Source organism: Strix aluco, chromosome 15 (genome assembly GCF_031877795.1).
Source record: "Strix aluco isolate bStrAlu1 chromosome 15, bStrAlu1.hap1, whole genome shotgun sequence".
In the NCBI taxonomy this organism is placed as follows: domain Eukaryota; kingdom Metazoa; phylum Chordata; class Aves; order Strigiformes; family Strigidae; genus Strix; species Strix aluco.
In genome coordinates, this window is record NC_133945.1 from 20,689,157 (window position 1) to 20,792,209 (window position 103,053).

At 52.3% G+C, this 103,053-nt stretch overlaps 4 protein-coding genes across 12 annotated transcripts; 2 read left to right on the top strand and 2 right to left on the bottom strand.

The window, feature by feature from the left end:
• The first annotated feature begins 11,658 nt into the window (after window positions 1-11,658).
• Window positions 11,659-88,404, top strand: AXIN1 (axin 1). Of its 5 annotated transcripts, none has more exons than XR_012625338.1 (11): window positions 11,659-11,812; window positions 13,970-14,941; window positions 54,627-54,767; window positions 62,025-62,121; window positions 69,923-70,060; window positions 76,219-76,772; window positions 79,142-79,318; window positions 80,505-80,750; window positions 85,584-85,754; window positions 86,567-87,298; window positions 87,795-88,404. XR_012625338.1 is itself a non-coding variant. In XM_074841568.1 (10 exons), exons 2-10 carry the CDS (start codon window positions 14,064-14,066, stop codon window positions 86,691-86,693), a joined length of 2,529 nt encoding a protein of 842 aa, XP_074697669.1. In that variant the 5' UTR covers window positions 11,659-11,812; window positions 13,970-14,063; the 3' UTR covers window positions 86,694-88,404. The 5 variants fall into 5 exon arrangements, 3 of the variants coding, with proteins under 3 accessions (XP_074697669.1, XP_074697671.1, XP_074697670.1); XR_012625339.1 differs by having other exon boundaries at window positions 88,270-88,404; XM_074841568.1 differs by having other exon boundaries at window positions 86,567-88,404.
• Window positions 88,405-88,995: 591 nt separating this feature from the next.
• On the bottom strand, window positions 88,996-92,447 carry PDIA2 (protein disulfide isomerase family A member 2). Of its 3 annotated transcripts, none has more exons than XM_074840917.1 (11): window positions 92,228-92,447; window positions 91,596-91,802; window positions 91,161-91,294; window positions 90,949-91,086; window positions 90,758-90,874; window positions 90,552-90,677; window positions 90,278-90,472; window positions 89,806-89,926; window positions 89,452-89,633; window positions 89,277-89,360; window positions 88,996-89,118 (listed from the first exon to the last, which is right to left on the bottom strand). In XM_074840917.1, the coding sequence occupies exons 1-11, from the start codon at window positions 92,445-92,447 to the stop codon at window positions 89,038-89,040; spliced, it is 1,605 nt and encodes a 534-aa protein (XP_074697018.1). In that variant the 3' UTR covers window positions 88,996-89,037. The 3 variants fall into 3 exon arrangements, with proteins under 3 accessions (XP_074697018.1, XP_074697016.1, XP_074697017.1); XM_074840915.1 differs by having other exon boundaries at window positions 89,274-89,360; XM_074840916.1 differs by having other exon boundaries at window positions 88,996-89,109; window positions 89,265-89,360.
• Window positions 92,448-92,691: 244 nt separating this feature from the next.
• ARHGDIG (Rho GDP dissociation inhibitor gamma) lies at window positions 92,692-96,722 on the bottom strand. The gene is made up of 6 exons (XM_074840683.1): window positions 96,517-96,722; window positions 95,204-95,386; window positions 94,144-94,227; window positions 93,985-94,061; window positions 93,316-93,379; window positions 92,692-93,232 (listed from the first exon to the last, which is right to left on the bottom strand). The coding sequence occupies exons 1-6, from the start codon at window positions 96,587-96,589 to the stop codon at window positions 93,033-93,035; spliced, it is 681 nt and encodes a 226-aa protein (XP_074696784.1). The 5' UTR covers window positions 96,590-96,722; the 3' UTR covers window positions 92,692-93,032.
• An 806-nt stretch (window positions 96,723-97,528) lies between these two features.
• On the top strand, window positions 97,529-102,792 carry RGS11 (regulator of G protein signaling 11). 3 transcript variants are annotated; one of them, XM_074840582.1, is made up of 17 exons: window positions 97,529-97,641; window positions 98,280-98,376; window positions 98,714-98,764; window positions 98,852-98,958; window positions 99,067-99,118; window positions 99,201-99,259; window positions 99,448-99,524; window positions 99,642-99,723; window positions 99,858-99,926; window positions 100,608-100,637; window positions 100,720-100,781; window positions 101,009-101,122; window positions 101,246-101,361; window positions 101,798-101,885; window positions 102,008-102,146; window positions 102,215-102,297; window positions 102,368-102,792. In XM_074840582.1, the coding sequence occupies exons 1-17, from the start codon at window positions 97,582-97,584 to the stop codon at window positions 102,492-102,494; spliced, it is 1,413 nt and encodes a 470-aa protein (XP_074696683.1). In that variant the 5' UTR covers window positions 97,529-97,581; the 3' UTR covers window positions 102,495-102,792. The 3 variants fall into 3 exon arrangements, with proteins under 3 accessions (XP_074696683.1, XP_074696685.1, XP_074696684.1); XM_074840583.1 differs by lacking the exon at window positions 97,529-97,641 and adding an exon at window positions 97,668-97,900; XM_074840584.1 differs by lacking the exon at window positions 102,215-102,297.
• Window positions 102,793-103,053: the final 261 nt, after the last annotated feature.

The following is a 103,053-nucleotide window of genomic DNA, read 5'->3' on the forward strand; positions in this document are numbered from 1 at the left end:
CGGGTGCAGCCCGTCCTGAGCAACGGGATCCCCCGGGGCAGGGCTGGGTGGGGACCCATGCCTGGTTCACAGCGGTGCAGGAGGGGACAGGTGGCCAGGCTGGGTCCATGGGCTGAGCTGGTGATTGAAAATGTGTGTGAAACACCTGGCTGGGCAGGCCCTGGTGGCCATGGGATGAGGATGGGACTGAGCCAGCAGAGAACTCCACAGAGCAAGGAACCAGGGTCTCTGGGGTGAGCTTGTGGTCCTCCCAGGATGCCACAGAGTCAAAAATGCCTTATACCCACCCTGGGTAGCTCAGTGCTGTCCAAGGCCAGTGGCTCAGATATGGCCATGAGGATCTTCAGTAAGACTATGGAAAGGAGACACAGCTATGAAGGGACCAAAAGGATTTGTTTCAAAGAGCCCAGAGAGCTTGCCCGGGGTTTGGTCCTCGTGACAAGGGACAGCAGAGAAGAGGAGCCCTCTCCTGAAGTGGGCACGGGGCGTCCAGCCATTGGGGTAGTGCTAACAGAGCACTGATGGGAGTAAGTGACCCAGGGAGGAAATGATCTCCAAGGGATTTGGTTGTTACTGCAAGTCCAGGGTCAAGCTTTTCCGCTTTCACCACACTCACAGGTACTCGGAGTCCTCCAGAACTAGTGTCTTCCTCGAATGTGGTTAAACTGCTCAGTGCTCAGAAGTTTTTGCAGGGAACAGATGCACATACAGAGCAGTTAAGCACAAAGCTGTGAGTCACCGGCCCTGGACGGCCCCTCCTGAAACCCACCAAGGGAGCCAAGAGATGGGGGTCAGGGATGTGGATGCCACCTGTGAAAGCAGCTGCTCTTCCAAAGGCTGAAGTGCAATGGGGGCTCCCTGGGCCTCGCTGCCCAACCCAGCCCATTGCTCTGATCATCACCAAGGCATCCTCAAAACTACTGGCTGCTCTGCATGGTCCATCCAGGGGCCCACCCAGCACAGGAGCTGCCAGGCCAGATGGACATATAAGGAGCACAAACCACCTGGGAGACAGAAGATGAGAATTCAGGCTAAATCATCTATTTTCATCAGGCAGAAGTTTAATGGCAGGAGCTGCAGAGGTGCCAGGCTCTGGGCAGCTGTTGAATGTGAGACTGAGCTAAATAAGCTGAGTTAAAGATGTTCAAGCATTGGAGATCTGAAAATACCTCTTCACTGTGAAAAGGGAGCCATGGACCTCCTGGGCAGGCACCTGGCTTGTGGGCTGGGGTGTCGTGGTACGGCTGCCCACAAGATGGTCATCTCCAGACCATGGGCACTCACCCCACCTCATGGCCTTGGGAGAACTTCCCAGAGAACTTCCCAGAGAAGTGTGGGAAGACTGACCAAAGTTCATGTCAACATTCTCTGTGAGACATGCTCTCCATGACATGTCCTTGGCATGCTGGGGAAGCTGCTGCCACAGGAAGATGCTAAGTCCAAGGTCTGTCAAGATTTGGTGTTGTACATCCACTGCCACACGATTTCTCATGCTTTGGTCAGTTGTAACTATAAAGGATCAGGACAAAACACAGTATGAGGCTGGATTTGCTCATGTTTGCCAGCTGTGGGTTCTCCTGAGGCTGGTCACCATGCCAACCAACATTTGTCCATTGAAGGACTTCTGACAGAGGAGATGCATTAATAAGAGAAGGCCCAGCAGGGCTGTCAAAGCGGAGAATATATCCTCTGGGAGAAGACCAGGAAAGCCCAGCACCCTGAGGTCAGAAAGGCCAAGGCTGCAGGGATCGGGCTGCTGTCTGCTCCCACCACAGGGGAGAAGAGCTGTGTAGGCTGAAGAACACATCTGGCACCAGCATGAGTGGTGTGACATGGCTGCAGATGGGGAGACTGGACACGAGAAGGTGGCTCCAGCCCTGCAGAGCAGGGTGGGGTGGCAGCAGCCTCCGTGTCCTGATGGGGACAGGGGCTAAAGGGCTGGGAAGCAGCACAGCTTTATGAAAGACAGCCCAAGGCTTGGTGTCTGGAAGAGATGGGACACAGGAAAGCTTGAGACACCTGCCCAGCCTGATGCTTACATCTCTGATGTCTCCTCCCCAGGGAAGGAGAGGACCATGGGGTGCTCATGATCGTTAGCCCATGTCTCCTCTTCTCCCAGCCATCCTGTCCCAGAGAGGACTTGGATCTGCTGTGTTTCACCTTCCCACCCTGGCACAGGAAGGGGAGGGGATTTTAGGAGAGAAGAGGCCTGGGGTTTCACACCAGGGAAGAGAGCTACTGGGTGGTGAGCACGAGCAGAAAGGGGCCACTGACAGTCCCAGAAGAGCCAGCAAAAGGGGATGGAGAATCTCATGGCTGACATCCAGTGTCAGGGCAGGTTTGCCTAGGCTGTGGAGCAAGTCTTGGACCCCTCCAAAGACAGAGACCATCCACTTCTCTGAGTTTCCTCCCACACTGAATGATTTTGTGGGTGATTTCTCCAGTTCTGTGTCAGGATGAGACTAATACTCTCCACATCTTCACCTGATGCCAGAAAGCTTTGAGAAAAGTCAACATCAAGATGATGTCCTGGACTGGGCTTCTGCTGGGGCAGCTAAAGCAGCAGAAGAGTTTGGAGACTCTTCCGTAAGTGCATGAATAAATAGCACTCACCGAGCACCCCCAGCTCGTCAGCTGTGGCTAAGCGCAGCATCAGTTTGCTAAGGAGGAGCAGCAGAGCCTACCTCTGCCTGCCCACCCATGCAGCCTCCTCCCACAGCCCCACCAACCCCAGCACACGTGGGTGTCCTCAGCCAGTCTGCAGGTCTCCAGCCACATCAGAGATGGTGCAGCAGGAGGGTTTTGTCCTCATCACATCTCTGTGCGCTTCTGCTCTTCTCTGCAGAAGGAAGCAGGTAAACTCCAGGGTCAGTGCTGGGCTGATCAGGACCTCAGCTGGCATCCATCAGTGCAGACCCTTTCCTGGTGTTGTTCCCAAGACCTCACTCCCACCATGGAAGAGGAACCCTGCAGAGAAACCTCCTTTCCCAGAGGTGGTGCAGTCCTTGGGCAGGTCACCAGGGGTGGAGGGGCTCTAGGACTTGCCTGTGCCGAGCCCCAGCTGCCCTGGCTGGGTGCTGGTGACACAGCAGCACAGGGGTCCTGTCCACCAGCTCAGCTGGGAGGGTTGGCCATCACTGGGGAGATGGGTGCAGGATGGTTGCTCTGCTGAAGGGTCACCTCACAGGGGACATGGCAAAGGAGGGCAACCCTCACCTGGGGCTGAAGATTTTGGATGTGCTGCTGGGAAGCAGAAGGTTGGGAAAGGGGTGGTGGAGGCTGGAGTCCCAGCAAGGGTAGGGAGAGATCCTGGAGGGTCTGTGGCTGTGTTACCAGAGAGCTGAAAGAGCAGGGGGCTCCCAGAAGTACCCTGCCAGGACTAGGGTTCCCCCAGCCATGGCTGGTTTGTCCCGCTGTCCCGGAGCAGACCTGGTCCCTTGGGGCAGCATGTCATGCCGCAGAAGAGCCCAGCGAGGGCTCTGGCTGGCAGGCTGTGACTTCTCACCAGCGTGGCCATCCTGCCTGACCGTGGGCAGACACCAGGAGCCCGTTACCGGCAATTAGCTTCACAGCCTGGCTCTCCAGAGCACAGCATCTCTCTGAGGAGCATCTGGGACATCTAATGCATGAGGCAGTGAGGAAAACCACTGCAGGAGAAATAAAGGGTGAAAATGTGATGGGGCTTAGCAGCTCCCAATGTGATCACAAGGACCCTTTGCCCTAGCCCAGGTCTGGCTGGGTTTTGGACCTGAGTAAACCAGCCACAACCTCAGCTGCTGTTCTCACTTCATGGGCTGGGAGCTCTCCTGGAGAAGAACAACAGCGAGTTGAGACTTGAACTGTACCTGTCAGGTATGTGTGCAGGTGAAATTATTTCCAGAGCTTGTCCTGGGTGCACGAGTGTTTCTGGGATGTCCTCACAAGCCTCACCGTACCCAGCAAAGCTGACCAGAAACCCACGGGCCACTGGGTGGACTCACAATAAACCAAAATTGCTTGATAGAGAGCTCGTTGACCATCTTCCACATTTCTGGGGAGAACCTCATCAAAGCAGATGCACTGTCAGCGAGCCTTGTCCCAGGCAAGAACTGAAAAGCCGGCAGCATGCATCCAACTGGCCACCACCTGGTCACCAGATGTTGGCCAAAACATGGTCAACAGACCTTACTTACCACAAAACTTTTTGCTAGCTCCCTGGCAGAGCTGACCCTCCAGGATGGGTGAGCTAGGAGGGTGGGGACAAGCACTTGCTCTCCAAGCTGGACTGCTGATAGGGATCATATCAAAACAGTCAGGCTGGAAGTCTGCAAGGCTGTAGGACAGACATCACGGCATCGCTGAGCGCTGAGCTTGCTTTTGCCAGCCAGGCTAGAGACCACATCTAAGCCAGAAGGTCTTGCCCAGTGTTGCAAAACAGCTCTGCAAAAGCGGAGCAACCGATATTTCCAGCAGTGCTCTTGACATCGGCCTTCCCTTACCTCCCAGCAGCCCAGCTGGTCGGGATCACTGATGGCTGGGTAAAGGAGATCTGCCTCTCCCACCAGGATCAAACGGGTTGAATTAGCACAAGCTGTGCTGGGACAACTCTGCCAGCAGGGACCAGCTGTCTCAGTGCAGCTGTCGACGATGTGAGCCACCAGCCAGACCCCATGCTCCTCCCCGGGGACAATGCCCACCACTCACCCACCTCGTCCCATCCCTCCATGGGGACACGGGAGCAGCAGGCGCAGAGGGCGAGCAAGGGATGCCCTGGGGCAGGTGGGTGAGCCCTGGGTCTGCAGTGGGGCTTGGGTATGAGGGACAGGGATGTTCTCCCGATGCTGCTGTTCCCTCCTGCCCGGGCGCTGTGAGGTGGGACCATTTCTGTAGCGATAACTGCTCCGGAGCCCCCATGCTCAGGGACGGGACAGTCCCAGCATGACTTGGGGCAGAGCAGAGCCCGTTCCAGAATCTCCATCTCATGGAGAGCAAAGATATGAAGTGTCCTTCAGGAGCATGGGAGCAGGATCCTCTCCTGCAAGTGGGGACTGGAGGGTGTCCCTGTCTGGCCCAGCTGCCCTGCAAGCATCTCCTGGGCAGGGTGGTCCCAGCAGGGACGAGCTGACATCTTTTCTCTCTGCAGAGCGGCACTGCTGGGACGCATGTGGATGGCGTCCCACCCCCGGCCCCCCAAGAGGAGCGGCAAGCCTGGTGGTCCGGAGCATGGAGAGGCAGGCGTGTGGGGCGCAGGCCCGGGGTGGACCCCAAAGGTGGGTGCAGGAAGGCGCGTGGGGCGGGATGTCACCGAGGGGTGCTCACGTTCACCAGACGGTGATGGAGAGCACTGGGCATTGGCGATGCTGGCTGAGTGTGTGTGTGCAGCGGCTTTTGGCAGAGATCAAGACCGGGGGAGTCACGGGGTCTCAGATACAGCAGGGGTCTGGCAGGCTCTCTTTGCTCTGCCAGATATGGGGAACCCTTCCCCAAAAGCACCACAGAGGCCAGGTGGGGAGGGACGGGGGGACCCTGAGGTCCTGGCACCCATGTGGGTACATGTGCTCCTCTGCTGCACCATGGCCCGGAGCAGCAGCACTGGCCCCTTGCCCGGGCAGGGCTGTGGTGTGTGCTGCATCCTCACCGCTCAGCAGGGATGGGCTCAGCAGCCGCCCACTGCCCACTCCTACCCTGAGCGAGGTCCCAGAAGAAGCTAGGTCCCTGCTCAGGAGATTTCAAGGTTTAAGGACATGAATTTCAACCTTAAATCTCACTTGTAGCCTCAGTCCCATAGCTTTTGCCACAGGTTTTATGCGGCCCCTAGAGCATCATTGGACTGTTCATCAATTACAGATGATTTTCTGTAAGGAGATTGTAGCTTCCCCAAGGTTTCATCACTGTGTAAAAGAAATAGCTGACCAGTTATCGACAGCAGCTATCAACCTCTTGTCAGTGGACAGGTAACCCATAACGTGCTGCTGTACAGGGACTGCATTTCCAGACCTGAGCAAAAATTGGGAGAGCAAAATTTCTAGACAGAAAGCTGGGGCAGAAGCCCAGGGGTTATCTGGTGCAGCTGGTACAGAAGAGGTGAGAGGAGAAGCCCCAGTGAACAAACTGTGCTCTGATGCAGCCAGGGATGGAGGAAGAATAGCTGTTACTGTTATTAACTATTACTGGCATCATGGAAGGTGCAGAGGAGAGCAGCCACAAGCTGCTGTGACTCTCCCTGGCCAGTCAGAAGGGAGAAGAAGGATGGGGAAAACTTCGACCAAAACTCCAGTCCTGAGCCCAAAACACGTCTTGCATTGTTAGAGGTGGCTTGTAGCCAGAAGAGCTGGGGTGGTCTGAGGGCTGGTGGCAGGAGAGCCACAGGGTGATCAGCTCATCCAGAGCAGCCTCCCAAGGCACAGCATGAGCTCATCAGTAATCTTTTTTTGGGAGAAACGCCAGGTTTGGGAGCTCTGTAATCCAGCAGGGAAAGATGAAGCAGAGCTAGGGGAAAGAGGCTGATGCCAGGGCAGACACAAGGGCAAACACCAAGCAGGGATGCTCCCGGAGCTGAAGGCAGAACGAGACCCTGGGGAGAACAGGCCAGGGTGCTGGGACACTGCAGGGGCTCAGGGTAACATGCAGCGGCTTCCCCTGCCATACAGGCACCTGCACCACTATGGTCAAGCACTGGCAGCTGCAAAAACCATTTCAGACTGCTGCCTGAGCTGATCCAGGCCCTCCTGCCCTTACATTCCTGGAAGGAGGCCACCCCAGCTGGAGGGCTGGAGTTTTTCTTATTTTTGATGTGAGCAGTAAGATCTTTGCCCATCTACCCACTCCAGCCCCGTACCTGGGAGGGGATGGCCTGAGGACCACCAGCATACCCTGGGGATTTGCAAGCGAGCTCCCGCTTGGTGGGAACAGGAGTGAACTGGGAAACTGGGATGATTTTGCTGGAGGGGAAGGACCCGAGCACTCAGAGCAGCTGAGCCCTGCAGCCTGCTGACCTGCCTGGAACAGCAGGCTCAGGCGTGGGCTTTATAAAAGAGCAGAATCTGAGCAAAAAGGCATAAGCTTGGTGTCCAAAAAGTGTTCCATCCTTTTTGCCCAGCACTGGAAGCAAATCCAAGGCAAGCTGACAAATTAGGGTGCATTTGCCTCTTTTTGAGGTGCGGCATCTAAAGAAGGAGGTATGCTCAGGCTGCCTGTGGGACCTGCACCACGGGGACCAGAACGCTGCTCCTGCTGGTCCATGGATGCTTTGGGGGGCTGACATCGCCAGGGTGGGGAGATACCTTTAGACCAGCCCCGTCTGTGAGAAGGGATGCTGTGAGGGTTGTAACACTGCTTCAGCTCTCGCCCCCAGCCTCTGGCCCCGCTGCCCATGGGCATCCTCGCTGCCCGTGCAGGGAGGTTCTTCGTCCCTCTGGCCCGGTGGGGTTGGAGCTGACTTCCAGGTCCCAGCCTGGCTGTATCTGTGGCCACTTCTCTGCTTTGTTCTCCTGCCAGCCATGTCCTGTGGCTCCGCTTGCTCATCACCTCCACGGCAGTACTGCTGGACTGCGGTTGCCTTGGTTCAGCTGGGCTCTTCAGGGTGCTCTAGGTTCCTGGTGCCGCAATGCCAATACTTTTATCTTGACTGCTAATACATTTTCTTCCTACTGCAAGTGTCTGGCTCTGCAAGTGTCATCTTGGCAGTGGTCCAGGAGAGAGCTATCAGCCTTCTCTTCCACCCCAGGATGTTTTTTTCTCGGCAGCCCCTTCTACAATTCCTGCTCATGTAGCCAAACCCCAACTGCTGCCTCAGAAATGAGGGCGCTCCAGGCGCAAGGGGGGAGGCAGTACGCGTCTGTCCCTTTGCCTCCACCAGCAATCGGTGCGGGACCTCATACTTCAGGGTATTTCTATTTGTCCTCCAGTTTCAAAACCGAAATTCGGCACCACTGATGACCTTGCAGGGTCCTTTTAAATCGCAGCCAAAGGTTGAACAGCACCATCTAGTGCACTTCATCCCGAAACTGCCCACGCCGGAGGGACGCCGGCTCTCACCCACACGCACCTCTGCCCTTAGAAGGGTCCGCTGGAGGCTAACAGCCCACCGGCCGTCAAACACCAGCGCCAGGGCTGGTCCGCCTTGCTTTGGGGAAGCCGGTGAGTCACTACAAAGAGGAGAATTAATTTGAGATTAATATTGTCAGCACTGAAGCTGAACCAAGCGCTCTCAGCCTCTGCAGAAGTGATGCTTGAAAGGCTTGTGGTCCCCAAGCCAACCTGGCAGGGAACTAACGGTGCAACCAGAAAACATCCTTTTGCAGCTCTGAGAGACGGGAGTGAAGGGCTTACAGGGAGGGTCTGCGAATCGCACCGCACAAGCGATGCGTGCACAGCATCAGGCTGCTTGGACACAGCCCCAGATCCTTTAGACCAAAGGCTGAGAGCAGTTCCTATATCACTAGCATTTGCTGGCTCTTACAGACAGACGGGAATGTGTGCGCTGGGAGCTGGGAAAGGTACAGCACCCCAGGCTTGCACGGGGACCAGCCTCGGCTGCAGGCTGTCACCAGCTGTGCACCAAAGCACCGCTGGCATCTCATCTGCGGCAGCTTTAGGGAGGTATAAGGCAGAGACACACTATCAACTGATGAAGAAGGGAGAAATGACCCGGTTTGGTTCACTGGCCTCTACCCTTTGTTTAAAGACCTTGCAGGCTGAGTCCTCCCCTGCATAGCCAGGGACGCTCAGTTTGGTTTTTCACCTATTTGACATCCCCAGGCAAATCTGGAAGTAGCTGTTGTTGGCTCCTGGCGAAGTGCAGGGATGAACCAAGGTATAAAAGGTAGAGAGGGGGCTCCAGAGGGAGCCCATGGCTCTCCCAGCTCTGCTAGAGGACCAGAAAATGGTGAGGCACCAGGACAGCTCGGCATCAGCCTGGGGGCAATTCGCCTCTTCCAGCCTACAAAGGGGCAGCTGCCTGGCTGCCTTTGCTGGAGCAGGGCAGCACTGGCTCCACTTTCTCAGGGCACAAGGTCAGAGCGTGCATGCAGTGATCCTGTGCTGCTGGAAGGGACCTGCTGGCTGGGCTGGAGCCCTCCATGCCTCCCTGGAGCCACGAGTGGGATGGGTGCTGGCTCCTCATCCCGGGCTGTGTCCCATGAGCCAGGGGAATGTGACCAGGAGCTGGTGGGTGCAAGAGAAGCTGCCAGCACTTCTCTCCCTGCTCCAGGTCCAGCCCAGCCCCGGGGAGCAGGAAGCAGCCCCAGGGCACGCCAAGCCCTGGCACTTCAGCTACTGGTTCACCCAAACTCCTCACCCCTGCCCCCTCGATCCCCTCCTTGCCATGGCGAAATCTATCTACGGTTTCTCACACAAACTCAGTGTGGGCCATGATATCTTGCTGGGCCTTTCTCTGGGAGATGAAAAGCTCTCTCACACCTGATCGTCTCTCACCCATGAAGTTGCGTAAGAGCTATAATCAAGGCACCTCTGGGGCTCCTTTGAAGTAGCTAAAGGAGGCTGCAGTTCTCAGGCATCCCCCTGCGAAGCCGGGGTCAGTTTTAACTCTTCTCCACCTTCTCTCTAATTTCTCAGCATCCTTCTGAAATGTGGATGCTGGAACCCCTTCTGCTGCAGCACCCAGCCCCATCCCCACCAGGATATCCCCCGTGGGGAGCCTGCTGCTCCCACGCTGTCCCTCCTGCCTCCTAAACTCCTCCCTGAGTCCATCCTAGCCAGAGCGCGGGTTTCCAGCAGAAGGGCCCTGTGCTCAGAGGAGGGATCCTTTCACAGCTGCTTACATTCAACCACGTTTTATTTGCCTGCACTCAGTTTATGAAGTTTTCTACAGCTGTCTTGACCTCATCCATGTCTCCTGGCCCTCTCATTTCCCTGGTCCCGCCGTTTTTCTCAGCAGGGCTTTTTAATCTATTTCTAGACCATTGATGGAAATGCTGAATAGCACTGGGCTTCCCATCCAAGCCCTGGACACCCACTGAGAGCACTCCCATTCTGCAGGGATTCCCCATTGATGTCTGCTGGTTTGCCAGCTCCCAGTCCCTTTAAGGTGTCTCTCTTGATGCTGTATTGTGCTAATTTTTAATCAGAATACTATATGGATTAAGTCACATGCCTGAACAGAGTCCAGGTCTATTATTTCTATGCCATAACCTTTATCAGCCAAACTTGTAATCTCTTCAAAGGATGACATCAGAGTTTGACAAGAGCTATTTTCCAGAAACTAGGCTGATTGCATTAATTATATTCCCATCCTTTAATTCTTTACCAGCTGAATCCCACATCAGCTTTTCTATTATTATGCCCAAGATCAGTGTTGCACTGCTACATGTAAATCAGCTCCAAGCATCATTCCCAAGGACCCGCACTGTCCTGCCAGGCTCTGCGCCGGGGCGGGAAGGGGAGCGCCGCTGCCCGGCGTGGAATTCTGTGCGTTTCAGAAAGCTGGAAAAAAATGTTGTATGTTTTTGAAAGCGTTCCCTAAATGCATGGAAACAGGGACGTGCAGTAGAATGATTGCATCAAAACCCAGGAAGCATCCCTATCAGGAATCTTTCAGAGTCATTTCTGATTTTCGCGAGGGCTGTCGGGGCTGTTTGCATGTTCAGCTTTTGGGACGGTCCCAGGGCTGGGAGCACATCGCCGCTGTCCAGGGCAGAAGCAAGCTTCGCCTTTCCCCGCCGCGCTGCTCCCGTTCGATCTCTGCACCTGGTCACCCCCTTGGTCGTGCGGTGTCCCCGCCGCTCCGGGACGGCGCTGCAGGCTCAGTGCTGGGGCGCCCCGAGGCTCCCGGTAACCAGCCGGCTCGGGTAAGACTCGCCCCCCCCCCGCCCCCCGCCCCCCGCCGCCGCCTTTCCCGGGAGTCTCCATGTTGTTTGACCCATTTCAGCCCGCGCAGTGCCACCTCTTGGCGAGTCCCCTCATTCCTGGTGGCCGCAGAGCTGCCCTGCGCCGACCCGCGGGACACACGCCGCGGTTTCTGAAGCAGCTCTGCCCGGTCGCGGGGGCAAGAGCCGCCTCGGAGCGGCCCCCGCGCTCCGCCAGCCCCCGGCCCGCCGCTGTGCGCCGCCTCCCGGCACAGCCCGGCTGAGGCCGCCGCCGTTCCGCCCCGGACGGAGCCGCAGAGGCCCCCGGTGGCTTTGCGGGTGGCTGCCTCTGCCCCTCCGCCGGGCCCCGGAGGTCTCCGGGCGCGACCCGCTCCCGGGCGCCGGGGGCAGCTCTGCGGGCTCCTCCTGGCCGCGGCGAGACGGAGCCCTGGCGCTGCCCGGCCCTCGAGCGAGACGCCGGCCCGGCCGAGGCTCCTCTACGGCTCCCCCCGCGCCCTGACCGGGCCCTCGGCCGCGGGGCCTGCGGCTCCCCGGGGCCGGCGGCCTCCCCGGGCGGGGGCTTCCGCGCGCCCCCCCGCCAGCCCAGCACCAGCGCGGGGTGCCGGCGCCGCAGCCCGCCCGCCGCCGCCGCCGCCGCCGAGTCCCCGGGCCCCGAGCGCCCCAGCGCCGCCTCCCCCCGGGCCGGGCCGGGCCGGGCCCGCTCCGCCCCCGCGGCCGGCTGCCGGCGCGGGCTGCCGGGCCCGCAGTACCGGCCGGGGGCGCCGGGGGCGCGGCTGAGCCGCTCTCCCCGGCGCTGGGAGGCAGCGGCGCAGGCGGAGCGGAGCGGTGCGGGGCTCGCTGCTGCTCTCTCCCTGTCGCCGCCACAAGCCAGCGGCCGCGGCCATGGGCGTCCCGGGCCGCCCGCTTTGTGCCGCCGCCGCCCCGCCGCCGCCCGCCGCCCCGGGCCGCCGCTGCTGAGCCGCATGGGCCGGGCCCCGCGCCGCCGCCGCCGCCGCTGCTCCGTGCGGGTGAGTGAGCGAGCGGGGAGGCGGCCCCGAGCCCAGGCCCTGCGCCGAGGCCGCGCCGGAGGCCGCCGGCGGGCGGGAGGGAGGGAGGCGCGGGGCCGCGCCGGGCGCCGCCGAGCCGGCGCTAGGCCGCCCTGGGCGCGGAGGGGCGGGGGGGGCGGGCGGCCGCGGGCCGGGCCGCGCCGCGGAGGGCGAGCGGGGCCGGGGGCGGCGGCGGCGGGGGGCCCGCCTGGGTCGCCTTCCCCCGAAGTTGCCCGGGGGCGGCGGGGGGCCCCGCGCGGCGTCCTGTCAGCGCCGGGGCTGCCCGCGGAGCTCTGCCCCGGCTCGGCGCCTCCCGCGGGGCAGCTCGGGGCGGCGGGGCCCGGCCGGGCCGGGGGCCGGGAGGCAGCGGAGAGGGGGGGGGGGTGGGGGCGACCCCCTCCGGGGGAGAGGGGCGGCCGGGCGCCGGCGCCCCCTCGGCCGGGCTGCTCGCCGGCGCCCGGCCGCTCTCGGCGGGCACCCCGCGGGGCTCCCCCCGGCCGGGGCGAGCAGCGAGCGCCGCCTCGCCGCAACAATGACCGACCCGGCCGCGGGGCCGCTGCCCCGGAGGGTCCCCAGCGCCCAGGCGGCGGTGAGCGGGGACCCTCACCGGGGAGCTGGGGCCGAGTCCAGCGCTCGCATCCGTAACCGGGGTGGAAACGACCTAAAAACGCAGCACGGTGCGAAAAGCCAGCCGCATTCCGCGGGGCAGGGGCCGCCCGCCGCGGGGGGCTGGGGCTGGGTACGAGGGCGGCGCTGGCCCCGGCGGTGCCCGGCGCGGGCCGAGCACACGGGGCCTGGCCCTGCCCGCCGGGCGCTGCTGGCCGCGCCGGGGCGGTTTGGCGATGTGCGGGGGGCTGCAGGGCCGGGCACGGCCGAGGCGGCGGCTCTTGGCTCAGCCGGGGAGAGGGAACGGGGGAAAAACGGCAAAGCATCCCAGAGACGTGCTCGTTGGGGTGGGGTGAGCTTTGAGAGGGAGGCCGAGCTAAGATATCTTGCCTGGTGTGTTTTTCACATGCAATTGAGTTAATCCAGCGCAAGGAGTAATTCGTCAGGCAGCTGGTGCTCTGCAGCACTCGGGGCTTCGAGGCTGATGCTGTTCTGTGAAACAAGACTTCTGCTCCTGTCTTTAAATGATGAAGTTATCTTGTCGAGCGGCAGAAGTAGCAACCCAGGGACTGCCGTTCTCTGCCTTCCCCTCCTTCCCCACACCTCCCATCCTCCATATTGACTCGTTGCTCTTCTTACAAACGTCCTACTTGATCAGATTTCCTTCTCGAGGTGGTTTTCTCACCTTCCTTTGATGACCTGAAATTTTCCCAGGCTCGTAGCGTGCAGTGTTGTTAGCGTAAATGAACCTTTTCTCAGTGGCCTGTCTACAAAAAACAGTGCCAGAACTGAGCTCCTGTGCTAACATGCTCATCTGAAGCAAGAATGCGGTCCAGATGCCCAAAATATTGGGGTCAACAATGCATCTGGATTCCCCTAGAGCTAGATGAGGCGACGCAGCGTATTTCTGAAACGCGGAGGTTTGCGAGGAATGTGGCGCTGGTATGTCACTTGAGTGTACGAAAGCCACCTGTGTTTGATTAAGGTGCAGTCTCGCTTTCAGGACTAACTGGATATTCTTTCAAAATATTTTTCACAAGCCTTAAATTCCTGTTTGGGGATGAGAATTTCCTAGATCAGTAGCACGATAACAGCACGCTGACCTTAGTGCGGCGTGTGCTGTCCAGGTGGGCCATGCAGAGGAGTCGGCGGCAGTGCAGAAGGTGGCACGTGTCCCGTGGCACCGCGTGGTACCTGAGCGTAGAACTCTTGGATGTGGGGACTGCCAGATCCAAAGGTCCTGTAAAACCACTGGTGTTGGGGAAATTTGCCGCTGTTTTAGCATAGCACCAGCCATATCAGTGATGCCGAATGCTGGATGTAAAGTTTTGGGATATTCTGTAACTCTCATTTTTAGAGCGTGCCTGATTTGAGCCCGGTTCTGCGCTCTCTGAAGTTGCCGAGAGCTTTGCCATTGATTCTGGTGAAAAAGAAACGTTAATACAGTAACGGTGCAGAGCAAAATTAGTGCTTTTTATTCTTAGAGTGTTTATTTATGGTGATACTCGCTTATTTTTTTCCCATCTGTTTCAGCCGAACAAACTTGTTTACCTTGGAGCTACAAATATTGGTGATTTGAGATCTGAGCTCATCCCCCACTGTTCCTGTGCAAGCAGAGACCAGAAAAATGAATATCCAGGGGAAAGGCTTCCCCTTGGACCTTGGAGGAAGCTTCACCGAAGATGCTCCGAGGCCACCGGTTCCTGGTGAGGAGGGAGAACTCGTGTCCACGGATCCAAGGCCAGTTAGCCATGGTTTCTACTCCGGTAAAAGTGATGTGGTTAGAAATGAGACGTCCACAGCAACACCGAGGCGCTCCGATTTGGATTTGGGGTACGAGCCCGAGGGGAGTGCTTCGCCAACTCCACCCTACCTGAAGTGGGCTGAGTCGCTGCACTCCTTGCTGGATGATCAAGACGGTATCAACCTCTTCAGGACTTTCCTGAAACAGGAGGACTGTGCGGATCTGCTGGACTTCTGGTTCGCCTGCAGCGGCTTCAGGAAGCTGGAGCCATGCGCGTCTAATGAGGAGAAAAGACTCAAGCTGGCAAAAGCTATTTACAAAAAATACATCCTTGACAACAACGGCATTGTGTCCCGGCAGATCAAACCGGCCACAAAAAGCTTCATCAAAGACTGCGTCACGAAACTGCAGATTGACCCCGACATGTTTGACCAGGCCCAAACGGAGATTCAGTGCATGATAGAAGACAATACCTACCCTTTGTTCCTTAAATCGGATATTTATTTGGAATACACGAGGACAGGTGGGGAAAGTCCAAAAATTTATAGCGATCCGAGCTCAGGGTCTGGGACAGGTAAAGGGCTACCCGGTTATCTGCCGACTCTGAACGAGGACGAGGAGTGGAAGTGTGACCAAGAGGCCGAGCCCGAGGCCAGCAGGGACTCAGCGCCTGCCAGCAGGCTCACGCAGAAGCTGCTTCTGGAGACGGCCACCCAGCGTGCCGCCTCGGCTCGGCGCTACAGCGAGGGGAGGGAGTTCAGGTAGGTGAGCGCCGGGGCAGCGTGCCTTTTGCGGGGGGTGGACTGGGGAGCCGCCGTGGGCATGGGGGTGATGGGAAGCCTTGGAGGACCTTGGGGGTGGGGAGCATCCACGTCGGTACGGGATGGCGTCGTGGGTGCTTTGGTGGCATGCAAAGCTTTATTTGAAAGTAGTCACAGGTTACTTTAAGGGTGTCTTTGGCCGTTCCTGTCTGCTCCGAATCATCCCCGCAGCATGTTCCTCACCTGGGGAAACTGCCACTGGGCGTGGGCTGGAGGCAGGTAGGGCTCGGTGGGCAGCACAGGGCCACGGGCAGCCCTCGTGGGCGCACAGGCCGCTGAGCAAGCTGCAGTTTCAGGTTGGCCGTAGCCCACACCAGCAGAAGGTCCACATTCAGTTACTGTAATGCAGGCGAGTACAGCTTGTCGTAAGACTTCTCTCTGTAAATGCACCAGGAAATTGTTGTGATGAGCCACAACTAGAAGCTGCAGGAAACTTGCAGAAGATACTCTCACCTCGACAATGTTTATATGAGTGAAATGGGGTTCACGGTGCTCCCTGATGATGGTGCTGCTTTGCACACGAGATTCCCGGTGCTGAGTTCTAGTGGTGTCAGAGTCAGAATCACTGAATCCAGTTAAAACCGTTCCCTGCTGCAGCTCTTCCCTTCATCAAAGTAATTGCTGTTTTTCTTAACTGGAGGAGTTGCACAGTTTTGCAGCCTGTTTTTTTTCTGGGTCCCCCACCCACTTCCAGCCAACATGGATTTTGAAACTTGCTGAGAGCTCAGTTAAAATTCCAGACAATTAACTTAGCAGGGAGCTCTCTGGGATCAATAAGCGTGTGTGTGTCTAACCCTTGCTGAATCAACAGAACCCGGCCAGAACACATTCCTACTTTTTTTTTTTTTTTTAAATAAAATCTCCTTGTTTTAAGACCTGCTTAGACTAAAATCTGACGCTTTGTGAAGATTACGAAATGAAGTAGCTGAACTGTCCTCTTCAAAGCCGCCTGCCTCATGAAAAGCATTTCTGTGTTTAATCTCCCTGGGCTGTCCCTTTAGGCTGGCAGCTGGAAACGCATCCCGCCCCGCGCAAGGTCTCGGCGCCTTTCAGCTGGCAAAATGTTTTCGGTTTGATTCTTGTTTTCTTACAGATTTTGAGGAGGGGGTGTTTGTTGCATGTGAAACTCTTTGGGGAAAAATAATAAGGGGGGGAATTCGTGTGGACTCCCACTGTTTTAATCGGGAGTCAAAAAAAAAAAAATCCCAGGGTCTTGGGACTTTCCCATGGAGTTAATAAAAACCTTGAATGTCTCTTGAAATGCATTTTCACTGGGCAGTCGGGCACTCACCATAAACGAAGGATTAGAAAAGTCTACAATTTAAGTATCTTTTTATTTAAGCGATAATGACTTTAAGATTGAAAATAACTTATTTGAGTTCAGATGTGCTTAGTTTCCTTACTAGAGCAGTTAGCAAAAACCTGAATGCAAGACTACACTTCTCATCTCCAGCTTCAGAAAAAAATGCACTTTACCCATGATCTGAATATATCTGTGCCAGATTTTAAGATGGTTTAAGAAATGTGCTGTGAAATAGAAGCATTTTGGAGTAGAGTTCCTCTGTCTTGGACATTTTCATACCAGATTGGATCAACATGAAATAACTCTTTACCTGGGGGATGGAGGTCAGAAGAAATGCATTGCTATTAATTTGTAGCGTCCAACAGCCTGTCATTGTGGCTGCTGACGCTCAGTTGACCTGTGGGTTGGGGAGGCACAGAAACATTTACCGTTGTCACCAGAGCAGGAGTCATTTCTCAGCCTGGAGTAACTGAAGATAAGTGATTTATTTTTTGAATGTTGGTAGGTCAGCTCTAGTAGTGTCCAGAGCATCGCTATGGAAGATGATGCTGAGCTGCGTAATCTCTGCATTTTTTTATTCTAAAAAATCTGCTGAGATGCTAATTTATGAGGTGATTGTTCCTCTTTGTGCAAGACCTTGTGGTTGAATTAACTTACTTCATGGATGTTGTACAGCAATAGCTGTCTTGAATAAGCTGTTTCTTGAGCTGTAGCATCTTTATACTGCAGACCTTTTTGTTCATTTACTTCCTCACCTGAGTAACTGTGCTGGAAGCTGGTGGAGCTGCTTGCAGCAAGAAGCAGTAGCTGCGTGCAGCATTTGAAAGGCTGGATCCCAATTTACTTTGAAAATTTCCACAAACCTTTTTTTTTTGCTCATGTGTGGAAGAATTTCTTATTTCTGTTCTTGAGGGAATGTTGAAATAAGCTGTTTTGCATTATATCTGAGGGCCTGTTTAATCTTCCCAAGATTGAACTTCCATTCCTTGACTTCCATGGAAACCCTAAATAAAGAGGAATCTGAGCAAATGCAATAGAAGTATTTCTCTGTTAGCAAATGAGCATCTTGAATCAGCTCCAAATTTTTTTCAGCAGAAAGTTCATAAATCTTGATGCAGTAGCTCTGCTCTCGGGAGAGCAAACATAAAAAATTCCTCAAATGGCAGAAGACAACCCGTTATTAGTGTTGGGTGTTTTGAAGGTGTGCGAACGTGCATGCGTGTTTGAGAATATCCTGAAGCCAAAAGCATCGCTGTTACCCACTGTGTTTTTGTATGCATAGGAAAAGGCCAATAGTCATTATAGTTAGGCTCCTGCAAATTAATTGGACATTGGTCATGGATCAGTGAACTTCAAAGAGGGCAACCCCCGAAGATCTCCGGCATTAACTCGCAGCTTCCGAAAGTGACACTAACGTGGTTGTGAGGGCGGCTAAATCGTTCATTAACCTTCTGATGCGCTGGGACGGCGTTCCTCGGATCCCATGAGCAGAAATTAAACCCGTGCCTGAGAACCACCCTGCAGCTTGGGTTTCGAGCGCTCCAGGAAAACGCCCACATCTTAAAAAATTGGAAATTTGGTGTTTGGTGGTGAAAGGCTGCAGTCATGTCTTTTGTCGGGGTTTCCTCTGCTGCCTCCTTAGCTCGGCGTCGGAAGGGGCTCCCCTCCCACTCCCAAAGCACAGGCGAGCAGCGCTCACAGCCGTTGCCTTTGCTTTCTTCCCGTGGTGGGAAGTGAGAAGAACATATGGTGTTACCTGCGAGCAGCTCGGCCTTCGTCTCTTCGAAAGCCGAGCAAACTGGGAGGTTTGGGTTGGTTCTGCCAATTGTTTTGGGTTTTGACCCACGTCATGAAGTGCACAACGTGAGGAAAAGGAAACCTGGACGATGGTGATGAGAGGACACACGGTGGTGGGTGAAGTGTCCAGATGTTGAGGAGTGTTGTGGTGGAGCTGCTGTGCACAGGTGGAGAAATTTTGCAAAGAGGGCTTTAATATACACGTGGGTTTGTTTTTTTTAAAGGAAGCTGACTGCATGATCCGAGCTTTAATTTCCACAGTGCCGAGCTGACTGAGCTGATGGCGTTTCACAAGTGTTGGTGGTTCAGATGAAAAGGATTCATGATGTGTTCTCCACCAGGGCTGGTAGAAACCACCAGGAGAGCCCTTATGCTTGTGCCCACGTACTGGCAGCCTCTCTGGACACGTGTGAGGGCAGCTCTCCCCAAAACATACAGCCAGCACTTCTTCCTGTCGGGGTATGCAGAGAAAGCAAGTGGAGAAAAGCTGAAGGTGCATTAAATGGGATGTGACAACCTGTGGTCTGAGACAACGCAATGACAAATAGTAACACGGAGAGGAATGGTGTCGGCAGGTTCAGGGAAGTTGCAGGATCTCTCCATTGTTTAAGCAGCATAAACGGTCCAGCGGTCAGAAGCTGGGCCTGCATCAGAAAGAAGCTGACATTTAGCTGGCAGACCTAATTTTGAGGTTTGCTGCTTCGTTCATAATTAAATATTAAATTGCACGCTTCTGACTCAAGAAGTGGTGAAGGAATCGGTGTTAATTGTACCGAACGGGTGAAAAACTGGGGATGCAAAATCACAAGCGCTGATGCAGGAGCAGTCTGTGTTTAGAAAGTTTAAGTCATGTTACTGTCTTACTTATGCTTCTTTTAACTGGGGAGGCAGCATGTGCATCTTGGAGTTAGGTTATTGAAGCTTCATGAGACCTTGTTTGATGGAAAAAAAGGAGCTACTGGATGTTACACCCATACGTAGATGCGGAAAGAAAAGTTTTGGGTGCTTAGCTTGAATTAAAATAGCTGGGCCCATAACATCACTTGTAATCAATACAACCCTAATTGGAGTCTGTGTAGAGCAGTGGCTATTTCCAATTTTAAAGAAAATAAGTTATAGAAGAATAGTTTTCGTTCTGCATTGTTCTTGAGAGAAGTTAGTCTAACGGGGAGGTGGGGTCTGATGCTAGTAGCGGTAAGTGGTAATTTAGTGACTGGAGCACTGTAAAATATCCAAGGCAAAGACTGATGGTGTTTTTGCACAGAAGTTACGCCAGCTTTTTTAAATACATTGTTAAGCTGATGAAACTTCTGCGTAGAAATGCTTACATTAACGGTGTAAAGTATTTATACTGGCGGTTGCCAAGTTTTAAAATGGGTTTTATTTGAAGAAGAATACCTTTTGTGCCCATAGCTTTGCCTCTACTCAAATCAAGATGAAGAAGTGGTGTATTTGTTGTTTGGTTATGGATCAGTGCTTTGGCTTCTTTTAAAAGACAGGTAGTTAAGCTTTTAGCACTCTCTTTTGATAAATGAATGGCGTTTTCTCCCCTCCTCCAGCAAACAACTACCTTATTTTGTTGTGATCAGGTTTTATTTGGGTTACAGAATCTTTTCTCTTAAAAGGACAAAAGGAGAGTTATATCCCCCTCTTTTTGGTGCTGGGGAGGTTCAGGTTGGACATGGCAGAAAAAAAATCTTCATGAGGAGTACAGTGCAACCCAGGAACAAGTCACCAGAGGGGAGGGGATCTCCATCCTTGGAGGGCTTCACGGCTGGGTTAGACAGAGCCGTGGTCTGTCTGGTCCAGTGTTGGTAATGGTCCTGTTGTGATGTGCGCTTACGATGATGGCACAAATCATGAAATACTATGTTTTGAGAACCAGATTGGAACGTGGGCTGGTTTGGGTTCTGCCTGGTTTCAGAAAGAATTGGGTGCTAAAAGGCTGAATGGGAGCAGAAGGAGCCCAGGACACTGAGAAGTGCCCCCAGGAGGTGGGCCATGATGTGGTACACCTTGGTTTTGATCTGCTGTTCAACTTGGCTTTATGTTTTAAGAGTTTCTTTGTTGTTGCTATAATAGACTAATCCCTTGAATAATTAGTTACCATTGGATGTTTCAAAAATGACTGTCTCTTGGATGTTTTCCTTTAATAGTCTGTTAGATCCTGGATTTATTAACTATTGAGACAGACTGTGAAATCCTGTTACGCCAGGCTTTCTTGGTGGAAAAGGGACCGAGAAGGGTGTGGGGCTGCTGGGTGAACACACAATGGCCTCACGTTAGGGTAGAGCTGTTGACTTTCCCACCTTCCCAAGCTGTGCAAGAAGTCCTCCCTGCCCGCTGGGCTGGGTCGCTGGCTGCCAGAGCGCACCATGGTTGGGGGTCATCCCTAGGTTTGGGGCTTCAGAAGGTGCTCCAGGACGTTACAGCACTGTGGCTGCATGGTGCAAGGCCGGGCGTTTGAAACAAATCATGGACCTGGTTTTATTAAATGGGTGAAAAGATCTGGTTTCACTATGTGTAGTGCAGAAAACTGCTGTTTTTTTAAAAAAAATCTCAGAACGGAGGTGCTGATACCCTGAATCAGTTCCTGGAAATATCATTGGATTATTAGGCTCATCCTTAAATCCATTAAGCAAATTACAGTTAATCAGTCAAATAAAAGGAGAGAGATCTTTTGCAAGGCCCTGTCTTTTGAGCCACATGCAGAAGCTGTAGTAATATTTTAATTTTCCATCTGTCAGTGAATGTATTCAATCACTTTGCTTCCTTATGTGGAGGATTTGAAATTAGAAACTGAGGTTAATTATCTGCATTAAACGAAATATGTGAAGACCACAAAAGCAAAAACCTTCACAATTTGATATGGTCTGTTAAGCTAGGCAGACTGTTTCAGGCAGAGAGGGGTTATTTTTCCCAGTTTTGTTCCAATTGAAGGGTTTTAGTCACAGTAATTGAAATGATTAAAAAGTCAAATTGCTGGTGAATATAATTCTGAGCATCTTTCTGGAAAGATTTGACACTTGGTTGAGAGCAGGGGTTGGCTCTGCTGGGCAGCGTGGGGCAGCCAGTGTTGTGCCGTCCCAGCGTGGGTGAGGCCACTTGTCCTTGGTGCCTCTTTATCAACCTCTTCCATGGCAATGGGATGTCATAGCTCTGCTCTAGGTTAGCGGAGGTGATTTGGAAGGGGAACCGTACCAGAGGAGAGCTATGCCTTTGACTGTATGTTATATAAAACGAGTCTGACACCATCCATCCTAACGCCAGTAATTAGCTAATTACTGCCTGCTTTGCTTGGAAGTGCAGCTTCGGAGTCTACAAAGAAGACAACACTCTTGGAAATACACCATCCCACAGCAGTCACTGGTTTGGGGATGATTTGTTTGTTAAAAGGCTCTGTGTTTTCCTACCATGCAGTACACACATGGCTCAGGTGTGAACTGCACCCGTCTCTGCTCATCAGGGGCAAAGCTGCCCCTTTGCTGGTGCAGCCCTGAATACCCAGCTCTGGGCACTTCAGGAAAGGTCTGACTCTTCTGGAGACACGCATCTTCTTGTGCCCCTCCACCGTGTGCCAGAGCAAGATGCTTTGCCTGAAGTCACGCTCAGAAATTAAATTGTAGCAGGTCACGCTTGCGTGTCAAAGCAAAACCATCCTTACTCGCAGCCCTGGTCTGGGTTCTTCACTGTTGTAAGGCAAGTCCAATGAATTTAAGTAGAACCGTTGCAGTTTTAAGTCAGATTACCCAAATTCTATAAAACCCATGTGGAAATTGGATTTTACCTTTGAAGACTCCAGAGTGCACCTTTGTGGTAAGACCTGGAATTTTTTTGGTCCTGTGGACCCCAAGATACAACCTATCCTTAAAGTACCAGCTTTTAGAAGGTCTTTAGCTGATCTAAATAGCTAATAGATGAATAGCTTTCATCTATCCTGATGAAAAACAGTGGAGGGAGGGAAAACTATAGCTAGAGGGAAAAACCTCTTTGAAATACCCCAGTTAGACCTTATGATAGTCCCTGGACCTACCTCCAGAGCTAATGACCAGAAGCTGTGGGGTTTTATTCTTCCTTTGGCTCTCTGACCCCCGCATATTCCCTGTCCTGTTGTGGACTGGAGAGTCTTGGTCCTCTCCTTCTCTCCATTTTCATGTTCCTCTTTTCTGGAGGTTTAGGGTTTTGTTATTTATCTCCAGTGTTCAGAGAAATGCTGGTGCTGGAAGGAGTGGTAGGAGTTGGGAGGTGGGATTGCCTTCTTTCCAGCAGTCCATGTTTAGGGTGGGTTAGCTCTGCTGGAAAGCCATGCCTTCGGTGTTCAACAGATTTACCCTATTCAATCATGAATTTTGGTCTTTTTCTTGGCTGGCAATCAGGATTTCAGACTAGGTGGGATTTATCTGTAAGAGGAGCTTCTTTGTTCTGCCACTGCTGCCAGGCTGGTCCAGGCGGTTGCTTTGGGACCTCCCGCAAGGACATGTATTCACGTGAGATCGATCATTTTGTAGCTGAGGACCTCTCCAAGCTTTCACAACCAAAGTACAAATCAGAGCCAAGTCGCAGGAGAGCTCCTGGGAATTACAGGTAGGATCCAGAGCTTGTCTGGTGTGGGGACTCTGTATCCAGCTGTAGCTACTGGGTTTGATTAACTTTGTCCTGGCTTTGCCCCACGGAAGTAAGAGCTGTAAAACCATTTGGCACCAGACATGCAAATGAGAGCTGAGATGAAGTGACTGTTACCCTCGAGGATCCCAAAAGAGGAATCAACAAATAGAAATTATTCTATTAGCAGGGGCAAAGTTCACAGGTTAACCATCGTGTCAAATCAATGAAATACAGCCTTGATCTCCTGCACAAGGGCTTTATTGTGTATAAATAAGAGTGCCTGAGCAAAGACAGCAAGTTCTTGCACTGTACCATTTGCAGCATGCTGAAGAAAGGGAAGCTCTGTACAGATTGCAGCACGAAATGCCTCCTTTGGACATTGGCTTTATTCTGGCTTCAAAAGATTGTAAAACATGACCTTGGAACCTTCTTGCTCTCCTTATGGCCCTATCCAGATTGGATTTCCACAGGGCATGTATTTTTTATTTTTTTAATAAAAAGTTGGGGTCTTTGGCTAAGAAGCCTTGTCTTTGTACTTCTAATTCAGTCCATGTGACTGTCATAACATTTATTTCTTAGGAAATGAAAAATGTTCCTTCCTGAGCAGAGGCACAGAAGAAAACTGTTGGGTACGCTGGCAACCTCAGGTGTGTGCAGCGTGTGTCTTCTGCTGATCTGCTAGCGCTTGATGAAGACCGTCACCCCAAGTCCTTTGTCCTTGGTCCATGGCTCTGCCATGAAAAGAAACAGCAGAAGCTGCCTTCTTTGTTGTGGAAGTATTTATATTTAATGTGTCTTTGAACATCTGCACATTCAGGGAAACTTTGTTTTCCTCTCTTGGGAAAAGCTACTTGGAAAAGGCTCACTTGACCCTCTTTCTTCAAGATGGACCAGTGCTGGCAAAAATAGACGAGTTTAAAATGAGATGGAAATAGGCAGTGAAGGATGTGTGGATGTGTCACTGCAGCTAGGATTTGTCACATTGTAAAACAGCGCTGTGGTTTTCCCCTCCAGATATATGCAGTGAAGTTTGTGACCCGGGGGTGATTTGAGTGTTGCCGGCTGGGGAAATGAGCCCAACTGGAAGCATTTGGGAAGGCAGGACATCCTGCTGCCCCTGAGCAGTGGGTTTGGGTCTTTCCCAGAAGAGGCTGGAGGAGCCTGCTAAAATTGATCCATAAACCTTCCTCCTTCTGAAGAGAGGAAGCTTTCCAAATGGGCATGGGAAAAACTTTCCTTTGGTAATCCTGGAGATAACAGGTCACGCAGCTTCACCCAGTGATTCTTGCACAATAACTTGTGGTCAGGCTGAAGTGTCTATTTTAGAAAGGCATCCAAGTGATGGGAGGTCACGCAGCATTTTTGTTATCTCTTCTCGTGGTTGGTTAGTTACTCTCACTGTTCCCAGTGTGCTCCTTATTGCTCACTTCAGTTTGTTCTAGCTTCAGTTTCTAGCTGCTGGGTTTTGGTGTGTCTTTGCAGGCTTTAGAAGCTCCAAATACTTTTGCATGTTTGAAAAAAAAAACCCTACTGAATGGGTGTGAATGTTCTCCTTAAGTGGCAGCAGCCTTGTTATGGAAGGCCCTTTGGTTTTATTAGACTTTTCAACGCTCCGGTCGACTGTTAAACAAGCCGTAGCTTGTCATGGTTGACAAACCTTCGTTCTGGTCTCAGACCTAACCTACCAGTTTAAAAGGCAGTATTCTTTTGTGTGCAGGTTTCTGGGTGGGGACCATCGGGCTTCTAAGGGAAATTACCTTGTGGCCTCTCTTTCCCCCTCCCACCTCAAATAAATTAAGTTTTGTGTTAACTGTTCTGTCACTTTGAAAGGCCAAAATAAATGTCAGGCTATGTTTTAGGTTTTCTGCTACCTGAGGTGGTCTGCTACACACTAAGAGTGCAAGTAGGTGGGAATATGTAATTATATTAAAAACAAAACAGCTGCACGATCAGTGTCAGCAGCTGAAGATAAAATGTAGAAAGTTTTCTTGAATGATTCATCCATAATTATTTAAAAACATGTTGAATTTATTCTTAAGCTTTGGAGGAGAATTCTTGCAAGGCTGGCGTTTGCTGTCCGTGATGTTTATACACCTGAGTAAATGCCTGTCTCAGCAGTTTGTTGGTGTTGAGTGCTCCAGATCTAAATCCCTTCAAAGGTAAACCCAGCACACCTTTGTCTCTGCTGGCCTTTCTGTCTCCAGAGTTTTCACTGGTGAGGTAGAACCAGTCGTAGCAGTGGCTGGCAGTAGCATAGGCAGGGTGCTGAGGCTCGCACCATTTTAATAACTGTTTCATGGAGATTTGCTCTCTGTAGGTTTAGATGGCAAAGGCTGTAGCAGCTAGATGACACAAATACACTGATGGGACTGGTGTAGAGGTGGTTGGGGAGCAGCTTTGTGTGCCCCCAGCCACGACAGCCAAGCTGTGGGCTGCATCTGCGCTCCTCTCTCTACGTCCTTCCAGCAGAATCTGTTGTATGGATTGGAGTGGTCTGGGGAAGAAGGGAGGGAGGTTCCTTTGGCTGGTCCCTCTTGGATGGCTGGCCACATCTGATTTTAGGGGTGTTGGAAGGTACAGCGCTTTTCCTTGGGGCGTGTCATTGCATGTGCTGGTGCTTTTTGCCCAACTGGGCAAAACGCAGTGTTTTTATTTTCAACTCTGGTATTCAGGAGAAGGTAGCCTGCGCTGAGAGAGGGGCATTTTTCACATGCTTCTCTCTCGGTGATTGCCAAGAAGTTGGAAATGTGCTACACAACTGACTGAAAATTGTTCGGGGTTGTTGTTGTTTTTATGCTAACATAGCACTGGCCCAACTCACCGGCCTAGATAAGCATCCGTGCAGGGCAGGGCTCTTGCCCACGTGGCCGGGAGGGCAGCTGGCACCGCAGTGGGTGTCACTGCGAGCAACCAACGCCTTGCAGTTTCGTCAGGTTCTGGGAGCGTTTTTCCTCCAGCGAGAGGCACGGCACGGCATGGATGCCTGCTGCAGCCTGCGCTGCCTTTCGCCTTGCTCCGCTGCGGCATTGCAGGGAGAGGAGGGAAAGGATTTCCGAGACTTGACATCTCGAGCTGATCCAGACGTTAGCAGGGTGCCCTCAGTCCCTTGGGACAGCTCACCAGTCAGGCTCCACTGCTCCATCGTGCTGCTTGGCTGGAAGAGATGAGCAAATTTAAGGAAGGCAGAAACCCCGGTGCTTGTTCTAGCCCCTCTCCTGCTGAGCCCTGCTGCCTGCAGCTGCGGCTTTAGTCAGGAGCTCAAGGAGGCTTTTCTGATCTTGCAACAGCCGTGGCAGGAAAGTCAGCTGGCCCCATGTTGATCTGTTTTCCTTTCTTGATGCAGCGCTGGAGCTCCTCGCCTTGAGAGCCAGCTATGCCTTGCATGTATCATTGACTTGGGCACTCTCAGCCTGGGAAAGGTGGCTTGTAGAGCTGTCGCAAGTAAGCTGATATCCCACTGATTTTTATAGTGAAGATGCTGGCCTTGCAGTCCTCCAGTGCCTGCCCACAGCTCTTCCGTATGCTCAGAAGGGTAGATGTATCCTACAGCTCATTAGATTTGCCTCACCAATGGTAGGATATACTTGAGAGGCAGCAGTTGCTTGGACTCCGCAAGGTCATCTGGGTTTTGGTCCCTTACGGTGACGCCCTGAGTCAGCTCTGCATGGATTGCTCTCTTTCTCACCTCACAGAGGTTATTCTGTCTGGAGCCATCAACCACATTGCCAGCAGTCAAGCTACGAGCAACCCTTTTTCTTTGTTAATTGCTGCCTGTGGCTTGGCACCAGCAGTGTCAGAAACCCTCCCAGGTAGCCCATCTTGGGCTGTGGACTTGGGTGTAGTGTGTTGCCTCAGGTGGTATGGAGTAGCCTAATGCTCTCACTTCCCAGCTTTGGAAATCATCCTGGAAGCCTGAGCTGAAGAAAGAGGGTGGGACTGGAGCCAAACCTCTCCTTCCAGATGGGACAGTAGTGGCAGGAACACCTATTGTCCACAAAGGTGTTGCCAAGCCACAGAAGGCAATTAGCAGGGAAGAAAAATGTGTTTCCTTTAAAATTTGATTTTTAAAAATAGTTTTTCTTGTTAAATTGAATGTATACACATTGATATGCCAAGTAGGCAAAATTGGGATTGTAAGAGCAAGCATCTGAAATTCTCTCTCATGTAGTTAGCAACTTCATAAAGCAGGCAGGTTTGTCAAAGAGGATTGTATTTAGTCCTGAGTGATAGCTGAGTATGAACAGGATCTATAACATTGGGTTTGCTCTGCCTTTTTTCACAGAGGACAAGTAAACCAGTCCTGCAGTATGGCAGAGAGGTCTCTTTCTAACCATATCGTTACCAATGCAGTTACGGTGGAGATAGTTTGAAAATACATTTTTCCTCCTTTTCAGGGTCACCTGTTAGCGTTGCAGATCTAAACTCTGTATTAAACAGTCAACCTCTTCGGGCCTTAAAAAGGTTTTCACAACCTCTCCGTTCCATACAGAGACCCTTCTGTACCAAGTCCCCCTCCCCAGCTGAGCTGCAGCCATGGTTTGTGTTTGTGCTAGGCTGCTGGATTTCACCTTTACTATCTTAGGGCTCGATGCATCAGTTTCCTCTGTGTTACCATATTTCGAGCGTGAATTTGGAAACAGAGAGCAGGATTTCAGGGGTGGGAAATTCTTCTCCGGTGCTGGGGTGAGCATGGAGAAGGGGGAACACAGAGTGGCAGTGCTGTAGCAGGGGAGGAGGCGAGGGCGATGGGGAAGCATCGCCTGCCCTCTGCGACCTGCAGTGATCCAGCCATGAGGAGGTGGAATAGAGAAGAGTGTAGATGGTGTGGCCCTGCATTGGCTGGGGACCTGCTGACCGTGCGAGCTGTCAGCAGCTGTTTGAGGTCAGAGTGCCCTCCAAGTCCTGGAGGAGTGCCTCATTAGTGCTTTGCTATTCTTCCTGTCTCCCGCTCCCCATATAGACAAAACAGGCGTGCGTCGCTTCTTGGAGAGAAGTGTGTTAAACCTTGTCCCAGGCTCTTTCGAGCATGTTGTTGGCTTTCCTTGGGTTAATCCTTCCTCCTTGCTCTTTCCATGGTTCCTGTGATGCAAGATCAGAAAAAACTGTTTCAGTATCTCACCATAGCTGATCATGGTTTTACCTCTCACCGGATTTCTTAAGATACTCATGCTGTCAGTAGGTACATCAGCCATGACCACCCTACCTGGTGCTGACAGTAGTCCCGCTTCAAGCTGGAAGTTGGACTACTCTGCTCATCCAGAGGACCTTCCAACCAATACCTCTGTGACATTAGTCTTTAATTAACTACCAAGCAGGTCATCCTCTGTCACGTGCATGTCTGAAGGACTTCATCAGCTTTTATGCAACGATGAGCCCTGCAGAAATTTATATGCTCATATAGTTGAAGTAATGGCACTAACAGCTGGATTGGTGACCAGGAGACAGGGAGCCATTTCTGCAAAGAACAGTGAAATAGAATATGAGAGCCCTGCTCTGAGCTGAAAGTGCAGTTCCAGCAACCCAAGCCACAAGAGCAAGGAAGAGCATTTTTTTCCCCTCAAAAAATATGCATCGAAAGTGATGGATGAAACTGCTATACTGTAACAGCCATCTACTGTCTAAAAGGTTAGGCTTTAAAAGGGAGAAAGGTATGTTTCCCTTCCTCTCAATCATTTAATGATTTTTAGTTTGCTGTTTGATCTTAGTTCTCATGCATTGACTGCACGGGAGCTACAGCACTGGGTTACAAATAAAGCAGGTGGCTGTTCCTTTAAAAACTATAAGGCTGAAATAAAATTATGCTGTATTAAAATCGAGCATATTTTTCAAATAACAGAAATAGAAGGAATGGATTTTTTTGTTGTTGTTTAGACTTGGTGTGCACATTATGATCCTTCCATTTTTTTAATATCTGATCTAAAATCTGTTCTCCTGATGGTGAATTTCTCTTTGCAACGTGGTGACCAGAGGTCCTGCATCTCACCTCCGAGGCCAGCTAAGGTAGAAATGGGCAATGCACTATTTTTAGAAATCAGCAGTGATACATTCCAGGAACTCCTGCAGTATTTTTCAGAACTGAGTTTGAAAGTTTTAAGCACAGATAGGGAAATATGTCATCTGTGTAAATTGCTCTAAATTACCTGCAATTTGTTGGGAGTTGCCATTTCTAAGTGCTTATTGCAACTGTAGATATTTGAGGAAGCTTTTGATTATCCTGAGCTTGTAAAATGTAATTGGCTATTTCTTAATTGTTGTCCTCTGTGAAGTATAATTACCTGTAATGTAGAGCTTTTTATTTGTCAATGCTGCAAACAGGAACTCAAGAGTGTCTGATTGAGATAAGTTTGGGGACTCCACCATGACTTGTAATTGCACCAGGTAAGTTGTTTGTACTGGGACTGGTCTCTCCTGTAAAGTCCTGGAGGTCTTCAAAGAACCTAGAAGCCTTAAATACCGTCTTTATGTATTGTTGTGCAGAAGTCTGGCTGTACTTTCCTAAAACACTCTTCAGACAGCTACTGTCTTCTTAGCAAGGTAGTGGCATCTCTTTATTCTGACATATTGTGTGAAGTTTCAGGAGGAATAGGCTGAATTGGAATTAATTGCTTAAATGCAGTTAATCAGAAGATGTGGTAGAGCTTGCTGACGTTCCTGAGAAATCAGTTAATTAAAGGTTAGCAGCCTGAAGGAAGCCGATAGATACAGAGAATCCCAGTTTGCATTGGTGTATGATGGTACCTGGACGTAGAGCAGATAGAGAATAGGGCCATACTGAACATGGATCTGCTGTGGACTAACAGCATGTCTTATCCCAGTCCGACATGTCTGCCCAGGGAGTTGGTCCTCATGTCCCATTTGTTGCTGCTGCTCAGCTGCCTTTGACCCAACCGTGCTGGCATTCCTCTAGGACCAGGGCATGTGCGGGAATGTGGGTCTGGGATGCTCAGACGACTTGGTTGGGGGGTATTTTGCATGGCCAAGGTCTGTCTATAAACTTCTGTCTGCCTGGGTTCGTGTCGTGCTTGCTTTTGCTGAAGCTTTCGTTGTCATCGTCCTCCCAAGCTGCATCTGTCCTAGGTGGGACATTAAATGTTACTGCGTAATTGAACTGAGACGTTACTGGGAAATTCTTTGTTGTAGTTCTGGGTGGTTTTCATGTTTTACAGCAGCAATAGAATCATCAGGTTAGGTACGTTCACCCCTCCTTCATCTCCACCCAGGCTTGGCTGTGCTGAGCCCAAGCACAGCTCTGGGGAGCAGTGGAGCAACATGTAACATAGATGGATGCAGCCAGTCTTGGGTTTTACATTTGGTGTATGGAGAGACATAAAGAGAAAATTAAGAGCCCTTTCATTGCTCTCTGCACCCCTGAGAGGTTCTGTGCCAAGGCAGGCTGGTTTGTGAACGGCTCTGGTCCCGTACCTGTGGATTTCCAGAACTTCTGTGTATGTGTATTTTCCTTGCATGCACTCTGTAGGTTTAAATATCCTCCCCACTGTGCCTTTAGAGCATGATTTAGAAGCAAGAGCCACTTGAGAGTGTCCTCCAGGAGCTCCTGGCCAATTCTGCCACCCAAAAGCAGCAGCATAAGCTTCCTTTGGAGGAACCTCCTAAAAACAAAACCTTAAAATAAAAACCCTCTTGCTAAACTAACTCTCCACAAACATAGAATTATTTAGTTTTATTTTTGCTCTTTTGATGGAGAACCGGTGCCGAACAGTTCTCAGGGAAAGCAGTGAGTCAGCTCGCCCAACAGTGACTCTATTGATAGATGGAAGGAGTGGCACTGAAGTCTGTCTAGTCATTGTTGGTGCTTGGCTGGAGCGCCGGGGGCTCCAAGGGCAGGCTCAAACACCTCTCGCCAGCCTTGGGAGATCAAACGCTATGAGTCAGGCGCAGAAAATCATGATAGGGCCCAAATTAATTAAATTTTTTTTTTAAACGCTGTTTTGAGAGCGGGAAGGAAAGGACACGCACGCACCAGGGTGTGTGGGACCCACCAGCTCATGTGTCATTGCAAGTTGACTTTTCTTGTGCCTCCCAAGCTTCTCCAGTGGAAACTCTGCCTAGTCCCTGCTCTGCTCCAAAGCGATGGGCCTGCCAACTTTCTCCTCTCTTGATATCATCTCATTTCTCACCTTTCTGTGTAAGGACACAAGGCAGAGGTGGAAAATAAACACTTAGCACCAGCACACCACTCTTATGTATCCCGTCTTCTGGTTATTTTTCAATTAAAAATGCATACAAGCCAGAAAACATGTCAAGAGGGGCTTTAATTCATTCTATTTTTTTTGTATAATTTTGGTCAAGGTGGGAGAGGTAGGGGATGGCCAGATGGTGGGGAGTGCGGCTGTGCTGCAGACCTACCAGTGGCTTTCCCCTGGGTTTTCCCATCTCCTTTTCCCAAGGCACGGCTTGCTGTCAAAGGTGGGGAACCACATCCATGAAGCCCACGGCTTCCAACAGAGCCTTGCCTATAAACCAAACCTTAAAGGTCATGGGCATGAAGGACCATATCCTATTAATGCACGAGCTCTTCATGCCAGCACCAATATCCCATGCCATGCCTTGGGTTGGTACCGTCTGCTGGGCAAGAGAGGGTTACAGCGGGCACTGAAGGCCTTAAACTTCACTTTGGTCTATTAAATGCAAGTGCCACACACTTTGATACCTCAGGCCATGCTGCCCCAAGCTTTCTTCAGGTGCTCTGAACACGTGGTGTTCACCTTCCATCTCACCAGGCACCAGGAGCCAGCCAATTTTCAGCATAACGCACAATCTCAACTATTTTATTGCTTAATTTAGGCCATAAAGTCCCTTTGATGTGTTGTGTAATGCAACGTTCATTCTGAAAAAGTGGGTGGAGTAGATTTATGGTATTATAAAAATAAATAAAATGCCTGGCAGGATTTTGAAACCACATGGTCATTCCTCCTCTCTCTGCAGATAAGTTGATTGTTGAGAGAGAAATCTTGCTTAATATCTAACTTTGGGTGATTTATTTCTCCAGAGTCCTTTCATCTCCAGCATGTATTGGGTTATCTGTGACTTCTAATCTGATTGTTTTAAGCATGATCAAAGAAACCAAGAGAATGCACTTTATTTTCCCACTGTATGAACAGAATGCTGTTTGTACAGTGCATTACATCACCTGTTCCTGCTGCTCCCAAGTCCTGCACCAAATGGCTGCGGTATAAATAGAAAACAGAATGGACTTGTAGGGGGTGATGAAATTTGTTCCACTTGCCGAGTAAAACAGAGTTAACTCAACGAATGCTTTCTTCACGCCCAACTCTACCTCGGCACACAACAACACGGGCTGAAAATGTTTGAAATAACTTGCCCCTGTGGGGTCCAGCCAGCATTCGGCAGCGTGGAGGAGCCGTTCTGAAAATCTGCGGGAGATGGCAGGCAGGGAGATTGCTGTCGTTGAAATTGCTGGAATTCTTTCCAGGCTATGCAAAGAAAGTTTGGCTTTGCATGGCATCCTGGTGTTGTTCTAGCTGCGATGGTCCACAGACAGGGTCTGTGGGGAGAGGTGGTGGCCATCCTTGCCCAGGCATGGTGCTGCAGGATCCCTGCACATGTGGAGGGCTTTGCCATCCCAAAGTAACCCCTCCATCAAAAGCAGCTTGCTTTTGGAAGGTCTGGAGGAGGTAGACCACAGGGACCCACCTGACTGTTGCTCCAGGATGCAAACTGTGCATTGCTGGGGGATAAGCACTGAGGAGCTGCGTTTCTCTGCTTGATCCTAAAGACCCCAAATTCAAGAAAGGATGTTTATTTTCTGACATGTCTTAATGCTTCACCACCACATAACCTCAGCGCTTCCTGGAGGACGGTTGTCCTCTGCAGCTTTGCCATGTCTCACCCTGCTAACCTCTCCCAGCCTTTTCGGGGACACTGAGCAGCATTTTCACTCCAATTATCTAACTGATTAACGTATTTAACTTGGAACATTTGTTCTCAGCCTGTGTTTGACTTTCAGTTTCTTGCTTCTCTTGCAGACCAGGAGGGTAATCTGAGGGCCTGAAAGCTTACTTGCTTTTCCAACCTGTAGCTGCTGCTGACCTTAAAAAAAAATTTAAAAAAAAAATCTTCTCTCCTTACTGACCTTGCCTTGACACACCTACAGGCCCTCATGAAAATCCCACCCTGGGTAAATAGCTCACGTTTTTATTCAGAGGAGAACTGCATGTGCCAAAGGGTCAGGGAAAATCATTTGGGAGATAAGTGGTGTTTTTATCTTAAGCAATTAGTCCTTATTGTTGGGTTTTTTTTTTTAATTTTCTAATTGGCTTGGAAGTTGTTCTTTTGCAGCATGTGGTCGCTGTAGGAATATTAAACTTGCAAAAATGGCTAAAACTTGTTTCCTCCATCCCATCCTGCCACCCAGCCTGCTGAGAAGCAGAAAGCCACTGGCATTTTTGACGTGCCATTCCAGCAGGATGAGATTAGGGCCACTATCTCCCCCATCAGCCTCCAGGTAGTGATCATCTGATACTTGTAAAGGTTTTGCCCATCCGTAATTAAGCTGCTGGTGGTTTTCTCTGTCTGTAGTCCCCAGGTTGAAGGAGCAGGAAGGAAGCGGGGAGAGAACCAAAGCATGGAGATTTCCCTTTGGATGTTGTTGTGATTTGGGTTAGGGTCGGGATGTGCATGGCTTCAGCAGTGCCAACTGTCCAGGCAGGGCCAGGTCTCCTTGCTGCACCCACCACCCAGTGCGATGGAGAATTGTCTTTCTCTGAGCAAACTGAGCCGCTCTGCAATTTTTCCAGTGAATTATAGGAACATGAGCTTGTCCTTCTTCCTTGAAAGCTGTGCAGCACCAACATGGGATTCAGTGAACCCTTCACAGTTTTCCTGCGGGGTGCTGAGCAGTGGGCATGACTGCACAGTTACCTGGCCTTGTCCTGCCCCAGGTCTGCGGCTGCTGGCTGAAGCAGCGATGCTGAGCTCGCTCTCCGGAGACTCACTGGCAGCGGCACGTTGCTCACCTCAAGGTCATATTGCAAAGGTTGCCGTAGCTGAAACACTTCTTGTTTATTGTTTGCACAGTCGTGGTGTTTGGGGGCCACCACTTGCTCGGTTGTAGGGGGGAAACATTATGGGAAGCATTAGGACAGGGGATATTCCAGCCCTCGAGGAGCAGCATCTTCCTTCGTGACATTTCATCTTCCTTTTGGCGTGGCTGGATGGTGGACAAGGGTGTCTGTCTGCAGCAGCTGGGAAGCTCCTCTGTCTCTGAGCCCTTGTGGGGGAAAGGGACTGACTTCTGGGGTGCAGACTGATGAAATGATGAGCTGAGCTTGCTTTATGGCCGTTTTATCGCTGCTCTTGCAGATCTGAGAGGCATCCGGTTGGACTCTGCGAGTTGATAGACACAGACCAGCACTGAAACAAACTGCATCTGCTTGAATTCACCAGTTGGGGTATTTAGGGTTTAATCTGTGTAGCCTTCCTTCCACAGCAGAAATCTGTATTTCAATGTGATACACTACTAGGTTTTTTTTCCTTCAATTGTTTTATGCAAAGGCACTTAACGAGTTGCTTCAAAAGCATCCAGAAGTGTGAATTACAGCTGATGTAATTAATTTGTGTTTGTGGGCCTGGCCCCCTGCAGTCTAGGTGGTGTGTTGGGCTGGCAGTTAAGAAGAACAAAAGTCTAATCTTGGAGAAGATGAGGAATTCTTTGACAAAGGTTAAGCCAAGGCCCTGCTGCCTTAGCATTTGTACTGGTGTCCCGTGGCAAATCTGTAATTTAAGCCGTCAACAGTAGGCAGGCTGTTCCTCAGCTAGCTTTAAAGCAGCAGCATCTCTGCTCGCCTACCTGGTTGTTTTGCAAAGCAAAGTCTTAAAAATGGTTAGGCATAAAACAAGACCAAGGCAACTCTAGATCCTAAGGTCACTGCAGGGGTGCCCATTGCAAAGACATTCAGAGCTGGAGCCTGCTGTGTGATGTCTCTCCTTCCCAAGCCCATCTCCGTGCTGTCCCCTGTCTCTTCTGCTCATCTATTCTCATCCATCCCACCCTGGGGTGAGCGAGCAGCATGAATAATACCAGGTGCTGCAAGGAGAGCTGGAGATGAAACGGGGAGGGAGGCAGACAGACCAGCAGGCAGCTCTGAGAGGGGAAACCAGCCTTGCCTTTCCTGCGGACTGCCTTGGCATGCTGAGCCCCAGCCCAGCTGCAGCAGGATTTAGTCCTAGCACACTTCCAGCCAGCATGCCATGGCAAGCTTCCCCAAGCAGCAGTTTCCACTTTTCCTCTTTGGTGTCTATTGTTTTGTTATTTGGGGAACTGGAATCCATGATCAAATTTGAAACGTGGTTAGCATTAGTCTCTGACGCAACGGGTTGGGATTTTTTTCCTTTCAGATTGGTCTGGGCCTGAGCACATCTTCCCCTGGACAACTTGAGGGGTCCACAGCTCTCCTGTGACCCGCACGCTCGGGCAGCGAGGCAGCACTGAGTTCAGTGCTGAAAGACCATCCTGTTTAGTTTCAGCAGAGCTGCAGAGTGCTGGCTTGGGCTAAATCGGGCAAATAGTCGCTTGATTGCAAGTGAGTTTCCAAAAGGGGGAGGCTGGCTGAGTGCTGATGGTTTAGATTTAGTCATTTAAGAAACAGCATCAGGAATACGTTACATTCTCAATTATTTTGATTTTAATCTAATGTGTTAATAACATCAGGCTCTTCAGATGAAAATGCATTTCCAAGTTGCTTTAAGTATTTGCTAGCAGAGTAAGTTGAAGACATATGTGAAAGAAAGGGCCATCTGATGAACTGCTATTGTTCTCTTAATTCAGCCCACCCCATTTGGGCCACTCTGCATGAATGGCTTTGTGTTTGCTAATAAAATCATGTTATGTTCCCTGCAACACATGGTCTGCATGTCCCAGCTAGTCAGCAGCAGTAAAACCTGGTTTTATAGCTTTGTAATGTTACCTTCTCAACTGTGGCTTCTTTTAGAGACAGCAGTACTTCTAGGCTTGGCCTTGGTATGCTTGAGCACACAGGGGTGGCTTTGAGAGCTGCCAAACCCCATGTCTTTGGTAAATCTTCCTCCTTTCCCTTGGTACCTTGGGCTCTTGCTCCTTGCATGGCTCGTCAGTGAGCCTGTGTACCTCCTCACCTAAAGGGTGCTGTGGTAGCACGTTGACCATTGGAAAAGAAATAGAAATGTGCTCCTTGGACTGCATCCTCTGCCTTCTCCCCAAAATGTCTGGACGAGCCCGAGTTGCTTCTTGGCCTGGCTTGGGGAGGGTCCGAGAGTGGCTGCAGGCTTCACAACCTGTTTATCTGCTGGGCTTCGGAGACCCAAAGGCGTTGTGGGAAGAGCCCTGCTCTTGCATGAGCCCAGGAGAGCTGCAACCAGTCTGATGGTTTCTTTGGGCAGTCCCTAAGACAGAGGGATGAAAATCAACCTCTGCCTTAGCACAGCATCTCAGAGGGGGCTGCTCTTAGCAGTTGGCTGGCAGTGGTCCTCCAGGAGCCACGTCCAAGCTGGGGGGGCAATCAGTATGCATAGCAGTTGCTCCCTTTCCTTGGCACATTGTTTTTTAAGGGCTGTAGGGTGGAGGGGATTAGACCAAGTTCTTAGGGGAGGAGAATAGCCAGCAGGGGATGGCTGGTCATTTTTGTTCCTTTTTGTGGCACAAACAATCTCTCCCTTACTACTGGTAGGGGCTCATGAGCCTTTGTGATGTTTATTAGACTGAAAGATTTGGAGACCTCTAGTCTAGATAGCTCTCCAACTGAGAAGGGAAATTTAGACACTTGTGATAGTGTGGCCAAAGAAATTACAATAAATATTTGGGAGATTTTAGTGTTTGGCATTTGTCAAGAATGGTTTAGCAGAATGAAATCTTTAGCGGAAAGGATGGAAGTCCAGCTGAAATGACAAAGATGTGCCTGGGTTGACGTTGGCACATCTTCCACACTTCAGGGATTAGAAGGAATTGTGTAATAGCAGCATAATGATCTACAGAATTGGCTCATTTAAACTTCAGCTGCTTTTGTTTAGGAGATGGACTTAAAATCTGAAACTGGGTCAAAATCTTTTCTTGCTCTAGAACTAAAAGTTCCACATGTTTCAGACTTCTGTTTGAAGAGAGCTCTTTCTTATCGCTGTTCAACCAGCCCTCCTAGGCTGAATTTCAGCCAGGCAGTTGACCTTGGCCTGCTCGATCTCATCACTTGGGAGAGTGGCATTGACCAGGATCAGAAAAGATTTTCTAGAGTCGGTTGATCACCAACACATCCTCTCCTGCTGATCAAATTATGGTGCTTGGTCCTCTTCAGGGCTGATGGAAACATCTCCTCTCTAAGACTAGCAGTTGAGCAGACACTGTTCTGGGGGTGTATTCACTGTTCTGGATTCTTACCACATTTCCAGTGAAGGTCGCTGTCAGAGTTCTGTCACTTCGTGACCTTGCCCTAAACTACTAGGGAGACAAAAGTCTTACTCAGCAATGGCATTTTTCCCAACAAATAAGCCCAGGTCTTTGTGAGCAGTGTCCTGAGAGCTGTTGTGGCCCCATATCCCCTCTGATTGCAGCAACGAATAAAATCCCCAACCGTTTTTTTGGGTGCAACTGCATTTCTAACAGTAAATGAAGATTCTTCTTCCTGATCCCAGGGGCAGTCACTCACAGACATGCATGGCCTCTTGATCTCCTGGGGTTGGCCCCAGTCAAGGAAATGTGCAGATATTTCTTTGTCCCAACCTGTACCCAGAGGACAGGTCACCCTGGGGGGAGATTTGCAAGGTTGATGTCAGGAAATAGCTGCTTGAGAAAGCCCTATTGCTTGCTACTGGATAAAGCAGCCTGATTAATTGTTCTGATTGCTTGTCTGGACTGAGGTAGACTTCCAGTGGTGAGACTGAGAGCAGCTGTGAAGTTGAAGATTTGGAGGTCAGAAATTACAGCCCTTCAGCAGGCAATCCCACCAGGAGTCAACCTGCTGCCCGCGGGCAAGTATCAAAGTGATCCTGCACGTAAGTCGCCAACAGTGGAATTCATAAACTAATTTATTATTTGCTTAAAGCTGCACAACAAATGCATGTCTGCAGCATACATAGACATCTGTTATCGTCTTGAGCAGAGAAGATGATGCCATTGAGCAGTTGCTGTGTTAGCAACATGCACATGCAAAACAGAAGAGCTTCTCTTTGCTCACTTAACAGTGCGAATTTTGCATTGTACTGTGGATATACGCAGAGTCCAGAAAGATCAGTCCTAGAATAAGAACCGCTGGCAAATATTCTCTATTCCCTGGATGCGACAAGGCACTGGCAGCAAAAGTTGGCAGCCAAGTCTCTCTGCTGTCGCGTCGCGTCACGCAAGAGTCTCACAGCTGCAGATGCAAATGTGCAGGCTCAGACATCGGTGTCACACGCTCCTGCATGTTTTGATTGATTCATCTAAGGTTTTCACACACAGGTTTGGGGACGGGTGCTTTCATCAACTTTGCGCTCAAAAAGTATGCCAAGGATATTATGATTCATATTACAGACTCGCTTGTAGTTTGGGGCGGGGGGGGTGGGGGGTGGTTAATAGCAATGTTAAAATATCACTCATTTACTATATAGGCAGAGCTGGCGGCAATGGCTGTAGTCATGGTTGCCTAACATTTCCCATTATATAAAACTTTGTTGTAGTTGCTCATATCTTTATCAGACTGTGTTGTTTGGTATTCTTCCATGCGGAGATTCTGCCTAAGGCTGAATTATTCTGGCAAATTTTAGCAAAAACACAGGGGGAGGAAATTACATTGTTTTGCTCATGTCAGAGTCTTACAATTTACTTTTCATTGATAACCTTCCAGCTTTCCTACTTTGAAGCACGGGTGTATCGTTTGGCAAGTGGGTTGCTGGAGATGGGAGCGGTGCTGGCAGCTTGAGCATACCTTTTGCTGTCTGTGTGACAATCCGTTCAATTTGATTAAATTATAAGCTTGTGACAACTGTAGATGGTTTAAAATTTTGGCAGCCAGAATATCTGAAAAGTGTATTTACTCTGACAATGCTCATGGCTAAGACTTCAGAGACTGGAAACCGCAGTTCCTGTTGCAGCTGCTGCTGATTCTGGAATCTCCGACACTCATCGTTTGGTGAGCCGGCTGTCCTCTCACATCCTCCAGAAAAGGCACTCCACAAAACAAAGTTGGGCAGTGACAGGAAGGAGGTGAGGAGGGTGAGATCTTCCAGTGGTGAGCAGGTAATACTGGGAGCATCACAAGACAAGGCTGTACAGGGTATTGAAACTGGAGGGGGGTTTTCCAATGGTTCCCGGTGTTTCCAGGCGCTGTAGTGAAGCTGCCTGTTCAGCCTTAGTTCAAGTCCCTATGCAGGAGGAAGATACTGCTGACCCACTCAGCAGCCAGTTTCGGTAATGGGGTAGAATTCGCTTTTGCACAAATGAATGGCAGGTTAGAGGAGAGAAACCCTGTTCGCCTCCAAGGGGGAGGGCTGTGACCTCTATAATTGAACCCACGTAGCTAAACAGCAGAAAGGGACTGAGGATGTTTGCCCTGTGTAGACGTAGGATGGTGTAAGTCTGATGCACGGTACTATCGCATGGTGTTTCATAACTTTCTCTACTCTTGTAGCTACTTGTTGATGTGTGATCAGAGTCTTTTTCTTTAGGCCTCTTGCTTGTTCAGTGCATGGGATGGCTAGTGCCGGCAGAACTGACAGTGCAGGCGGGAGGGAAAGTGCACGGGGCACCTGCATTACCTCTTGCATCGTTAAAAGTCCTTGCAGTTGAAGAGGCAGAAGATGCAAGCAGAAAAACACAGGTGCTTCTGTGCTGGTTTCTGCCAGAGATATCCTGAAAGACAGCTCTTCTTCCTGGGAGAGAGTCATCGTGCCTGCTTAGCTTTCTGTCTGCAACTTAAGACCCAGATCAGACTTACTGATGTGCTGAGCATGCATCAAGGCAGAAGTCTTACAAAAATGCTGAGTATTAGTCCCAGAGCATTTCAAATTGAGCATCAACATTTTGAGAAAATTTTGACAATTTCAGCATTGCAGTTGGCTTTTTGTACATAAGAGGATGACAGCTTTTCCTTCCTCCAGAATAGCAGCGCAAATAAATACAAGATTTGCTTGTGAAAATTGCCACAGAAGAATCTCCAACAAAGTGAATAATGCTGCATTCAGCATGAGATTCAGGTGATGTAAAAGTACAAAGAGGGGGGAAATAAGGCTAGTGATCTATTTATCCTGTGCCCTGAGCAGGTGAAGTTCTGCAGAGAGTGGTGCAGGATCAGTAAGAGTGTGATACATGAGCACAAGGGAGGTGAGTAGAAGATCATTTTTTTCAAAACTGTAGATTGCTTTTCCCTGCTGTCTTAAGGAGAAAACATTTAAAGCAATGAGGCATTTTTGTGTTACCTACTTAGTCAATGAAATCCTGTATGTACGGTATGGCACATAGGCATTCTGTAACAGATACGGTATGTTTGTGTCACACAGATGGGCTCCAGTGTTTCACAGCTCTTGTGCTTCAGGCCCTACACAGAAAACAGCCTTTTCCTTCATCCAGAGGATTTCATTTTTAATTATGGCAGCTGGGATGATTGCAGCACGTGGCAGTGGGTCAGACTAGCTGTGGTGCTCTGCTCTGGGCTCCACTTGCTATAGAAGAAAACAGCAGCAACACATCGTGTCAACTGGAGGTGATTTGGGGCCCATCCACTGCCATCTAAAATGCAGAATTAAACCAGGTTTCAGCCCTGGGGCTCCCAAATTGTGGCTTTTCAAATGGGCCTGTGCTGACTTCGGTGTCTGGGAAGGCGTCAGCTGAAGCTGGAGCATTCGAGGCAGTTATAAGATCTCTTCTCCATGTAGGTTTTCTGCTGAGATCTGGCTGCAGCCTCATCGTTATTCAGAGTACTGAAGAGTCTCTCTGTGCCTCCCCGTTTTCACTAATTATAGCAGTGTCTTTGGGGCCTCCCTCCCCTGTTGAATCTGGTTGGGTGTCAGCAAATACCTTGTACTCAGAATTTCTGGAGGGAGTAAAAAGAGATCAGCAGAAGCACACAGAGTTTGATATCCTAGCCTTCTGTCTTTAAGAAACCAAGGTAAAAAAAAATACAGCTGTCTTTTATCTGAACAGTGGCTAATTTATTTAGCACAAAAAGCACATTGTTTGCATTGTCACTTATTTTTCCTAAATGGAGCCGTCAAATGGTTTTAATTGTATAAAGATGCGTAGGAATGGAACAAGAATTCAAGCAGCTCTTCTACAGCACTTGAAATGGACCTGGTACTTCATATATATCCCCACAATAATGCGTACCAGATGAAACAATACTGTGGAATTTGCGTAATAAAGGTAGAAGCCCATATATCTGCCTGTTCTAAACCAAAACAGAAAAATTCTGTAAGGCAAAAATAACAACAAACCCCAACACAGTTCTTGAAGTCAAGTTTCACGTGCTGTAAAGTGCACTGAGAAAAAACAAGCCCAGGAGTTCCCTGAGCAGTGGCCAAACAGGGTAAGAGGATAGACTGCATACATAAGCCTCCCAATGGCTGCCCTAACACTCTTGTGCTACAGTTAAAGGTATTTCATCTCCCCTCTGGTCTGGAGTTTAGCTGGACCTTCTGGTATAGCAGTGACCCAGGAGCTACCTTGTGAGCTCCTGTGCGATTTGTCTGGGAGCAAGTCTTTTTTTTTCTTTTTTTTTTTTTCCTTCCCTGCCTCCTTTAGCCGTTTTTCACTACATTTTAATATCCATTTAAATGAGGTGAACTGGTTCTTCAACCTTGAACTATTTAGTGAATAGCTCTGGAGATGTTGTCACCTTCAGGAGCGGAGCATGCTCAGTGGGGTCCTTCACTAAAAGGTCAAGGTATATGCAGTAAATAAGCATTGCTAACCAACCTGTGCTGGCTGGCTTCAGATGCTGATCTCCATCTTTCTCACTGCTGAAATCTTTGCTTTTGGTTTGCTAGTCAGCCAATTTAGATCCATTCGTAAAAGTACAGCCACAAGAAACGAGAAACTGAATCCACTGATTTCATTCATCATTTTTAAACATGACTTTTTGTGACCTCGTTGCAGCGATTGATGGTTTGGCTTCCAGGTCTGGCTGGAGATGCAAGGTTTGGTGACTGTCCTAAAACTAGCACTGTGAAAGACTTCATTCTGCACCATCTAAGGGAAAGTTACTTTAGTCCTTATTTAAAAGGAAGGCTGGCTGTAGCATCTTCACAGGACTAACTTCCCTCTCCATGCCTATTTTCTGTGGACAGCAGCAAGTTATTTGCTGTTAGTCTGCTAAACTCTTAAAAGAGGAAAAAAATAAGTATCTCTAGAAAAGGAAAGATCCTTTTTAACACCATCTGTCTCCTTCAGACACAGTTTCTGCGTGGTTCATTCCTTCTGGTTGTTGTTATTACAGTTCTTCTGGGGATTTGTCATTGCTGTCAACCTCTAACAGACCTTGTCAGAGGGATAGCATGACTCAGTCCACCCTCATCTTGCCCCAACCATTGCATTATATTGGCCAGGTCTGTTTGAGATGAGAAGGGAACGTCAGATTACAAGCTCTCAAGAGACCAGGAGACCGAGTTAGGATTTATACATTTGCTGTGATGCTGACATCTCTTCAGAGCTGAGCAGTAAATGATAGAGCAAGTATAAAAGCGTTTTGTAGCTTGCCAGTACTTTGTTGTTGATACAGCTTGCTGTTTGTTAGCATGATCCAACAAGTATCCTTTAACGACCCCATTTGGGGAGCTTGTGAGACTCCGGAGGACTGCTAGAGAAGCTCTGTTTCATGGTGCTGTACTTCTGAGACCTGTTTATCTGTCATGGTTGTTGCCAAGTGATGCTTATGAACTCCTGCTCATTATAAAATCCTGATCGGAGGCAGAAGTCTTTTGGGGAGATCTTCTTTTCTGTCCCAATCTAATGGTCTCTTGACTTTAAACTTACATGTGTTCCCTAGATAGAAGTGAAGTTAAATAAGGCTTTGCAGGAATTCTTAATGCGAAGGTATGAAACATCTTTATGAAGGTCTTTTGCTCAACCGAGTTGTTTTTTCATGTGCTGCCAATATCTTAGCCCACTTCTTGACCTTTAATATACACTGAAAGAGAAGATTAGGATGTTTCTAATCAGCTGAATCTCCCCTCTGGGAGCACTATTAAATCCTGACTCTCAGCTTTATCTCTGCCAGGTCTTGCCAGCCCTCCGTGTTTTTGGTTTTGTTACCAGCTGAGGTCAGAGTTCGGTCACCTCAAAGGTTCTTGTTCAATTGGGGCAGTTTCTTGGATCCTTTCTGTAGGAGTTAAGACACTAGTGAGTGACTCTGCTTGGAGGCAGACCTCTTCGTTTCATGTGTGTGGTGAGCCAGACCTTATTCAGTGAAATAAAATCTTTTTTCTGTGCAGGATTATTGCTAATCCTACCCACCTCATCATTGGTAGGGCTTCCTCAAAGGTCTTCAGGAACAAACCTGTGTGGTTTTGAGGCGCAAAGTCAGGTGCCTCTTAGATGTTCAAACTGTTACATCAACTGGTTTCTTCTGCCATCAAAATTTGTAATTTCATTAAAATACCAAGTTTGTTTGCAATAAATCGGTTATGAGTATTGAGTTTCATGCCATTGTTTTGATGAGGATTTAAGTGAGGCTAGCAAGTCTGTGGTTGTGCGGCTCAGCTTACATTACATGGCCCAGTGATACAAGCAAGCAGTTTAATGTCAAAGCTGCAACTAGTCTTTGTAAAATGTAACCCCCTTGAGTTGCATATCTTTGCCTTTCATTTCAGCCATCAGCAATACCACTGTTGTGATTTAAGTATTGGGAAATTTATCCCTGAAAGCAATACAGACAACAGATTGCAGTGCTGGGGTTTATGCCCTCCTGATAAAGTTCAGTAATCTAAGGAAGGACTGAGCCCAGGTGGTTTTATCTGCCCTTTGATTCCAACGGCTCCCATTCCCCAGTGTGGTCCACCTACCTGTAGACGTCCCTGCCCCGTCCCATGTTCTTGAACACTTCAGAGGCTCTCTAGGTATGTAGGAGGGAGGGGAATGATCTGGAGTCATTGGCCAAAGCTGGATGCTTTGTTGCCGTCCAAAAACTTACTCATCCTACAGGCTCTGGTCTGAAGTTACTGAGCTTGCAGAGAAATCTGCTCATAATTTCTTTCTTGTAAGCCCTTTGTTGTTGAGCAGAAAATTTGGCAAAGAAGGGTCGAGGCACTGGAGAATCCCTGGTTCTGCCTGGTTATACCAAGCCTCCTCAGATCTTTCCTTGGAACAAGCAGGCAAGAGGAAATACTTTCCATTTCAGAGAAGCATGGGCAAACAACGTTGCTTCAGACAGAGAAGAAAAGCAGCAGACGGAGTTACAGTGCTGAATCCTGCTAGCCAAAAGCATGCTCTTGCCTTTATTCAATCATTCCTGGAACACAGTGTTCTTATTGTATTCCTCCTCACCCTGCTCAGCGCCTCTCCTCGGGCTCAGGACTCGGAGATACCCCGACCACAATGCTGGCAGGTTTGGGGAAGTTAAAAAAAGCATCAAACGTATCTCGGAAATGGACCCTCTCCCTTGCCTGACGTTAGGTAAACGTGATTTCTGAAAACCTGGATCCCGTTAGAAAGGTTCCCGCTGTCTGGAAAACAAAGTACGCACTCGCCTGGTTTAGTCATTAAGTAAATTTGTGGTTTGGTTGAGACGAAAAATAATGAAGAAAAGCTGTTGAAATCCTGGGATTAATTTGATAGTTTGCAGGCAGTGGTGTTTTTAAGTGGAGCTGCTGCCTTCTTTAGGTTATAAGCAGACCCAGGTATAAACCTGGGCTTCCCTTCCTCCCCACACCTCAGAGGCAGGCATTTGGAAGTAATTTGTTTCCCGAAGGCCCTCACCACACAGGCGAGGGGGATGCTCTGGGCTGGAAGCTGTGTTGCATGGGTGTCTGCACAGCCAGCTGGAAAGCTGGGCGATGCTTTTGACTGCTTATTTCATCCGCAGAGGGAGCAGCATCCTGGGCGGAATGGGAGGGATGGTCACTTGCCTGGCGTGATGTGGAAAGCTCTGAATGGTTGGGGGTGCCTTGGTTTTTTACATCGTAATTGCTCCTTCTGGAAGGAAGGGAAACTATGGGGCAAAAGCAAAGGAGCCCACACAGAGACCCCCATAGCTCTCTGCAGAGCATTTCCCCCCTCCACCAGCTCAAATTTACTTGGGAGAATCACCCAGGAAAGCAGAGAGCTGGGAGCTGGCAATCACTTGCCGTATTAAACATAGATGTCGTTTCAGTCTGAGAAGCCAGTTAGCAGAGTGGAAAGGTCTCACCTATCAGCCTGTTGCCGAATTTTCCCCAGCTCTCAGTTTATGTAGAGGGAAGGAGACTGCATTATCAGCCCTCTGTGCCTGCGTCCACACTACGAGCCTGGTGACCCAGGGAGAGCACGTTTGGAGGGTCAAAGAGTGGGGGATGAGGACTCGAGTCTCCCACTTGTTTCAGGAGTGTTTGCTGTGGGCTGTTCTCACCCAAACCCTTGGGCAGCTGGAACACACTGGGAGCATGCTGGGAGCATGACATCCTCTGCCCAGGGATGGGGACCCAAGCTCCTGGGCACGCTGCAAGGATCATGTAGACAGGCCCTGTAATTTGTAAAGATTTGTATTTATTTTAATGCACAAGGTGAACTTAAAGCACATTGGTGCTTTTGTTCTGAAATTCCTCCTTATGCATGTGACCTGGGCAGGACCCTTCTGTTCTGGGGGTGTCAGGAGGATTTGGTCCTCAGGGTCAAGGTCTTCTCACTGCGTTTAGGATGCATTTTGATGTCAGTCACAAACTTAGTTATTAAGGCAACTTTTTCTGGCAACATGTGGATGTTCAGCACATCCCTGTGCAAGCTTGATTCTGTCCCTTCCAATAAAATACTAAAAATAATTCTCCTATGGCGTATTGTCTGACAGAGGCCGTGACATTGAAGCCAGTGTGGCTTATGGGTGGGAGCAATGTACCCTGGATATCCAAAACACACACAGTAGATGCTGGATTTGCCCTGGTTTTATAGTTTTTTCAGTCACTACAGAGGCTACTGAATGACTGATGGAGCCAGGCTTCTCCAAAGCAGTAAGACTCTTGTTCAGTCAGTTAATGCAGCCAAATATCCTGTATATTTTATAGCAAATGTCCCTACTTAATGTCAGCCTTTCATAATGGATAAGAATTTGTATTAATTGTGTCATAATTTTTAAAAAAAACCCACCAAACTATATTATGGTATAAGTTTAGTCTAATATGTTGAAATTAATCTAAGCAGATACCTGTTATTGTTAGATATGGAACAAAATGTTCTGCAACACTCACCTTATTTCAGGAAGATGATCCAAGAATCCTGTTAATTGATGTGCAGACATTGTGTTGCTCGTATTTTCTCTTATTTTAATTTGTTTCTTGTTCGTTGAGCTATTAAATAAATTAGGGTTTTGGTCTTATTCTGAGGAAGATGTACATTGCTTTTAGGAAGCACGTGACTTTATTGTGTGTCAAAATTGGATTTTTACAGTTTTGGTATTAAATTTTAACTAATGGACAAAATATACTATTACATTGGGGTGTTGAATGAGGACAGCCTTGCCTCTGTTGAGAAGAAGGAGCTGGGAGGGCTTGTAGATGCACGGTCAGATGAAATCTTGAGGGACTTGTTCTGCAGTTTCCTTGGAACACAGTGGTTGCATCCTGTTGTGTGAAAGCCTTTTTTAAGAAGGTTAGGGTGGCAAGAGGGCAGTACAGCCACAATATTTAGCCTATCTAGTCTTCATTTGCCTCCTAAGGCAAACAATTCATTTCCTGTATTTCAGCTTCCTTCCTAGATTCTGACGAATTCTAAACCACTTTTCTGACCCACCTTGCTCTATCCTATGACCTAAATTTTACTGGTTTTAATTAATGCATCTTCTGTACCTTAGTCCTGCCTGAGAAGCAGTATGTCCTTGATAAATGCAAAGGAGTGAGAAATTGCAAACTCAGACTGGTAGATCTTGGATTTAGCTTTTGTAACTGTACTTTAATACTTCACAATAATTACTGAAGCTCCCCATAAAATAATCTCTGTGTAGTCCTAAAATGGAATTGAATGCCTTAGAATAAAAGAGAAGACCAGCCCTTATCTGTACTTTTAGTTATGTTTTTATTTATTTCCCTTCTTCCTCCAGCGTGGGAGGATGAATAAGCACAGAAGAAGATACAGATTTGCAAAGGCAAGGAGCACTAAAGAGCGTCGTTTTTTTCATCAGCTTTTAAAAGCCAGACTGTAATCATAAATTCCCCGATAGCTGGAGCATGCAGAAGTCGTCTTTAAGCCTACAAGTGACAGGCTGCTGTTGCTTTTCAAACTTCAGATTTCATTTTTTTGTAAGACGCAACTTTGATCTGGTTCCTTTGTAATGCTCTGCAGAGCGCTGGGGCTGCTGTGCTCGCCGGCTGCAGGGCTGGAAGTGAACTTTCTTGGCAACAGCCATCTGGAGACCTCAAAGAACAGATTAACTTGTCCAGAATTGATGTGATCTTTGAAGAAGCTGCCCTTGCCTAGAACACATGTGATTAGCTTGACATTGGCAGTGATAAAGTTGAGATGCACAGCAGTGTCTGAGTACCCAGAGTAATTGGGAAGAGTTTTAAGTGGAGCAACCCTGAGGATCTGCAATCAAATTATCAGCTAAATCCCCAATTTTAACCTCTTGAGCAGACTTTGTGTCTTTAGTGCAGGTTAAATCCAGTCAGGAGTAAAGGTTTTGAGCTTTGCATCTTCACAGACATTTTGTTCTTTGCTCCAAAACATACCTGTGATGATGTACTGGGGAGTGCTATGAATGCTTTGGGACGTTTCTAATACCTTTATACCCAGTATGGCGAAACTTCTGTGATGATCGTTGGTACCGAAATGGAGACTTTTCTGTTCAGGTGGTAGATCAATGTAATCTTGTAAATGAGACTTCTTGGTGCATGCTGTTCTAATCTCTTGGTTAAAGGTGACCCTGCCACTCGGACACCCTTGTCAGCACATGCTATTTAAATATGCTGAAGGGATTTGCTTCGGCTCGTACATCATAAGCTAACATGTAACATGTGCACCTTTTAATTTGATTGACTGGTTGTGATAATGCAATGTGGTATTGTGTGAAGGATGTGACAGTCACCCGCTTGTTGGTAGATGTAAGTATGGGAAGTAAGAGAGCTCTGATATGTCTGGCCAGTCAGAGATTCAGTGAGCTGTCATTTTGGAAGTTTTTTTTTTCCCCTTGGATGGAAGTACATAACTTTTTACATGAAAAAATTAATTTTTCACACTGAATAAGTGAAGATGTCAATGAGCTAAAAAGATATCACAGCATTAGACTGTGTCCTCCCAGTCACAAAGGCAGAATGACCAGAAACACCAAATAAGAGTAGTGCTTAGTGCTGATTTCCTCCTGAAAATGTAGGTCTAGAAAGAGTCATCTTCAAAAACACAGGACTGCAAAAGTTTGAAACTAATTTGTCACAAGTTGGTGTGAAGAAGCAGGGTGGGAGCACAGCGACTCAGTAACTGGGTCTCGTTGAGTCGCAGCCCCCATCTGTGGTCTCTGGGCACCATCCCTGAGCTCAAACACCACCCACCAAAAGAAGGAAGGAGGAATCGTGTCCTGCCGCGAGGTTCCTCGCTGCTGTGCAGGAGGAAGGGTATGGCAGCTGCTCGACCTGCCATTGACTGGAGCGAAAGGTCTTGAGTTCCTGCAGAGCCTGTTTTGGGGTGTCTTTTCCTGGGACTTGCCAACATCCCCACACCTCCCGCAGCTCGTAGTTTTCCAAGGCAACTCATGAAATTTGGGTGATTATCAACTGCCTCATGGTTCAAGCTGTCTAGAAATTGGGATTTTTCCCATATTAGAATTATTTCCTCACCCAAACCGTGGTGACCAAAAGGTTCGGAGTATGTCATGGGAGATCTAGAAATGCTGTTTAGGGGGAACATAAGCAGAATGCATTGGGGTTTTGTGGTTGTCGGCTTTATGAATCTTTATCTCTTGGGTTTACCAATCTAGTGTCTCAAATCTGCTTCCTTGATAGTGCAGGGATTTGGAGGTGCCACCAGGGAGTTTGGAGATGCACTTCTCTCAGGGTCAGGCAGGTGGGAGACCCTTACAAGAGGAGGACTGCCAGCCTGCCTGGATTCTGTCACAACTTCAGTTCTTTTGAGTAAAAATTTTCTTCCAGAAAATGTCAGTATCATAAAAATTCAGTGCTAGAGCTGGAGAAGATGGCGGCAATGAAAACTGATGGATCTGATCAGCTTCCTTGTTAGACTGGGAGCTGCTCCAGCCACACTGGAACTGCTAGCAGACTTGGGAAAACCATGTCTCTCAGACCTGCCAATAGACCATTGTGCAACTTACTCCGTCTAGTGAAAATTTTAATTCTACAAAAATTAGTTCCCTAGAGGCCTTTCATCTCCAAGGAAGTTTCCTTCTTGCCTTAGGTTTGGTTTTTTTTCCCACACTTGTTGAAGAACATCAATAAAGGAGGTACATAACTGTTGAGAACTGAAGGGAGTGCCGTGTGGATTTGGCTTTGCAGGCAGGATCTGCAAGATCTTCAGAGAATCACAGAATCATCTAGGTTGGAAAAGACCTTGAAGATCATCCAGCCCAACCATGAACCTCACACTGACCGTTCTCAACTCCACCAGATCCCTCAGCACTGGGTCAACCCGACTCTTCAACCCCTCCAGGGATGGGGACTCCCCCCCTGCCCTGGGCAGCCCATTCCAACGCCCAACAACCCCTTCTGCAAAGAAATCCTTCCTAAGAGCCAGTCTGACCCTGCCCTGGCGCAGCTTGAGGCCATTCCCTCTTGGCCTGGCGCTGGTTCCTTGGCTCAAGAGACTCATCCCCCCTCTCTGCACCCTCCTTTCAGGGAGTTGTAGAGGGCCATGAGGTCTCCCCTCAGCCTCCTCTTCTCCAGACTAAACCCCCCCAGTTCCCTCAGCCGCTCCCCATCAGACCTGTGCTCCAGACCCTGCACCAGCTCCGTTGCCCTTCTCTGGACACGCTCGAGTCATTCAATGGCCTTTTTGGAGTGAGGGGCCCAAAACTGAACCCAGTCATCGAGGGGCGGCCTCAGCAGTGCCGAGTACAGGGGTCAGATCCCTTCCCTGTCCCTGCTGGCCACGCTGTTGCTGATACAAGCCAGGATGCCATTGGCCTTCTTGGCCACCTGGGCACACTGCTGGCTCATGTTCAGCCGGCTGTCAGTCAACACCCCCAGGCCCCTCTCTGACTGGCGCTTCCTCCCACTGTGGATGCTGAAGGTGATGCAGTTCTTCCCCAGAGTATTCCAGCCCTATGTTTTTTGCATAGAGCAAAGAGTAACATATTTGGCAAAAGTTGGGGACTTTGCATCTTTGATTTAAAATTGAAATAGCCATCAGGTGAACTTGTGTGAAGGAGCCTGGGGATCCCAGGCTGGAAGGAAAAGGATACCCTTAGGGACTCGTGATGCAGTGGGAATTCTAGCTAGGGCAAGAGGACCGAAGAGGACCTCCCTCTCTTCTCACTACATTGAAGCTCTAAGATCTGACGGCGCTAATGTTCAAAGTGCTGAGTGCTGGTCTTGGTTGGAGGAGTGGGAGATTTGAGGATAGGATACAGCCAAGACAACATGCAAGATAAACTCTGAACAGGTAGAAGGAAGCCCTCTGGAGATGCTTGCTGGTTTTCTGCAACAGTTTTGGCCCTTGTTAGCATTACCAGAATTTACAGTGATCAGTGGAGGGCTTTATGCAAAGAAAAGGCAGCTGGTCAGGTTGACTTACTTGGGTCGCTGTGATCTCTGTTATAATTGTTCCCTATGTGATTATTTTGAGGGTTGAACACTGAGAGCTGCAGAAGAGACATGCAGCTTTCTTTCTACGATGTGTGAAATGTTCTGTGTTCATTACAAAAACGTTCATTGCTCTTTCTGTCTAAAAAAATAAAATAAAATTCCGGAAGTCTGCAGGAATTTTTGTGAAGTCTAACTTTAAATACTCACCTTTCCTTTTATCACCCTTATCAGCACATAGAACTCAGTATGTGAGGTTTTTAGCTGACATTTCAAATCGCTCTGAGTGTGCCTGTATCCCCTTTAAAGCAGCCTCCCCTCCCAGATCAGAAGTGACCAGGTTTTTTTGTTAGACTCCATGTTCCTTTAATGTTTTCCTCCTAATAGATGTTGAAAGCGTTCTTCAGAGGCACGGCACAAAACATTCAAATAGTGATACGAGCCAGCTGAAGAGAGTTGTCAGGGAGAGGGAACATTAGGAGAAGGATTGAATACAGATGGATTCCTCAAAAGTAATTTAACCTGTTATGATTGCTTTGAAATCCTATACCCTTTCCATCTACTTACGCTTACCAAAAGTTTACATTTGCATTGATGTATTAGAGGCAGAGGTAAAATGGAAGTAATCCCTGTTGTATACATGCTTAAGTGTGTAATTTTAGCTAAATACAGCAGTTGTGACCAAACTCTTGCCTGCATCCTCAGTGGGAAGCCCACAGCTGTGGAGGGCTGCAGGAGAGCCCATCCATCCTGACTCCTCTGGAGGGGCCAGGGACCACCCAGCAGCCATCTGCTTGTTCTTGGTTCCTTCAGCCATCTCAGATCCATACCCGACGAACTCTTCAGATGCTCTCTCCTGCTCTGTCTTTGTATCAGCAGATAAAAAGGAGAAATTGGTTGGTCTGTGCATTTTATTCTATATGTCATAGTGCTTTCTTAATATACTGCTAGAATAATCCATGCCTCTTCCAGAGAGTCCTGGCAGAAGGTCCACTAGAAGTTGGTGCTACATTTTAATTGGGTTATCCAAAAAGCGTCCTTCTCTTTGCCCGCAGGGAAGGCCTGAGCTATCCATCATTGCTGCCTCAATTTAAGAGGCTGTATCAGCCTCCATCACGCAACTGTCATATCAGATTTGACAGAAGGTTGCACTGCACAGTGCTCCTTTCATGTTCAGAACTGACCGTTATGCAAGGGGAGAACTGGTGAAGGGGGGCTGGTAAGGTATTACTTATTATACCTTGCTTTTTAGCGTGAACTTGTTCAAATTATTTTAAGGCTTAAATATTTGCCCTAGAAAGCTGTTCTGCAATCTAATGGAATATAGAAATAAGGTTGCTCAGTGCACATTTACAGTGACAGACAGAACATTTGTGTGCTGGAAGATGTCTGTGGTGACTCGCCATCCCAAGGCGCCTGTAAACGTTCGTACCCAACTGACTGTATTGCACCCAAGTGTGGAGAGACTTCACAAGGCTTCCTTTTCCTCAAACAGTCGTGAAAAACCTCAGCTGACTCAGTTTTGAATGCTCTTTACACCACTCTGCGACTACACTGAGCTTTGTCATCCAAGGAGAAATAGCTTGGAGTTTTTGTTGGTTTGTGGCAAGCAAAATATTAGTTTTCTCTTAGCGAAAATAGATGGGTAATTTGTTGGTAACTGACCCCATAATGGACCTGAAACAATATGATTTTTCCTAGTGAACAGTGAACATCCGTGACCCTTTGTATTACAAGGAAAATTGGTTCTGTGTCTAGGAGCAGAAGGGCAGGGTGAATAGGAGCGATATGAGCAGCGTGTTAGCTGAAGGCTGCATAGCCCTGTTGAATTCAGGTTTTACGATACTTTGCTAATGCTTCCATCCTTGTACACCAAGTACCATGTTGTACCTAAATAATTCTAGAAACCTCCACCTTAAATGGGTTGTCTGCTAGTCCCAGTTCACGTAGTGGCTGTCCCACGTTTATACTCTGTACAAATATGAAGAAACTGCCAACTTTTCCCTTTGCTGATGTCTTCCTCACCTCCGGTCCTTCCAGCTGTGCATTTCTCATGGATTTCCTTGTCTTACCTAAATGTAAGGGCAGGAACTGTTTTCTGTTGTCTGTAGGACTTTGACCACTGCAGTACAGCCAGAAAAGCTTTTCACAGCAGAACAGGGAAGCACAAATTGTGTGATGAGCCCTCCTTGGAGGTGTTTGCTCAAAGTGCATTATAAATCACATCAACTAGGTGCTGGTTACTGAGTTACTAAATAAAAGATCGTGCTGATGAGCTTCATGATTTGAACTAAAACAGGACTCCAATTTTCAGAGTCAGTAACAGCTTGGAAAACCCAGGAATTCATCAACTTCAAGATATCTTACAAATGCTGCTCTTCATAGAGTCACAGAATCATCTGGGTTGGAAAAGACCTTAAAGATCCTCCTGCCCAACCATGAACCTCACACTGACCGTTCTCAACTCCACCAGATCCCGCAGCACTGGGTCAACCTGACTCCTCAACCCCTCCAGGGATGGGGACTCCCCCCCTGCCCTGGGCAGCCCATTCCAACGCCCAACAGCCCCTTCTGCAAAGAAATCCTTCCTAAGAGCCAGTCTGACCCTGCCCTGGCACAGCTTGAGGCCATTCCCTCTTGTCCTGGCGCTGGTTCCTTGGCTCAAGAGACTCATCCCCCCTCTCTGCACCCTCCTTTCAGGGAGTTGTAGAGGGCCATGAGGTCTCCCCTCAGCCTCCTCTTCTCCAGACTAAACCCCCCCAGTTCCCTCAGCCGCTCCCCATCAGACCTGTGCTCCAGACCCTGCACCAGCTCCGTTGCCCTTCTCTGGACACGCTCGAGTCATTCAATGGCCTTTTTGGAGTGAGGGGCCCAAAACTGAACCCAGTCATCGAGGGGCGGCCTCACCAGTGCTGAGTACAGGGGTAAGATCCCTTCCCTGTCCCTGCTGGCCACGCTAGTGCTGATACAAGCCAGGATACCATTGGCCTTCTTGGCCACCTGGGCACACTGCTGGCTCATGTTCAGCCGGCAAGAGGGGTTCAGCACGCAGAGGGGTAGGCAGGGAGAGAGGATTAAATGATGCTGTGTTGGTGTGAACATTTCAGCTTGTTCCTCCTTCTGGCAAATTACAAAATAACTTTCAGTGACAACAAGTTGCCTGCGTGGCCTGACTGTCCTGCGGTGTAGCAGAGCTGGAGGCACGTTGGCAGCGGTAGCTTTTCTATGCCAGTGGCAGAGTCGGTGTGAAGGAGCTCTCACCTGCTTGTTTCACAGGCTGTTTCACCATTAATGCAGGTCTCCCCCTAAGCAAGGAACTTGCTTCCCAAGTTAGCTCACGCTGGCAGTCTCTCTTCTGTCATCCTGTTGAAGAGGAGGAGGTTGGCCTGCTTGCACGTGTACTTGAATAACCTGTCTGCAGGACAAGGCATGTGGTTGTGTACAAACTAGCTTCTGTAGATCCACAAACAGATTGTCCATTGGAAGAGCTGGTGTGATTAGATGGTCCTTCCTGGTGGCATTTGCAAGTGTTTGATGTACCCAGGTGTGACATTTGAGATCGGCTTTAGGTACTGTGTTGTAAGGAACAGACATTTCTTGCTTTACCTCCCTCCCTTGGCAAACATGTTGAAGTAAAGAGGGATGTAAAAACAAGCATGGAAGGAATGAGCCATGCTACACATCCCTTGCCGTTGGAAGAGTAGAAGCCTGTTTTGACTAAGAAATGTGCTGTCTTATTATCTAGGTACTGCTTTTAGATGTCCTGCCTTGCTCATAGAATGACAATGCTGAGCAGTTAACCCATGGACACCACAAATCCTGATAGGAACTGGACTTTCTCCATACAGTCTTGTTCCCTCCCTTCATCTCTAATCTTCATTACTCCATAAATTCCCTTTTGCTTCCAGTTATGAGTCAAATTGTTCGTGGTTCTATCAGTGCAACTTAGTATGAACACAGCTTATTCTGTAGCCTGTCACCAATGCTGGGGCTCCGGGCAGAGTCCTCCTGCCTAGTGATGCAGAGTATGGTCAAGGTTGTGTCCTTCTAATTTGACTCTCATTTTTCTTGCAGGCATGGATCGTGGAGAGAGCCTGTTAACCCTTACTATGTCAACACAGGCTACGCTTTGGCACCAGCAACCAGTGCCAACGACAGCGAGCAGCAGAGCATGTCCAGTGATGCCGATACGATGTCGCTGACGGACAGCAGCGTGTAAGTAACTCCAATCTGGTGGGACAATAAGTGGGACAATAGCGTGTTTGTTTCTTCAGTGGTGGTGCTGCTGTTGTGTTGGTCTGGGGGAGGGTTCGCCACAGCTGGTGTTGGGAGGAATATCTGACTAGACCATGGTCATGATCGTTCTTGCTTTCTTTTCAAGCGGAGTTGTTTTGTCACTGTGCAAGCTACTCAGCCTTGCTGGTCTTGGGAACATTTGCAACATAAAATGCTTTGAGTGAACTAAAAGAAATGATGCTCAGTTGCAGTTCCTGCAATGTTGCTTGCCAGGTGCAAGAAGCATTGGAAATGCTGGATGGCTTTGTAGTAAGTGATTTGAGATATAGTATCTTCTGAATGTCAGACGGAGCTTTCTACTTACCTGGGTACTTCTCTTGAATTTTTTTGCTGCCAAACTGTGTGCAGTCTGCAATTGCTCTTCAATAGGATTGGTGACTGACCAGTTCTAGTTTGTCTGGTGACCACTGCACTTTAACACAACTCGTACCGATAAGCCCCCACCAAATATTTTCTGCTTTTTTCTGGCTCATGACCCTCATGACAGTACCCTGTATCTCACCCATGAGATACCTTCCTTAAAGAGGGTCTGCAAAGGGAGAAAAAAGACATTATGAGATTTTGTTGTGACTGCATCTCTGTGATAGAAAACAAGGATTTGGGGGAAAATATTCAGTGTTTGGTCTGTTTTTTAGTAGTGCAAATGCAAAGTGTCTTTCTGTAGAGCAGAAATCCTTTGATTTTTCAAGCAAAAGATGACAGGTTTACAGAATTAGGAGAGGGTTTTATTAACGGCAGTGCTGTAAACACAGAGTCCTCCAAGTGGCTCGTTTAATGTCACTGTGAATGTCAGGAGTTGTCAGACCTTGTTGGAGAAACTTTCCAGCCTGCGTCACGGATATAATGGGTGCTGCAACAGTTCCCCACCTGCCCTCAGTTTATACAGTGAGTTGGTGAATGTGTGACATGGTAAGGGGGGCTTCTGTGTCTGCTGTGGTGGCTCTATGTGAGCCGGTAGCGTGCTTGTCTCTGGCTCCGCAGAGGCTTGGAGCCATTTAGGAGCAGCGACGGGGTGCGCTCTGCTCCCTGGCACCAGCTCCTCACGCCTTATCCATGTCATGTTGCAAAATGGAGGCAGCAGACCCTGGCCAAAGGGGCATGGGAGGCGGAGGATGCCCCTGGGACAGAAGGCTGTGCAGGACCACTAATCAAAGGCTCCATTTGATACAAATCCAGCTGCTTGGCCAAATCCTTCTGTGATTCTTCATATTCATCGGTTTATATGGAGGAGTACTCTGAAGCTAGCAGGGGTCACGTAACTTCTTGTTATCAGGAGAGACAGATGTAAGAACTCTTCAAAATTAATTAGCTTTTAGCACTTCCTTTTCCACAGGTCCAGTGGGCTCATGGGGTTGCACTGACGGTTATACCTGCGATAAGTTGTGATCATTTATGCCAGAGTTCTTCACCCTCCTGATTTTTATTTCAGTAGCCATAATTTATTTCTTACACAGGCAGAATAATTCCAGTTTGACCATCCTATGCATTCTTTTTTCTTTGCTCCTTTTTCCTTTAGGCATTTTATCCCTCCTATGCCCACCATAGGCTGCTTCTAGGACTTTAATTACTACTGATACGTGCGCTGTCTTCTGCTAATAACTAGCCCAATGTCAGTGGTTAGTTTTAAGCAGGTCTTAAAAATCGTAAGGGTAAACCAGTGATCTTCATTTCTGTGCATCTCAAACTGGATACATGCAGATTGATCTCCAAATTGGGATTCTGGACATACAACCTTGACCTTTGGCTTACAAAGACTTGTCTGTTTTCAGCACTTGCTCTTCATTACATGCTTTAAAACTCCAGTACTAGGTTTTGTTCAGTTTTTACATGGCATTGCTGAACCTATCTGCCTCCTGAGTTTCAAAGGAATTTTTGCAGAATTGCTCAAGGCAGCAAAAATGAAGAACAACCAGACGCAAGTTAAAGAAGGGACTCCTGCTGCTTGACAAGACTTGCATGTCTCGGTGCTTTGAATTTAGGCCTCCTCTGAGGAAAATGGCAATAAAAGCTTCATTTGCTGATGAGCGAGGTTCTTCACTGTGTACTGTTTACATACAGCAGTCAAGCTCAATAATGAAGAAATCTGGCTTCTGTTCCAAGGCAGCGCGTGAATGGGGTGTGATCCCCAAGGTGGGAACCTCCCTGACCCTCTGTCAGAGGAGAATGTGTCCAGACGATCAGGATAGCATATTGAGGAGTGCTAATAAACCAGGAAAGCAGGCGGGTGCACAGAGAGCGTGACTTGATGCAAGGTGTGCTCTTCCAGTGTTGGCCAACTCAAGTCAGTGGAGGAGGCAGACCCACTAAGCGGTTGCTTGTACTCTGATGTATTGCAGTTGTCACCAGCTCCCTTCCAAGCTTCAATATTGTATTGATCGCGGCAAAGCAGGGTTTGGATGTGGCTGCATGCACAGCCCAGCTGTTCAAAGCCACTAGTGAAGACCTGGGCGATGCTCTGGCTATCTGGCCTTCTGAGCTGGGGCAAAGGGAGGCAGGCACAGGCTTTTCAGGAGCACCCTGCTCACCGAAGTGTTTTTCAAGTCATGTCTGTGGTACCAGCTACAAACACTTGCCTAAAAGACAAACTTGCAACAGGATGTCTTTCCAAGCACTGGTAAATATTATTGTAATGGACTGAATTTATGTAACGAATATGTTATCAGTCCCTGTTGTTCGAGGAGTTTGCTTTTTGAGTGGCTTAAAAACATTGCTCTTAAATGCCTGTGCTCCGCTGATTATTTTTCAGTCTTCCTGTGTCATACGAATTCCTCTGCCCTTGTAGGCAAAACAGCTCCGGTCCTCTCTGCTAAAACCTGTTTTTATAATCGGCATGGCAGCTGTGTTGTTTTAGCTGGTTTGTGTGGGGGCAAGGTCTGGAGAGGACACAGTGAAAGGTTCTGGCGAGCGCTGGCCCGGCAAGCGTGCTGCTGGCCGCAGGTGGGGCTGAGTTGCTCACTGCTGGTGTTGAATGGTGGGTCAGGTCTTTGGGGCTCTGCCTCCCCCCTGGGCTGCTCAGAGCTGCCCCAGGCTTGCAGCAGCATTTACAGTGCAGTCCTGAACTGCTCTTGATGTCTGGGATAATCCCCGCATACAGATAGCATCTTTCCCGAGTGGAGGAGACAGCCTCTGTGTGGGTGGGGTTGTCACAACAGAGATGCTCAAGGGAAATTAAGGCAAATCTAGGTAGGAAGGCAACAGACAGAAGCTGAAATGCATTAAATTGCCATGTGATGTTCCAATTCAGATGCTGAAATGCCTTAGGTCCGTATCTTTTCTTTATTTCTGCAAGATCTTACATGGGTAGACAAGAGACAATGTCTCCTCTTTAGCCCAGTGTTGTGGTCCAACTAAACAAAAATACTCCTTCCTCTGGGTCTTACCATGTGTCCTGGCTTATCTTGGTTAAGAGACAGCTTTGCCTTCCCCCAGGTGCTTGGGAAGCCCTGGATGCCAGTGGGCTTGGAAGGAGCATGATGGGCTTGGCTGGAGGGATGCTCCTTCTTCCCCAGTTCCAATCAAGCCTGCCCCAGAGTAAGGATGGCCATTCCCTGGAGCAGAGGGGTTTAGGACAGTGGTTACTCCTTCAAAAAACCTTGTGGATTAAATATTATTCCTCAGATGACTGGCCTTTGGCCAAAATGTCTGGCAGTTTTCCCATCGTGCTTCTTTATGTGAGAAAGGTCTCTCGGTGACGGTGGTGCTTTGATAAGAGTAATTGGTAGAAAATATCAGTCTCGCTGTGGATTTGTTTCCTGTCTTTCCTATGGCCTGTGATCCAGAATGACCTTGAGTTCTGCTATATTTAAACAAGTTTAACAGCTTTTTAATTTAAAAGATCCAAATGGTGATTTCCAACTTGTTAGGCAACGGTTTGAAGGCTGTCTATGGATGAGCAAAGACAGCCCTTGTTAGAAGAGTACAGCTGCAGAGCCACAACAAAACCTCCCTGCTCACCAGAGGCTCTTGCAGGTCGGTTCAGTTCGGTTCGGAAGCCCCCCCCAGCAGCAAACCAATCGCATTATAATTAAATAAACAATAGAAATACTCTTTCTCCCGCCATTGCATTTCAGCGCAGAGCTTTATGGTGCTAAAGAAAAACACGTGATGAAACAAGGAAAAACAGTTTGGGAAAGTTTTATTTTAAAAGTAGATGTGGTCTAAAAAAGTTTTGATTTTTATATATATATATATTATTTCGCTATCTATTGAATATATCTCAAAGCAAGCTACCTGACAAAAGGAAAACAAAAGTATGGTATTGGTTTTCCTTGCTTTCCCCCATCTATTGAATAAGGTTTTGTTGGGATAAAATTAAAGTGCTTATCTTTGAATTTGCTTCCTCTGGTTGAGTTGGCACAGTACATTGAACGAAGGAATGTTCCAAGTTCAGAGGTGGCATTGGGGAATCTAGTTAAAATGACATCAAAGGCAGCACAGCGGGGCTGAACATGTGTTTGAAGCCGGATAGATTAGAGGCCATTATCAGCCTTTCGCTACTGTGCTGGGAACAAAAGTCGCTCTTTCCGCTGGGACTGCTGCTGGGGAGAATTAAGGAAAAAAAAAAAAAGAGAGAGAAAGAAAGAAAAATTGCACCTTCTAATATAATGCCGTTTTTCCCGCGAACGGCCATGCGGCTTTAGTGTGCGAGTTGTGTTCTGGCACCCGGGTTTTGTGCAGCAGTTAAGCTGAAATGTTGTCTATTGATGCCGACCAGTGATGGCGAAAATAATCCCCCAGATTTTTTTTTTTTTTTCTATAAAAATTGCCAGTTGTTTTGTTGCCATCCAGTCTGGAAAAAGCCACATTGTGATGCGATGAAACTCTTTAACCATTGTGACTCTTAAATTATTTTTCAAATGGAGGTTCATCATTAAAGAAAATGAAGCCACCTAATGAAAGTTATCGTAATCGCCTGTCGGTATAGCAACGCTTGGGCAAATTGCTCTGCTCCCGTAACGTGTCACTGCCGGGCGCAGCGGAGGTGATGCTCCCACACGTGCTCTTCCTCCTCCTGCATTACCTGCAGCCACTAGCCAGAGCTGTAATTAGCCTGCCTAATTTTCTGTTCTCTCATTTGTCTTCCTACTAAAAAGCACTTATCATTAATCACCGGTTTTATTTTATTTTAGTGGTGTTTAATTTTGAATGCCTGGGTTACTGCCTGAAATTGCATTCTTCTGGTGTGATTTGGTGGCGATTCTGCCTGCACCCACATTTCCAGGGAGCCAGCGGGGCAGCAGGCACGATGGAAATGGGAAAGGCTGACGGTGACCATCCTTGCACAGGCTGGTGCTTGTAACTCGGGAGGTTTGCAGGCAAAACACCGCAGTAAATTGTGTTTCCCTTGCCAAATGGCATCTCGACTTTAAAAATCTGCTGGTTAGACTGTTTGGTTTATGTTCTGGAGAAGCAGCTGTGCTTGGCAATTGGGGAGGGGAGTAAGTGCTAAGTACATTTGGCTTGTGCAAACATCTTGTATTGTGAGATGCCTTGGGATGGCCCGTTTGGGGGTTTGGAAGGAGACGGGTGTGTGCATGGAAGTTATTTGGTACTTGGGACAAACCAAATCCCTCCATTGATTTCCACCCGTGTCTGTGGCATTGCACAGCCTTCCCAGGCAGTTACTTTTACTGAATCAGGGAGATGTGTAAATGTCCGGGGAGGCAGCTGGTCTGCCAACAACCTGATTGAAGAGGGGTTTGACCTTGACAAGATTCCGGTGTAGCCTTGAGATAGGGAAACTATGCTTCAAGCAAATAACTTTCAAGGAGCTGCAGACTACACAGCAGGATGAAGTAAGCAGGGAGAAAACTGATAAAGGTTATCCAATGAGAATGTTAAAAACAACTTTTTGACCAATTATATTGTGACACTCTGGCACCTGAAATATATAAAAATGCATGCTTTTAGTAATAAAACAAACTAGCCGCTTACTCACCCATGTGAGTGTGTGTGTGTGTGTGTGTGTGTGTGTGTGTCGCTTTGTCCGTCTCTACAGCAACATGTAAAATAAAAAAGGAAAGCTCCAAATTGCCAAACTCCAGGCTGGCATTTGGTTTTGCATTCATTGTTTTTTCTCAAAATAACCTCGTGTCACCAGGAGATGGGCCCGTGTCCTTATCTTGTAACTGGGCTCCATTTCACTCCCATTCTTCTCGTCCCCAGGTGTAACCAGGATGGTCAGAATGGTGAGAACGAAAATGAGTTTCCTTCCTTTGCCTGAAGTCATACTCAGCCAGTGGTGCTTTGCCATTAGGGGTGCTTAGCAAAGCCTGGTGCCTCTGACCCCTTGACACCCCGTTGCTGGGACCCACACGCACCCAGGTCTTTGCAGAAGGGCTGCGTGCGGCTCAGCAGAGCAGGTCTGCACCGTCCGCCAGCCCGCAGAAGAGTCGTGGACCTGGCTCCCCATCTGTCAGGACCAGGGATCGTTGCCACCACTGTCACGTCCCTCTGCAGAGACCTCAGTCACCAGCTTTTTCAGCAAAGGCACAAACCTGAGCAGAGCTGGTTCACTTGGGTGTTGCTGCCCATGGCTTCCCTCCCTAATCTTGTCCAGCCTTCTCTGGGGAGAGGGCTCCGTTCTTCCGCACAGTAACTCCAGTACCAAGCCCATAATTTCTGATTGAGCTAGAGATCGTCTTAAGAGCAGCAGAGCCTACCCCTTCACTTTGATAAGCCATTTGAGAAGTTGTCACGCTCTCTTAAAAATACATACCTTGTTCACTGACCGAGTTCCCCTTGGTGTAGATGTTCACTGAGCTCCCACTCCTCCTCCTCCCCTCCTAGCCTGCCCTGTGGTTTACTGTGTACATTACAGGCTCTTTTATAGAAAGCAACCAACTATAAAAGGTACCAGGATGTGGTCCAAGTCCTTGTCCCTACCCTCTGCCTAGGGCAGCGATCGCAGGAGCCCTGCCTCACTCCGCTCCCGGCGGATGCCATGTAAGTCCCCCCTGCACCCCATACTAGAGTGCTGCTGGCACGGGGACCCGGGCAAGCATCATTCCCCACGTCGGTTCCTCTTGCTCTGCTGCACTTGCCCTGGGCTTGCAAAGCCTTTCTCAAACATAAAGGGGTTTCCTACCTGCCACTCTGCATTGGTAAGACTTAAATGAACGTCGTGTATCAGAGAAAGGCACTAAAGCAGGGCATGTTGTTGTTTTATTCCGGCAGAGATGGGATCCCACCGTACAGACTCCGCAAGCAGCATCGCAGAGAGATGCAAGAAAGTGCCAAAGCAAATGGACGTGTGCCACTACCTCACATTCCTGTAAGTAGCACTATCTCCTTCCCCAGAGGTAAATATGCAAAATATGTGAGATCTCTAGCATACAGTTGCTCTGCTTGCTCAAGTTTAACCCCCCTTAGTGCTGTATTCATTTGGGGATGTTTTAAGACAGAAATCCACTGTGCTAAGAAAGGGCTTGGTAGCCTTCTGCCAAACTCATCATCCAGGGCTGCCCAGAACACATACTTTTTCTTAACTGTTCGGTCAGTAGCCAGTTGTTTCTCCCGGATGGGAATGGAAGTGCCGTCTGGCATCTACCTGCAAGCAGGTTACGTGCCCTCAGGTGAGCTGGAGGTGTTTGTGGAAGGTGTAGGAGGCCATTGGGCATGGAGGCTGATGTAGCTCTCAGCCAAGGTCAGCTGGGGAGAAATGCAACTGTCCCGAGCAGTGCTTCTGCACTGGGGAGCCAAAGGGAGCTGTAACCTGTTCTCAAGGACTCGACAAAGCCCGCCCGGGGATACGAGGCAGGAGAGCAAAGAAGGTGCAGGCATAAGTATTTCATTTGTCTGATACTGTCTCCCCGGTTGCTCCAGGTAAGCAAACAGCTTTTGGAAGATCAGCATAACTGCTAGGGCTCTGCAGCACCATCTGCAGCTCTGCTTATTATTATTTTCTTTTTGTGAGAAGTTACAGGTGACATTTAATATCTAGCAGGGAATAAAGGTGCTTCTTTCCCCTTTGGACAGCTGGACTCCAGCACAAATCAAACAGAGAGAAAAAAAGCCTCCATCTGCTTTTTCCAGAAGTGCCTTCAAACTTGACGCAGCTGTTCTCATTCTGCCTGCTCAAAGCAGCACAATACCAGCAGAAATACACCCTTGTTTTAATCTGATTTAAAAAAAAAAAAAAAAAAAAAGCACCACTCTTTGTTTTGCCTTTTAAATTAGATTATTTTCCTTAGATTTAAGAGGGTCTCCTGTGCTTTGATCACTGGGTTGACAATAAAAGCCCTGGCTGCGGACGCTCACTAGCCATCCTTGCTCAGTCACCTCTCTTTTCACACAGTTGCTTTCACAGTGTGGTCGCTGTTGAAAAGGCTGGCTGGGTGCCTTTTTATTTCACTTGATGCCATTTTTACTGTAAGCATGGCTTTGTTAGAGTTGAAGTTTGAAAGCTTGGCCTTTATTTTTTGTTGTTGTTGTTGATGCTGTTCCCCAACAGTGGGAACTACTGAGTGAATATTCTCCGACTTCAAAGCTTGTCAATGGCTTTACCTTTTGGATAAAAATAATAGTGGCTTTCTGTTGATCATGTGCACTGGCAATGCCTCGATGAACTGCAGGTTATAAACTCAGAATATGGAGCATTAAATATGTATAGTGAGCTCTGCTTTAACGAACTTCCATCTGCCAAACATTTCTTTTGTTGAACTGAATAAGTGTCATTCCAGCAGCAGTTCCTTGCAGGCTAATTAGTTTTACTTAGCATTAAATTTTATCGACCTTTTTGGAAACCGGTTAAAAAAAGGCGGGGGGGGGGGAAACAAGGTTTAAATTGGCCACCTGCTGCTTATAAATTTTTATATTATCCTACTTATCTACGCAGTCTTTTAGAATTACATATTCTTCCTAAACTACACACAGATGCTTCACAAGGATTTTTCTGTGAAACATCCACTGTTCCCATTAGGTTCTGCACTGTAATTTTAAGTCCCAGGGAAAAAGGCATCTTGACGCATATTTATATGGGAGCGGAGGACTGAGAAGTCGAGTTAGTTCTAGTCTTTCTCCAGGGAATAAAAGTTTAGTTCAGACACTCTGGCACCTCCTGCCAGCCAATTACTGACACAGAATTGGCATCGACTTCAGAGAGGCACTGCTCTGCCCTCGCTTATCAATCAGCCAAGAAAGGAGAAGGTAATTAGACAATATGTTTTGACAACACCAGTGTGAAATGTTATAAAGTTAGTCTTTTAAAATCACCTCTAACTGCACACTTACTGAATTAAACATCCCCAATTAGCAAGGAGCCATGCAAACGTTTCTTCAAGTGTTGCTTTCCAAAGCCAGTGGTTAGGCTATCTCACAGCCCGTAGCTACAGCAGTCTCCATCAGCCGCCTGGACCTGGTGGTTAACATGCTTTTAAATGTGTAGCAATGACTAAATTGCAGCCTTTGAGTGAAGGTCTTTATGGACCCATATCTAACCAGTGCAGCCAGGGTCCATACTGACAGTGCTTGCAGAATGCCTGGCGTGTTTTCCTAGTGATAGTAGAGAACCTTCTACTTCCGAAAAGTCATTTCAGAAGTCCTTTAGAGACCTTACCATTCTCTTGCAAGTCAGTTATGGGGCTATTATGCAAAATTCTGAAAGAACTTGTATTGCTTTTAATAGCAGCACTTTTAGTTAGGTCCAGAAGCTATAAACTGTAGTGATTATATGTTCATAGGAGGCTGCCCGCTAGTTTCAACAGCCAAATAACAAAGGTATGTGCTGGTTACGGAGGATGCCCTGCTATGCAGCAGCACGTCTTGGTGTGTGGATGGCTGTGTTCTGCATCTTCCACGCTTACAAACTCACCAGTGCTCTAAGTTTGGAAAAGTTGTGTTTTGTGAAATGGCACTCTGCCCAGGAATGCAGTGGGTGAAGGTCTCTAGCAAGCAACGAGACCTTTGTTTTGTGCCTCTGGCAGGAACCCATTACATGGTGAGTGAGTGTTGCTTTTCATGTGGTTTTCCATCTCTCTCTCCTGGATTCGGGCAGACTCTTGGAGCACCAAGGAAGAAAAGAGCAAGCAAGTTCCCAAAGGAAGAGTGAAAGCCCAGAAAGCTCAGAGAATGCAGGGCCGTACCTGTGCCCTGTATTTACCCTGGCTTTTCCATTCATTCATTCCCAGGAGAGGGTGGGAGATGCTCCTTTTTCCCCAGCAGATTCAGAAAAATCCAACCTCGAGCATTAACACTTGAGATTCCTTTTTTTGGTTAAGTTTGTTTAACTGCGTAAGGGAGCCATTTTATGATGTCCTTGCTGTAGCTTGATCATTGGGTGGGAGCTCTCCTGTCCCACCACACAATCAAGGAAGCTGCGAGGTGGCTTCCATAGTGTTCTTGAGTGGAACCACTTTTGGGTGACCTCTCTGCTATGCTGTGCAAGTGAGGAGTGTACAGGAGGAGCCCTGGTCTCATGCTGCCTGGATAACTACAGCTGAATGAGTTTTCTGCTCCTGCAAGTTGGGAACCTGCACAGAATTCCCATCAGCTGTTTTAGGCCATTTTCCTCAAACGCCTTGCAGCAGTGGGACTCCTTGCTAATCTCTAAATGCTGCTAAAGTGGATGCTGAAATCCAGCTATCCGTGAGCCACAAGTATTTCTGGTACGGAAGCACCATTTATCCTTCAAAAACATATGTCACAGAGAAATGCATTAATCTGGGAAACATGGAGGTTCAGAATTCTTTTCTCTTGGCTTCTCTAGCCTGCCATCTTCCTTTCATTTCCAAGACTGACTTGTGATCTAACATCGGCCACTCAGGCATCCTGGAGGCATCAAACCTCCTGTAGAAGAGGGAGATTTGCCAACACAGAATTCACCCAGCTAGATCTGTCAGATCAGATCTGTTCAGCCCAACCCATGAATCCCTGGGGCTGCTTAGAGACCTCTACCCAGCGATAACATTGGAAAACTTCCTGTTTCATCTCAGAGTAGTTGAGGTTTATTCTTCGCAAGAGGAACCTGCAAACCGCAGTGAGGTTCTTCCCTTTCAGCCTTTTCACGTATAGTAAAACCACCCATTTAGGATGCTGGTGTGTTCTCATGTGCAACTTGGTCCTCAAACCTCAGTTTCTCAGGAAAGGTGAAATCCATCAAAACCCAAGACCTGCATCTGCCTCATGGAGTAAAATCCATGCAACTCCCACTAGCTCCAAGAAGAGAAGGAGAAAACATGATGGCAGGTGCTAAGTGGAACTATTGGAGAGCTTGTGTATCTTGCATGTTCTTAGCAGGCTGCTTCTTCCCAAAGGTACGAGAGCTTCAGACACTTCACATGTCAAGGACAATGTTCTGGTGATAGGTACCCCAAGAAATCCTTCCTCACAGCTGTCACTAGGAAAGATTGCTCCATCCAGAGCAGTTCAAGCAATTTCTTTCTTGCCAACCCATCTGGCATTCAGCCTCCCATCTGTTGTCCTCTGCAACCTCCCAACTCAGCATGATTTTGTTCTGGACAGACCCATCTGAAGTAGTGGCATTAAATAAAAGTAGATAGATAATTAAATAAAACATTAGATAAAACAGCTGTAGATAAAACAGTTCTTTAAAATGAAGCACTTCCTTTCTGAATTGTTGACCCGTAATATCCAGAGATCTCATTCTGGTCCAGACTGGAGGGCTGGATCCTCCAAAACCAGCCAGCTCTCAGAGAGTACTGCACCCTTTACTTGGAACAAAAGCATTCAGAGCCCTTCAGATTTCAGAATTTATTTATTTATTATTCAGATTATTTACCGACTCCCTTGGCAGGGCTCTCTATGCTGGGGGCAGGTTCAAAATCCTGAAGCCCTGAAGGATCCTTGTTCAGGCACAGGCTCAGCCTGGCTGGTTTTCGATGGAGCATGTCTCTCTTCCAAAGTCAGGCCCATCATTTGATAAAAGTTTCAAACACTTTGTTGTCTTAAGCCTTTTGAACCAGGTCAATGCAGCCTATGTTTGCTGTCCAGGGAAATAGAGAGAGCCCTCAGCAGTTATCTGTGTTGTTTCAGCACAGGGAATTTGCATTCATTATGCAATACTATTAGTTTTGGGGAAGTCTGTGCAGCTCATCCTTTGAGCTAGGAATAAAGTCAGACCCATGGCAACATTCAGAGCATCATCCTGCTTGAAAGCTTTCTGTGAGTCACCATTACAGGTACCCACCAGGACAACGCAGGGCACGTGCAAGCAGTATCTGGGGGGTGAAGTGAGGTTTATTTCAGTTTGCGCTGAACTTGGATGGTCAGGGAAACCCTTGCGGAGGTGGCTTCACGGAGAGGACTGCATCTTGCACCCTCAAAGAGGCTGCTGAGGACCTCTGCTAGCTGTTCTGCTGAGTGGAAAGCTCCAAGGATTGGGCAGTGGGTTTTGCAGATGCAGCGGTTTATCAAAGAGAGGGGAAAACAAGTTCATCCTAAAGATTCTTGGGTTCGATTATTTTCATTTCTGTAGTTGAGCTTCAGTCACCTCCAGGCTTTGAGAGACTGTGGATAAACATGCTGAAGTATTAGTTGTAAAAGACCAAAATAGTCATATCTTGAGTTCCCTGGATACAGCAGTGACCCTGAATGTCTTCAGATCTTCATCAGAGATGGAGCTGTGGTCCTTAAACATTGCTGGGCCTGGAGGGAACCACCTTATTGTAAGAGGACTCAGACAGGCAGGTTAGTGAACTTCAGCCTTTGCACCCGCTGCTGCTGGGGACTCAGGAGAGACTTTGGTTTGGGATGCTGCGTTGCATCAAAGGCTGTGAAAATAAAGGGAAACTCTTTCCTGGTTGTGCTTTTCTATGGAAGCTGCTGCGGTAGCTGCAACAGGGAGACCCAAGTGAGTGCTGAGTGCTGAGCTGCCTCTCATTAGGCTCATTAAATTTCTAACGGAGCAGGGCTTGGTGCTGCTGTCGTATAAACAACCGCAGGGAGAGTTGGCATGTCTGAGGTGGCAGAAGGGAGTGAACACATCACCTGGCGGGTTGCGACTTGTCAGGCAGGAGAGTGATTTCCCTCCTTGGGAATCGCTGGTGCTGCTCACGAGATGGCTGGTGGTGGTCATGGGTTTGGGGTTTCTGATGAAAGCCAGAAGTGCTCCCCCGGGCTATGCGGGGGGAATGGGGAAATGTCACTTGGATCTTAGAAGCTCCCCAGGGAGTAACAGAGCAGGGACCAGCTCTGCCACATCTTTCCCCCATGATGGAGCACATCTGGGGCCCATTCCTGGACAACACAAGGTCCAGGCGCTGGGCTGAAGCATGACACTTTGGCCCTTGTGCCAATATTTCATCATTTTTGTTGATGAAAATCCTTTTCTGTGGTGTTTCTTTTTAATACAGGCCTTTGATTTGCAGGGCTGGAGGTTCTGGAGGCAGCAAAGACTTTGTCATCCCAGGGTGGGACCCATCTGGTAGCTCACGCGTGTTATGCCCTCTCCAGCAGCTGGATCCCTGGGTGAAGGGGATGGTTGTTTGGGGCTGTTCCCAGCTCAGATGGGTCAGTCCTTCCTGGGACAGCTTCAGATGGAGCTGTTGGTCCCTCTGCTTGTCACAGAAAGCGGGTGCTAGAGCAAGCAGTCCTTTTGCCTGCAAAGCCTCATCGTGTCCGCAGATGTCCCCAGGGACGCTGCAACCCAGCACCACCCGGTGTGGAAGAGAAGGCGATGGCAGCGCTGGAATTGAGATTTGCTGGCAGGGGTGGCTGGGTCTTGCTCTTGGCAAACAAAACAAGCGGTGCTTTAACTGAGACCTCTGCAACCCAACTTGGGTGTCGTAAAAGATGTCTTCAGCTTCTCAGTGCCATCAGTAGGATACCCACTGCCTCAATTTTTCTTCCCCTGCCTTCCACTCAGCAGCTGTCAGAAAGAGGAAAAACCAATATGGTTTGCATACTCTTGTCAGGTTTTGAGACAAAGCATTATTTTAGTCTTCCACATTGATCTTTTGGTTGGTCTGGGATAAATTCAGGTAGTCTCTCATCCTCCTTCAAAGATTTCAAGCTCGATGTCTGCTTCTGGTGCTGCATTTGGTTTTTTGCTATGAATTATCTCATGTCTTCACATTTAATTTTATCTCTGGTTCTATAGAGTGTATATTTCTCTCATGTTGGTATTGAAATGTTTGAATGCAGGTTTTTATACTGTTGAATTTTCCATGTATTTTTCCTCCAAATTAAATTTTTATCTCACTGTGTCATTTTTTTTCCCTACTATTCTAACAAAATAATGCAGAAGGGATAAAAATGATGGGAAAAATACAGTGGCTGATAGCTTCAGACTTCACTACACAAACTTCTTATCCCAGAGCTCAGGAACTTAGGGACAAAGTAACTCAGCATAAGGAACCAAGAATGCCCTTGAATTTCTGTAAATATTCATTTGTTCACCCAGAGCAAGCAGAAAAATGGTATCTCTGCGCTTGTAAGGTTACTGTATTGATAAAGCAAGCAGAGGGTTGTTGCATGGCTCTGAAGAGCTGAGATGCAGTCCTGCAGGATCCTCTAGTAAGAGAGGGTGCTTTGTGGGAATTGTGGCCTTTTGTGGCTGGGCTGGGTTGTAGCAGAAGATGAAGGGAAGGAAGGTGTCTGGGAGGTGACAGGATTTCCACTTTTTTCTGTCCCTGTGGACTAGATTTGCAGAGATTGACGGGCATATGCTGATCCACCCGGGGTAAGCTGAATGAGTGTGCATAAGAGTCCTCCTTTCTATCAAAATGAAAACATCACTACTATAAGCATGATTTTCAAGAGGTTTATCTGTACATCTTTTTCCAGCCCTTTGAGACCAGGATATTCCTGTTGACTGTGTGTACATTGGGAGAAAAGCAAGCACATCCATTCCAAAGTGGAGTTTGGGTGCTGAAAGAGCTTGTTGAATTGTGGCTCCAGAAAACCTTTCCCTTACGTGGGCTGGTGCCAGCCAGGGAGCTTGTGGTGGTGCTTCAGCTTCCAGCCCCCCACTCCTAGGCTGCACCTCCACAGCTGCCAGCCTGTCCCCCCTCAACTTCCCACAGGAACAACTGGCATTTCCAGTTGTCAAAGCCTCTGTAATAAACATGTGATTTTTTGTGCATCTTTTGCTAACACCTGGTGTGTTTTCCCTCCAGCGTACATACCGAATGCCAAAGGATATCCACGTTGAACCAGAGAAGTTTGCTGCAGAACTGATCAATCGTTTGGAGGAAGTACAAAAGGAACGTGAAGCAGAGGAGAAATTAGAGGAGCGCCTTAAACGCGTTCGAGCGGTTAGTAACCTCCTTGCCTGCTCTACCAGCCTGGGAGTCTGTCTGCATAGTGTACACCACAGGGAGCTTTCAGCTGCTGTGGAAGCAACTGGGGTGACCACTTCCCTGCTCCAGTAGCTGTGGTTCACTTGCACAGGGGCTCCTGGAGCATCCCGTTGCCCCAGGAACTTCCACAGTGCTGTTTCCTGCTCCGTGCAATGCTCTGTGAGCCCCAGCACTCCCTCCCTGCTGTAAGATGCCAACTGTGGCACAGAACTGCCCACTTCTCCCACCAGTTAGGGGTTGTGGATGCTCTCCACCATCTTCTTTGGCACACTCACTCTCCTAACTTTGCAAGCAGTCCCTTACACCTGAGGATGGGGACTGTGTAACAGGGGTTCACTTTCCCCTGTGGGGTTTTGTGTGATCCTTATTTCTCCCACAAATGGTGACCAGATGGCAGGTGGTGTTATGCTTGGAGGTGTTTGTGTCTGCTATCAGGCAAAAGGGTTCTGCCCATCAGTGCCTAGCACATCCCTAGAAAATTCAGAACTGATCAGGTGTAGCATCCAAAAACCCTCTCCTGGACAGAGAAATGCCCTGACTCCACATGGGTGACTGGGGAAACCCAGCCCATGGCACTGCCTGCCTGGTACCCCTTGGTACCCTCTGGTACTGCTGGGGCCCTTCAGAGCTCGAGGACTTGGTAGATGAACCAAGGGAAGTGTGCAAGGCCTTTAGCTCCACAACAAGCTCCAAAAGGGAGAGAATGAGATATTGGTCATCTAGTATTACCTGTGTGAGATACCCTGTTCAGCAGTATTCACACAGTATCTTTGTGTCTGAGATACTGTATCTCATGGATACCTGTACATCTTGTGCTGGTGATACAGGAGGGTTTTCAGAGGACACCACAGTGTTACTGTACATCACCAGTGTCAGTATAACTGCAGCCCTGTGTGAAGAAATTGTGGGTCTGCAGTTAATAGCTGCTGTGGCCCTGAGGCGAAGCCCTGTGCTTAGTAACCTGCAGCTCTCCCTTAAAGCAGAGGTGTTGGTGCCTGGCTGGTCTAGCTCTGTGCTTTCAGAGAAGCTGAGCTTCTTGAGTCTCCAGGGCAGACCCTCCAGCCCCATTAGAGTATTCTTAAATGTTCATCTAGTAGTTCTTCAAACAGCAAACAGCTGTAGGTTGTAGTATTCGCTTTAAATCTCATCTGCATTTCAAATGCAGAGAAGTGAGGAAGGCAGAAGGATCCCTAAGGTTCCCTCCAGCTCCAGGCATTGCCCAGCAAATTCCCTGCACCTCTGCATCCAGCATCCAGCCAGAAAAGGCCAGGAGGTGCTATTTTGGGATTAAGTTCCTGTTCTTCTGGAATTGCTCTGTTTTCCTGTCTGGTACCTATTGCTTTCTAGACAAAGCCAAGGTAACCGGCAGCATTTTCTGCTAACACAGTCCTAGAGCACTCTTCCTCCACCACCTCCTCGTCCTTGTCCTCCTCCTCCTCCTCCCGTGGCTCTGTTGCAGCCTTCACCTGTACCAGACTACATTATCCCAGCCCTCTGCCTCCTTGAAGAAGTTGCCAGTAGCAATACCATAAAATCAGCAAATACCAATGTGCCAGAGAATATATTTAAGTCTGTTTAAACACATTTTTGTGTGACTTAATCTATTTTTAAGCCCAGGACTCCCACTAATGCTATATATTAAACCTCTTTGCTGTCTCCAGAATGTATTTCATTGACTGGCTGGCATCTGGCATTAGCCATTCAGGAGAAACTCAGAGTAAGCAATTGTAGCTTTTTTAGGTCAGCACTTAAGGTGCAGGAGCTGCTGGTATCAGCAAGAGGAGAGCTTGAATCCTGATAGATCACAGGGCTTTTTTCTATGGCTGAACACCAGGACTACAGGGTAACCTCTTACCGGGTCTGCATGGCTCACTGAACAGCAGCACAGGGAAAACCACAAGCGTTAGTCACACTAGACAGTTATCAGCTTAGCAGAGGAGCTGGAAATATTTTGCAAAAGCTAGGAAAAAAGAATTTTTCTCCCCCATGCTGAGCTGCCTGCAGGTTCCCTTTCAAAGCCGCATCAGTAATATTGAGAAGAGGCATCTGATTTAAAGCCAAATGCCTTTTACTGAAAAGACTGTAAGATTTCTGTTTTTCGAAAAAAAAGAACTCTGAATTCATTAATTATTCTGAACAACGTGGGAGAGGATTAGAGGATATGTGAGTTCCCTTATTACTTTTTGAGCCACTTCAGCCTCATGCCCGTGCATGGAAGCTCCGGTATCGTATCGTACAGATCAGTATCGTGTCATGCAGATCACTCTATCTTTGTCTGAACTGAGCAAATTGAAAGTAAGCCAGGAGAAGCAAAGCCACCGCTGAGATTCTTGCTATTTGAATATAAAACATTGCCTAACTAGAGAGGGAAATCGTTTGCATGATGATCAAAAACGCGCTCCTGGTTAGGTGAGCTGTTTTGCCTCACCGACCAGCAGCGACCTGATGGGTGGGACTGGGAGAAGGGCGAGGAGGAGGTTTGCCTGTAGCTCATCAGTGCAGATCTCAGCCTCCTAATTCAAAGGGAAGGGTACCCCCGGCCTTGCTGGAAAGCAAAAATAGCTCAGCAGACAGCCAGCAAAGTTGAAGCCTGCATCTCTCTAACTGCCGCTGCCTGTGGGAGTGGATGGAAGAGGTTTCTGACTGTATTATGTCAACAAAGCACCATCTAGTGGTTATGGCACCCAGGGCCTCCCCGCCTGCCCAGAGGCAAGCTTTGCCCAGCTCACCCACGGCAGCAAGATGCCGAAACATGGCTCGGGAGCCCACGCCAGCCCTGTGTCCAGGAAAGCTGTGCCCCCCCAGACCCGCAGGTTTCTTCGGTGTAAAACACAATCGTTACTGCCCCCAGCCTGTGCCTTCTCGGTCATGTCATTGTCTTGTCTTCCCTTTCTTCTGCCTGGGCCAGCCGTGGGCAGGGCGAGGGTTCTCGGTGGGCAGAGGGGCTGCAGGGTAGGCAGCAGGCTTGTGCAGCTGGGCAGGTCTGGGGGGGTCGGAGGGCTGTGCTGCATCGCCAGGCGTAGGCTGCGGTGTAGGCTGCTGCACTGCAGGCGTAGGAGCGCCTCGCAACGCACCAGTGCATGCAGTTGACTTTGCTTGTATCCAAAGTTCTGCGTTGCAATCCCAGCTTGGGCTGCCCCAGCCTTGTGCCCTGTGTTGTTTTTTTCACCGCAAACTGAGCACAGTGAAAAGATTCAGCAGAACTGGTATCTGCAGCCTTGACTCAGACCTTTGGCCTCTGCCCTGCTTAAGGAGAGAGGACAGCTTGGGATAGGCACCCCAATTCCTTTGTTAGCTGCCATTTGCTCACTGTTGGGGCTTTCCTACCTGATGTGAGGCCAAGACCAGTGTGGGGGTGAGAAGCCAGCTGCCCCAGGGCTTACCTGCACACCACCCACCCCAGCAGCATTTGCTCCTGCCTGAGGACCTCCTTGGGGTCCAGATCTTCTGCTCAGTGACACAGATAAGCAGAGCTAAGGCAAACCAAGAGTGAGACAATGCATCCCTCTCCTTAGCCCACCCTGATCTCAGTCTCAGAGCAAAGCAAAGGACCAGGTCTCAGTTATTGGCAAAATGGAAGTTCCAGGCAGCCCTTTGTCTGGACCACCCTGGATTGTCAGTCCCACACCACCCTGCTCCAGTGTGGCAACACAGCTGGAGCTCTGAACTCTGAGCTGAAAGGACGTGCTGCTGTTGCTCAGGGATCTGCGCCAGGGTCAGATCTTGCCCGGCACATTAGTTGGTGTTTAAACCTAAGAGTTTTCCAGAAAGTAGGTACCAGCCCTAAAAGCCTCCCAAGTGCTGAGCACGTCATTACGTTTTCATAAACTGTTAATAAATGCTTACCCCAGTGGTAGGGATTTAGTCAGCACATGCTTCATCTTTTCTTGTCCCTGAGCTAGGTGCCCAGGGACGGCAGTTGGCAGGCTGCAGCGTTGTGGCTGTAGATGAAAGGTGCCTCTGAAGTTCTTCAAAGCAATTTGTTATGAAGTGGTGCGTCCCCTCCAGATGTGGGCATCGTGTCACACCCCCAGGCTTGCAGCGCCCACGCCTTTGGCACTTTCAAAGCCATGCATTGTCCCCTGTTCAGGTTTGAACCCCCAGGTGTGACACTGGAAGGAAGTCTGTTATTTGCTTTCTTGCTCTGTGGTTGGCAGCTGAGACTTTGAAGCTGGTTAGCAAGTGATGGATGATGACATCTGACAGGCAAAGCTGATGGGAGTCAGTGTTTTCTAGCAGATGCATTTATCTGGCAGGGCAGAGATATCCCACGCTGCAACTGATTTCTTTACTGTGCCAAAGGAGGAAAACAGAGCGGGACTAAAGGACTCGCTGGAATCCAGCTTATGTAATTAAAAAAAAAAGGAATCCTGATTTCCAATAAAGAAACTTCATAAATATATGAGTTTATGTTGGAGCGTAAAGTAGTTTGTCAGCATCAAAATTGTGGCTGTCAGCATGGAGGAGTTTTACTCTTCCTGGCAAGGACTAGAGTCGCTAACAGTGTGTCCTAGACTGTTGTGAGCTACAAGAACAAGAAGTTAGTTCCAACCCCTTTTTCAATCTGCGTGAAGTGTTTAACTCCAGCTTTAGCATGCCTGGGAGAAATCAGTGTGTGATCTTCAAAACTATTCATGTTGCTGTTGACCTTAGAATCATAGAATGGTTTGGATTGGAAGGGACCTTAAAGGCTGCAGGCAAGGACACCTTCCACCATACCAGGTTGATTGAAGCCCCATCCAACCTGGCCTTGAACCCTTCCAGGGAGGGGGCAGCCACAGCTTCTCTGGGCAACCTGTGCCAGGGCCTCACCTCCCTCACAGGGAAGAATTTCAGCAGTCCCAACACCAACCCCTGAGGAACAGCACTTGTCACTGCTCTCCACTTGGACATTGAGCTGTTGACCACAACTCTTTGAGTGCAACCACCCAGCCAGTTCTTTACCCACCGAGTGGTCCATCTGTCAAACCCACGTCTCTCCAATTTAGAGACAAGGATGTCATGTGGGACAGTGTCAGATGCTTTGCACAAGTCCAGGCAGATGATGTCAGTTGCTCTTCCCTTATCCACCAGCACTGTAACCCCATCATAGAAGGCCACAAAATTTGTCAGGCATGATTTGCCCTTAGTGAAGCCATGTTGGCTGTCACCAATCACCTCCTTAATTTCCATGTGCCCTACCGTAGTTTCCAGGAGGATCTGCTCCGTGATCTTGCTGGGCACAGAGGTGAGACTGACTTGCCTGTAGTTCCCCAGGTCTTCCTTTTCTCCCTTTTTAAAAATGTGGGTTATGTTTGCCCTTTTCCAGTCAGCAGGAACTTCACCGGACTGCCACAACTTCACAAATAGGATGGATAGTGGCTTAGCCAGTTCATACACCAGTTCCCTCAGGACCCGTGGATGCATCTCATCAGGTCCCCTGGACTTGTGCTCCTTCAGGTTCCTTAGATGGTCTCAAACCTTCAGTTGATCCCTCCTGTTACAAGCCTGGTGTTTGCTTTGCTGTGTGAACTAGTCATTTGGGTGAGAAACCCCCCTGGTCTTGCCTGACTTGAGAACTGTTCTGCTGCATATCCTGTAGCTTTGGGCTTTGTCTGATGAGCTTTGAAGCAGTGCCTTACTGAAGGCTCGTAGAAAGTCACAGATACAGTGCAGTAAGTTGTGTTTCTGCTGCTGGTTGTTACAGAACCACCTTCAAGGGACTTAGGGTGCTTTTTAGAAAGGTTCTGCCCACTTGTACATCTGATTGAGTTGTTAACACTTATCAGAAAAAGCTGCATCTGTAAATTCTGATTGTGATGTGTGGGCTGTGTGTCAGAGGTTGCCTCAGTCGCTTTGGGAGACCCTTGCTAATGGTGGCTCAAAAGGCAGGTGCAGAGACCTGAGCAGCTTGGCTTGGTGGCAGCAAGGTGACAGCCACAAGCTGGGACTGCACAGGATCAGGTTGAGCGTTAGGAAATTTTCCACAGGAGCGTGGCACAGTCGGGGACAGGTCTCCAGAGGGGCGGTGGATCTCCATCTTGAAGGTTTTCAAGATCTGGCTGGACAAAGCCAGGCCTGACCCCTTCCACCACCCCGCTGTCATTCACTGATTGTCTTCTTGTTTCTTGCAGGAAGAAGAAGGTGAGGATGCAGATATCTCTTCTGGTCCCTCAGTCATTAGCCACAAGATGCCTTCCGCCCAAGCCTTTCATCACTTTGCTCCTCGTTACTCTGAGATGGGCTGCGCTGGGATGCAGATGAGAGATGCCCATGAAGAAAACCCAGAGAGCATCCTTGATGAACATGTACAGCGTGTGATGAAGACACCAGGCTGCCAGTCTCCAGGACCTGGCCGCCACTCTCCTAAGCCACGGTCCCCAGAAAGTGGCCACTTAGGAAAGCTGTCAGGGACACTAGGAACAATTCCTCCAGGGCATGGCAAGCACGCAACAAAATCAGGAATGAAACTGGATGCAGCTAACTTATACCACCATAAACACATCTACCACCACATCCATCACCACAGCGTAATGAAACCAAAAGAGCAGATCGAGGCCGAGGCCACGCAGCGAGTGCAGAACAGCTTTGCTTGGAATGTAGATTCACATAACTATGCAACAAAGTCACGAAACTACACTGAAAACTTGGGCATGGCCCCTGTCCCCATGGACTCTTTAGGCTACAGGTGAGTCAAGGCAACACCCAACGGGGGTCCCAGAGCCATGGCTTCTCTAGGAAGCTCTTTCGTAAATGGGCTGTGGTGTGCTCGTGAAACAGGGTGGTTGAACAACGTTTTCTCGTGAAAGCCTGTGCTGGGACATGGTTTGAGGGCCTCCCACTGCTCTTCCTCTTCAGAAATGTATATGTCCCCTGATAACCCTTATAGACCACTTTTCCCCTCTGAGACGTGGTGCTGAAAGACACCCTCTAACCAGGATTTTTAGTGGCCTGGGTTATAAACTAGTTGTTCTGCTCCTTAAAGCAGCAGAGGTGCTTAGAAATTGCAAATGCTGGTCTACTTCCCCATGCATCAGGAATTGCTAAGTACAGGGCTGTGTCTCAGGGTCTGGGTAGCAGAAACTGGTCTCCTAAGGTGTTTATAAGAGAACAAAAAAGCCCTCCTTATTGCAAGGCCTAACCCATTCACCAGAAGGGCTCTTTTCTCTTCCTAACAAAGTGATGGATGCTGCAGTGCTGCTGTGGCATCCTGTGCCAAGGGGACATTCTCTGGGGCAGGGGACCCTCTGCCCAGGAAAGATATACTGCTGCCTTACGGGCTTTTGTCCATCTTGGCTGTTTGAATTCCTCTGTCCCCTCTGTGATGAGCGGGGAGGGTGAAGCTCCTTCTCCGCTCCGGGTTTTGCTAGTCCTGTTACTGGATGACTGCAAAGGTGAGAGCAGAGCTTGGGGCTGCCTGGGATAAGGGACGGTGATGGAGCAGCCACAGGGGAGAGCTGTGCTGGCTCCTCCAGGCTTTGGCTTTGGGGTGATGCTTTGCAGCGTACCAGGGGTGAGATATTTAGTGAAGGCAGGTGGCTGGGTCTGCAGTGGGCAAGACCAGCTTTCTGGGGTGGCAGGAGGGAGGCAGAGGCAGCTGAAGCTAGCTGTTGTCCAGGGAGGGAGAAGCGGTTAACTCTGCCCTGTTTCCAAGGGGAAAGGGTTGTTGCTTCAACAGAGCATGAACATGGCCCTGCTGGGTCGGCGCAAAGCCCCATCTAGACACAGGACTTCTCTCCAGCATCAACTACAGCACGTATTTGAGGGTACATTCAGAGCTGTCCTTCCTCTGGCACAAAATCCCAGGTCCTGACAGTCCCCGGCTTAGGAGCTTCGCAAGACAAGAGTTTGCATCCAAATGGTCTTGTTTGGTCACCAGCAGTCTCTTGCAGTGGTTTGTCTGACTCCCTTGTTGAAGCCAACCGGGCTGCTGTCCCCCCAGCCCCCCCAACTGTGTCTGCAGGATGATTACAACTGGCAGAAAAAGGCTTTTTTTTTGTTTGCACTGAACCTGCTGCTGGAGAATTTTATTTGAGACCTGCTAGTCCTTGTGTGGGGAGAAGCAGAGAAGTTGTCAGTTTGCTCTGCCTTTGTAGATCTTCAGCAACCCCTCTCAAGTCTTTTTCCCCAGAAAATCAGCAAAGCTGTCTGAGGGCCTGTTATTCAGGTTATTTTTCCTATGTGTGTTAGTGAGCATGCAGAAGCAGAGGTAGGGAGGTCCTATGGAGTAAAGCAGGGGGGTGATTAGGACAGTGGGGGTCCCATGAAATTACAGGCTGTGGCAATGACAGGCCAGCACAGGTGAATTCTGCATGGCCTCATGAGCATGGGGCTGCCTGGCTGGGCACACGGGCATGCATGTGGGCAAGGAGCAGTGGGGCTTCTGTAGGAGCCTTTGCTGCAGCCATACACATAGCCAGACTGTCGGCTACTGCCTGGAGTCCATCTGGCTATGGTGTTTGGGATGGCTGTGCTTCCCAGTGCACGAGAGCCTGGAGAAGGCAGCCCCCCCTGCCAGGATGTGAACTTCCACCGTGATGTGAAGCCTCGGTTCAAATCGGGGTGAGAAGCGAATGTTGGACAGTATCAGTTGGGGTATCAGTGAATCTGGGGGGTGATGGGAAGGGCTCAGACCTCGATCTGACATGGAGAGGCAGCCAGCAGATTACAGCACCAGGATGAACCTCCTGCTCCGAGCAAAGAGACGGGGGTTTAACACAACCCTTCATGTGGCAGATCTATTGGGCTTTTTGTCACATTGCCGTGGCTCATTTGGCCAGAGGAGAATCTCCCTTTCCCCACGGGTGGCTGGACGGAGGAGCCTGCCGTGCCTAGGGCTGGCCAGTCTTGCTCTTAGCCTCAACTGCAGCCTGGTTGGTTTGAGCTATGGCAGAGCCAGGGGGCTGTGGAAGGCAGCCGGGGCCACATCTGCACTGGAGGCAGCACCGGTCCCCGGCAGGGCTGAATATGTGTGGAGATAGACATGGCCATCCCTGCCGCAGCGTGCGGTGGCTTGGCTTAGGCAAAGCGCTAATGTCTCAAGCTTTGTTCTTGCAGTGGGAAAGCAAGTCTGCTCTCAAAAAGAAATGTTAAGAAGACCGATTCAGGGAAAAGTGATGGTGCCAACTATGAGATGCCAGGATCTCCTGAAGACGTGGAGAGAAACCAGAAGATCCTTCAGTGGATCATAGAAGGAGAGAAGGAGATCAGCAGGCATAAGAAAACAAACCATGGGTAAGGGCTGGCAGAGCAAGGGGTCTTCACACTGTTGTATTGCATCCCCTACAATGCGGTCCAGCAGTCTGCCTTGTTCCTGGAGACCTTGGGAAGACAAGAATTCACCAGGCACAAGGGTTTAGACCCTTTGGAGACTGAGGATTGCTTGGGGGCTGTAGGGCTGTTTTTTCTGAAGGATGACTTGTGGCCATGGGGGGGAGGTTGCAGCCCCAGGAGAATCACAAATTGCTGCTGTGGTTCCGAGGGGGATAAAGCTCAGTATTTTTCCTTTAAGCATTTGCTGTATGTAAATGCCTGGTAGTCCCTGCAAGGTGCTGATAGAAATGTAGGACCTGCTGCATGGGAGCCATTTAGTCCTCAGTAAGCGGTTTAGCGCAGCTCAGGGTTGCCCGGTGTTTCGGCTTGCTGGGAGCATCCTCTGGGATGGTCTCACCTGCCTAGAATGAAGCCAAGGACGTGGCTGTGTCAGGAATCTCTCTGGAGTCAAGTAGATCTGCAAGCATAGATCCTTAATCACAGTCTGGTCAGTCTGGCACAAACAGTGCTTGCCAGGTGTCATCGAGAGGGATCTGGGGTCTCATCCCCACCAACGCAGTTGTGCTGGTGGCCGAGTGGTGAAACTGCTGGTGGTTTCTTCTCTTGCGGGACAGTAGAGGCTGGGGCAGGTTGCACTGCAGGCAGCTGGGACCGAGTGCCAGAGCCATGGGCAGTGCCAGGCCACCGTGAAGTCAGGCAGCAGGTTCTGCTGCTGGAGCTGGGGAAGGACGAGAACATCCCTGCAACATCCCTTTCCCTGGAGATGCCGACCAGCAGCTCATGGAGAGGCTCCCAGCCTGGGAACATAGGCAGCACATGGAAGGGCATCTTCTGGAGGAAAGTCACAAACAGTAGAGCTGCCTTTTGCTTGTTTTAACGAATTGTGCACTTGATGAGAGCCCTTAAACAGATCTGTGGGCTTCGTGTTAGGGTTGGGTTGCTTACCCTGATATCTCAGGACTTGCTGCCCTGAAATCTTCTCTAGAGGTGGATGGTGCTCCCCTCTGCCTTGGAAACCAGACTGTAAGGAGCTTCCCAGTGGTGCCCATGTCCAGCTGCAGAAGCAGTAGTTCCATCTAGGAGTGACTGTGTGTGCCTGTGCAAAGCGGCTCCGTGGCCTGTGTAAAACCTTTGTGTTTGTGTGCAGCTCTTCAGGTGCTAAGAAGCAGCTGTCCCATGATATGGTCCGACCCTTGTCCATTGAGCGACCTGTGGCGGTGCATCCGTGGGTCAGTGCCCAGCTCCGAAACGTCGTCCAGCCTTCTCACCCCTTTATCCAAGATCCTACCATGCCGCCCAATCCAGCCCCCAACCCTCTCACCCAGCTGGAAGAAGCTCGCAGGAGGTTAGAGGAGGAGGAAAAAAGGGCCGGAAAACTCCCCCTTAAACAAAGGTATGGCAATAGGGGCTGATTGCGCATGGGAGGGAAGGAGGAGACTGCTCTGAAGGGGGGCAGCTGAGGGAGATGTCCACGTCGTCTGCTCTGGTCTCCAGCTCCCAGCACCAACTGGGTGGAGGCACCTGCAGAGAGGTCTGAGAAATCTGCCTCAGTCCCTCTGACGTGGTGGTGTGAATGCCAGAACCCACCTTGAGGGCCTTATGGTTTGTGGATGGAGAGGCTGGAAGCACTTCTGGCAGGGTGGGGAAGGGGCTGCTGAGAGCTTGAGGAGGAGCTGGGCAGGGGGAGCGTGTCTAGAAGGGACATGGTATGGCAGAGCTCTCCCCCCGGTACCTGCTGACTTTCCGCTCATTCACACTCGCACAATGATTTCAAAGGTTGGTGCAGGAGCGGAATTCAGCAGCATGAAGCAGAATTAAGTGTAGAAGAATATGTATTTGCTCTTTACATCACCCGCAGGCTTCTGGCAAAGGCTGCTCGTGGCACCTGAATGAGAGCACTGCACTGTGTCCTGCTGCAGCAGCATTGCCTCGCTGCATGGCCGTATCCAAGTCACTGCATTTTTTTGTGACTCAGCTTATTGCCTGTTACAGAGCTAATTCTGCTCAGGTGTTATCTTTCAGGGAACACTATTTGCAAGGCACATGGAGCTCTCAGATGAAAAGCCTTTTGGAAGTGCTAGATAATTACTGTTAACAGCTAAAAGCACTTTGTCCATTGTAAACCTTTCACAGCTTTATAGCTGTCTTCTGAGAACTTGAAACTTTGCAGTCTGAGTCTTAGAAACATGAATGTGATTTAGAAAAGCTCTATTAATTGCCAAGTCCCAATTATTTTTGCTTGCAGTGACCATGTAGCAGACTTCTGTGTATTTATGTTAGAGCATTGATTGAACACCAGGTAATTAGAGGGCTCTCCCAAGTCAGGTTAAGCCAAGTTTATTTGATCTGTTGGTGTGATTGGATAGGGTTTATTAGTAGAGCCGTTTATAGTCGTACTAAATTCAGGCACCTTCCCCAGAAATGTTCAGATGCAGATACACACTTTGGAAACACAAGCCTGGGCTATATGCATATGCAATTAATATTCTAACAATAATTTGGCATGTATTGTAAGCGTAGCTTTTGTAGGAACCCCATGGCATTGTGGTAAGTGCTGTGCAGACCAGCAGGAGGACAGGCTGAGTAGTCCCAGTGCTGGGCTGCTTTGCTTCTGCTGCCTCTCTGTGAGGTCTGTCTCTTGTCCCGGTGGTGCAGGGATCCCCCTGACCTGCCCCGTGTGGGGAACTGCTCATGAAAAGCAAATGTGCCCATGTCCTGTAGCAGGCAAGAATGGATGCCGCGGTCCCCAGGGAGCTAAAGATTTCTGATGTTGAAGTCTCTCTGCTGGATTTTGGCAGGATTGGGTGCTCTAGCTGAAGCACACCTGAGCTAGCAGCTTTTTAGAGAGCGCCTGCTATGGTTAGCACAGGAGCCTGCCTGAAAATAGACCCCATGGCTTTTTTGAGATCAAAGGAGAAACAGAGAGGGGACCTTACGTGAAAACACCATTTTTATCAGTCGGGAGCTTTGAAGAGCTCTGGGAAAATGGAGCCAGTGTCCCAGGTTTGTCAGCAGCCTTGGGGAAGCACAGTCCCAGCGGCAGGAGAGGTGGAGGTGAGCCAGGAGGCGTCCCTGAGGCCCCGGCTTGGGCGGGCTGCCGGAGGAGAGTGCCCTGTGCCAGCTTTGTACAGCCAAGCTGACCTTGCGGGCATGGTTACCCCGCTCACCGGCCGCTCCCCTCTGACACAGCCCTCACCAGCAGTGGCCTTCCCCAGCTCTTGGGGTGCCACCAACCCCCCTCCCACCCCAGCACTGCCCTGCTAGAAATAAAGGAGGCTCCTGCAGTGCCTGTACTGGGAATCATAAATATTCATCCAGAAATCAGACTTCTGTTGCAGAAAAAGCCTTTTTCTCCCTGTTCTTGGAGGGGCAGTGATCTCTGAGATAGCTACCTGGCTGCTGTTAGCAAGCAATGCAGGATTAAGTGTCTGGTGCTGAATGACCTGCAGCTCCAGCATGCACAGCACTGGTGTCCCAGTGACCATCAGGTTTCTTCCACGTACAGCCAGGTTTTGAGCCATTTTCTGTAGCTCGGTGTCACAGTTCACTTACGGTTGCAGTTGGATGAAGTAATTAGTACCAGCTCTGCAGAGAAAAGATTTTTGCAAGCAGTGAGAACATTAGCATGATCTCAGTTTGGAATTAATTGTCTTGGGCCAAGCCTGGAGGAGGAGCAGAGGTGGTGGCTGGGACACCTCTCGAGGTAGCATCTGCTGGGTGCATTTCAGGCTTTCCAAAGCTCTCCAGCCCCGGGGCTGAGTTGGAGCGAGCTGAGCCCCTCACCTCTGCGTTGCAGTGAGGTTGGATTGGTGCTGTAACGCAGACTTAGTTTCCCTGTCAAGGCACCACTGGGTTATACGGCTAAGAAATCAGGATTAAAATGCAGATGCCATAAGTCAGGTGAGTGCTGCTGTTTCCTTACTGGGTAACACTTTGTGTTGGTGACAAATGCAGCAAAGGGAGGCGATCCCAGAAGGGGCAGGGTGGTGGTACTTGGCTCTGTTTCTGGGTCACGCTGCCACCCAGGAGACGGGTGCAGGTGGAAGCTTTAATGAGGCAGGGCTCGGAGATGGTCTGGTGGCCTGTTTGGGTAAGCTGTGGTCTCGGGAGATCTCTTGGTGATGATGAAAGCAGAGATGGTTGTGTTGTCTCATCCTCCTGAGAGCAGCTCTTCCAAAATTACATTTTCAGTGATTTTGTATTCATCAGCTCTGCTTCAGCCTGCTAGAGATCGGTGGCTGTGGTTTGGGATGTGTGTGGATTCTGCTCCTGGCCAGCTCACCCTGCTGCACGGCCTTGTTCGGCCCCAGGAGCTCAGAGGCGCTGCAGCCATCTGCCCTTGCTTTGATTTATGGCAAAAGTAATCCAAAGCCGTGGGGGTTGTTTTTCACTCTAGCTCTGTGAAGCAGCACAGAGTTTCTGCTTTTGGGCATCATTTTGGGCATCATTTCAGGCAGATCTCTGCTCTAGAAAGAGGTGAGCAGTGGAGCCGGGCTGAGCACATTCAGAAATGGCCTTCCAGGGATGAATTACGTGGCAGGAGGAGGAGGAGGAACGAGGCTCCCAGCCACCAGCACGGTCCCCCTCTTGCTTCTACCTTGGCAGAGCTCAGGGGTGTCCCCTCCATCTCCCCAGGCAAAGAATGGCAGCCCAGGGGGGACCAGATTTGCTGCCTGTGCAGGGCACGTAGCTGTGTCCCCAGGCACACAGCAGCTCTCTCTTAGTCATGACTTGTTTCTAGCAGGATTAAGAGAAATTTAGGGACTTTGAGGTTTTCCAAACCCCTTCAATTAACTTCTGGCTCACAGGGTTCACAGAATTTGCCTGAATTTATGACCCATTTTTCCTTTAAATGCCTCTTTTTTTTTTTTCCAAGGATGACTCAATTCCTTAATGTTTTTCTAGCTAAAGGGCATCCTGTGCTTTGATATGGGGATGGGAGAGGCTCCGAGAGCTCTGCTGGCACCAGGAGCGGACCCTTGCCTCTCCGGATGCTGCATCTTTTCCAAAGGTCTCCCAGGCAGAGCAGGCACCAGGAAGGTTGTTCAGTTGAACTTCAGACCTCTCATGCCTTTAGAAAGAGGTGAAAAGATTGTGTCTGGTCTTGGTTTGCAGTGCCGATGTTTACGTGGGCATGCCATTAAAAAGGTGCTCTGCCCGCGAGCCAATGTTTAAAGGTTAGGGTCAGAGTCATTTCCAAAACTGTGATTACCTCATGTGCTTGGCAAATTCTGTTTTTTATAGCAACTTTCCAGTCATGTAAATACAAAATCATCTTTTTTATCCAGCATGCTTTTTAAACAATTTTTTTAAGCTGCCAAATTTGGTTTATGTGACTTTGAAAGAGAAGGCTGCCTCTGGCTTAGACCACACATGCCAAGTTACCAATTTGTGTAGGCTGCACCAATGTTTGTGTAGCATTTACAGCACCTCAGATGAAAGGCTCTACAGAAGGGCAAAGTACCCTGATTTTTATTATTGCTGCTTTTGTCTACCTCTGAAAATGGGGTTAGGACAGGGCTGGAAGCTTTCAGTCTAGTGATGGCACCACGTAGCAGAACCCCAGTGTGTGGGCTGGAAGCAGAGACCAGACCAACATCCTGAGAGTAGGAAAACACAGAAGATTTAAAGTCACTGAGGTTTTGGGGTTGGTGGCTGCTTTGCCACTCTGCATGGATGGGATGGGCAGCAAAGCCTCCAGGGCACGTCCCACTGGGAGCTCCCTCCCCTCCAACCTCCATCTACACTGGGAGAGTGGGAGAACTCCTGTCTGCACAGCCCTGCAGATGTAGGTCAGCTGAAAGCCGTGCTGAGCTATTTTGACCACAGCAGCAATAATCCCGAGTAGTCTGAGCATTGTTTGCGTTACCGTCCCCCAGCGTGCATCCAGCCCTGCGTGCTCGGTGCGCACCAGGAGCGTGCTCTGCCTTGCCCAGAGCTTACTGATGACTCCCCAGGCCAGTGGTGCTGTGGGAAGGGCCATCCCCTCTCAAAGCCCAGGGATGGGTTTCTTCAGCACAAAGGAGCTGAGCTAGAACCTGCGCCCTCCTTGTAGCTGCGGTCTGGCCCCATCCAGCCTTTCCAAGTGCCGTTTGCTCCTTCACCTGGAGGTCAGAGCAAAGGATGCTCCTGAGGGCCCTGGGTGTTAATTCAGCACCTCCATCCAGGCTCTGCCCATGCTGGCAGGTAGGCTGATTCTCAGCAGGTCGCTTGTATTTTTGCACAGCAGGTTGAAGCCCCAGAAGAGACCAGGCAGCGGTGCACCCCAGCTGTGTGAGAACATCGTGGTCGCTTACTACTTCTGCGGAGAGCCGATCCCTTACCGCACCCTCGTCAAAGGGCGCGTGGTAACGCTGGGACAGTTCAAGGAGCTGCTGACCAAGAAAGGGAACTACAGGTAAGGGCTGCTCCCCGCCTGTGGTACGGTGCCAGCAGACTGGCAGCGATCCCTGGCAGATGCTGCTGCCAGGACGCAGCAGTGTTGCCCCCACCAAGGAGAAGGAGCGTGGTGGAGGTAGGCTGGGGGCTCCTGGAGGTCCTGACAGCCTTCCAGGAGGGTGTGCTGCGGTGGGGACATGGCAGTAGAGCCAAGGCTGTTGAAGAGGCAGGTTACAGGGACAGGGCAGATTGTGTTTTGTACCAGAAATGTCCTGCATCACAGTTTACACCTTCAACAGAAGCTTCTGAGCTACCCTGCGAGGTCCTGGGCTGGTGAGAGCAGCATCAGCCAGTGCTCAGTGATGCTGTGAGGAACCCTCCAATTTCCAGAGCTGTTTCAGCTCCTCCCAAACTTTCCTCCAGTGAGGACAGGGAGGTTGGGTCCTGCTGGAGTCCCAGAGCAGTCAGATGTGGGGCTCTCCAAGTTCCTCATTCCAAGTAGGAGCTGCCATGGGAAAGCCTGCCTAGAAATACTCCACCAACATGGGTGCCTCCAACCACTACTTTTGGGCAAGCTCTGAATGGGCTTGGATTCAGGGCTGGAGCTCCTGAACATGCCAGCACGGATCCTGACTACTCTGTTTTGCTCACTGGGTGAGGGCAGGGGAAAAAGTGTGGCCCCCATTGCTTCCATGCTGGGGGAGCTGCTCCCCATGCACCATGAGCTCAGGAGCTTGGAAGGGCTGTACTCGGGTTGGGGACTGTGGTGCCCCCATGACCATTCACCTGCTCTTTTTTTTCCTCTCTGCCCCCATGTTTGTGTTTTTTCAGGTATTACTTTAAGAAAGTGAGTGACGAGTTTGACTGTGGTGTGGTCTTCGAGGAGGTGAGGGAGGATGACACCATCCTGCCCATCTTCGAAGAGAAGATTGTTGGGAAGGTGGAAAAGATCGACTAAGCTCCAGGGTTGCTGAGGCATGAGGACAGGACTGTGAAAGACTCTGGGACTGGAGGAGAGGGCCTGGGGCGGATGCTGGTGGTGCTGCTGCCACGGGCGCCGGGCGAGCCCAGGGCGGAGGGCGACAGCCTGCTCCAGCACAGACCTGGGCAAGCTCCGGGTTGCTGGTGGACGTCGTTTCACCTCACGGACCTGCCAGTGGGAGCCTGGGCTCCCTCTCCATACCGAATATAAGTGTAATGTAGCATTGTACAGTGCATTAGAAAGTGTAATATGACCTTGTTTACTAAAGCTGCATATTTTTGATATATTGTAATAAAAGGAAAATATTTCCAATGTCACAGTGCTCTTATGTAAATGTAAAACATACAGGTACTGCAGAACTCACCCAAAGTGTACAGCCATCCGTCAGACTCCGTCTGCTCCTCGCTTTCCCGGCACCCTGCCCCAGCCCCCGGCGTGGATGGCTTCGGAGCGCTGCCGGGGCAGAGTCGCTCTCCCCCCGCTCCGGAGGGACCGTGCTCCCAGCTCACCACGGAAGATTATTGAGCCATTTGGAACGAGTCAGTCTCTCGCCTCCCTGGCAGTCTCAGCTGCTGGACATGGTAGGATGGTTTTTATTCCTCCTGAGCTTTCTTGCAACCGAGTAAATCCCTGAGGGATAGAAGGGTCGGGGCCAGCTCTCAGGGCTGGGAGCTTTGCGCAGCACAAGGACCAGCTCGGAGCCGGGGCGGCAGGCTGGGTGCTGGCATCCCACGGCCCACGCGCTCGTGTTCCCCCCGTGTGCCCCTGGAGAAGGGTTCACTTCCCAGGAGGGTGCTGCAGTTCTGCAGAGGGCTGGCACCCCTGTGCCCAGCGCAGTCATGCCCAGGCCCCTGGTGCTGAGCTCCAGCTTTGGTCAGGGGACTCTTTTTAGGAGAGACATATAGGGGAAGGAACTGATTAGATGCTAAAGCTGAAGACAAAAAAATGTCTTTTTATGAGTCCTGTGTCTTTTGTCGGCTTCTGTGTCTCGGGGGAGGCAGCAGGAGGGCACTGCAGCCTGCTCCCAAGAGCAAGGGGGGTTCTTGATGCCAGTTTGTGGGGCTCATGTCGGGCCAGGTCACGCAGCAAGGCAGCCGGCACCCTGGGAAGCCTCCTGGGCTTACTCGGACGCAAGAAAGCTGGGGGTTGCACCGGTGCTCCCACCACCCTGCCCTCGGCCCTGCCCGTCCCCCAGCCCGGGCCCACACCCACAGAAACCGGGGCAGCCCCCAAAGCCGGGGGGGCTTCCATGTCGGCGCTCGCCCTGCCCCGCGCTGCTCTCGGCCACGGTGGCGCGTTGGAGCTGCCGGGGACCCTGTGGCACCGCACGGGGATGCGACTCAGCCTGTTGTATATGTCACCGAGTGCCTTTCAAACACGGTTCTGTGACTTGTCTATAACACTACGTGAAGTCCAGCAAAATCTTCAATCGTTTTCAGCCCGGGAACAGCGTTATGAGCGTTTTTCCTCCCTGTTTTTAAGTTCTGATGGTGGTGTGTCTGGTGAGGTTGTTAACATGCCCGGGATTTCCGTCTCCCCCTTTTTTTCTCAGGGGGTCCCCTGTAAATATGTACAGCGGCTGTGCAGCCCCGGCGACGTCTCCTCTGCATTCTCATGTGCTGACTTGTACAATGATCTTTTCAAAGGTACTTGGATAAAATGAAATAAAACCCCACATCCCACCGCCTGCTGCTTTCTTCCTTCCCCGCGGAGCAGACGCCCGGGCCCTGGCGGGCGGCTGGAGGATGGGGCAGGTCAGGCAAAGGACCTGGGCCCATGGTGGGGCTGGGGCAGCTGTGGGCTCCCCGGAGGGGCAGCAGGGCACCTCCCGCCCCCACGGCACCAACATGTTGGCCCTGGAGGAACTGCCCAGGCTCTGGGAGCAGCAGGCCCAGGGAGAGGGGACAGTGCTGGGGTTGGGAGGGGATACTGTGAGCCAGGCTTAAGAGGAGCCCTGTTTTGGGCTCTTCTTGCCTTAGGCTGGTACGTGGCAGTGGAGCCCAGGCCTGCGATGGGAGGACTCCCTGTGAGCCGTGAAGGAGAGACCCCGGCTGGTTCCCCTGTCACCTGCACTGCGGCAACCCAGCACAAGGGCCAGCAGCTCAGCACCCCTGGGGAGGCAGAGAGACCCCTCCACGGGGGCTCAGGGCCAAGCTGCCCTGCGGTAGTGGGGGCTCTGCCCATCAGCAGCCCTGCTGTGTCCCCAGGACACAGGGGTATTCCCCAGGACGTGCACCCTGCAGTGCTGTGGAGCCGCAGACACAGACCAGAGCCCGCATGGTTTCCAGGTCATTTATAGCACGGACCCGAGTGGGACAGCTCACAGCTCATCCCGGGATTCAGCCGTCTCCAGCAGACTCGGCTCCTCCCTGCCTGTGCTGTTCTCGGGGGTCTTGGGCACCTGGAGAAGGCAGCGGTGAGGCATGGACGGATGGACATCCCCTGCCTGTCCCCATCCCCATCCCGCAGGATCTGTCCCCCTGCCCACCAGAGTCTGGGGGTCACCCCGGAGTGGGTGGGGGTCCCTGGCCCTCGGGTGTGGGGGACCTCACTCACCGCAGGCGGCTCCTCAGGCAGCGTCCCCCCATTTTCCAGGAACTTGGAGAAGGTCTCCACATCTCGAGCACTCTTGTACTCAACCATCTGGAGCCACGGGGTGGAAGGGAGATGAGAGTTAACCCCATCCCCTGGGTGCTGGCAGAGCTGGGGTGGCCCCACAAGTGCCCCCACCTACCTTCCTGCCCGGCCCTGCGGGGAAGTAGTGGAGGGTGGGGAAGCCATTGATGGTGATGTTCTCCAGCTCGTTGGCCGTGGAGTCCAGCTCAGCGATGACGATGTCCTCGTGGTCCTTGTAGCGCTCACCCAGCTCTTCCCAGGCGGCCGCCATCGCCTGGCAGTGGGAGCACCACGGCGCGTCTGCGGGACAGGCGCAGTGCTGGGGGACGAGCCGGGGGACCGGGGCTCTGCCGGGGTCAGGGTGCAGCGTCCCCCGGGCAAGGGGCCAGTGACGGGGCTCGGGGCTGTCATGGTGGGGGGCTGAGCCCTGTGGCAGAACTTGGGGAGGGCCACAGGCAGCCCCAGCACTTACAGAACTTGACAAAGACGTTCTTGGTCTCGTCGAATGCCACCTGCTCAAAAGTCTTCCCCACCAGGACTTTAACAGGCCGTGTGTCCCAGTCCTCGGGGGGCTCCGCGCTCATCAGGTGGGGCTGTGGGGCGGCATGGCCACAGCCCAGGCTGAGCAGTGCCAGGGTCCCATGGGCACAGTGTGCGCTGGGGCAGGGGGCCCCCAGCATGCAGCCAGGGGTGCTCCTGTGCTGCCTTTTGGACCGCCTCTTCCCCTCTGCCACCATCCCAGCTCTGTGTGTCTCCACATCAACAGTATCCTGCCTCCTTTCCCATAACAAACCTCCCAAATCCTCAGGCCCGGCAGCACAAGCATAGCAAGCAGGTGGCTGGTGTTCACTGCACAACTGCCATCATTAGGCTTCAGAGTTAGCCCACTGCTCACCACTGGGAAGCATCCTTGGTTCTGGCTGGCACGGTGCCGCATCCCTCACCTTCACCTTGCCGTCCAGCACCGCCTGGATGAAGGTGCGTATGGCTGTGTCCGAGAAGGTGTCCTGGTCCATCCGGTACTTGCGGTTGTTCTCCATCTTGACTAGGCGCAGGGTGGGGGCGTCAGCAGGTGTCAGGCCGAAGAAGGGCAGGACGTCAGCGCCAAACCCAGTCACATCCACTACCACGAAGAGCACCTGGGCAGGGGATGGGTAACACTGAAGCTGGGGTGTCCCATGGCCACCCCCCCACGTCCCTGCCATGAGACGTCCTCACCTCGCCCCGGAAGGAGCCGGCAGCTGCCCGGAAGCCGTCCTGCAGCGCCAGCTGTGCCGACGATGACTTGTTGAGGAAGAGTAGCATGTGATGAGGGATCTTGGCACTGAAGATCTCGTCGGAGGTCTGAGGAGGAGGAGGAGGTTGAGGGCAGGGGGGGCCATGGCCCTCGCAGGGATGGGGAAGGGGACAGGGACAGGCCGTACCTCATTGGTGAACTCCATCACCAGCTCCAGGCTGTGGACACGGAGCAGCCGGGTGAGCTCGGCCGCATCCAGCCCCCGCGCAGGGTCCACGGGGAAGTCCGTCCGTCCCTCATCAAACTGCCAGGGTGGGGGCCAGTGAGGGCTGCGGGAGGGCCAGGGTGGCCTCATCACCCCCCCTGCCACCCCCTCACCTTCTTGAAGAGGCAGACGGTGTCAGCTGACAGCCCATACGCCTGGAAGAGCTCAGCTGCCTTGGCCACACCAAATGGCACGTCCACCAACTCGCTGGCCACCTCGTAGAACACCTGGGCTGCCTCGCCCTCCAGGTCCTGCACCGCCACCCTGTGAGCAGCCATGGCCACAGCCACGGCCCCGATCTGGCCCCCCACCCACCCCAGCCCACCTTGAAGAAGCCGACAACCACCAAATCCTGGGAGCTGACAAAGGCGGCGGCAGTGGCGGCGTCCTGCAGCAGCGTGGCGCTAGGGCTGGCCCGGCGCTGCATCCAGCGCACGATGCCCTCCACATCCATGCGGCCTGCCACGGGGAGTGGGGCTCCCACCGTCACCCTGGTCACCCCTCACCAGGCTCCCCCCCCCCCCCTCCCCTGTGCCATCACCAGCTACCCGCCTGCCATCACCACCGCGGCACTGCCTGCCGCCATCCCATGCACTGTCACCTGCCCACCATCACCGCCCTGTCATCCCCATCAGGACATTGCCACCCTGCTCACCATCACACCCTGCCACCCGTCCCTTGCACCCCAGCCCACCCCAGCACCCATCGTGGCGTCCCCCACGTCGGGTGCCGTGGCCATCGCGTGGTGCCGCAGCCCTACCAGTGTAGGCGAGGGGGTGGGTGCGGTTGCCGTCGCGGAAGAGCTTGAGCGTGGGGTAGGAGGTGATGCCAAACTCGTTGGCCAGGGCTGCCTGTGCCGTGGCATCCACCTTGCCCAGCCGCGCCGGGCTGGACTCGTTCCTCAGCACAGTGGCTGCCCGGGCGAAGGTGGGGGCCAGCCGCTGGCAGTGCCCACACCATGGTGCGTCTGTGGGCAGGGGACAGCGTTGGTGGTAGGGACAGCCCCAAGGCAGCTTTGGGGTGTTCCTGGTCCCCAGTGGGCGCAGCGGGTGGCCGGGGCAGGCAATGGCTGTGTGAGCCTGTTGGGTTCCAGCTCGTGCCCCTGCCCATGTCCTCTGTGCCCAGGCCCACGTCCCACACCCTCACCCTGTCTCCCTGCTCCATGCCTCTGCCTGTGTCCCTTCTCCATGTCCCTGTCCCCATCCCACGCCCCATGTCACACATGCCATGTGCCCCTGCCCCTCTGACCCACAGCCTTGCCCCCCACCCTGTGCCCCATTCTGCACCCATGCCCCTATGTCTGCTTCCACCCACACCCTGACCTCTACCCCCTGCCCATATTCCCTGCCCCATGCCCCTGCCCGCAGCCCTGCCCGCAGTGGGAGCACTTACAGAACTCCACCAGCAGCAGCCGGTGCTCACTCAGGGCACGGTCAAAGTTGTGCTCATGGAGCACCAGGACGTTGTCCTCCTCCCTGAGCTCGTCTGAGAGCACTTCAGCCTCTTCCTCCTCCACCACCTCCCCATCCTCCTCCTCGCCCCCCAATGCTGGGCCCAGCCAGGCCAGCGACAGCACCAGCAGCCAAACCAGCCGGGCCCTGCAGCCCCGCATGGTGCCGGTGCCAAAGCCAGCGCCCAGGGAAAGAGGACCCAGATAAGGGCCCCGGGGCGGGTGGTGCCAGTCCCCTGGGGCTCGTGGCCCTCCGCTACTGGCTGCCCAGCACCACTGATAAGGCCATGGGACCAGGTGGCCGTTTTCCAGCCACCCGTCCCCACAGCGGGACCTGGCCCTGCCAGTGGGACAGGGATGGGGACAGGGGGGCCGGGCAGAGGTGATGGGGGCACAGACACACCAGTAAGAGACCAGTCTGTAGGGTTTAATGGCGATGGAAGAGCACAGCCTGCGACCGGGCGGGTAGCCGGGCATGGTGCCGCCACGGCAGAGTCATGGCCCCAGCCCCGGGGATGGGGACGCCGCGAGGACCAGGCGGGCGTCGGTATTTAAAAAAAAACAGCAATTAAAAATAACTTTGGTTGCGCAGACCACGACCGCGGGCACCCACTCACTAAGGGACCCCCCCCCACAACCCTTCACACGACCAGGGCAAGCGCGGCAGTGCCAGCGAGGGGTCCCCTGGGATGGTAGGCACCGCGTCCCCGAGCTGGCGGGGGGGGAACCGGGGTGCGGATGGGGGGGTCAGTCCTCCCAGGCCTTCTTTATGCAGAGGCCCCACTCCCACGAGAGATGCTCGATCTTGTCATCGTCGGTGATGAGGGAGCGGACGCGGTAGGAGCCCCGTGCCAGCCAGCCCCGCGGCGCCTCCTCCGCCGGCGTCACCACCTCGTACTCCTCGGCCCGTGGTGCGTAGCTGCCCACCATGAAGACGTCGCGGTCCACTGGGTGAGAAGGGGAGAGGGGGGGGACAGGTGAGTGGGGCTGAGGGGCACGGCCCCCCCCCCCCCCCCTCACCCCCACTCACCGGGCCGGCCCCTGCGGTAGGTGAGGTGCAGGCACCGCAGCCCGCAGACGATCTCCCTGTTCACCTGCAGGCAGAAAGCAGGGGGTGCCATGGGTGTCGCCCCACGGCATGGTGCCCCCACCACTGCCCTGCGGACCCCTGGCCTTGGGGACAGGGTGGGGCATCATCCTGAACCTCCCCCCCTCCCAGGATCCAGCCTCTTGGTCAGGATTGGGCATTGAGCAGCATCAAGAGTGGCAGGGACCCCAAAGAGGGGTAGGGACACCCCCCCCCCCCCAGGGACCCCTGAGAAAGGAGGGACCCAACATGGCTGGGATCTCTGACAGAAGCGGGGACCCTGAGGTGGCAGGCACCCTGGTGTGTCAGTGATGTTGGGGGTAGCAAGGATTTCCAGGGTGGCAGGGACCCAGGAGGGCAGGGGACCCCAGAAGGGCACAGACCCCGGGGGTGAGGGGCAGATGCCCCAAAGCAGCAGGGACCCTGGGTGGCAGGAGGGACCCTGCGGGGCAGGGACACGTGGGAAAAGAGACCCATGGGGAGCAGGGACCCCGTGGGACAGGAACCCTGGGGTGTGAGGGCAGGACCCAGGGCAGCAGGGACCCCTTGGGGCAGTGACTGGAGGTGTGAGGGCAGTAGGGCCATGCCCAGCCAGTGGACACAGCGCCTCACCTTGAAGGACACCTTCACCCTGTAGTCCACCCCCTCCTTCAGCACAAAGGCCCGGCCCCGCAGCACCTCCAGGTCTCCTGCGTGGGGAGATGGCCCATCAGCCTGGCACCCCTTCCTCTTCCTCCTCCTCCTCCTCCCACGGGTGCCCCCACTGCTCACCTGTCAGGTCCATGGTGATGGGCCCTGGCGCCTGCTCGCACATCAGGGTGAGCCTTGTCACTTGAACGTTGGGCACGCTGGCATCTAGGGACAAGTGGCGGGGCGCAGACCTTACCCACCCATGCCCAGCCCACTGGCACCCCCATCCCAGCACAGCCGGGGGGTGCCCCTGCCCCCCTGTAATGGCATGAAGGCCCATGGTGTCCATGGTGGGGGTGTTAGGAACTGGCGAGTACTGGGCAGGAGAGCAGGGGCATCTCAGGCTAGCGCCAACACTGGCATCAACACCTTTGGGGGTAAGGCCATGTTGAAAGGGTCCAGCCATTTCTGGGGGGGGCGATGCTCCCCTGTTCAGGAGCAGGCGAAGGACGGATGGGGAGGAGAAGGCATCACGTGCAGGCAGAGGCACCCCTCAAGGCAGGCGCTGGTCTAATTCTCCCCAACAGTCCAACCTACACCCAATCAGCAGCCTGCACCCCACCAGCCCATTTGCACCCCATCAGCCTGCACACACACACCCCCCCCCCCCCCCAGCTTGCACACACACCATCATGCACACCTCATGCACCCCACTGATTTGGTGGGCCCATGGAGCACCCCAGCCTGGCCCGGGCCCCGCAGACACGGAGGGCAGCACCAGGCTGGGGAGGCTGCCATGGGTGCCATGGGGAGCAGGGGGGCACCGTCTGGGCACCAACAGCCGTGCCACCCGGGGCCCCCGCCGCTGCTCGCTCTGCCTCTGTCATCCCGATGAATTTCCCAGTCCCTTGTAACCGTTCCTATGGAAACTGCACAGTGATCCCGTAACCAAGGCAACCGGGGTCCCCCGGCAGCCGTTACCCTGTCGGCAGGGGGATGCCGGGGTCTCCGCACAGGTGGGGGGCACAGGCAGCACCCACGGGCGATGCCAGCCGGGACGCGCCCTCCCTGCTGGGGATGCCCCGTGGGTGCTGGGGATGACTGAGCTCCCTGCACCCGCCGAGGCTGCGTCACCCAGCCAGGGTGCTGGGGTGCTGGGCTGCCGGGGTGCCCAGCCCCGGCGGGCAGCCCCCAGCCTTACCCACGGCGGCAGGGATGGCACCCAGCAGCGCCTGCTTGTACTTCCGCAGGCTCTCGTCCCCCGGGTCCAGCTCCTGGATCTCCCGCAGGCTCTTCTTCTCTGGCGTCTTGTACGCCAGGGCCACGTCGGCATCCTCCTCCTCCTCCAGCGACAGCGTCACCCCCTCCTTGTCAGCCATGATGTCTGCGGGGGACAGGCAGTGGCAGTCCCGCCGCCCTGGGGACACCCCGGGGGACACCCCCCAACCCTCGACACGCAGGCACTGGTGGGCAGGGGGTGGCTGAGCTGGGACATGCCACGGATGGCTGTGGGCAATCCCCTGTGGGACAGTTGAGTTGTCCCCCCTGCTCAGGGCTGTGCGGATGCCACCAGGCTCCGTGTCCCCAGGGCCCAGTGGCACAGCCGAGACCCGAGGCGTTGCCGCCGGCTGCATTTCCACACGGTCATGGAGCAAGACAAGCCGGTGCCTACGTGGTGTGCAGAGTCCGGGGGGGTGTTTGCAGCTCACCACGGCCCGCAGGCACCCTTCATGCCCTGTCACCCCGCGAGGTCATTGTCACTGCTCCACGGCCCCTCCAACCCCCCCTGGGCTGCCACCAGCCCCATCTCCCACCCCAAACCCAAACCACCAGCAGGTGCAGGGAAAAACGCCAGCTCTGGGGCAAACGGTGGCTCCGGTGGGTGCCAGGCTGCTGGGGGGCACACGGGTGGGCGATGTCCCCGCAGCCCCTGCCTCTGCCCTGCCCGCTGCATCGCCCCCCCCCGTCCTTCTGACTGCAAGCCCTGAGCTCCCCAAGCCCCTGGAAACCCCCTCCTGGGGACACGCGGGGGGCACAGCCTGGGGCAGGGGCCACTGTGCTCGGCCCCCGGGGCACAGGGCCAGCTGTGCGGGTCCCCGGGGCAGCGGCGGTGGCCGGGGCACGGAGCGGTGGCCCCGCTGCCCCTCTGGGCCCCCAGCAAAGGCCGCTGCAGCCCGGCTGTCGCGGCGGGCTGTGGCGCCCAGCCGGGGGCTCGCCCAGCCCCGCACGGGCGGCAGGACCGGGCGGTGAGCGCGGGGTGCCTCGGGCCGGGCTGCGGGGTGGCGGCGGGGGGCGGCGGGGGGCTCCCCCGCCCCTGCGGGATGCTCCGGTCCCCCAGGGCCTGGGGTGATGCTCACTCCCGAACGCACCGGGTGCCCGGGGTGATGCTCACCTGTTGGGGACCCGGGGCGATGCTCCCGCCCCGCCGCCCCCCCCAGGCGATGCCGCCCCCCCCCCCGCCCCGCCCCGCCCCGGGGCACCGGGGCGATGCCCTCGCGGCCCGCCGCCGCTCACCTCGGTAGCACAGCGCCAGCCAGAGCAGCTCCAGCAGCTGCCCGCCGGCCTCGCACACATCCAGGCCGAGCATGGCGGGGCCGGGCCCAGCGCCCCCGGGGCCGGGCGGGGCGGCCGCTGCCGGGGGCCCGGGGCGCGGCTCTGCCGGTGTCGGCGGCTCCGCCGGGGCCCGCGGCCGCGCTCCTCCCGCCCGCTGCCGCCGCGCTCGGCGGTGCCGGCGGCTCCGCTGCGCTCCCCCGGCGCTCCCCGCTGCGCTCCCCGGCGCTGCCCGGCGCGGCCCGGCGGGGCGGCGGCGGCGGCTCCCGCAGACGCGGCGGCTCCGCTGCCCGCCCCCGCCCGCCCCCGCCCCTCGGCGCCGGGCGGCTCCAGCCCCGCCGCTCATGGGCGGCGAGACTGCAGTGAGCTCATCCGCCGTGCGCGCCCGCGCAGCGCCTGCCCGCGCTGCCCGCTGCATGCCCGCGCTCTGCCGGCGCCCTGCCCTCGCCCAGGGCGCGCTGCCCGCACCCTGCCCGCTCCTTGCCCACAGTCCCCCACACCCTGCCGACACCTTGTCCGCGCTGCCCGCACCCTGCCCGCGCCCCGCCAGCACCCTGCCTGTACCCTCAACGCACCGCCCGCACCCTGCCCGCACTTCACTCCGCGCTGCCCACCCCTTGCCTGCACCCCGCGTACACCCGGCATGTGCCCTGCCTGTACTGCCGGCACCCCGCCCACCCCCTGCCCGCACCCTGCCCGCACCGCCGCTCCAACAGCCACCCTGGCTCCCCCCGGCCGCGCACCGGCTGCACCCCCCCGGGGGAGCGGGGCCAGCCCTGCGCCCCCCCGACGCGGCCGGCAGAGCCGGGCTGGGGGTGTGGGGGGCCGGGCCGCAGCGGGCCGGGTCGTGGGGGCCCGTGGGCAGGGCGGGGACCGGGGCTCGGGGGCGTCGCGTACCGGGGTGCCCGTCGGGGCACCCGGCACAGACGGCGGCAGCCGCTGGGGGGGGGGGGGCGAGCGCGGGGCGGGGCCGGGACGGGGGCGGGGACGGGCGGGGCCGGGCGGAGCGGCGCGGGGCGCGCACCCGCGATGACCATCGGCGGCCCCCGCGGCCGGCACCCCCGCCTCCAGATGCCCTGTCTGCGCAAGGTGAGCCCGCCCCGGCCCCGGCCCCGACACCGGCCCCGGCCCCGCGGGGAGCGGGCACCGCCGGCGGCACGGGCGGCGGGCGCCGCGGGGACCGATCACTGGGACCGTGGGGACCGGGCGCCGCGGGGACCGGGCACTGGCGCCGCGGGGACCGAGCACTGGCACCGCGGGGACCGGGCACCGGCACCGCACGGGACAGCGCGGGCATCGGGGACCGGGCACCGCCGGCGGCGCGGGCGTCGGGATCGCTGGGGACCGGGTACCGGCACCACCCAGCGTACCGCGGGACAGCGGGCACCACCCCGCCACCGCCCCACGCGGGGACACCCACGGGCAGCGCCCCGGAGCTGCGTGCTGAGCCCCTGCCCGCCAGCCCCGGGGGCTGCCACAGCCCCGGCAGAGCTCGCTCCCCAAAACCGGGACTCCCCGGCCCGGGGATGCCCGGAGGCTGGGTGCCCGCACCTCCAGCATCGCACCCTCGCCCGGCTGCGGGGTGCCCCAGGCCCGGCGGCGGGGTGCCAGGCTGTCCCTGGAACGGACAACCGGGGTGCCCTGGGGCGGGGCGGGGGGTGCCAGGCTGTGCCCAGGCCCGGTGCCCCCGGCCGGGGAGCTGAGCGTGGCGGGCACTTGCCCGGCAGATGGAGCGGATGATCGTCAGCATGCAGGACCCCGACATGGGCATCAAGATGAGGAACCAGCGCTTGCTCATCACCGTCATCCCCCACGCCATGACAGGTGGGTCCCCGCGGCGGGGCACCCCGCGAGGCGCAGGGGTGGGGGAGGCATGTGGGTGCTCCCCGGGTGGCCCCGGCGCTGCCCCCAGCCCCGCGGTGCCCCGCTCGCCTCCCCGCACCCACGGGTGCTCCGCGCTGCAGCTGGGATCAATTATGCACCGAGCGGGGCGGGCGCTCGCCGGGGCGGGAGGCCCAGCATGTCCTTGGCAGAGCCCCCGTCACCCTACGTGACCCCTCGGCACCCGCCGTGACGTGCTGGGGTGCCCCAGCCCGGGAACCTCCCCATGTCCGGCCTGGGGGACCCCATCGCACCCCCCTAACGCTGCCTCTGTCCCCAGGGAATGACATTGTGGAGTGGCTCATCCAGAAGTACGGCATCTCTGAGGAGGGTGAGTGCCCCGGCATGGGCAGCCGGCACTGCGGGGGCAACCGGGGCTGCCGAGCCACCGTGCAGCCCCCACTCCCACCCCCCCCAGAGTCGCTGCACCTCGGCAACCTCATCGTGAAGCACGGCTACATCTACCCCCTCAAAGACCCCCGCAGCCTGGTGCTGCGGGCAGACGAGTCGCCCTACCGCTTCCAGGTGCGGCCCCGCCGACGGCACGGGCACTGCCACAGCCTCGGGGCTCCCCCGGCCCAGCACCGCGGCACCCCACGCTGTGCCCCTCAGCCTTTCCCTTTCCCCCCACAGACCCCCTATTTCTGGACCAGCACCAAATGGCCGGCCACGGAACTGGACTACGGTAGGTGCCACAGTGCCGCTGGCACCAGCATGGGCTGTGGCCCCTTCCCAGCCCCCCTGAGATGCCGCTGCTCCTCTTGCAGCCATTTACCTGGCCAAGAAGAACATCCGCAAGCAGGGTGACCTGGTCGAGCACGAGAAGGTGAGCAGTGCCCTGCCCACACCTGTGATGAGCTGGGGGTGGGTCTCAGCACACCCAGGAGCCAGGGCTCACTCGTGGGGCAGCACCGGCTCTCCCTGTGCTGGAGCAGCAATGGGGCCCGGAGCCAGGTGAGGGGACAGGTGTCAGGCCGTGCCTACCCGGGTGACACCGCTGTTGTCATTCTCCAGGACAACTACAACCTCCTGCACAAGCGGATCAACCACACGTGGGACTTCGTGGTGATGCAGGCGCGGGAGCAGCTCCGGTGAGTGCGGGCACAGCCCGGCACCGCTGCACCCAGTGGAGCCACTGGGAAGGGAGCACCCCTGGGTGCCGGGGCAGGCTGGGTGCCAGCGCCTCCCCGCTGCCTTTGCACGGGCAGGGCGGCCAAGCAGCGGCGGAAGGGCGACCGCATTGTCATCGACTGCCAGGAGCAGGCGTACTGGCTCGTCAACCGGCCCCCGGTGAGGACGGGCTGCGGGGGGGACACGAGGGGTGCTGGGCTGGTGGGTGCAGCCCTGGGCAGCGCCCTGGCACCAGGCACGGCCCCGGCCCAGGAAGCGGGGCTGGGGGTCACAGCACGATGCTCTCCTTGCAGCCGGGAGCCCTGAACGTGCTGGAGCAGGGCCCCGAGCGCAGGAACTGCCACACCACCCAAGTCCAGCTGGTGAGTGGGGGGGCCAGGCACCCCCGGGGCTGCCAGCGGGCACAGGGCACAGCAACCCACATGTGCTGGGGTGCCAAGCTGCCCTGGTGGGTGCCTGGCTGTCCCCTCGAGGCTGTGCCCATAGTTGGGGTGGGGGGGGAGCCCCAGCTCTGCTAACATCTGTGTGTCCAGCCTGTACCCCCACCCCAGCTGAGCCAGGAGGTCTGTGTGTTTACCCATGCACCCACCACCCCTCTGCCAGCACCCCTAATCCCCGCAGGGCAGCTGCACTGATGGGAGCCCTGGCACCCCGGGGTGCCCACAGCCACTGCTGGGCCCTTCCTCATGTTGTGGCCCCACTAACTCTGCTGCAGCCCCCACCCCCCCCCCCACCCCCGGCCTGTCCTCACTAACCACCTGCTTTCTCTTCTCTGCGCCGTGTGCTGTGTCCTGTGCCCACATAAGTGTCACTAACCCAGGGCCGGTACCATGCTGGGATGGGGAGTGGATGCTGGGGTTTGCCCCCACGAGCCAGAAGGGGTGTGAGGATGAGGCTGGAGGTCACAGGGATGGCCACAGGGTGCTGGGGCGAGGAGAGGGGCTGGATGCCTGGGTCCTTGCCCAAGATGGAGATGGCAGGGCTGGTGGGCACAATGGCCCAGTCCCACCGTGCCCTCACGGGGCCCCGCGTGTCTCTTGCAGACCCAGAATATGGATTACTACAAGCGAGAGGTGAGCGGGCGAGGGGTGGGGGCGGCTCCCAGGGACACGGGCTGTGGGGCACCCCTGACATCTCCCCTGCATCCGGCCCCAGATCGAGTACTGCAGGAAGGCCATGGCCAGGACCAGGGTGAAATCCTCCATCTGCCTCGAGGGGTGAGTAGCTGGCAGGTGCCCTGGCCGCAGGCAGGGTCCTTGTCAGGGTGATGGGGGCACCCGCATCCCTGTGGCCGGCTGCCGGCCCCCTCGGCAGGGAGCGGAGCCGAGGCTCCGTGGTCATCGCAGAGCCTGAGCACGTCTCTGCCATGTCCCTGTGGTGGCTGGGGCCAGTGGTCAGCGGCAGGACGGTGGCCCTGGCCGCCTCCAGCCGCCATCTGTGGCAGGTACATCAAGTTCAGCGAGCAGTACATGCCCCATGACCCCATCATGTCCGGCTGCCTGCCCAGCAACCCCTGGATCACGGACGACACCACGTACTGGGCCATGAACGCCCCCACGTAAGCACCCGCTGCCAGCTGCCAGCCCCCACCCCAATACACAGGGTGCAAAGCGGGGGATGGGGCTGTGCAGGCAGGCAGGCAGCCCCGGGCTGCCCGCTCCGACGGTGGTGTTGCCTGCAGGGTGCCGACCCCCACGAAACTGCGCGTGGAGCGCTGGGGCTTCAACTTCAGGGAGCTCCTCACTGACCCCCTGGGCCGGGCACAGTTCCTTGACTCCCTCAAGAAGGAGTTCAGCGGTGAGCGGCCCCAGCCCCACACCCCCTGACCCATTGTCCCATCCCAGCACCCCCAAACCTATCGTCCCACCCTGGCACTCCCAGACTCACCACCATGTCCCAGTCTCCCCAGACTCACCAGCCTGTCCCAGCTCCCCCAGACACACCACCATGTCCCAGTACTGCCTAATCCACTGCCCTGTCCTGGCAACGCCAAACCCACTGCCCCATCCTGGCATCCCCAAGCCCAGCACCACATCCCAGCACCCCTTGACCAACCTATCCTGGCAGCCCCTGACCCACTGCCATGCCCCAGCATCCCTGGACCCACCACCCAACATCACACCAGCTGGCTCCATCCCAGGGCGTTTGGCCCCACAGCTGGCTGGGCCATGAGCCCAGCAGTGATGGCCCGGGGGCCATGTCCCCATCCCCAAGGCCGTGTCCCCCTCCCCAGCCGAGAACCTGAGCTTCTGGGAGGCGTGTGAGGAGCTGCGCTACGGGGAGCAGTCCCGCATCCCTGAGATCGTGGACTCCATCTACCAGTGAGTGTCAGCAGGACGAGGGTTTGGGGGTCCAGGGTTTGGGGGGGGCGGGGATGAGCCATCATGGTGCTACATCCCACCATGGGGCCGGGCGCTCACCACCACCGGCTGTGACTCCCCAGGCAGTTCCTGGCTCCCGGGGCCACGCGCTGGGTGAACATCGACAGCAACACCATGGGGCGGACGCTGGAGGGCATGAAGACACCCCACCGCTACGTGATGGACGATGCCCAGATGCACATCTACATGCTGATGAAGAAGGTGGGTGGGTGAGGGCAGGGCTGGGCTGGGCAGGGTTGGGCAGGAGCCTGACGCCGCTGCTCTCCCAGGACTCCTACCCACGGTTCCTCAAGTCGGAGCTGTACAAGAACCTCCTGGCTGAGGCCGTCATCCCCCCGGAGACCAAGAAGCGGTGAGGGCAGGGGCTACCCCCTGGGGTGCTGGGGTGGTCGCCACTGGCGCTGACCCCACTCTGCCCGCAGGGTCTTCCCCTTCATGCGCAAGCAGCGGCACTCCAGCCCCAGCCCGGCCCTGTTCCTGTCTGCGGGCGACGCCGAGGAGAGGAGCAGAGGCCCCGTGGCTGCCCCCGTCCCTGAGGAGGAGAGCTGAGGGCTCCGGCCCCCCGCCGACGCAGAAGCCCCCTGGCCCAGCGCCCTCCGGCTCGGCCGCAGCCCCCTGCCCAGCACGCCCTGGCCCCGCTGCAGGACGCTGCGGGCAGTAGCACTGAAGGAGAGAAGCCATACCCCCCCCACACCCCCCGGGGCCAGGCTGGCCCCACTGCAGCCCCTGCTCACATCCCCACACCCTCCTCTTCCTTGGGGAGTCCGCACCCAGCCGGCCTGGTGCAGGGTCACCCCCTCCTCCTGCCCCCCCCAGGGCACAAGACAATAAAGCCCCCATGGGGAAACGCTGTGGCTCCCATGGTTTTTGGGGAGGGGTGATGAGGGAGGTGGCTGCGGGGTTGGGGGTGCACATGGTGGTGGATTGTGTCCTGCTCCCCCCAGACTGGCAGCAACGCCCTCCCCTGCCTGCCACACCCAGCAAGGGTGCAACCCCAGGCGGGGGGAACCAGCCCCCCCAGACATGTGTGCCCATGGCACAGCCACCACCCACAGCTCTGCTTGCTCCAAGGGGCAAAACCAGACCCCACTGGCAGCCCTAGCTGCCC

Excerpts from the sequence above, each read along its gene's own strand:
- RGS11 (XM_074840582.1), top strand. The coding sequence starts at position 97,582 with ATGACCATCGGCGGCCCCCGCGGCCGGCACCCCCGCCTCCAGATGCCC. Across the intron at positions 98,377-98,713 it reads CATCCCCCACGCCATGACAG|GGAATGACATTGTGGAGTGG; the intron begins GTGGGTCCCCGC and ends CTCTGTCCCCAG. Across the intron at positions 101,123-101,245 it reads TGGGCCATGAACGCCCCCAC|GGTGCCGACCCCCACGAAAC; the intron begins GTAAGCACCCGC and ends TGTTGCCTGCAG.
- PDIA2 (XM_074840915.1), bottom strand. The coding sequence starts at position 92,447 with ATGCGGGGCTGCAGGGCCCGGCTGGTTTGGCTGCTGGTGCTGTCGCTG. Across the intron at positions 89,634-89,805 it reads GAACGTCTTTGTCAAGTTCT|ACGCGCCGTGGTGCTCCCAC; the intron begins GTAAGTGCTGGG and ends CCTGTCCCGCAG. Across the intron at positions 89,361-89,451 it reads CCGCAGGGCCGGGCAGGAAG|ATGGTTGAGTACAAGAGTGC; the intron begins GTAGGTGGGGGC and ends CCGTGGCTCCAG.
- AXIN1 (XM_074841568.1), top strand. The coding sequence starts at position 14,064 with ATGAATATCCAGGGGAAAGGCTTCCCCTTGGACCTTGGAGGAAGCTTC. Across the intron at positions 62,122-69,922 it reads TGCCACTACCTCACATTCCT|CGTACATACCGAATGCCAAA; the intron begins GTAAGTAGCACT and ends TTTTCCCTCCAG. Across the intron at positions 79,319-80,504 it reads CATAAGAAAACAAACCATGG|CTCTTCAGGTGCTAAGAAGC; the intron begins GTAAGGGCTGGC and ends GTTTGTGTGCAG.
- ARHGDIG (XM_074840683.1), bottom strand. The coding sequence starts at position 96,589 with ATGCTCGGCCTGGATGTGTGCGAGGCCGGCGGGCAGCTGCTGGAGCTG. Across the intron at positions 95,387-96,516 it reads GCTGGCGCTGTGCTACCGAG|ACATCATGGCTGACAAGGAG; the intron begins GTGAGCGGCGGC and ends TGTCCCCCGCAG. Across the intron at positions 93,380-93,984 it reads GGGTGAAGGTGTCCTTCAAG|GTGAACAGGGAGATCGTCTG; the intron begins GTGAGGCGCTGT and ends TTCTGCCTGCAG.